Below are 112,049 nucleotides of genomic sequence, written 5' to 3'. Positions count from 1 at the left end.
TAGATAGATAGATAGATATATATATAACTATATACTATATAAATTTCTGCTATGCTTTTGAATTGTGACTCTTTAGCGTCTGTAACATAATTTCTAAACTAATAATCATTCAGAATCTTTACTAAAAATGCAAAATTAAATTCATTGTCTTTAAATTAGCTTTAGAAAATTAACTAAAAAAATAATAGATATCGAAGTCAAAGGTTATATTACTTGACTATTATCTTTTAATCAATTGACATATTTTATACTTGTCAATGGCTGCCGGTTATTTACACTTTTTTACTTCAAAGTGAAACGTATTCCAAGTGCAATTAATTGACCAGTGATAAAATTTCAAAAGGCTGGTACACATGTAGTGACGTAATTTTTGACACCTCTATCGAAATATCTAAGCTAAGCTGTCATCAACTCAATCTTTGCTCAATGGCTAACTACTACAATATTGAAAAAATTGGTAGAATGATTATAGTTAAAAGTGATATAGTTCACCCTCTGACTTGAACATCTCTAGAGTATTTTTTTCCCCATTTAATAGCATTAATTTTATATCATTTCTCATATTGCTTCGGAAAAAAATCTACTTTTTTGAAACGTTGACTGATGACTCATTTTTTAATTAAGTTTAATTGTTTTAATGCTAAATTAAATGTAAATGTCTTGGAAGTGAAGAAAGATGCTTAAAATGTGCAAAAGAGCAGCAGGCTGACAACAAAAATCTTTATTAAGACTTGATTATTAGCTATTACTCAATTTCTTAAAATCTAACTTTTCTCCTTCTTTTCAGAGTCCTCAAATATCATAAACATTGGGTTTTCTACGTAGTCTTTTCCTCCTAAGTTGTCTTCATTGCTTGATGTAGCCTTAAAACATAAGAGCATAAGTGAGAAACATGAATATCATAAATTCTGAAAAAGTTATAATCTTTGCGAATAATATCACATTCTTGCAGTAGTTACTACTTGTTTGATAAAATAGCGTTCTTTATCAAACTACGTGAGTTCAAACTACGTTAGCCATCACTCAATTTTACTAAAAGGGCATCAAATGTTCTTGAGCCAAATCTAATGTCCATTTTTGGAATCCTAGTCATAAAATTTCTCACATTAGGAGTTGCAAATCAATATTATGATAGGCTAAGAAAAAGTTTAAATGTCAGCTTAACAGGATACCTACAAGTGACGTAGAGTGGGTATCTCGATCCAGATTGTTGTTGAAACGGGGCATTAACTGTTCTTTTCATTCTATTTCAAGAAAGCCAAACCCGTCAAGTATCAATTCTCTTAAGTGACACATTCTGTATTTTTCGCATAGATTCTTTCTTAACGATTTCAATTCCTTCATTAAATATTTACACAGAGACTAAACACAAAGGCAGGCACGAAGCCATGTGGAATATAAACAAACTAATTATGCATCGAAGTTGCCAGTTACACAAAACAGAAATATATCACGATTACAATAAAATACATAAACAAATTACAAATCTAAGTTAAGTAAACAAAATAGACGAGAAAGAATTGCATTTCAACAAATTCGAGATGCGATGCTGCATTATATTTAATTAATTTCACGTTATTAACACTCTAACTTATGTAGAGAAACTTTGCTCAACTTTAATACGCCATTTTGCTGATAAAGATTAGCTGGCGCTGACATCATGGGTCACAGATGTGGGTGTGGGAGATCTTCTTCTTGAAGTGTAAGCACCCAATTGTCCGCATCATGTTTCGAAACATCAGAATTTGTGACAAGGTAACCGAAACGAACGGCGTTAACATATTTTAGTTACTATGGATATATCGTATATTTTGTTGACGTGCAGTTGGATAATTTAAGCATCTGCAAATTATAAATAATGTTTTTTATAATAGTGGAGTCTCTGATTTATTTTAAAGTTAAGAACCTTGTATATTATTAATAAATTCTTGTTACAATATAAAACATTATTAAGTTCATAGTTTTTCAGGAAATAATTTATTAAGTATTTTTAAAGTATTTGCTCAATATGACATCACTTGGTTAAAAATATTATATAAAAAAACTTGCATGCAACGAAAACTACAATAACAATATACATGCTAAATAATTTACCGAACATTCTGTTAACAAACGTCTCTAGAGAGCCATATGTGCCTCAAACGCGTTTAGTTTTATGTTCAATATAAATTTAAATTTTATAATTTAAATTTTGTTTTTCGTCCATGTTAATCTCGGAGTTTATAAGTTATTTGCAAAATCAATATATATATATATATACATATTTAGTAAACATTAATCAACAATGGTGTCGTTCGCGACATTGAATGTATGTATCTTCTTTTATAATTTATTTTCCTTCAGAACATACGGACATATATTTAAAAATTTTAAATTTTTTTCTCTTTACAAAAATAAATAGAAATTATATTTTAAAAATTTATTGCCACCACGGTCACTTTAATAAGGTTTTTAAATTTGGGGTTAAAAACTATAAGTTGATATACAGAAGAAATTAATAATTAAAAATCAATTCATTCTTACAATCTCGTCTGTAATATTAGTGCCGTACACTGGGTTATCAAACGCTTTACTTTTTTCCTCTGATTTTGAAGATCTTGGACTCTCTTCAGGTTCTAACTCTTCATGTGGTGTGGTCCCAAGCTCAAGTTCAATCTTTTCTCCTCTTAAATCGAATCTTGCGAACGAAAATCCTGGAATTCTGAAAGAGAACGATATAAGAGGCAAGAATTCAAGAATAGAATTGGTTAATATAGTAATAAAGCGTAAATGTTCCCTGGAACTTACTGTCTCTTTTTGTAAATAAAGAAAGCTATAGCTAAGATAGCGCAGATGATAGCCATAATTACAGCTGCAACCGAACCAGAAGACATTCCTGTAAGAGTAGAGAAATACGGTTATACGTATCATCACGCTCTCGTACGCATACTTGTCAAGTATTTTACCATTTTTTTAGCGTTAATTGCGCTCACTTTACAGAGATAGGTGCATGCGCAGTTGCTTCAAAACTTACGTACAAGAGCCTGAAGGATGATACGTGAATCTGCGAAATCTCTTTAAAAATCAAAGAGTTAACTGTTAATTCGGATGGTCTAAAATTGCAACAATATTTCCCTCACCATAATTTTGTAACGAAATTTAATATTTTAAAAGAAGTGCCTAGTTCAGAACAAAACAGCAATCTGGTAATCTCCGAAACACAACAAATTATAATTATTTTCAAAAATATATTATCTGCATTCTATATTTCCCTATATTTCTCTTTCGCCGGCCAGGTGGCCGAGTGGTTAGCTTGCCTGACTGCTAAGCCAATGGCTGCGGGTTCGAATCCAGCTCTGGGCATGGATGTTTCTCTCTCTATTTGTGGCAGTGTGGCGTGGGTAATGTTGCTCGTCTCCGTGACTTTGGTTCACAGGTGGCCACTGGGTAACGATAAATGAGCAACACTTTCGCCATCTTCTAAGGCGGAGAACGAAAGTTCAGTGCTTGCCGTTACTTAAAAAAAAAAAAATTATTTCTCTTTCAAACTACTGTCTTTCTTTTCTTTTTCTTTGTACTTTTATCTAGAGTACAAGAAAACTCACATTAGGGAGTAGAAAAATGAGTTGATGACAGGATTCTTTTGAAACAATATTCGAATATGCGACACTCGCACAGAGAGAGTACCTAACGTATCGTTTGTCTAAGGTAAGAACTCCTCCCGCCACAAAGTCTGAGGCCGTCTGGTGGCATGGAAACAAGAATGGCGCATTTTAGGGAGGGTAGCTTCACTCTAGGACTAACACAAAATAGACCGAAGAGATTCCTTCTCTCTCGCCGACCCGAGCCCAAACCACTCCAAAACAGTGACCTCGCACCCCTACTTGAAATAGTCATACCTCGTTACCATGGCCAAAGCCACAGGTCTGTCATGGCCACCGCCAAAGGCCACGACAAATGTCTAGCGGAGTTCTTATTTTAGACAAACTATAAGTGACCTAGCAAGAGAAAGCTGCTCTGATTTATTGTTAAAGGCACCTTTAATTTTCACAACAAATTGTAAACAACTGAAATCATGAAGTGCATCGTTCAAACTATCAATATTTTAAATTGCCTCTGGTTTGCTCAGATACCCTTGAAAAAACTATTTTTTAATGATGACTGTCGAAAGTGATAGCAAATATATTTTGTTGGTTTGTTGATTATATCTTATATAGCGGTACGTGAATGTTCTGCGAGTCTCTAGACGGAACCTGGTAACATAGTCCGATTTAATTTTGACGAACTTATATATTCCCCCCCTCCTGATATTATTTTAACGCTTGGTTTAAGTGAAAAATTTAAAATGTTGTTGCACATTTATGAATAGAATTGAAGTCAAAATAGTGACAACATAACTTTTTTTTTAATGTTATGTTTATGTATGAGCAATCTTATTTTCTGTAAAGCAATTTTCTTCAATCATTAAATTTCCTATTTGCTAAAAAATTAAAGCGTACTTTTTAATTAATTTTCGGCTTCTAAATGAAATATCGTCATGAGGTTGGAGTAATTCTTGTTTTTCTTTCTTTTCTTTTATTTTATGGTGGTGGAACAATAGGGAGTCGCGAAATCTCGAGTTCGTGGGCAAGTTTCACTCTTTCAATTTTTTCCATTATAATTTCAAATTGAATTAATAGGGATCCGATTTCTACCTCCTCCAATTTTCACTTTATAGTTAATCGTCAGTATAAAATTAAACAAGTTGAAAAGCAAGTCCGTGAGAAAGGACCAAGCATTAACAGCATTACTGCCGAAGGCGACAGAGTCAATGAGGAGGCGCAAAGGCGAGGCGGACTAATTGGTTACCGAAAAAGATGGATATGATAGTCATAATTGGCTATACTAAAGGATATGATTTTTAAGAAAAAAGCATGGTTGCATAACATATTTCACAACATTTGAATACTTTGTATTCTCTCTGTTTTACTCATTAAATTGGATCAGATCAATTAAAATCATTTATTTCAAATTTATCCTTGCGTTACATTAAAAGCATAAAAAATTTAGATTTTATAGATCGGAAGGCACACATAGAAATATGACAGCTATTTAGCAAAACAAACTGATAGAATATGATAATTCAGTGTTGGGGGGGGATAAAGAAAAAACTCTTTACACTTGTATAGTTAGTTGTGTTCATCTTGTGATTTCTTTAAGAATTTTTTTCTTCCTTTTAGCAGCATTATCAGCTACAAAAATGTATTTTTTCTGAAGTAATAGAAGTTCACTGAAGAGCCAAAAAAACTGGTATACCTGCCTAATATCGTGTAGGGTACCCGCGAGTACGCAGAAGCGCCGCAACACGACGTGGCATGGATTCGATCAATGTGTGAAGTAGTGCTGGAGATAATTGACACCATGAATCCTGCAGGGCTGTCCATAAGTGGGAGTAAGAGGAGGCTGGGATATCTTCTGAACATCACGTTGGAAGGCATCCCAAATATACTCAATAATGTTCATGTCTGGGGATTTTGGTGGCCAGCGGCACTCTTCTGAATTTAGACACTTCCGCTGGCCACCAAAATCCCCAGACATGAACTTTATTGAACATATTTGGGATGCCTTCCAACGTGATGTTCAGAAGATATCCCCACCCCCTCTTACTCCCACTGGTTTATGGACAGCCCTGCAGGATTCATGGTGTCAATTATCTCCAGCACTACTTCACACATTGATCGAATCCATGCCACGTCGTGTTGCGTCGCTTCTGCGTACTCGCGGGTACCCTACACGATATTAGGCAGGCATACCAGTTTTTTTGGCTCTTCAGTGTATATAGGAATAGTAATAAATTAATAAAAGTGAAGTTTTTCCAGAAGTTTTTAAAAAAATTTTCTACGCAATCTTTACCTGTTTCCTTCTTTTAAAACGATATCTCTAGAACTAAAATTTGAAATAATCAGAAAATAAAATATAAAATAATGCTAAAATTTGAAATAAAACAATTGAATAGTTCGATAACCTTAAAAAGAATCCTTAAAAAAAAACTTTATAAATTTAATAAAATTTGTAGTTGAAAACTTACATTTTTTTAGTCATTATTCGGACGATTTATTTGCGTCATAAGTTAAAAATGGCGCAATCATATTGTAAAATTTTTTATATTTTATTATTCAAAAAATTCGCAACCATTCATGGAAGGTTGCCAACTAACTTAAAAATAATAGAAACTGTTATGAATTATTTGTTTACCTGAAGATTATTTAAAAAAATCATTCTCTGAGTATGGATTCCCATTTAAGACTTTTTTAAGTGCGCAATTTGTTCCATAAAGAAAATTGATACACTGTAAAAATAAAATTGAGTAGGTCCAACTTTTGGCCACTCTCATAATAAAATTAATCAGACCACTTCCCCCCCAAGATTTTAACTGCCGCACATACTTTTGGGAGAAAGAATCCAAATTCATCTAATAAAAAAAGTTTTATATTAAATGCGAATCGTTCTTCTTATTTTTCCCCCGGCACAATGAATTGTAACTTTTCTATAACTGTCTAGCCGAAACAATAAAGTTAATTTGTTAAATTAAAATTCATCCGGTTCTGACCATAACTAAAATTGTTCACCTAATAATATTGTTGAAGCAAGTTTACCTGATGTACCTGTATAGTTCCCATAATTATCATCTTTTGAGTTCCACAAAGTAGACATATCCAATTTAGGTTCTCGGATTCCAATAGGATTAGATCCAGTGGTAGAAGCTGGAATTATTTTTTTTAGATTATTTTTTAAAATATTACATTACATAACAATATTTTGTAAAGTAAAATTATTCCCCTGAATAAATTGTTGTCAATATTGTTCTATTTCCAAGAATATAATATTTCTTTCGAAATATTGCTATTATATTTTGAATATGTTTTTGCTAAATCAATTTTGAAAACTAAATTCAATCAATTTTTAACTTTCTGTTACGTAAATTTTTTTGAAAATACCCGTTTAAATGCCTTCAAAAGCTTAAAGAAACTATCATTTAATAGAATATTAATATATTTATTATTAATACGTACTTTGATAGTTATTATTATTATTTTTTTAAAAATCTTATTATTTATGAATGCTTAACGAAGAAAGCAAACTTTTTTCGTATTTTCAATTGCCTCACTTAAGAAATTTGAAAGATAAATTAATTAAGGATTTTTTTGTAATTCATTGTTGCTTACTTCAATTTTAATGTATCACCGTTAGTGGTCAGCCTATTCATCTAGTTGATTTGTGAGTAACGTTTACCATTATATCCGTGCAAATTTGAACTCAACTCAAAAGATAAGTGAATTCCAACCCTGCAATGCTTACATGATGTGACTCCAAATCTTTGTAATTTTATATCAGAGCTGTATATAAACCTACCAGACTAGATTCCAATGAGTTTGAACTTACGCTAGTTCAAGAACATAAAATTCAGAAGACAAACTTCACGCAACCAACTCAAGAAAAGACAAATCAGAACCCAACTCAAAGGACAAGTGAACTCCAGCCATGCAACAAACCCACGGTTTGCATTTTGTGATTTTAACTCTTTAATATTTTATATCAGCAGTATATTAACTTACCAGCCTAGATTCCAAAGAATTTGAACTTACGTTAGTTCAAGAACATGTATTTCATTACTATTTCATTTCTCTCTGAATTTTAAAGTAAGCTAGTGAAGCTGGCTACTAATAATTTTTATTACACACTAATGACTTTTAATCTAAGTTTAAAATAATTTGGTTAGTTAATTGATATTTGATGGCTCAAGTCAGAAATGGCCATACTGTTTCAGTAGTGATAAGTTTAAAATATTACAGAGTCGTATAATGTAATAATTCGTAGCAAGTTAATTGAGTTAAAATTGATTGATTAACTGAAATATACGATTGATAATAATTCTTCGAAATTTCTGCATATAATGAAATAAATTAGAATTGTGATCGAAGAATATGCTATATGCTAAACTAAATCTTATAAATAAACGTTTTCGTACCTGTCTCTAAAGCATCGAAAATCATCAGAACAACTTCATTCGCTAATTGCTTCCCAGGAGAATTATCAACAAAAATTGACTGAATATGTCGGGTTGATAGTTTTGAAGTAAAACTCTCAACCTGTTGGAATTTTTCCTAAAATATTTATAAAACAAATTATTTTGTAAATAAGGAGTGTTAAATATTTAAAAAAGACGAGTTAAAAAAATAGTTATTTTTAAATTACAAAATATTTTATTAGGGAAAAAATAATGACATATTTGAAGCTCAATATATGAATGGCGCTTCCTGAGAAGCGCCATTCAGATTTGATTCAGATATGTACCACTTTCATATTCAATTTTAATTTTCTCTTCTATTTTTCATAGCAAACCATGTGCAAAGTAAAAATAAATTGGATAATTTCTTTCCCATTTGCAAATTCCCTAAAATACGTTAATTATTGAAAAAATTCTCAAACAGTAATGTATCAATTCTTTCAATAAGTAAAAAATAAAAACATCCTTAAATTTTTATGCATTATCATCGAGGTAAATCCTCTCTGAAATTTTCGGTATTGTTGTTTGATTTTCGAAATAAATTGAAAAGTATTTCTAAACATTACTCTTTATCTCTTTTTACTACCTTTTCCTCCTCTTTCTTTTTACTTAGACTCTTTAATTTTTTATTATTTAATGCCTTTCTTCAATGTGCTATGCTTCTCTCTTTCTCGACTCGATACTGATCATCAGGCTGTGAATTTTTTTTATACTTAAAAGTCAATGACCTCTTTTCGCCACCGATTGATTCAGTGACGACAATCAGCTAATTGCAATTCAAAATGTAATGGGTAATAACGTTCTCTAAGTTAATTTAAGCGGCAACTGCTGAGTTCAAAGGTGTTGGCCCACTGATGGCATTTTACTGCTGATTCAACGGTAAGCCTGCTTTCATCTTTAGTACATGTAAAAGTGATGGCAAACCCTAATGTAAACCCAAAACATTTTATCTGCTGGCTGTCGGCAACTTTCAGGGCTTAACCGACAGATTTCTTTTTATTGGGAAATACAATTTTTGGAGGCTACAATTGCCATATTTCTCTCACAAATCGTCATTATTTTATATATATTAACAGAAGGATACGTAATTTTTCAGGTATTTTTTGTAAGTCGTATCAGACAGGTACTGTTGCTAGTTAGTAAGAACATTTAAAAATAATTTTACAATGAAAGTAATACGGTAAAAAAGATTTGAAAAAGGATCTCGTATAGTTTCTTTCACAAATTTTCAGTATTTGATATCTGTTACCAAGAAGATATATATCATTTCCTAATATTTTTTGTGGGTTGAATCAGACAGGTTCCGTGTTCATAAGAATATTTAAAAATTATGTAACAATGTATTAAGTAGAAAAAAAAATATCTGATAAGTGCAGAATAACATGATAAAATAAATTTTTCTGTAAAACTTTATACTTACTGTAGTTAAGTATTTATCATACATTTGCATAAGACCATCCATTTTAAAACTCCATTCATATTTGAAAGTTATTTTGGCAGCTATATTTTGCACATGAAAGTAAAATGAAATGAAAATTAAAGTTGTTTAAAAAAAGTTATTTTATGATTACTTTTTTAAAAGAAAAAAAAGAAAAAAAACGAGAGAAAAAAAACCTACCACACATAGGACAACAATGTCCAACTACCTTAATCGGGTCTGAACAAGAAAGTTCCGGGCATGGCACCTCAAATTTGCAAATTGTTGGTAGAACCTAAAAAAATTTGTAGTGATTATGTTATCTTTCAGCAGTTTTAAACTTAAGTTTGATAACTGTGGGTAGTAAGATGCTTATAAATTTAAAAAAAATATGTTTCAATGAAATACATAATTTTAACTGACGCATATCATATCAAACCGTCCCTTAAAATCTTTTATTATGGCCAACGTTCTGTAATTTAGATAAAGGCTGAGGTAATAAATAAAACTGTAATCAATACAGTTTTATCAGAATCTCATATTTAGGATTGTGATGAGAAGTATGCATCAATATTTAATCATATAACACTAATAGAGCCTTGCAACAAATATTGTTGAAGGAAAAATAACATAAAAAATGGGCAAGCATTAAGAGTTTTAAATTAATATTTCACTCAGGAGAAAACAGAAACGCTATATAAGTCTAACGAATCACTACTGAAGAAGGTGAGACTAAAAGCACGAAACTTGTTTGATTGCTGAAGAAAACAAAAAAAGTAAGGCGATTGGTTGGTAGAAACACTTCCAAGTTTCATCAGACAATCAAACATGATTTAATATTTTCAGTTCCGCTTTTCTCAGCATTAATTTGGTGGATATCACTAAAACATTTATTAGTGATCCCTCATATGTATACTTTTTTATTTATCTTTTGACAAGAATTCTAAGTTTAATCCTCTACGCTTTCTGCTCAGTAGTACAAAACAGTAGTAGCTCAGTAGTTCGGTTGAGCAAGAAATTTACGATATAGTTCAATTGGAAAGATTCATTGAATATTCCAACTGATTAATCTTCCAGCTCCTTGTGTTTTGTTTATTGAATTAAAATATAATTTATATTTCCGTTAATACCTTTTTTTTCTTTAATTTGCTCTAATAAAATCAGTGGACAGGAAAGGGTTAAAGGGTACGGGACACAATGTGTGTGATTTTTAGTACGTCTTTTTGTTTTAATTACTCAATATAGACTGCAAGTAAGTTTTTTATTTTATTTAACGAAACACTATATTTTAGTTCAGAGTTCTAGAACACCCTACTGTTATTCATGCTAAATGTGTGTGACATTTTTACAAGTACCTCATGGCCCTCATTTCCACATTCGCATCCAGTTACATCAGTGCACGTAGATTCTGAGATCCGGAATCTCGGAAAATCTGGAAAAAGCAACTTTCCTGTATCACTCCTTATTAGCATATCAAACTTGTCTTGGTTATATTCCTAGTTCATAAAAATAAACTTGTAAGTACAATTTTAATAAAAATATGTTACATTTAAGCAATTTTTAAAAAGTATGCAAAGAATACATATTTAAAAAGAATTTACACCTCCTTGTTGAAATTATAAGTGGGAGTTCAAATTTTAATGATTATAAATCCAGATCTCCGAGTAGCACATCTTACTCCCGCGACACAGATCCTGGGTTCTATCCTCGGAGCTGGGAAGTTTGACTAAGCTATTCATCCATTCAGTGGGCCGATAAAATGAGTAAAACGCATGCTTGGGGATTTCTTGTTCAGCCTTTCATCCAACCGGAACCTCTTCTCCTGCACCCTATACCCCAAAGGTCAAGAAAACTGGGATGTGAGCAGTAGGCTCTGGCCCTCCACGGGCTGTCGTGCCCACTGAATTTAGTTTAGAATATTTTTTGACTCTAATTTCACTACTAGATTTATATTAATTTGAGTTTTTTTTCTTCCCAATCACTGTGTAAAAGTTTTCAAAGATGACTTTTCAATCAATGATGTAATGCCATTTATTGATTCGTTTTTTGCGTCCGATTTGGATTGGAAAAAAAAGATGTTTCTACGCTTTCGTCGAGATTGTAGAAGAATGCGAGGAAAAAAAATTGTGCAGAAGAAGAGCCGTGATCAAATCATTTTATTTATCGAATTATCGAAAGAAAAAAAAACGATTGCGTTTGGCCAACTGAAAAGAAATTTTTTCTTTTTACCACTTGTCACTCAACATACATTGCAAAAACTTCGGACGTTAAAAATAGAAATATTCTGTATTCAACTAAACTCAGACAATTTAGATTTTAATAATAAATTGATAATGATTTGAATAAAAAAAAACATTCTGGAGAAGAAAAGAGGAAAGATTTCGCTTTAAAAAGCAATATTTAAATTATGAGAAATGATGCAATCTTAAATCCTCCCCCCCTAAATATTTAGATAGATTCATAAATATTATTGCATAGATATTTAACTTTATTCTATAGTTTTCTAAACAGCCTCATTAGCTTACTTGGTAAGAATCCTTGTTACCAATGTAAATTTTTGATACCCGTGTCATTGGATAAATTACATGAGCTCGGAATGTTGTATCTGCTGGGAACCAAGCCTCATCCATTGGGCAAGGAATTTGGAAGGCGTGAGGTACAGCAGAATTCCGGGTGGACACTTTTTTAGGAAATGCACGGCTCGAAGTTATATTCCAGTTGCTAGGATCATACCAAAAGTCCATCCTTGGTATAAATTCAGCATCTAATGTATGAATAAAAAAAATTAGTTCTTTTAGTTTTAGGAGAAAAAGAGATTTTATAATTTTGTTATATGTTTGAATTATCGATAAAATTTGTTATATTTCTGTATTATCGAAAAAGATTTTATTCTTTGTCGTACACAGTTAAAAAAATTTTTTATCGTATTAAACTACAATATAGTCCAAATTTATTGCCAACTTAAGAAGACGTTAAGTTGAACCGCAGTATCGTTCAATTTAATCATTATTCTTTAATTTGATTAGACGACATGAGTAATTCCAATTTGTACGGAAATATGTTTCAACTTAACATTTTCTTAAAGTTGCACCAAACTTGCACTTTATTATGGTTCTGTGTGCCAATATAATGGTTAAAGCATTTTGCTGATTTTTCAAAGAGTGTAGAATTAGTTTCAGGATTTAAAATAAATTCTCATTTTCTCTAAAAATTTTCTATCGTTTTCGTATTAAACTACAATATTGTCCAAATTTACTACAAACTTAAAAAAGCGCAAAATTGGCCATTTTCAAATATTTTATTTTTTATGAAACTTATTATAAATTTGAATTATTGAAAGAGATTTTATCTTTTGTCGCACACTATTAGAAATTTAGGATCGTATTAAACTATAATATTGTCCAAATTTACTGCTAACTTAAAAAGAAGCCAAATTGAACCATAGAATTATACAATTCAATCATTATTCTTTTGTTCAATTAGACATAACTGTGATTCAACTAGTGCGATTGAGGGAACCATGTTCAATTTAACACTTCCTTAAAGTTGCATCAAACTTGTACTTAATTATGGTTCTGGGTACCGATATTATGGTTCAATTTTGAGCTGATTTTTCTGATAGTGTAAAATTAGCTTAAGGATTTAAAAGAAATTCTTGTCTTCTTTTCTTATTTTTATCTATATTTAAGTTTTCAATGCAGTTTGGTCATGATATCAACTATTCAGATTCAGTTAATATTACACAAGAATACTTATCCGAATAGTTATGAAATCTGAAAATCAAACCAAATCGACTCCTTGTTTTCTAGAAGATTATGGAACCAAACTTACTTCAGAAAAGAAACGAAAAAAAGATTATTTCCGGTGACAACATTACATGTTCATATTTATACGAACATACACAACATCATATGTTCATATTTATACGATTAATTTTTACCTATGTTTTTCGGGTAGAAGAATATTTTGTAAAAAAGAGTTCTAAATCTGGCAAAATCGTTTGCAATCATGATTCTGCTGTCCTTAAGTTACAGATATAAATATGTTGAGCAACACTTTTCAAAAGAAAAAAGTACTATATCGGACGAAACTGTTTGCATTATGATTCTGTCATCATCAGGATATGATACGGATACCAACAGTAGAAACGTTTCCTTGGAACATATTGATAGAAGTTAACTATTGTCATTTTTTCTGTAATGGACTTACCATCATTGGGACATTGTCCTTTCTCCAAACCACCGCCAATTTTTAAAACAGCATTTTCAGGAAACACAAGCTCTCCATTCATTGGTAGAAGCTAAAATAAAGAATTAGTCAATAATCATTAAAATCCTATGATTAATTTCAGAAAGAAAATAAATTATTTAAAAAATTAAGAAGTACATCTTAATTCAATTATTCTCCAGTACCTTTTTATTTTATTACTGGTGTTGAACAGATGATCTAGACCTACAGATATCGGTGTTCAAATTCGCAGCTTTGTAATTTTGAATTGAACCCAGAAGATAAAGGAGCTCCTAGATCAGGTATTAGGACAACCTCGCCTTCGTCGAAGACTCTTCTATGAAACAGACCAGCATTTGCGTTAGACGGAGAGGAAAAAAACGAAAATCACCCAAGAATCGTCCGATGGTAAGAGGACTCTACATCACGATTCGTTTACAATAGGGATTAACTTAAGGCAGCACTGTGGTCGACGTGAGACGGTGGCAGTTTTCATCGAATAGGGAGCAGTCTTCAAGCGCCACTCCATTGGCTAGCGCTCAATCCTACAAGCCACCGTGGCTCTATCCAGTAATTAAATAGTCAAGAAAGAATCTAAATTTTATCCTAATTGGAAAACTTAGTATTGAGAACGAAATTATCTAATAAAAGCTGCACCTTACCATTTCAGACACTTGCAAAACTTCAGGCATGAAAATTGCGACAGGTGTTTCAGAAGGAAATATTACTTTCTGGTTAGAACATGGTATTTTGCCATTTTTCCAGTTACGAACATCATTAAAATTCATACTAGACCTCCATGTTTTTACATCTTGACCTGTTGAACATTTCACTGAAAATAAAAATAAGAAAATTTTAATTTTCTGAAATGTATTCATTTCAGAATGATTTGAATGCTTGTCTCTGAAGGATTTGTCTCTAATAAATATTATTTTCAAAATAGCATTTATATTACTTCTAATATAATTTATTCCATATAACACATTAAATAGCAATTCTACATTATAAAATAGCAAAATATTATCGGAGATGAGCTTATACTATTCTTTCTTTAAAATTATTCTTGCGAATTAATTAATTAATGTATTCTTAATTAGAGTTAACCATATTGTAAATATTGTTTAATTTATATTTATTAACTATATCAACATATTTCATATTAAGAAACAATATTTTATTTTGATAATTATAATGAATCAAATACTACTAAAGGCCCCTATATGAAACGATTTTATGCAGAGCGCTAAACACGGGACACAGAAATCGGAGTATCATACGAGTTAAAAACGCCAAATTGAGGTTAAATTCTACAACCTCTAGTAATTAAAGCTAAAAATATTTTTTCTGTGAATTTCACGTTCTCTGAGACTGTGAAATTCTTAGAAATAGAAAAGATAAACTAAAAATCATTTCGAAACAAAAACCTAATTTAGCCCTAATGGATATAATTAAATATGAAATTTTTGAGGCTAAAAATGTGTTTTTCTTTATCTATGAATAACGTAAAGCTAGCTTGACAAAACAAACTCATAATAAATAAGAAGAAAAAAATTGGAATTATTTTAGCTTTATAAATTGTGTTGGCTTATATGGTTCAATTTTATGCATGAATTCATAGTGTTTGCAGTATCGATTTATTAGTTATTTTCTTTCCTTCTTTCTTTTATTTTACTATATATATATATATATATANTATATTGAATTATTTTTTATCTCTCATGGGACCTTCTATGGGCCGAAACGAATGTTGCCTCCTAAAATTATACCTCATAACATCTCACTAGTTTATTTCAAAATTGGTGCGAGTCACACTTTCCTAGTCTCCCTTGTTAGTGACTCAGATGCAAACAGGCTCTCCCCATAAAGATTTCTTAACGCAACTGACTACATTTGTTATTTAGGAGTGCTTTTCATATTTTTGCATTTATCTGTGAAATGATTTAACCTTGTCATTTGAAAGCTGAATGCAACATTACATATTAATATTTATTGTAACCAACCAAGGATGTGTTTGTTATCTTAGGAAACTGATAAATTTTATGCTAAACGTAAAAATGTAATTTTTTTTTTTGTTACCAATTTTTTACTTTGTTTATATTATTATTTTGCGTTAACCTTTTAATCGCGTCAAAATTAAGACTCATAATCTAAAATTTAATTTCATAGAAATTAAAATAAAAAAATATTAACAGGAAGCTTTCCTCTGGGGGGTGAATAATTAAAAGGTTTGAAAGAGTGTTAAATTAATTAAAAACATTAATTATTCTCATATATAAGTATTGTAGAGAGACATCACTTAACAACACGCCAATATGGTAGGTCCTGACAAGAGGAATAATATAGAGTTTGTCCGCTAGAAAACAATTTCAACACAATCGAGAAATCTGGTCTTACAGCACTCTCTTATACATGCGTGTGTAACATAAGTTTTAAGTAATATTTTTATCTAATTCTTATCTATCTTATTATTCTGAACAAAACATTCTTTCTTACACTTTAATATTCACATCCTACTGTCCTTTAATCTATTTTTGGCTCCAAGTTATGCATTATTTAACATTGCACAGTTTTCCCTTTCACTATCTGAGAAAAACCTTAATTTCTACTGAAGAGCATTTCGATTTTGTGTCACTTGGATCTTCATGAATATGTCTAAATAAATAATAATTACGTATAGCCTGGTGCCAGAAATTTGCTTATTTCCCCCTCTCGGCGAGGATCTGATATATATATATAAGCTCAAAATGTAGAGAAAACATAGAAAAAGTTGCAGAATAATAAAAAAAGAAAAGTAGAAAATTCATTTAAAAAATAAATAAATAAATAACTAAAAAAATTATAAATAATAAAAATCAGCGAAAAAAAGTATAATCTCTTCATCAGCTCACTCGATTATATCCGCAAAAAGAAGTGCTTTCTAACATTGCATCAATATAGCCAAAGCAAAATCAATACGATAGTGTGAGAAACCTTCAAAAATTGTTTTGAAGCAAAACAGAATAGAACACATTAAGTAATAAATATCACGTAAAAAACAGAAAATGAAATCTAAAGAAAAAACAGAACATACATAAACAGAACAATTTCATGGTCTACGTAAATAGCATTGGTGGCTAATTACGTATTTAAAAGGTTAAAATAATATTGAAAAAACACATTTGATTTTAATCAAAATATTGTAGGCAATTAAAAAGCATCGGCATTTATTTTTAATAAGAAAGTAGTATATGGGGGGNGCTAATTACGTATTTAAAAGGTTAAAATAATATTGAAAAAACACATTTGATTTTAATCAAAATATTGTAGGCAATTAAAAAGCATCGGCATTTATTTTTAATAAGAAGTTTGTTACAAAAATGATATCTTTATAATTTTTTATTAAAAGCACGACATTATTGTTAAAAAAATTATAAAGCATACAATTATTAATTGAATTTTGCCTTATTAGCTTTTTATTACAATTCAAAACTAAACTGATAACAACTTTCGAAATGAATTAATGCAAAATAAGTTTCTACAATATAAAAAAAAAACTACTTTATTTATATATTTATTATTATTTTTTTTATATTTTTCTAATTTATTAATGTCAAGAATTTTAATTCCACTCCACACTAGAAATTAAGAAAGAAATTGCAATTACTGATCTTGTTATAATTTAAAGTTATTAAGAACATATTATTTTACTTAAAAATATAAAATTCTCTGTGCATTTTTAGAGGTAGTGTTTATAGTCTAGAATAGATTTGCAAGTTAGGGTAACTTTCTTACGTAAAGTAAAATTAAGTTTTTGTTAATGAACATGAACAGATTATATATTATGTTAATGAACAGATTACATAGTATGTTAATGAACAGATTATATAGTATGATTATATAGTAGGTAACAGATTATATAGTATTCAGTTAGTTTCATTTAAGGGTATTTTTTTCACATTATTTAACACCGTAAGATCTCCCGTTATTACCCATATTAAATATAACAGACGATCAAGACCTACTAACAAAAGTTTTACGTTTTAGAAAATTAAAAATACTTACCTATTAGATTAAAGTAAATAAATATTTGTATTGATAGTAATTTCCTTTGCATAATAATTTTGAAATATACACACAAGACAAATGCAGGAGTATTCAAAACGCAATATGAGTCGAAAAAAGTTAATTCGTTTCGTTCCTTGTCAATCGGTACCACACTGTAACAATCGCAACAAAAGCACAGCCGAAAGACATCAAAGAAAAAGATGATCGAGTCTATGTAATTTAAATGGGGTACTTTTACGTAAAATAGATACTAATAAAAGGACGTAGTTTATGTTCTCATGACTAAAAATACATTGAAATAAATGAAATTAAAGATGGCACTCATAATTAACTGCAAACCATACAAATTTTAAATGATATTCTTTATTCACAATAAAAAAAATTTAAAAAATTGTGACCTTCAAAGTGGTAAACGCTATATTTTGCTTTTTTTCTTTACCTTTTTAAATTCTTAATAATTTATTGATGTTTTTAATTTCCTTAATTTTTAATGATTTTAAAAAAATGTGTTGCAAAAGAAATAATACATTAAAAAATAATGCTTGATAATCGAGCCAAAACAAAAATTAATATTACGTCAGTTCATTAAAAAAAATTGAAAGATATTTGATACATAGATTAGATTGAAGTAATTGTAAGTAGAAAAAAATAATCCATTATTTGAATGAATTCGATCTAAGATATCAAAATTTAAAACTGCAAAAACTTTCTTTTTCTTTGTTTATTACAAAGGAGCTATTCGTCGGATTTCATTTAAATTTCGGATATTGTCACTTAAAATCGCATTGTTTAAGAATATGTAAAATATTTATCTATTCTTAAAACTTCAAAGTAAGTTACAATTCGAAGCTTGTTAATCATTGTTAGAAAAAAAATTAATAAAATAAGTAATAATGATTAATAAAAACTATTTTTTGCGCATAATTTGTCAAGCGAAATCGAGTCTTAAAAATGGAAGGGGAAAAAATAACTCACTGGTAGACAATTGCTAAAGATGGATGATAATAGCAACGGCAAAATTAAAGATAGGAAAATGCGAAAATTAGCAAAAGTGCGAGATACTGTAAAACGTGTTTTGCGTATGCAAATTTTGGGTTGTGGCCTGCCGACCTGTTGTGCACATACCATTGTTCAAACGGTTCAAACGTTACCGCAGCTGTTGTTTGCAATGGTGTCTTCAGTATCGCAGCTGGAGCGAAAAGGACAAGTATGGCGAAGGACATCTGCGCATTACTTCAAAAAAGTGCAAAATAGATCAACATCAATGATTTTATTTTTACCCAATAATTTTATTTAATTTCTTATTATTATTTCGTGTTAGGGCCAAATTAAAAAAAAGCATTCAACATTTAAAAAAAAGACCATAATGCAAGAATGCATGATTCCTAAATAAATCTTTATTTAATTATTTTTCCACAACCATAGCAAAGAGACAAGATAAGCAATTTGTTTCTCCTCTTATATCACATTGAAAGATTGCAATCGTTCTAAAAGGGGAATTATCCAAGTAGGAAATGAATTAAATCTCATTAAGGAGAGTCATAGATCTTTGGTGATGACCAGTGGACAGAGAAATGTGAAAACCATGGGGTGTCCCAATCTAGCTTAGACTAATTAATCTGACCTAAAATGCTTGTAAATCTTCGATTACATCAGGTGTTAAAATCTCTTTGATGAAAAACGTTTTCGGAATCTGTTGAGTAGATTTAAAATGCCCCTGATGTAAATGAGCTTAAATCCTTCCAATAACGATTTTCGCCACCCATGGTGGGAATTACTTCTGCAAAATTGTGAAATCCTAAAAATAGGAGGTGCCTTTGCCTCTCTCGACAACTATATAGTTAGGTTAACCAGGGGATATAACCAGGGGAGGCTGCTCTGAGTACTGATTCGGCAGGATCTATACATCCAAATATCCTGAAAATTTAATCACTTGTTCTTTCAACTATAATGTATGTACCCAACAAATATCATTTTGTTATTTGCATTCCTTCCTGGTGTAGTAATTTTAATGGCCGATAGTGTATTTTAGTGAACAACGTGTACAACAAGGATTTTGTTTTTTGATTGCAAGGAATAGTTTCCAATATTCAAATAAATGTATTGTACTTAAATTATTAGTTTCCGTTATCTGCGTTTATTTTCTAGAAGTGGTGCCTATATGCAGGAATGCCAACTGCTAAGACTTCTCGGAAATATTTTATTAAGTGGTTAAAAACTAACACTTGCTAAGTCTTAGATAAAATGCTTACCACGAGATGTCTGAAATGTAATTGTGTTTCCCACGAAAGCTCGAATTATATATACGTAGTGGCGGGAAGAATAATTTTATATCAAATTTACATAAACTATAAGAATCAAACATTAAATGATAAATTTTGCTACCACTGGAAAAAAAATTTCCCATTAAGCAGAACAAGTTTGCATCTCTGATTGAGAAGGACATTTGTTCTCCCCTCTTTATAATCTTATAAATTAGAATATATAACATTTTGTAGTTTTTATTATTACTGTCTTATGACAAAACATTTAATTTGCAAATAGAATTTTTGGAAGCAAAAAAATTGAATAGAGTACCGTCATGTGGGGCTACTTCGTGCAAATTCGAATTTGGCACTTTTCAAGTGCTGCTATTCAGTATTATGTTTTTTTCAAGTTAAAAATGTGTGGAATTTGAAAATAGAAGTCTCCTCTATTACTACAAACATTTTTTCGAATTTTAAAACAATCTCAGAGTGTGTTTTGTTTATTCAATGTCAGCAACTTTCCGAGAACGTCGGACGTCGCAAAGTGTGCTTGGAAACTTTATCTGTGAAATGGAAAGACGTGGATAAAACAATTGACGTAAGTGCAAAATTTTTTATTTGTATATTAATAAACAATTATATCATGTTAGCGTTAAAAAATTTTGAAAATTAATGACAAATAAACGGAAAATGAAAAAAAATGCACTGTGGGGCTACTTTGTGCAAAGTTTCATTCGTTTTTTTTTTCGACAGAAGAATGGTCAGACGTTATAAAAAAATACCTGGAACGAGAAACTACCGTGATTACACTTTAGAAAAGCTGCAACAATGTTTGCAAGCAGTTGCTGGTGGTATGTCGATTGCAGAAGCTTCTCGGAAGTACAAAATCCACAGAAATACTATCTCTAATAAAATTCACAAGAAACACGTGAAACGTGCCAGTAAACTATTATTTTTCTTCTACAAAGATTTTTCTAATGAATTAATCAAAAGATTTAACACATAAAAATATATTTTATAGGACATCAGGTGATTTTGACAGAAACTGAAGAGCAAGTTCTGTCATGTTCATTCAAGCATGTTATGTTCAAATTTATCAATATTATAAATGTTAATGAATATGTAATAATTATTATTTTTGAAATTTCATCCATTTCAATGTTCAAAAATGTATATGGTTTCCTTTTGTTTAAACTCAAATGTTTTGAAATAAACATTCTTTTTAAGAAAAAATTCTTTATAAAAAATGGTTTTTTAACGCTGAAAATTATTTTCAAACTAATATCTTTACATATCTTGATGTTTTTGTTATTAAAAATGTCAACAATTAACTTTTTTAACAATTTTATATCAATATTTTACTAAAAACATGATTATTAAACTGAATTCCTATCGCTGCACAAAGTATGTTTTGACTTATTATTTGTAAATATTACATACAAATAATGCCAATATTGATCAAATTCACTCATGTGAGTCCAGTTATGAATATAATATCGATAAATTTTACTAAAGTTTGAATTAACCTAGTTTTTTTAGATGTCAAAGTTCAAAAACTGCGAAATCCTGCACAAAGTAGCCCTACCTGACGGTATAATGAAATAATCTTTAATGCATTCTTATTAAAATTAATTTGTAATATAAAAAAAAACAACGTTAAAATTTTAAATGTTATTGGAAACATAATTTAAGTTTCCTGAAAAATAGTTGAGGTTAGTAAATAATTTTGTGTATATTATGTAACATTCATTAGAAATGTTTTTCTTTCGATTCATTAATAGATTGATTTCGAGTTTAATCATTTGTAAAAGTTCGATTTTTTTTCTTTCTTTCGAATAGTTAGATTAATGAACATATTGTCAGTTGTTGACATCGTTTTTTTAATTTAATTTATTCTTTTTTACTCTAAGTTACAGAAGTATTATTCACTCACAATTTTTATTATATTTTAATGCTTTAAGTATAAGTTTCAATAATCCCTCTATTTACGAGCTGGGAATAAAATAGAATTTTTAAATTTATAAAGACATGCTTGCTTTGTATTTTTAAATTTCATTTATTTAATATTAAAAAACATTTTTTCGAGTTATGGAGCACGCTTCTATAGTATCTCGGGCACTCGAGCTCAAAATTTTGCAATCTTTCTCCTATATCTTTTCGTTTATTTCAGATTGCCATTTTCTTCCTTTTTGAAAAAAAAAAAAAAAAAAGAAAAAAAAATTAGATTAAATAATTACTATTTTTTAAGTTTTATAAGTCTTTTACAATATATATCATTTACATTGCAGATATATCACTATATATCATATTACTTGAAAAAATTGTTTTACTGTTTTTAAAAAGGTTCATAAAATAAAGTGTCCTTCATTTATATATTATATTTGCTTCTTTTATAATCAAAGTTAAATGGTAACAAAGTAATATTAATGCCATAATATGTAGTTTATAACTAATCATTACAACAGTTTAGTTTCTCCAAAAAAAAGTAGTAGGTCATTTAAGTGACAAATAAATATCTTGATTTTAAGAATATAAAAAACAATAAGCATCTTATTTATAAAAAAATTAGAGCTTGTTTGAATATGAAGCATGCGCATTCTTATAATATATTTTCATACAAAAATCCCTCTTTTCTCCAAATATCTCTGTTTCCTTAAAAACAACTTTTAAAACTATTTAAACTTATTAATTTTAAAAAGTTTTTTTTTTTTTGGTTTCTTGAAAAGAAAAAAGAAAATTGCAAAGCAGGTGGATCTAAATTCATACGATGTTCGGATTCCTAAGAAATCGAATTTTGAAAAAGTCATGTATTTAATACGTGGTTTTTTCAGGAAATATTCGATCTAATTTTTTATTTTTCCATTTTAAATTACCTTCTTCAAAAACGATGTAAAAAATGTATACCTTACAATTCAAATTTTTTCGGCTTTTAGTAAATAAAATAATATTTACTAAAAGCTATTTTTGGACAAGTTACACAATTATAAACGAACTATATAATTGTGTGCAAAAATTTTTCGCTTCACTTGAAAAGTTCTCAGATTGTGGTTATCTCCTATTTTTGGGGGTACAGAAATCCGAATCCAACGAAAAAATGGCATGTTTATTCAGAGAAAATACGTTTCTATGTCTGATTTCGTCGCTTAAAATATCGTCCTGCACTTTTAATTAGCATATTAGAAGTCCTTCCCTTGAACTATTAAGAATGAGTCATAGAACGTAAAGATCTGATCAAAACTTATCAGGGTGGTCCGTTTATTTATTTTTTTGAGCACTGAACGAAATTTATAATTCAAATCGGTTTAATTTTTTCGCTTTATCTGTAATTTGTTAAAATTTACTCTGTGATCTTTAAGGAATTTATTATATCGCTATGATTTTATTGTTTTAATGTTAGTAAAGCATGATCATTAAAAATAAAAATCTATTTCCGTCAGTTTTAAGTTCAACAATATCTGATATGTAATAGTTCTTTCTTAACCCAGAGCTACTTTTGTTGTGTGTGTGTATTTTTGTAGCCAAATTATATTTTAAGACCTTTAAAATATAGTTGTGGTTAATTAAACAAATTGTCAGAATTTTTATTGCTTTATTTACGTCACACTAGAGCTGCACAGTGGGCTATTGGCGACGGTCTGGGAAACTTCCCTGAAGATGATCAGAAGGCATGCCATTACAATTTTGATCCTCTTAGAGGGGGTGACTCCACTGCTTTGGTAGCCCGACGATCTGCGCACGAAATCGACCACTTTATGGTAGAACAGTTTAACGAGGACCGATGCCGCGCACCCCGCTCCCTACACAGGCTGATAAAAGTGGTCAACCACCCGCTTACAGACCACAGCCAGTGATGCTTGACTTCGGTGTTCTACGCGTAAATGTGTCTTTGCAATCAGTCCACTGCGGGACTGAATTTTTATTGACAACTGAAAAAACGCAATAGAATCTTCCATAAATATGATAAAGCAGACTTTTTATTTCTAACTAACGATGATTTTGTATACACTTGAATGCATTACAATTAAAAATAGATAATTTTATTGTTATAGTTAATTTTTATTGATCTATCTTTATTTAAATACAAGGCAATTTTTTTGCAGTATTGCCTAAAAGGGTTAAATACTTCAAACAATGCTTTTATTTCGTATTTTATAAAAAAAGAAGAAAGAAAAAAAAAAGAAAGAAAGAGAATATATATATTTCAGAAAGGGCACCAGTACGAGATTTGCCATAGGTGCTTCTTTCTATAGATACGCCACTGACTTGCGTCTATTCTCAGATGAGAGTAGATTCAGTCTCTCGTTTGATTGTGATCTGGCGCAAGCTTAGTATAGCGTATAGTGGAGCAAACATACAGAAAAGAGACCAATATCCTACAATGTTATGATATGGTCGCACCCCAACATCGTAACAATTTCATTTTTATTCCAAATCTGGCCTTTTTCTTTCTTCCTTCCTTTTTTTCTTATGAGGATTTGAGTTTTCGTTGTTGTTTCAGGTAAGGGATTATAATGGATGCAGATTTAAAATGGTATAATAAATTAAAACATATCATATAATAAATTCGTATTATATCACATAATAAATGTTTAAATTATATAACTGAATATATGCATTAAGGGGCCGTTCAAAAAGTACGTACATCCCGAAGGGGGGGGGGAGGGGATTTGCTATTATGTACGGTTTTGTACGATGGGGAGGGGGGGAGGTGTTATACAAAGTACGTACTTTATAAACATACACCAAATTTAAATTTGACTTTATCCTACACCCTCCTTAAGTAAATATTTAATTTTATTTAAAACATAATTATTTTAATTTTTATGAAAAAGGGGGGGTAGACTAATAAAATGTACATCCTCTAAGGGGGGGGGAGTAAGACCGTTTGTACGGTAATGTACGAAGGGGGGGAGGGGTTTAAAATTTCTCCATTTTTGTGTACGTACTTTTTGAACGGCCCCTGATTAAAGCATTGTAAAAGCTTTACTCAAGTAATCATGTATTCATATCAGCATAGCTTTAATAGTTAAAGATGCAGCCAAAACTCTAAATTGTTTATGGAAATGCATCCTGCCTTGATTTGTTTCTATTTCCCTCCCATTTTGTTTTCGTCGATGAATTTTGTGTTTCCTTGTTTCGTTTTCATCATTCAAGTTATGTCATCTTTAGGAGAAACATTACGTTTGAGTGCTGAAACATATCAACCTTTATTCCCATTCATTTATGTAGCAAAGAGAATTGTTTTTAAATTTATTTTAAAATATGTTATATAATGTTAATTTATTTTAAAATATGTTATATGAATATAACTGTAAACATTGAACGTTACACATTGAAACAAGAAAAGTTAAATATTTCATTAAAATGTTCATTTAGTAAAATATGTTCATTCGAATAATTTGCTCTCTGTTGCGTGTGAAAGAGTTTTTTTTTCCACTTTAGTTCCATTGAAATTACATTCCTGTTGCTTTTTTTTAAAAAAAAATTAAATAAAGCGTAAATAATTATATGATTTTAATATACCTAACAAATTAATCCATTTAATGTATTCCGAAAAATTTGAAAAATGTCGAGATTCAAAAGCTTCTACTGACTTTTGGTCAACATAATATCATACGTAATTTATATCCAACTGGACGATTCCAGACATAAACGTATGTTGCTCATCTAGATGCATCCTGATATTTTGCAAGGCTAGAATTAAATAATCAGAATCGGATTTCAGCTTGGAGAGACCATAAGCAATTGAAGATAGTGGGAGCTTAGGTTCAAACGCGAACTGTCATTTTTTTATTTTTGCTTATAGGCATTAAATTAACATTATTCGAAAATTTTCGATTTTATTATTTATACGAATTCTAGCTAACAAACAACTTCTAGTTGTTAATAAAAGCGTTCTATTCTACGTTCAAGCGGATAGTGAAATCAACTCTATTATTGATAAAAAGTATAATATGAGATCAATCTAAACCCCTCCAATTTAGTAAGTGCTCCCATTTGCAAAAGATGTACCATGAAATTTGACACCAAGAAAGCCTGGGAAAGGACAACAGTTTGGGAAGCATTTTTCAAGAAATCGGGGAGGAATCATTCTTGCTGATTATTTGTTGACTTTGACCAATGCCTAGCAATGAGAAAAAGGGCTTTTTTAGGGGGGGGGGGCTTTGAACAGTGCTACTTAGAAAAATATATTTTACTTTGTGGGCCCCTGCGATTCTCGGGGCTGTAGAATGCAACCTATCTAGCTCATACGTAAATCCGGCCTTGCTAATAACTCAAATATAACAGATTTTGTATTCATTAATGAAACTTATTTACCTAAAGAATAAAGATTGCATGACACAAAAAATTATATTTAATAAATGTTTATGATTATTTAGTTTAATTATGATAGAAAGTTTTTTAAATGTATGTTATTACAAATTTTCATATCATTGGACAAAATCCAAAAATTGAACAAATTTGGTCAAATAGTTTCTGAGAAATAAAATTCCAAAAATACGTCTTTTCGAATTATTTTCTTTTGGAACAGTACAACAAATTTCATTCAAAATACATTAATTAATTTTTTAAATATTGCGTTTTTCTTATAAAATTTAAGAAATTGAGTGCTTTTCAACAATTTAAACATATAAAATTTAAGAAATTGAGTACTTTTCAACAATTTAAACATTTGAGATCATTATTAAACAAAATAATAAAAAAATACTTAATACTCAATCTTGGTTATTTTTTGCAAGTGAAATAATGAAGAATAAAAAAAGGGAAAATAAATAAATATATAAATAATGTTTTTTTTTTAAATTTAAATTTAACAATTCTATTCGGCGCAGTGGGATTACTTCGACTAAAATTTTGTATTTATCAGTGGAGAGGAGGTAACTTCAACCTTCCTGGCTTTGAAAGGGGTTTCGTTTCTTGGGGTGCATTGAAAAGTGTGGAAACATCGCACGTGGATTCCGAAATGACCTGGTTGCAAGAATCATCTGTACTACTGCAATTATTCAACAAAACCCAGGTGTATTTGAACGAATCGCCAATCCATGGCCCAACAGTGTAACGCGTGCATCGCTAACAAAACAATTGTAGATATTCAACAATTGTGTTGAACATCTTTTGTGACTTTTTATAGATCATTTACCATAGCACATGTAATATCTTTTACCAATAAATGTTTCAGATAATCTCAGTCATGTGTCTCTTTGTTTCTTTTTACCTGTCATACTTCTTTCCCATGACTCCCATACTTCTTTCCCAATTCTGGGAACACATTCACTCAGGTGTAGCAATACAGCGCTATCCCTAATCCTGATTTTATTAGCTTTTCTAAAATTTAAAGTGTGCTGAGAAAATTAATACCATTGCAGTCTTACACTCGAAAATTTTTCATAAGATCAAATTTTTTCCACCTTTGCTTCATGTTTTCATATTATTCCCATTAGGCAATCGATCTTGGTGCGTGCATGGAGGTATTGACGTCATTGTAAAATACAACTATTCAAATTATTTTTTAACCGAAACCGCATTTAAAAAATTAATGAAGTTTTGGTGGCAACAGATAGTTTATATTCTGATTCTCCCTCGCCTTCATCGGTGTGTTGTTAATGAATAATGATTATATTGCACCGGTTAATTAAAATATATGTATGTTTATAATCTTATATTTTTCTTTTAATTATTTTTTTCCAGAAAAAATTTGTCGTGCATTTGACTATAAAATATAATTTTACTGTTGAAAGTTTGTTCAACGCAATTGCCTTACTGTAACATCCAATTATTCATTACGATCTTTATTATTTGTAAAATATTAAGAAGTACCAGAATGATCGAAAATTGTGAAAAAGAAACAACCTATTCTCGCTCTTATAAAAGCGGAAAAATAGAATTGGGTGATGTAACTCCTCACAACATTCGCCAGTTGAAAAGACTAAATCAATTTGTCTTTCCTGTTAGTTACAATGACAAGTTTTATAAAGATATATTAGTTGCTGGTGAACTTGCTAAGTTAGCCTACTATAATGATATAGTTGTTGGAGCTGTATGTTGTCGTGTTGATGCTTTTGATAATTGTAGAAAATTGTATATTATGACTTTAGGTTGTCTTGCTCCTTATCGTCGATTAGGTATTGGCACCAAAATGTTGGAGCATATTTTGAACTATGTCAAAGAAGACGGAAAGTTTGATAGCATATTCTTGCATGTACAAGTTAATAATGATAGTGCAATCGAGTTTTATAAAAAATTTGGTTTTGATATTGTTGAAACTAAGAATCGGTATTACAAAAGAATTGAACCAGCTGATGCTCATGTACTTGAAAAGTTTTTAAAATGAGTTTTATTTGCAATATTCTAGTGTTAAAGTTTGATCTGCTTATTTTCTGATGAAATTGCTGTTTTTAAATAATAAAAATTTTCTTTCATTTCTTTCTTGATTTATTAAATTTTTTTTCATTTAAAAATTAAGTTCTTGCTAAATCAGTTTTTTCAGCACTACTGTGTGATAAAATAGTGTTTAGTTCTGTTCAAGACAATTTACTTTATAGTATGCAGTGTGAAAAGACATCTCTTCCTTATTGTTAATGTTGTTTGCTAATGATATTTCAGCAACGGTACCTGTTAGTTAACTATAACTATTATGCTACCACCTAAGGAGCATGAAGAGTTTTAAACCTGAATTTTTTTTTTTTTTTTTAATATGTAAGGCCTTATCTTTGGAGGTGGTCCCCAAGTGTGATTTTTTTTTTCTTTTTAATTTCTTGCATTTCATTAAGTTTCTGCTGCTCCAAAGTCTCCAAAACTTTGCGATTATGTTAGTGCAGGTACCGAGATGAAAATCTTTCCTGTTTGCTATATTTAAATTTTGTGTCAAAATGAGTTCCAAAAATGTTTTTGCTTCGCTAAGCTTTATAATCGTTTAAGCTTTATTAATATTTGATCTTTAAAGTAATTAATAAAACTTAATAAAAATTTTGCAGAAAATATTATAATTATCTTATTTTATATTTATTACAATGGTAATGGTTGCTTAAGTTGTAACCAAATAGTTTAAATCTGATGCCATTTGTTAAGATAATAAATTAGGATTTGAAAATTGAGTTAAATGAAGTGATTACAAAAAGGGTTATATTAATTTGAAACATTTGTAAGATAAGAACCATTTCTAGAAATTTAATCATTGTCAACAATATTTTTTAATATAATATTGTTAATTTTTAATATTAGTTCTATTATTTTACTTAGATTGAATGATTCAAATTTGAAGTTTCCAAGTGTCTAATATTGTAATTTATTTCTATTATAATTTTTTATTAATATTTAAAATAAGGTATAAATAACTTAATCACGCTATATTATTTGTTTATCTATAAATATGAAGTTATATTTGTAATGATAAATAATGTATAATAATAATTAAGGTTCTACTTTTACCTCATATTTCATTTTTTCTCCATTGTCAATACCTGCAAATATTTTACACTATTTGCATTTGTATGACTCTTCAATTCATGAGATTCATTACTTCGATTTATTATGTTTTTCTTTATTATATAACTTGCCCTAATAAAATTATTAACATAAATTTGCTCTTTTAATGTGAAATACCTAGAATTTTCTTTAATTTACTTATGCTGACATCTAACTAAAGCTTGAACCATCAATAAATTTGCTACTATTATAAAATCATGCGTCAATTGTTTTTGCATTGAAATTAAATATCTATTAAAAATAACTTATGCTTGGATGCTTTTAAAGTAAACTGTTGTGTCAAAGTTTTAAAATTTTGTACCATGTATCTTTAAATTATAGTTTTACGTTTGGTATGTTTTCATGATAAGTTGAATGTATTAATTGAGGCATATTACATCGAGAATCTATTTCTATGAACTTGTTTTGAGTATAGTCAAGTATATTGTTTTGCTTAAGAATGCTTGCAAATGTGTTCTTATATATATATAAGAGGAATGTTTAAATTTGCATACATTCATTTATTTAAGTAATGGTTGTGGAAATAAAATTACCAACAGAAAAAAAAAATTATGTTTAATATTTTATTGCATACAAAGAGTTTAATGCTAGCAAAAATGGTTGATATAGTATATAATCTTATATATTTAAAAACATCTTTATCAACTTTTCTTCTATTTTGCTCTCCAATTAAATTAAGATAGAAGTAATAGTGCGAATCAGGACAAGGAGTAGAAAATTCTCCAAGCCTAATATTTCGTAAGAACTCAGTTTTTTTGGATTAAAATTTCCCCTAATAATATAGCTTTTTCTTCTTATTTACACTATTTTTTTTAAGAATATTTTTAGAAAGTAAAATTTTTCTTTGTCAAATATTAAAAACAAAAATTCTTTTGATTTTACAGAATTCTTGATTAAATTTGGATATGTGTTTGAAAAAAAAAAAAAAAGAGTAGAGTTCAACATACCTTGAAACAGTAATAATCTATAAAATTAAGTTCAAGGTTCTTTTCACAAACTTAAAGAATTTAAGCTAATATAATAATTGACATATAAAGTTATTTGTGTTATATTTAACATAACAGGAAAAATTCTTTCTTTTTAGATAGATATTTTCTTTCTTGTTGATATAGGATAAGGAATTAAAAAAACTATGTTGATATAAACCTTAAAAATGTATATCAGGAGTGATTGTATTCCGGGTTTTTGCGTCATTCTTCCGTGTCTAACAACTAGGAGCAGGGCTTGCGATTTCATGTGAATATCGCAGAATTCCGCGTATCTCAAGACCATTGGTTCACGGACTTCTGTGAGTCAAAAACTTATATTGGGACGGAATTTTTAAGCTTTTCCTAAATCCTGTTATCGAAACGTTTACGTACATTCTGTCGTCAATTACGTCTTAAGTGATTCTTTTGACAATTTCATTCGTTTGCTTTGTCGGATTTTTGCTATTTTGAATACGGAGTACTGCGCATGTATCTGCTAATATTCTGATTCTTATTCATACAATTTTAATATCAAACATCAATTTTCTTATTTACCTGATTTAAAAGCTATGCGGGGCAATTCATATTCATGCAATTTAAAAATCATATATTTCGATTCCTATCGACGTGATTTAAGAAATGCAATATCATAATTAGTATTTACATATTCTCAGGACAACCTGAATTTATTTCCCCATTAACCTCGTTCACGCGATCAGACATATGCTTACACCCTTGAGTAACCTTCTTCAAGCTTAGTAGTTTTATTAATTGTGAAGTTTATTCCAATTACTTTCAACATTAAAATGAAATCTTTTGCATTTTCTTTATAAAAATATCTGATTTAAACAAAAACAGCAAATTATTCATGGTGGTATGAGTCAAAATTTAGTGGTCCCGGATCGTCTGGCAATCTTTACTGCAGATACATTTATATGTATTATTATTTAAGAGGTTGATTGTAATATTATTGGTAGTAATGAACTAGACATTTATATTATTGGTAGTAATGAACAAGACATATTCAAATTTTGGTTAAATTAAACTTTTCGGCGATTAAAAGAACACATTTGTAAAGTAAACATGTTTAAAGAAATTTTTCTTGTTAATGAATGCCAAATTAAGATTATAAAATGTAAGCATATAAGTAAAAATGACCCAGAGTCCTTATTTGCCTTTGAGATGTTCTTATTCATTAAAAACGCATAATTTCTTTTCTTTTGCAAACTTTTTTAACAGAAGTTTTGTTTATGAATATTGCCATATAAGTATGAAGTTGATCTTTTTAAAAATATGTTATTTTGTACTCAATATACATAAAGTGATATGGATTTTAACTTCAGGTAGAAGAGTAGCTTTTAATATGTTGAAACTATTTACTAGCATTTGAAAGAACAGATTTTTTTAATACTTTTTAAGAACTGTAAATTTTAGTTACATTCGTATAAAGCTATTTTCATTTAAATCTGTAATATATACATATTAGTATCCAGCTCCAAACTGTTTAATTTCACTCTTGATTATGTTACAATTTGTAGAACTAAAATTTATGAAGCGAGTCGAAATGTGCAACTTCTTATTTTCAATAATTTAACATGTAATGTAGATCTTTGTACTGGACTGTTGTTATTCATATACTGTACTTGTGTTGACATGTTTGTAAAGAAAGTTCTCTCATAAATAAATTTAATAAAGTTGTTTTATTAATATACTGGTTTCTCTGTGTCTTTTTTTATTGCATACTCTTTCATATTCACTATAAACACTGCGAAACATTTCTAATTTTTTAATTGTTTTGTAATGACTGAAACACAATTTTGTTTTTTTATTTATGAGAGGAATTTCAAGATTTTAAAGTTAAATTTTTTATTTGAATTGACTTAATCAAATTTTTAATCAAATTCACTTAAAGTTTATACAATCGTTATTAAAATAAGTTTTTGATTTTAGGTAGCCTAATGTTTCCGTGAAGCAAAATGGCATCTAATATTTATTCTTTCTGCAAACAAATACATCCTCCAACTGGAGTAGAACATTGCCTCTATTGCAATTTTTACAATTCTAAAGAGCAAAATTTAATCATTGCTAGTGCATCAGTGTTACGAATATACAGATTAACGCCTGAAGCTGAGGTAAGGATTGTGCACCTGAATGTAAAAACTCATTAAAAGTTATCAGTTTTATTTTTTACTTAAACAGGAATGTCACACACATGTGATTGTAATCATTTTTTTACTAGTTTTCTTAACTTCATATACTATTAAAAATACTAAAAAATCTTATTTTTTTCCTTTTTCTATCTTTTTGTTCTGATAATATTTTTCGATTTTCAAAGCAATATGCTTATTCTATCAGTATCTAATTAAGCTGTTCTGACATCTTGTATAGAACTTGAATTCCATAATTTTTTTTTTAACATACACATAACATGTTTAGTTTCAGCAAAACCTGCAAAATTGTTAAATATTTTTTTAAGGAAAGAAAATTCCTCTGATTGAAATAAATGTTTAACATATAAAATTATTATTCATATAAAAAAGAACAAAAGATAATCTCTTAACAAAATAACAAAAGATAAAGAGATCTGTCTGAAAAAGAAGTAGCTTTTTTGATATTTCTTTTCTGTTAATTGTGTGCTGAATTTTTAATTGTAGACGCTGTAGCAGACACACAAAAAGGAATTTGTTAAATAGACAGGTTGAGGTTGACAAAAAATGAATAGTGTAAACAAATTAACATTACTACTACAAACTTGTTCATATAACAGCTTTACTCTTAAGTGCGCACCATTAGTCTAAACAAACTCATTCTAAGCAGAGAGAAATTGCATTAGAAAACTGATTTTTGTATTCGGAGCAAAGATGAGGCAAATATATTTAAGTTATGACTTTATTCTCGTTTAACAGATAACTCAGCTACATCACAAAATGAAAAGCCGACTAGCTGTAAATTATAAGCTAAAACCTGTACTGTACAATTTTACTTGAATTCAGTTGAGCTTTTGATTATATAATTTCTAATTATGAGAATTTGAAACTGACTAATTTAAAGTGCTTAGTGGCAAGGTTCGCCAATTTAGAAAAACCAATCTTTAGACCCGCAGAAAGTTAATTTTTTCAATTTTTTACTTCATTTGAAATTAAGTTCAAAATACATTTAAAATTTTATTTGCAAATATGAAGCCAATTTTTAACTTGTTTTCTAAATTTAGCTTAGTAATTATATAATTAATTTAGTAACTAATACCATCATGACTAAAAAATACCGATCTCAGTGTACATCATTCAGTACCCTTTATATAAATTAAGTCCTATTTATGAACAAACTTAATTTTTTTCCATTGATTTTAAAAGTAAAATTATGTCAAAATATACAACTGTTAAAAAATATATCAAATGAAAATATTTTAAATATATCTGATGCAATCACAGATTAAAAGTACATAATTTTATACTTTTAACCCCTTAACGGTTGGTTAATTTTCAAGAAAACGGTCATAAAAGTGCTTTTTTTATCCCTGAAAATTATATAAAAATATGTGTATGAACAATATATGTATATTCATTTTTGATTTGTTTTTAGCTTGAAATTTTAAAAAACTAAATTGTTAGGAAAAGCCAACAATACTATGACTTAATGTTGGTTTTCCAGCAAACAAGGAAAATTTTAAAAATATGTGTTTTAAGCATTAAAAAAGAATTTTTAAAATCATGAGATACAGAGGCTAATGTCACAATCTGGGCAGTAGTAGTTTAGTGCTGACATCTAGTTAAAAAAAAAACTATTTATAATTACCTTAAAAATATCCTGGTACTGCCACCTGGTGTGTAAAATGAGAAATAAAATGTTTTCCTGGCAAAAGAAATGAATTAGTTTTATTCTTATCGGTGCGGTGCGTTACTACTAAACCCTCCAACCCGGAAATATCATGGGAGCGAGAAATAGAGGGTGAAACCTCACCTTGTCATTTTCACAGGAGCGAGAAGGAAGGGGTTAATCTACATAGTATCTTTTTCAAATGGTATACAAGAAAAAAAAAGTGATTTTCAAATTTTTATTGACTCCAAAAATGTATCGGTGTTGAAGAAATTTAAAATCTGATGTACAGAGTATCTGCGTCCCTTGAAAATCATGGGTTGGTACCCATGTTTTCATCCTCGTAACAGAGGTGATAGTCCGGAAATCACTTAATGAAGGATGTAGTAATGAGAAAAACCACAAATTTGTGGATTATTACAATTTATTTCATCTTCATATGTTGACAGTATTGATATGATCTCCAACAATTCATCGTATTAAGCACGAAGCAAATAAAAAAAAGAAAACTTCACAATTAAAAAAATAAAAAAAAACGTGAATCAACTTGCACATCATATCCCCAAGACTGAAACCAAGAATTTCGTAATTGGAAAAAGTTTTGCAGTGCCTTAAGAAAACCAAGGGTCATTAGTAAATAACCAATCAGGAACAAAAAGGAAGAAGATGTTACCAGAATAGCTAATGGAAAAAAAAATGGGCAGTTCACACTGAACCCCCTAAGAAATTATTGGCCATAAGAAGAAATTAGTTAAAGATCGTAAAGTAACAACACATGATCAATACACTTCCGTGACAAAGCTGAACAAGGTCAAGAAAACTTAAGTTTATGATTTCTGTCCAAGAGGCATTAAAAAGTTCACACACTGTGAGTGAAATAGAAAAATGTCACATATGTTGAGGGAACTAAAGTATAAAAATATGTATCTAAGTGATAAGAGCTGCAGCTGCAGAAAGTTGCTAAAAAAGAGGGGAGAAGACAAGGAAAAACACCTAAAACACTAACTCCCTTGCAAACCAAACTGACCAGATTCAGGTGTCTACAGAAAGACAGGAAAATTTAGAGGAAGAGGAGTTCTAGAGATAATTTTAGATTACAAAAAGTAAAAATATATTGGGGAAAGATATCTAGTGAAAAATAAGGCACTGCATGACATAAAAAGAAAGGGCAACATAAAAATGCAGGTAATACACAATCATATAATAAATTCATATTGCACAATTAAAATATAGATTATCAAGCTTGTAATTAAAGCATAATAATAATCTGTAAATGTTAATAATAAAATATGCATTAGTTGAACATATACACAGATTAAGAACAAGTTTAAGTTTCAAAAGTTGAAAGTTAATGAAGTTAGGGCAGAAACCCATATACAAGAAATTAGAATTAAAAGGCAAAAGTAAAACAAATTGAAAAGACAAAAAAATTTAAGGAGAGCATGAACTTGTGATAAAAAGTATTATCACATTATATGTTGTAAAAGGGATGGTTAGATTGTCAAGTTATCAAAAAAAATAATTTTAAATTCTAAAATAATGTATTTTTAGGACATAAATGTATACATTGGGCAATTAGGTATTTTCTTTTTTAAAATATAATTAAATAAACAGAAGTCGACACTTTCCGAATGTTGTTACTTTATTGACAATAGCAAACCTTCAGATTAATGATGCAATGAAATTTTAAGTGGCTAGCTTGATTGCAACTAAATCTATGAACCCAATTTTTCAAAATTTGCAGTACAATTTTGATGGTTTCTAGCTCTAATTTGTAAATAACTCAAGCAATATTTTACTTATTGACCTGAATTGTTATGGATTACTCAGCATAACATCAATTACCTGAACAATAGCCAACAAAGAAAAGTCTAATGGCATCGAATAACCATTGTAAGGAAGACAATTGACTTCGCCAAAATGACTTATTACAGGAATATGGAATTTAATGTTCTCAAAGTAGATAAAGATAGTTTTATTTCTTATGTAGCACTGATGTTCTACTGAAACCAATATAAGTTCAAATCCATATTGTTATCTCTTCGCTTTAACAGTGTTACAACATTAATATTTTCTGCTTATTTCACAAATTAACGTACAGCTGGTTTAATTGGTGCTTTATTTTGAATAAAATTTCATTTTAACTTTCAAATTGTTCCTGCAGCATAGTACATGCTTTAGAAATGAGATTTTAATTTTTTGATGTTGATCAAACATAAATATATTACTATTTTTTCAAACTGTTTCCAGCAATAAACTGCTATCAATGTTTATATGACATCACTAGGTGGCCAATTTTTTTTAATAATTTATTTTAATTATTTTTTTAAAAAATTAATTACCTTTTTTAGATAAAAATCATTAATAATTCTTGTTTCTGATTATATTTTATGTTATTCAAGTATTATTGGATTAAATAAATCGATTGTTTACTGTATTTATTTTTGTTTTGTTTTATTCTTTTCTTTAAAGATACCTCTAGTTGGAGAACCTAAATTAAAATTAGAATGTGTGCAAGTATTTCCTTTACTTGGAAATGTGATGTCTATGCAGTCCGTGAGGCTAGCAGGGTCGCCAAGAGAAGCTCTTCTTCTTAGTTTCAGAGAATCTAAAGTAATATTTAATTTTATTGTCCTTTATATTTATAATACACTAAGAATTCAGCATTATTTTTAACTAATTGAAATTTTCTATACAAAAATTTGTAGATTATTTAAATATTTCATAATATGTAATATATTATGTACAAGCTGTATGAAATAGGCTGTGATTTATTATTTGTAGATTGTATCTAATGGATAGAAAATATTTTTATGAAATTTATTTTGTTAAAAAATAAATGCTTATAACTAGGATTTATTTTACAAGTTTTGACTACTTACTATTAATTGAAACAATTATGATAAATATTTATTTGCTTTTTTCTTTCTTTCAAAAGTTATTTATTTATTTAATTGAGTATAAAATTATGCTACTGTCTAAATTATGACTAAATTAAAAAATTTCTTACTAAGTGGCAAATTTATAACAAATATGAATTGTTAAATAAATTACTTAAAGTTGTCTAGTATAAGAAAGTAATTTTAATAATTTGGAACAGTTACTGATTATCTAGAAGTTTAATATTAATCACATGAAATGTAAATTGAATTGATTTTGTAAATTGATGTAACTGAATTGAATTGTATTAACTTCTTCTACAAGTGGCTGTATTACTTTTACATCTCAACATGAGTTAAACAGCAATACCATATGAAATTATCATTTTTTGCTTTTTTCAGAATTCTTTCTTCCAAATAACTTCCTTTTCAATGTTAGATATGACATAGAGTTTTGGAAGTATTTTTATTTTTTATTTTATATAAACATAGAAAAACTGAAATTTTAAAATTTAAATTATTTCAGTAAAATTCTAATATTCTTAAAATTTTTCTGTGCAATTATGAAATGTAAAAATGGCATAGCATATTTTGAATGTAATTTTTTTTTTTTTTTTTTTGTAAAATCTATGTAATGTCTAAAACAACACAACACTGACTACATAAACAACATTACCTCATCTAAGCTAATTAAGTATATTTTTAAACATGCGAAAAAATATACTCGAAAAAGGAAAAAAATGTTCCTTATATGAAAATTTCGATTTTTTCTGTGAGCCACATTCTAGCTTTTATTAGTCTTACAGGTTAATACATTTATTTAAAAATGTACATCATTGTTTTTATAGCTTGTTTTAATAGCATATCTTTCCTTTTTTAGTTGTCATTAGTTGAATATGATCCTTGCACACATGATTTAAAAACCTTATCCTTACATTATTTTGAAGATGAAGACATGAAGGTGTGTATGAAAGTTTTTAAGTTTTTTCTTGATGCATACGCTGCATAATGCTTCTTAATGCCCATTTTTATTCGTCACATCTATTTATAATTTGTTATTTCAGAAAAAATTTTAAAAAATGTTTTGTCGAACAAAATAAAAATAAATTTAAGCACAGAGAAAATTTCAAGCTTGTACTAAAATAAACAAAGTTAATCAGATTTAAAAATATAAATATGTACTAATTTTCTGTAATTATTTTGATTACGTTTTTATATTTTTTCAAATATTTTATCTGATGTGCATGATGAAAAATCTTTTGTCATTAATTTCAAAAAGTCAATCAATAATTTTGTCAAATTTTAAATGTTTGTTACATTTCTGATTTTTTTCAGATTTCCAAATGAATTTTTATTTCCTTTCTGTAATCATCTCTTTAATTCTCTTTTTGTTTTCATAAATCATATTTTTAATAAAGACTTTAAAGAAAAAGTTTTACACCTAAGGTTGGCAACTTCTTACAAACTGCTAATTTTGTGCCTTACATGAACACTTAAAATTATTTGTCAAGCTGATATTACCATTATTTACACAAAATACTATTAATTAGTACCTTATTAGTAATTTATCAGTAGTTTATCACAAGTTAATTAAATTAAAAAGTTAATTGGTAATTTAATAAGAACTTTATTACGAATATTACTTGTCCTAGTTATTTGATTAGTATTGCGTATAATTGTTGTAAGTATTTGTTAATTAATCTACTTAATAAAAGATTTTCAAGCTTTTTAGATTTTGTGTTCATATAAGTTCATTTTGATAGAAAAGTATTACCCAAGATGAAATTTAAAACTTCATGAATAAAAGCTATTAATGAAATCAAAATAATTTATTTTACAAATTAACATAATGTAAACCACAGAAAAATAGTTTGCGATTTCATTAGAGAGACATACAAGCAAGACATTAACAAGAGAAAGAAAAAACAAGTTGACAGTTGGTTTAAACAGTTAGAAGATACAAATTCCAGCTGAAACAGTTTGATAAAATGAAACAGTTCAAATTCTACTCAGAGGATTATATTTAGATTTAACTCATTCTAACTAAACTCAGAGGATTATTAACTTTAACTCAGAGGATTATATTTAGATAAAAATGCAGAAAACAGCTAAAGGTTCTACAAACCATTTCTTTGGTCATATGGTTGTTCGTTGGCCATATAAATTTTTCTGTACTTGGTTCTTTTTAATCAATTTGATTCATACTAGTGTAAAATAATACATTATTAGTTCCTTTTGCTTTGCAACCTTCTTAGTTTTAAGCATCTAGATATAGGGAGAAAAATTAATTAGAAATTTCAGTCAAACACTTAAAACTAGTGACGAAAAACAATTTCTAAAATTCGGTTATAAATTTTGAAGAAAAAATTATTAAAAAGAATTTGCTAACCATTTCAAAAGATTAATTCTCTATTTACTAAATTTCACATTTTCATCCTAGAGGTGATGTAAGTTAACTTATTTGCTTTGCAGGCTGGTGCAAACCATCATCCTTACATTCCTTTTGTGAGAGTTGATCCTGATGGACGTTGTGCTGCAATGGTATGTTATGAGAGAAGTATCGTTATTCTTCCATTTCGAAAAGAAAATATTTCAGAAGAGCAAGAGCCGTCTTCCTCTAGCACACATATTGCACCTGGCCTGTAAGCTATTAGCTATTTGTACTGTTTTTTAAATTTTGAAAAAATTGCAATATTAAATTACATTTAATTTATGTTTTCAGCAAAACTCCAGTCCTTGCTTCATATACTATTAAATTATGTGATATAGACGAAAAAGTTAATAACATCAAGGACATGCAGTTTCTTCAAGGTTATTATGAACCCACTCTTCTTTTATTATACGAACCTCTGAGGACATGGCCTGGGTAAGAATTTGTATTTAATGACTAATATCAGATTTCATAAATTTTGTTTTTAAACCAATATTTGTTGCCATAATAAAGCTATTAATTAATTCTTTTCATTGTAATATTTATATAATTTTTTTGTTGTTAATAGCTGTTTTAAAACATTGAGAATGTTATTCATAATGTTAAACAAATATTAGATACAGTGCTCTGATTTCAATTCAGGCTACTGGATATGATCGATATTGACAGCTTGTTTTATTTTATAATAAAACAGTTCATTTAAGTTTGCATTTCAATTTATTTTAAAAGACTATTTCCAGAAAAGGCAGTCAGAAAAGATATATTCTGAGAATAATTTTGCTACTTTAAAATAGTGTACAACTGTGTTTTATTGAAATACTTAGCTGATAATGCATGTATAAAATTGAATGTATTGCTGTTTCACAAAAATTAATTCTAAATTGAAAAATTGAAATAATATCTTTACAACACAAGTAGCCAACTTCTTGGCCAAATTATTTTAAAAAAATTATATTTTAATAATTATCTTAAAGAGGCATTGGGTTGATTTCAATGACTTTTCCCTTTTGAATTTTTTAAATGATAATAACTGTTTTCAAAATTGTATTTCTTATCACTTATTTTTTTATTAATAGTTTATTGAAAAACTTTTTAATATTTAGCAGATTCATTTAAAAGAGTTATCTCCAAACAATAGTTGTACTCCATCAAATTTGTAATTGGTTTTGCATGTTAAATTTGAACATTTAAAAGCTACGAGAAAAAGTATTCAATTTGATCATAACATATAAGTAATGACATATATACTTCAATTTGCTATTATTGTTTACAGTCGAGTTGCAGTTCGTCAAGATACATGCTGCATATTGGCTTTATCATTAAATATAAATCAAAAGGTTCACCCTGTAATTTGGTCTCTTAGTGGTCTACCTTTTGATTGTCAGTATGCCATGGCTGTGCCAAAACCTATTGGTAAGTTGATTTTTTTTTTTAAATTGAAAATTAATGTGCATGTTTAATTTATTATAATTATCCTTAATATTTCATAAAGATAAATAACTTCCTAAATATAGAATACTTATTTTTTAAATTTTATTTTAAGCTTTTATCTGTATTGAATAAATTTTTCTATTTGTATATTTTTAATAATTTTGGGATAATTTTGATAAACTGGAGTTACAGTATAAAAGCTTTTTTTTCATAAATTTTTTTATTGTATTGAGAAGCAATATTAGGAAATTACTTCCCATTTTCTTAAATTATATTTAGTTAATTCATCATGAATAAATTAAATTTAAAATGTCTATTTTGATTTCGTCTTAAATTGTAGTGCAGTACTATAGTATGACATTCTAATTTTGCTTGATTTGATGTCATATTTTAAATTTATTATGAATTACTGTATTAGAAATTTACAATTTGTTAAATATTTTAGGAGGAGTCCTTTTAGTTGCTGTAAATTCATTACTTTATCTTAACCAAAGTGTTCCTCCATATGGTGTTTCAATGAATAGTTTTACAGATTTTAGCACATCATTTCCATTGAGTAAGTTTCTTTTCTTGTTTTCTTTTTTCCCCCAATCAAATTCATGATATATTTAAAATGAATTGATTTAAAATGCGGATTTCTGGTTTGAGGTCTTGGAACAAAAATGTAATTAGAGAGAAGTAAAATTTTTAGCAATTATTTAATTTCTTTGCTTTAATTAATCAAACAAATTTAAACAATTTATCAATAAATTAAATTTTTCACTATTACGTGGCTAAAATAAGGTGATCCTTTATATGATATTTAATTAAACAGTTTTATAGATTAAAACATATTTCATTTAGTAAGTTCTTCCTTTCCCATTCAAAATTGTGTTATCTGATTTAAAATGAACAAATTTATGTTATGACTCAATTTAAAGTGAGAGCTGTTTGAGCAAAATTTTATTATTAAGAAATAGAGTTTGTTAGAAATTTATAATTTCTTTAATTAATCAAACTGGTTTTTGTATATTGCTTAATTAAAACACCATTCCAAAGTGTATAGTTATAAAAATATTTATTTAGTGGAACAAAAAAAGAGCCTGTTTATGGTTAGTTATATATGTTACATATATTATGCTTATGTTGCTAGGTATAAGTTAATGGAAAGCTACAGTTGTAAACATTAATATGTTTTGATATTAAAATAGAAATAAGACATATATAAAATCTCTACAATTAAAAAATGAAAATATAAATGTGTGTTTGCAGAACAGTACTTCATCAGGAGACATACTGCTATGTCTATTTTATGTATGTCTTATTTCTATTTTATATAAAACAAATTAGGGTTCAGCTGCCTTATGCGCTGCCCCAATTCGATTTAATGTTTCAATGTGTTTATTTACCTCTTATGTATCAAATTGACATCGTAAATTGAATTGATTTTATGATTAGGTTATGTTTTGATATTGTAATTCAAACTATGCATACCTGTGCAGAGCTATGTTTACCTTCTTTATTTTATTTTAATGTGAATTTTTATTTATAAATAAGTATGCAGGGGTCTGTCTAGGTTTTTCTGAGAGGTACCTATTTTGTGAAAATTTAGACATAATTTGTGAAAAATTAAAAATTATATTAAAAAATCAACACAAAAATATGGATTTATCGTTTCTTAAGGGATACAAAAATAAAATTTTAAGAAAAAGTATTTTGTGAAACTAGCGTTTTTCCTAAAATTGAATTTGTGAAACTACCGTTTTTCCTAAAGTTGAATTTGTGAAGGTACCGCTAAACGGTAGTAAATTCGGCTTGGACAGACCCCTGGTATGTATTTATAAATTATGTAACATTTTTTAAATTTTTTTTTATTACTGTCTACAGCAGGTGAAAAAAACTATGCAATAAATAGCTTTGTGTGAATATCTCATGTTGGCTCATAACTGTATGATAGAATCCACTCTTAATTACTAAAACTATTCAAATACAGTGTTACCCTGTAATATCAGTATTTATCATTTTATTGATTATTTATTTTAACTCAGAGATCCCATCAAATTTCTTTGGGAATTAACTCCTTCCTAAAAAGAGCCAATTTTGTTCCAATCGACACTAAAATTGATTGTTTATGTTATGATTTTCTATTTATAAATAAAATTAGTTAAGTTTAATAGTGTTTTTTTTAATAAATCCATAGAACTGCAATTATCATATATTATGGATTTTCTATTTCAATTGAAATTACTGTAAGAGTAAGGATTATATTTAAAGTTTACATTGTCAATTAAATTTTTTAAAATTTTTTTTATTTCTCAATTTAAAGAGCTTTTGAACACTACTAATTTTTGTCTCGTGTTTTTAAGAACTTCCAAGTTTTTCAATTTTAAAATTTTAGATCTAATGAAAGTGATTAAAATGTTTTAATACTTGTTTTCTATTAAAATGTTATAGTTACAAAAAATGATAAAAAAAAATATTAGGAATTTATTTAGTGCTACTTGCAAAATGAACACAAATTGCATTTTTAAAAGCTTATATTCTAAAAATTAATTTTATGGTATTTGTTTTTTTTTTTCTACTGAAAATTATAGTACTTTAAACTTTTATCTAGATTTATTTTGACAATTAGGAAACAGAGAATGTTTTTCATAATTAATTAAAAAAATATTTGACACATTATGAAATATTTTAAATTATTTAGCTTATTTTCAGGTGTATTGGTTGTTTTTTTAACCTCTAAATTACAATATAAAGTTAGTAATTTATTTTAACAGTTATTATAAATTTAGGCACTGTCAGATTATTAATTTTGTTTATGTTTTTCCGTAAAGAACCTCAAGAAGGACTCAAACTTGCCTTAGATTGTTCCTCAGCAGCATTTATTTCTTATGATAAGATAGTAATTTCTCTTAAAGGTGGTGAGCTGTAAGTATCTAGTTAAGTAATTACTAATAACAACTTGGAAAACTAGTTTATTATTTTGATATTTTAAAAATTAATTGTAATAATTGTTTTCAGCTATGTATTGACAATGTTTAATGATGGAATGAGAAGTGTAAGAGGATTTAATTTTGACAGAGCGGCTTCCAGTGTTATTACTACATGTGTAAGTATTCTCTGTTCAATACTAGTGATTTTAAGTCTTGGCTATTGTTTTATATGAGATATGTTTATGTGTATTTTGTAATTTCATTATTATAATATAATTTGGTTAATTTTTTTGACATCCTTTTGAAATAGTGTTTTTTTTTTTGGTCTAAATTAAGTTTCATAATTAAAATCAATTGAGCGTTATTATTTAGTACCAGCTAAAAGTTTTAATAATGAGGATACTTGTGACATTTTTCGAAATATCAAAATGTAAATAAATTATGGCAGGATTCTGCAGTGGGGAAGTAATCCTGCAGTAATTTGTTTAGCTTTTAATATTTCCGAAACATTTTTTCCAGCATTTGAAACTTCTAGATTAACTTGAATTCACTTTTTCCTAAATTTCTGATTTTAAATTACTAATGGAGAGGAAATGGAATTTGCTAAGAATAGTTTTTACGACAGTATAATGTTTACTTAAGCTTGAAGCAAAGCTTCAATTATTTTTTATTTTACATACCATCTTGCTGAAAAGAATCTTCTAGACTTTAAAACAGACTAGTATTAAAAATATATATTATATACATATTAAAAAAATATCAAAAATTATTTTTAAAAAAATAGGCAAGAAGGCAATGTTAAAGTCATTAACATTAATTAAAAATTCTTAATTAGTGTATGCTTTATGAGTCCAAACAATGCATTAATGGAATGACTTTACAAGCATTGAAAAATTATGTCATAAATGCTTTTCATGAATGAAAATCGACTTTTCATAATTTTGAAATTTTGTGCCATTTTTATAATCATCATAGGTTTGGGATTTTGAACATTTAATATCAATTAATTAGTTATTTAAATTGTATATTTTAGTTATTTATTTAAAGTTATTTAAATTGCATTAAAGATCATTTATTTATTTAAATTGCATATCATTGACTACAAAGTGGCAAAAGAATCTTCTAAGAACAGCTTTAAGTGAAAAAAATTATAAGGAATTTAGAAATATTTTTAAATGAAATACAGTGTATGCATATAGTTTCATAAAAATTTAAAGGGTGATATATTTTAAACAGTATTTCTGCTTTATTTCTTCTACTTAATAAATTTCATGTGATATAGTGATGAAAAAAACTATATATTTTTTCTTTCTTTCTTTAGATGTGTGTCTGTGATGATGGCTATTTATTCCTTGGATCACGTTTAGGAAATTCCCTTCTGTTAAGGTATACTGAAAAGGTGGATAATAATAATATTATGGATGTGGATATTGGAATCAGAACAGACATGCTAAGACAAAGTACTGAAGATAAACAAAGTGAAGAAGTAAGAATGTGTTTTCAAAATATCATAAAATTACATTGTTTATTCAATTTGTATGAGAAAAAAACCAAATATCAGAAATCAATTAATTTTTTATTATAGATATACATCTCTAACTTTTCTTCTTCAGTTTTCATCAGATTCCTAAAGACATTTATAATAATTTTTTTTGTAGATTTGTCCTTAGTTTTCAATTAAAAAATAAAATTTTTGTGTTAAAGTTTATTCTTAATACAAAATTGTTCTTTTATAATTTAATTTTATTGCTCTGTTTTATCTAAAAGCAGATTATGGCTTGGCATCTGCTTAATTTACGTTTTCAATTGTTACAAAAAAATTTCCATTTTCTGAATTTTTATAACACATCTAAAAAAGAAACATTTTTTTTTTTAAATTATGGCTTTTCTTTCATTTCTCTTCTTCCTTTTTTTTTTATTTTATTGAAAACATTATAAGATTAATTAATGGATTATTTTTACAAAAAGAAGATCTAGCGTTATTTAATCTTTATTTATTTCTCAGTTTAATTTAAAGTCTGTCTAAATCTTTCAGTGATTCACTATTGATTTGAGTATAAATCCACTAATTAATTCTGCAGTTTCCAAATTTTGTTTCTGATATTTAAATGGTAATGTATGCAGCATACTTGAAATGGCAAGCTAACTGGTCTCTATAGAGAGCAATTTGGTGCACTTTAGCATTATTTGTATAAGGGCCATGAAAAATTTGAGTGTTTAATTAATAGGTTGTTGGTGTGCATTATGGAAAAGGGCAAGCTATCAAATTTTGAAATCTATTTGTCTTTTTATTTCAGATTACTGAAGAATCTGCTGCTAAAAAAGCACGTTTAGATACAATGGATGATTGGATGGGTAATTATTTATATTCTTTAAAAGTGATCACTATATTATATAAACTTATTTAAGTAATTTAGTAACATTTTTACATATAAGTTTGTGTAAATAATTGCTTCATGTTACTAACTAACTTTTCCAGATTTATGAGGCATAAGTAACATTTGACTATTTGAGGCAATGAATATTAAGTCAAAATCTACACAAAAAAGTTTTGAGATAATCGTGAAAATCATATTACCCCCATTGAACTTTTATGAACACAGTATGACTATTTTGAGAGCATTCATTCTAACAACTTTTCAGATCACTAAAAATGTAAAACTATTTGCTTCTAAATATTTATCTTGTTTAATCAATCGCTGTTCTTAAAACAACATGAAGCTGAAATATATCTGTTAAATTAAGATATACTACTGTGTATTTTGGTGTATAAATCAACCTGTTGAATAAATTGACCCCTATTTTTGATTATGAGATAGCAAATTTTTGCTGTGTTATTTGTCGCTGCTGTCGATTGTTGAGAAAGCCAAATATGAAAATTTCTAAATTTAAAATATTGGAAAAATGTGGATTCCAATGCTATTGTAAATTTTTTTTAAAAGTGTGGAATTTCAATTTTTTTGGATGGGGATGAAGAGGATTTTTTGTGAGGCTGTTGAGAAAACCAAATATGAAAATTTCTAAACTTAAAATATTAGAAAAATGTGGATTGAAATGCTATTGTAAAATTTAAAAAAAAGTGTGGAATTTCAAATTTTTTGGGTGGGGATGAAGAGGATTTTTTGTGAGACTGTTGAGAAAACCAAATATGAAAATTTCTAAACTTAAAATATTGGAAGAATGTGTATTCTAATGCTATTGTAAAATTTTTTAAAAAGTGTGGAAATTCAATTTCCTTGGAAGGGGATGAGGAGGATCTTTTGTGAGTCTGTTCAGATGAGTATAAAATAAAATCAATTGTGAAATGGGATCCGTATGATAACACTGCTAGCCATATTGACCATCTGTAACCCAGATGATGTTCTGAAAATTTTAGATTTTGTTACTTTATGATATGTTTTTTTAAAAGTTCTTATTTTGTTATAGTTTTTTAAATGAAAAGATTGATGCAGAGTTATTCATATCTATCTCATTGTTTATTATGCATAGATGTTTCGTGCTCAACAAATGCCTGACTTTATTGCACAAATATGTATAAGGCGACACTCTGCCTTTTGTGAAATTTTAGGAGTTTGTAAGGTCAACTTATACACCAGGATATAGGGCAGGATACAATAGCAGTTGCTAATGTGATGTTTGATTAAAATCATAAAATATAGGTGTTCTTGTATTGAAAGTGGTTAAACAAGTAAAGAGTATGTTTTGTAGATTTAATGATCTTCACAATTTAAAAAAAATGCTTTAATGAAAAACAGCATTCAGGTTCTAGAATGGGTAACTCATTTTTATATTAGCTTTTCTAAAGTTTGATTTGTGTGCTGTTTATTTAAAATATTCCGTGTACTTCTTTATCTTTATTTCTACTGTTCAGGAGTAGAAATTAAGAAAATTTAGTTATTGGTCCATGGACGAGTGACTAAAAAATCTCACAAGTCCATATACATTTTTACTTGTTCGCTTTTTAATTCATATTAGATCAGACTTTATTTTTAAGCAAAGTAAATTGAGTAAATTTAAATAAAAAGCTACTGTATAAAGAATATGTAATGTTCACAATTATAATGAAATATGCTATTTCTTGATAATATCATAGACCATAACCTGCAACTGAAAATAAAAAAACCGAAACAGTATACCATCTTTTTACATTGATTGCTGGCTTGGGAGACCACTTATTATTTCATGGTAGTCCCAGTTAATTTTTTAGTGGTCATGGATATATGGACCATAGTTAATTTTGAGTCCTGCTACCGTATAACAAAACACTTAATATTTTACTTGATGTATACTTTACAAGGAATGTTGTTGTTTTTTTCTGTGTTATCAATATAACGTAGGCCTACCAAATACATTAGAATTTTTTTTTGGAGCATATTCACAAAGCAATTATCTATGTAAATTTTTAAGTTCTCTCACTCTTGATAAGGTGAGTTTTAAATTTTAAATACGAATTGAGTTGTCAAAAAATGAAAACAAATTACTCAAATAAAGCATGTCTAATTCTAAGATGGCTAAATTTGTATTCAGTTTTTGATATTTTGTTTCATAAATTATAATTTCTTCAATTTTGCTCCAGTTTTGTAAAACTGTTTCCATTCATTGCATTTCCATACAAATCAAGTTTTTTTATTAATATTTTAGCATCTGATGTGGCATTGATTCAAGATCCGGAAGAGTTAGAAGTATATGGAGACGATTCCCAAACAACGAAGCAATTAACATCTTATTCTTTTGAAGTAAAAACAAATTGGTGTTTATGTTGTTGTATTTTGATGAATATTTTCATAAATGCTGTAAATGTTGATAAAATGATTTTATTGATATAAACAGCTCATATTAAGTATAACCTGATATAGACTGTCTACTTATAGTTGTACAATAGACTATTGATTGTTATTCACTCTAAATCTTCTGAAGAGCCAGCTTGTTGAATATATCACACATATTTTAAAAATATTGGAAGAAAGGCATTACATTTGTTTTAAAATCATTTGCACAAAGTTTGAAAGCATGTAAATATTAAATTACTTCAATGCATCACAATTGCATAGTAAAAAGGTGTGATGTTATAAATGAATTTTTTAATTTCTTTAATTTATAAATAGTGTTCTGATTGTTTAATTTATAAAAATCTCTTAGTGATTATTTTTATTTAAAATTTTTTTTCAATGTATAATTATGGTGGAAAAAAAAGCAGATTTTTTAAAAAGTTATTTTTACATATCTCCTTTTGTTACGAGTGCTTAAGATTCATTTTGGGATAATATTTTTTCTCATTATAGTACTATTTNAAAAAAATGTTGGCAAAAGCCCCAGAAAAGGAATTACCTTGTGGAATTCCAATAATTTGTTTATAAAAATCTAAACCATTAAAAAGAACATTCTCAAAAAGATTAAACTTGCATAAATCTAACCAGTTAAACCTTCAATGCATCACAATTGCATAATAAAAAGGTGTGATGTTATAAATGAATTTTTTAATTTCTTTAATTTATAAATAAGTGTTCTGATTGTTTAATTTATAAAAATCTCTTAGTGATTATTTTTATTTTAAATTTTTTTTCAATGTATAATTATGGTGGAAAAAAAAGCAGATTTTTTAAAAAGTTATTTTTACATATATCTCCTTTTGTTACGAGTGCTTAAGATTCATTTTGGGATAATATTTTTTCTCATTATAGTACTATTTTACTTTATGATGTCACATGACTATTTATTTATCGTATCTTTACTTGTAGCTTGATGTTTGTAAGCACTTAGAAGATTAACTTGATAAAGTAACCTTATTTTATATATTATTATTATTGTTTTTTTCGTTGATTTCAATTTGCACACATGATTGCTAAACTTTATAAATATTGCCAAAGTTATCTTTATCAATTTGAAGTAATTTTTTATTTTTACTGTTAAAGTTTCTTCAGAATATTTCTTAGGTATGATATTGACTTTGCAAGAATTGATATGTATGTAACAATTTTTGAAATTTGTGGTTCTGTGTTGTTTTTACTATAATTATTTAAACTTTTTTCTTTTATTAGGTCTGTGACAGCTTGCTAAATGTGGGTCCATGCGGTAAAATTTGTATGGGAGAGCCTGCATTTTTATCTGAAGAGTTCTCTGGAAATGATGATCCTGATCTTGAGTTGGTTACAACTTCTGGTTATGGAAAAAATGGAGCACTTTCTATCATCCAAAGGTCAGTTCGACCTCAAGTTGTTACAACGTTTGAATTACCTGGTTGTGTTGACATGTGGACTGTTGTTGGTCCTATTATTCAGGAATCACAGAAAATTGAAGAAAAAACAGCAGAAGTGAAAGAAGAGGATAGTGAAGAAAATTTAAACAAGAGTGCACAACCTCTTAAAGATTCACATGCTTTTCTCATACTTAGCAGAAATGATAGCAGCATGATTTTACAAACTGGTCAGGAAATAAATGAATTAGATCATAGTGGCTTCAGTACTCAAGCGCCAACTATATTTGCTGGAAATCTTGGCAGCAACAAGTTTATTGTGCAAGTGTCACAGATGGGTGTACGTTTACTGTTAGGATCACGCCAAGTACAACATATTCCTCTAGATGTTGGATCTCCTATAATTTGGGCATCTGTTTCTGATCCATATGTTGTAATCATGAGTGCAGAAGGTACAGTAGTACAGTTAATGCTAAGATCTGATGATTTCGGCACTGGTTCACGGCTAGCAGTATCTAGACCTCAACTGGCACAAGTGGTAAGTTATAAGTATTATTCATATTATAATTAAACAGAGTTGGCAAAATCATGATTTTTTTTGTTTTAGAAAAAAAAAGGGTTTTATTTGATTAAAATCATGTTTTTTTATTTATTATTATTTAAATTAGATTTCTTTGTACTTGCCAAATTATTGTGGTGACAATTGCCAAATTTAGTACTAATGCATTTTACAACTAAGGCCTATCTCATATCATCACCAACACATACAAATAAAGTAAGATGAAAATATCTGTCTAGAAATAATGATCACAAGGGAAGATAATTTACTTAAGCAATTTGAATGATGATTAACTCAATTATCAGGATTTACTCATTAAAATTAATTTGACCATGTGGCATAATAAAATAAGGTCATAACAAATTATACTAAACTAAATCAGCATGTGACAAACAGATTTGGAGAACATTTAAAGAAAAGGAATTGCACTATTGCACTGCTAGAGTCAGTTGAATTTAAAGTCACTTATCTTGCAGATGTGCTAGACTTGGCTTGAAATCTTGAGGAGCTGATGAACTATTTATAGGTATCAGGTTATTATTCTCTGGATATATATATGTATATATCAATTGTTCAGTCCTGTTACAGCAATTGTTTCAGGGTTAATGTATATTTTGCTTCAGAATTTCTATCAAAAACCTCTTCTTTTTTTTGATCACCTTCCACTCAGCTCACCAGGTCTTAACCCTCTCTTCCTCACCCCTGTCTTGCCCCTCTTCTCAGGTTTCCTCTCCTTATCCAAAAATTGGAAGACCAAAACTGCTTAAGTTATTCACAGAGAGGCTATCTCAAACACTCAGACAGTTTGGGTAGAAATAGGTTGACTGATACTCATAAAAAGGAAAAAGAGTTGTAGCAACACTACATTATCTGATAAAATGTATTAGTACTTAATGTTATTTAAACGCACTAATATAGTTAAAATAGTTAATATTTTTTACTAATATATTGAAAATTTTTACAAACTAATCACTGAATATCATGATTATATTTGTTCAAGCTAAATATCTTAAAATTTTTAAAATATCGAGGCAATTTTTCAGTTACATTGCCAATGAAGAGTAAATTAATTTAGATCATAATACGTTAATGAAATAAAAAATTATTCTCTAAAATTATATTTTAATTATTTCGGATTAGTTTTTCTTGACAGAACGAGTCTTTCTTTACTATTGATATAGTTTAACTGTATAATTGAAGTAAGTTTATTACCAGCAAATTATTTTACATACAGCTAATAATAAATCATAGTTTGAAAATTTCATGCCACTTTTATCTAATTATTAATTAACATACATACCCTTTCATTATTTCTTTGGATAAAAACTTCATTATCAATGAAATTAAACTTTATAAAAAATCATAACCAAAGGAATATATTTATAAATAATATTATATAAAAATAATCCTAAAAGATTTAAAATAAAAAAAAGTCAGGCGATTTAAATCAATGATTTTTTTAAAAAAAAAGTCAAGTGAAAGTTAGAAATTCTAAAAATTAGCTCAGTAATTTAAGTACCTTGGTTTTCAAATAGGGTATCAAATGCCAGTGTAATCAATATGGCCATCATCAATTGAGTTAGAGAAGAATGGCATTATATTTCACATAATTTTTATGTTCATTTTATAGAAAATTTGCACTCAAAACGACATAATAAATTGTTGTACTTGACTCTTATCTCTTCCTAAGCTAGAAGATTGCAGAAAACATTTTTAAGCTATATTTTTTACAAGTTACTCATTTAATTTTTTATAAGTTGCATTTTTTATGTCCTATTGTCCAAATGAATGCTGGGTTTGTAATTGTCCTGATTTCAGCTTTTTGTCCTAATATTCATATCTTGAGAACATACCATTTTCTGTGAATACATGCGAAAATTTTGAAATAATCGATTTGAAGAATCAAAAGATTTTTATTTTTGTTCCAACAGTTTTTTATTTGAATTAATCATGCTAGTAAAAATCGGAAAATTTAAGAGATCAGACTTAGGGACCGTTCCACAATACGTAGCTCAGGCATTATAGCTGTGCCTTCAACTACAAGATTTATAATGGAATCAATGTCTTATGGGATTCTTTGGTTCATGCATGACTATTAACTTAACTTTATGGGAATTCAGTAAGTTTGTAAAAACGTAACTTCAGTAATGGTTTTAAAAATTTTAGCGTAATGGATTCAGGGGATATACACTTATATATTATTTTCAGAAAATGCAATTACAACTTTTATAGAATGGTTTTTTTTGTAGTTTCAAGATTATTGATTTATCTATTTTCTCTGTTTTTCAAAGTAATTAATTTCAATAAACAGTAAAACATCATGGAATTTTCGAATGGTGAATTGAAGGATCATCCACTAAATTACTTTTATACAGAAATGTTATGCAGCATATTCACTGTTTTCATTTTGAGATTTACCCTACTTTAAACTAATTGATTAAGAAAGCCTTGAACTTGATTACGAATTTTTATCAAATATTGGTATGAGGAAATATCAACTGATTGATACTGGTTGTTTTTTTATTGCAACAGTATTATAAAATTTTTATGCATATTGATCTCAAACTATTACAAGTTGTTCAGTACTCTATTAATAAAATAATATTGGAAACTGTTAAAACTTTCTTCTGTTATAAACATAACAATTGAAATTAAAAATAGTATAATTTGTTATTTTTCTGTAATAAAATTTACCTTCATTGTAATTAATTAGAGCATTTTCTACTTTTTTTAGTTTTATCATTTGCCCTTTTTAAAAGTAGTTTGGTATATTACATTAATTGAAAAATTCATTCTCTTCAAAACTAAACAAATATGAAATAATGGTTAACATGTTTCCAGCCCTTCAAAAATAGGCACCCGTTTTCAAGACTTGCCTGATGTGAAAAAATATAAAAAGCAACAAGAATATACACAGTTGCCTCTAGGGTAAAATGTATTTCCGTGCGTTATAGAGAGGAGGGAGGAACTAATGTCGTCAGTAAGAGAACCAGCATTTGAATGAATAAAACAAGATTTCAGGGTATCAAGATGAGCTGATGTAACTGGGGTGGAATAATTTTAGCATTATTGAGATTGAATTTATGCCCAAGATTCCAACAATGCTAAGCAATTGTAGATTTCTCAAATTCTTGATAACGGACATATCTATCTAGTTCCTTAAGTGTACATTTTAAAGCGCGTCTAGTTTGCCAGATGTAGTCAAAGTCTCACTGATAAGGAATCTGGTACTTAATTTAGGAGACTTGCTAGATATCATACAGATTTTTACTTTTAATAAAGATTCAACTCATATTCATGGATATTTTTCTTTGTTGTATGATAATTATTTTCCTGAAACAAATTTAATATTTTAGAAATCCAAAGTTTGCACTCTATGCGTTTATAAGGACGTGAGTGGTGTATTCAGTACTATCCCAAGAAGTACTGAAGAAGAAACCAAGTCTCAACCAAAGCAAAGTGCGCCCGCTGTAAACATTGATGATGTCATGAAAATGAATCCTGAGTAAGTACATACTAATAGGGCCACAGGTTATAATAGTCTGTAGTGTGGAGGAGAGTGTAGGGCAACATATTTTAATTGCAAGTAGTGTAGCACCAACTATAAATGTAAAACATCCTCAGTGGTAAACGATTTATGGGTTGGAACCTGGAAAGTTTGTGTTTTTTTCTTTTAATGTTACATCCCTAATATAATTTTTTTTTGGATAAAAAACCAGTTTTTTCCAACCCTGCCAAATTTAATGATAAAATTTTTCCAATTGTAATTTTTTGTTAAATATTTTTTTTTTTTGCATTTAAAAAATAAAATCAAAAATAAGAGAATGTTAATATCTTATGCAAGCATTGCTCATACCCACCAGAGGACCATAACTGCTCTCAGCTGTATTAAAAACCTGCTGCTACATTAAAAAAAGAAGTTATAATTTTGATCTAAAAGTTTCCATTTAAATGTGTTAGGTATACATGAATTTTTTTTAAAACTTTGAATAATCTAACAATGACAAGTATTTATTTAGAATAAATGGTCTACCATTTCCTCTGTAACTACATCTTTCTTTTTTAGATGTTTATTATTATGATATGCATTCCAACAAAATGTAATCCTAATTTTAATAATATTTCCAATTAATATGCTATGCATCCCAATGAAATACTACAACAAAATATTCACTTATAAATTGGTTTACTTGTTTAGTTTGGATAGTTGAAAATAATGCTTTTCAGTTTTTCTTCCTTCATAGTTTTATCTGTTATATTTAATTCTTTCATATATTCTTAATTTTATTCTTTTATTTATTAATTTTTAATAGCTTTATTAAATTCATAATTTCTACTTTTAGAGCTGTTGATGATGAAGATGCTTTATTGTATGGTGAACCTGCTCTTTCAAATGAAAAATCGATTGATGAAGTTAGGATACCCCAAAAGAAAACTAAGTAATATTTTTGTTTGAGTGATTTTTGTAAGCTGAATAGAATCTATAATCAAATTAATTCTAAATATTCAATTACTTTTTTTAGACCTAAAATTGAAGTTAAAGACATTAAACCTACATTTTGGTTGTTTATTGTGAGGGAGAATGGAGTTTTAGAAGTATGTATAGTTTTTTTTGTAATTATGCTCATTGATTATGATCATGATTGAATTTCTATTTGCTCATCAGTTAATTCTTATTTTAAAATAATAAGTTCTACTTTTAATAATTAAATTCAGCCTTGTCCAAATACAATTTATTATATATATTTTTTAAAATTTTAAATTTATTTTGCAGTAAAACATGATAATTTTTTTTTTATCAACTCATGTTTTTTAAATTGATTTATATTTGACTGTGACCCTTTTATGATGATTTCATAATTGAATTTGTATTAGTTCAACAATGCTCAGTTAGTTTTAAATTAAAAGCTCTTCTTTCAATAATTACTTTCAGCTTTGTCAAAATATAATTTATTATTATTTTTAAATTTTCTTAAGAATGCAAAAAAATTGTTTTAAGTGTATATAATATATATTTTATGTATATTATGTGTAAAGTATATATTTATGAACACTTACAATGTTATGTTCTTTTGAAGCTTAGAAAAATTTAGAAACCCATTCATTTATTTATACACATAAAAACGAACCTTAAAAGTGTTATAAGAAATCAGAATAGATTAAAAACAATTTTTTTAACCACTCAATGAATATATTTTTTTATAGTTTTCATATTTATAATTTTTTTATACTTAATCATTAACCTCATTACTTTTTAGGTTTATTGCTTACCTAGCTATAAACTGTGTTATTTAGTTAAAAATTTTCCAATGGGTCAGAAATATCTAGTGGACAGTGGTCAAGCATCCACAACTATTTCAAGGTGGGTTTTATTTTAAAAAAATTTATGAATGCAATGTGTAAATATATTTTATTATGTGTTTCACAATATTTTTTGTGTTCTATAATTTTTTTAGTATCACGTCCGACAAAGCTACTGAAAAACAACATGAAGCATTGCCTCTTATACGTGAAATACTTGTTGTTGGCTTAGGAATTAGATCCTCAAGGCCTATGTTGTTGGTAATCTATTTTTTTCTCTTTCAATACCAAACTTAGCTTCGCTTTAAAATAACTGCATAATTTTTTTTAGCGAATTAAATTACCTATAATAAATAAATTCTTTTCTATTTAGGCTCGTGCTGATGAAGATTTATTGATATATGAAGCCTTTCCATTTTATGAAACTCAAGTTGAAAACCACCTCAAGCTGAGATTTAGAAAGGTTAACTTCATGATTTTTTATAAAAAAAAATTTTAACTTAAAAAAAACTTTTGATTAAGTGATCAGAGGTATGGATAAATAACAAGACAATAAATGTTAGCATTTTGAAGAAACCTCTGCTCCTCTCTTTTTGTTTAAATAAAATTCTTATTAATTATTTTTTTAACAACTCAAGTTTTAAATTTTTTAATTTTTACTATTTTAGCTGAATCATGACATCATAACTAGAGAAAGAAAGTTGTTCAAACCTAAAAAAACAGATGATGATGATAAGCCAGTTGACCACAATCGACGGTGGTTGCGATATTTTGCAGATATTTCTGGCTACAGTGGTGTAAGTATCCCTTGTGGCACTAGACTGTTTTAGGGCGATTTTCAAAGTTACTGTAATTGATAACAAATTATCTTTTATGTAGAATACTTTCTTGCTTTGCACATGGTTTATGCTAGAGGAAAAAAAACAATTGTGCTTTTTTTTTCATTAATTCTTTTTTGTTTTTGAAAAAAAGAAGGAAACTTTATAATTTCTTAAATCTTTTTAATATTTGAGGATCAAGGGGAAGAGCAGTTTAGATCCATGAAAGCTGATTCTAAGAAAAAATGAATTTTAAGACATGAACAGTTTAACATGTTCAGAGATGATTGTGCTCCGGAAAAAATCCCGATTTCCGGATTTTTTGCTAACCGAGATCCGGAAATCTAAGGTCCAGAAGTTTCAAGAAATCATCAATCACAAAAATTCTTGTATATTTTATTTAAAAGCATCAGAACTAGAATTTATACTTGGCATCTCTTTCATTTGTAAGTATTTTTTCTGGTAGAATAATAAATGTGATTGCAGATAATAGTAAAGTTATACATAATTATTAATTTAAATTATGCTGCATATAATTTATTTAGAACTTAATGTAGTGAAAATATCAAAAACATAAATTTATAAAGACGTTAATTTTTTGAAATGCGTCGTTAAGGATTTTACTCAAGAAATTTTCAGGATTTTTGAGTTGGGTTTACAATCACCCCTGCATGTTTCCATCTTCAATGTATAATAAGTCTCAGAGAGAACTGATTTTCTACTTTATTGGTTTGTCAAAACTTAGTAATCTCCAAAATGCAACAGATATTGAATGAATTGTCATTTTTGTGAAAAATGGACCTAAACTGTTCTTCCCATTTCATCTTCATTATTTTAAGAAGAAAAAAGAGAATAATTATTACTCTTAACTAGTTTATATAGTCAATATAATTATGTATCTGTGAGAAAATGCAATCAAGAAAGATTCTTTATAATGTATACTTCAAAAATTATTTTAAAAAGGGATATTAGTTTATTAAAGCTTATAAAAGAAAAAAATCATGTGAAGCAATTATAACCAAAGCTGTTTTTTAGGTTTTTGTTTGTGGAAATGTTCCTCATTGGCTATTTTTAACAGTACATGGTGAACTCAGAATGCATCCAATGAGTGTTGATGGCACTGTTACTTGCTTTGCACCTTTTCACAATGTAAACTGCCCTAAGGGATTTCTTTATTTCAATAAACAGGTAAGCTACGTCATTGGCAGTGTATTTTATTATTTTTTCATCCAATTTTTATTTCAGTAATTTCAAAAATATAAATTACCAAAAATATACCCAGTTTTTTTAATATGAAGAAAAATCGGGAGAGTAGTTTTTAAATTTTTATTATTGATGAAATTAGTAACAGACACTCATAAAATATTATTTTGGTGGTACATTTTGTGTGCTGTTGAAATTACTATTTATTTTTCATCACTATTTTTTTCTTAATTAAAAAAAATAATGGTACTTTCAAAATATCGAAGCATAAACTGCACATTTTCAATTAACAGGTTTTAAATTTTGTTCAATTTGAAAATTATTGAAAAATTTAAAATTAAATTTTTTATAGTACTGTGTTTTCTTATAAATGAAAGCTCATTCATTGTTTTTGGATGACGAAATTCTAGTCTGTTGTGAAAATGTGAAATAATTTCAATCCTTAAATTTAGAAACATAAAAAGCGTAACAGATAAAGAGACAAAATGATATTTTTATTTGCTTAACTTTATCCCCCCCCCTTTTTTTTTTTTACTTTTGAATTTTTTTTAGACATTTGCTTAAGTAATAATGGACTTAGGTAGTTAAATATTTTTTTGAAATAGTAAAATGCTTTAAAGTTATAAAGTTAACTTTTAAATGCTTTTCCCAATGTAGGGTGAACTCAGAATTTGTGTTTTGCCTACCCATTTGAATTATGATGCTCCCTGGCCTGTTCGTAAAGTGCCTTTGCGTTGTACACCTCATTTCATCAACTATCATCCAGAAACTAAAACATATTCCATTGTGACAAGTAACATGGAGACTTGTACAAAACTTGTACGTTTTAATGGAGATGAAAAAGAATATGAAATGATTGAAAGAAGTTAGTAAGATCTTAGTAAATTTTATTTATTTCTATTAAGTTATTGGAAAACCAAATATTACAATTCAGCTATTGCTCTTAAACCTTTATTTACTGTTATAGATATTTTATGTTTATTTAGAACATCTTAATTTATCTCTTTATTCATAAGTTAATTTTTAGAGTACTGAAGGTGATTTCTATACACTGTTAGTTTTGAAATATAATAAAATTTCTGATATAGAGCAATAGCACATTGTTTCTATTAATGTTTTTCTAAATATGGAGACGGATTTTAATATAAATGACTTTTTATTTAAAAAAAATTTTTTACACAGATTTTGCTTATCGCTTTTTTATTTATTTAGCACATTAGTTAAAAGGGTATTATAAGTAAAGTTAAAAGTTTAATTCTCCATATTTCTTCTCTATAAAAAATAGAACAAAAAATTTTTGGGTATTCCCAACTAGCGACAACCAGACTTAATTAGTAACAGTTAATACAGAATTACAAAGAAAGATAATATGATTAAAAAATTTTTTCTGCATAATTTGTTTAATCAGTTTTATGGCATAGCCACAACTAAAACAAAACAACTACCAAATGTTAAGTTAATCTTGTTAAGTTGGAATTGGTAGGATAAAGGTTTAATATATATATAAGGAAATAAAGTTCAATATTCAGAAAGATCATAAAATAATGTTATGTATATAGCATTCTACTACTTGATAAATCCGGGATCACCAAATATGATAGCTAATATAGTAAAGATGGCTCAAAAATAATCAAAAATCTTACTTCCACAAAAAAAATCTATTCAATTGCAGACATTTAAGTATAGTACTCCTAATAATAAATAGTTGTATATCTTTGCATGTTAGATTTTGGCAGGATGGGCGTAAATGGGGAAAGAAATTTAAATGTTGCTATCAAGATAAATGAGGTAATGTTTCTAAAGTATTTCTTATGCTGAATCGATTGAGACCAAGTTTGTTGCAATAGGACTAATAATTCAAAAGTTATAATGATTTTATATTAAAAAAGTTCAATGTTTATCTTATACATATTTATGTATTTGAATGCTATCTATTTAAGTATAGTTTCTTATGTTTTATGAGAATGTATAATGCTGATTTTAATTATCGAACTTGTACCAAAAGGAATAATAGTTCTGATGTTGCTAGGGTTTTGTATTATACATATATTTAAGGAATTCAAAATGCTATTTAGATATTAACTTGTATTTATCTATTTATTTTTGTGATTTATAGCGGATGAGCGCTACATGTATCCTTTGACTGAAAGATTTTCCATGCAACTGTTTTCACCTGTGAGTTGGGAGGCGATACCCAACACTCTCATGGAATTGGAAGAGTGGGAACATGCCACTTGTGTTAAAAACGTTCTGCTGGCTTCAGAAGGTACTCGAAGTGGCTTAAAAGGTTATTTGGCTATGGGAACAAGCTATAACTATGGTGAAGATGTCACCAGCAGAGGAAGGGTATTCACTTTAAATTAGTTTTAATATTTATTCAAGTAATTAATAAAAATTTAAGGAAAGGATCGACTTAATTAAAGCTACAGTGGAACCTCTATCCATGTTTTTTTTGTATATATCGTCTTGTTTTACTGATCCCATCATGAATGCTATTCTTATAATGTGAATACTACACTTTTATGCTGTTTCTAGTGATAAAAGATTCATGCACCTATCATTGGAGAATTTTAAAGACTAGAAAATTAAGCTATTTCGTTAAAAAAAAACAATAATTCCAGATGCAAATAATAAAAGGAATAAAGATATATTACAGTTTGGGGAAAATACTTCAAATGTTGCATTTGATGTTTATGCATCAGTTGATGAAAACATTGAAACTTGTGGTGTGACATTGGTTGCGGAAAAAATGGCTGCAGAGACTGAAGAAGTACGAAATGATGCTGATGAAAAGGATAAAATGTGACCACAGCTAGGGATAACATTTTTCAAAGGCCTCAAAGCCTTTGAAATAAAAAGAAACTTTATTTATTCTTATGAATTTACAGAAAATTAACAGTAATCTGTTACAAATGTCAATTTTATTTTTGTGCCAAGAAAAAAAGGATTTGTTAAATTAAAATTTCAAAACATTTTAAATAAATCAATGTATTTTATTTATATATATATTTTTTACATGTATAATAACATTAAATATACATTTTAGTTATATCCTTTCATTTAAGTCATAAAATCTGACTCTAGAACTATATTTTGAATAAGCATGTCTTTATTCTTAATCAATTTATGATCAATTTTTTAAAATCATTTTTTAATCAATTTTTATTTTATTTTAAAAGTTACGAGGCTCAAATTCCTCAAAATATTAAGGACAACCATATATTGCTAAATGTGGTTGAAATTACACCTATTATAAAGCGAAATTTTTCAGTTAACAATTTTATTCGAAAAATATATTTAATTTCTTTTATAAGTTATATAGATTTTTATAATTGATTTTTTTATTTATAAATAGATTTAATAATTACAAAATTTTTTGGATTTTAAAGTATTTAAAATTTTACACCTCTTAAAGTTGTTTTATTTCAAATGAGAAAATTTGAAAGTGAAATAAATTGGTTTTAAAAGTTTAAAAGTTGCAAAAAACGTAAAATTTTATGTAGTAGTTTAAAAAAATTGCTAAATATTTTATTCTACATTATATTTGTGTTATTTTTTTTCTAAAAAATTTCGTTAATTAAAACGATTTTTTTAGATATTTATCTTAGATATCATTGAAGTTGTTCCTGAACCTGGGCAACCACTAACGAAAAATAAAATGAAGGTAACATGTTTAATGTTTTAACTTAGTTATTTATTTATTAATTCAATTTATTACTTCAATAACAAATATTTCTACTTCTGTAGACTGTTTATTGTAAAGAACAGAAAGGCCCAGTCACTGCTTTATGTCAAGTTTCAGGTTTCCTGTTGAGTGCTATTGGCCAAAAAGTAAGAAAGATTTTGCCGAATAATTTTTAAGAAAAATGATTGCTTTTTTTAAAGTTTTTTTTCTGTTTTGTTTAGATAATTATGTTTATTATTAATGTTTAGTACATTTTAAAGATATTTGTGTATATATATCTTAATTTTTAAATTTAGACATATACTTATATATTCACTTGATTTTTGTTATTTTCTAAAATTTAAATGTTCTATTGAGACTTTTTTTAAGAAAATGCGCATATTTGTGTTACATGATCAAAGAATGACATTGAAGATACACGAAATTAAGTTTGATATCTTAACATTTTATATCTTAAATTTTAAAACAAAAACAATATATTTTACAATTATATGTATCACAATACAATGTTTGCATTGTATGTGTGATTTGAAAGCATATTTTTTGCTATTAATTTTTGTAATTAGTACCTTTGTAAATATAATAAACTAGAAAAATAAGTAATAATAAAAAAATACTGAATTAATGCTGATAAAACCCTTGTTTTTAACCATAGTCCTGGTGATTTGGAGTTCTAAACTTGCAATGTCTGATAGCTTTTACTCTTTTATTATTAAATTCCATTAAAATTAATTCACTATTCAAAAGGCAATCCACATAATCTTGAAACATTTTCATTTTAAGAAATAGATTTTTTTTTAAAAATTAATCCTTAAAAATTTTTTGGAATTTTTAAATTAAATTTCACTGATACAGTAAATGTTGAATTGTTGTATCCTTATTTCTTATTTACCCTGTTTTGACATTTGTAAATATAATTAAAGAAGAGTTTATATTTAATTTATTCAAGGCTTTATCTTAAAAATTGGCACATGTTCAGTGGCAGAATTTTTAAGATTTTAAAATTTTTCAAAATATTTTCATTTATGTGCTTGTCCTTATTTTTGCTTTATGTATGATTAAATGAAGATTATAAAATAATTATATTTATGAAATAATTAAATGAAGATTTGCTCTTTTGATGTTTTACCTTATCAAATGAAAAATTTCTTTTTAATTCTTTCTGAAGTCTCAATGTTTTTAGTTAGAGTTTTTCAAGAAGTGTAATTCTTTTCTATTATTTTGATTTTTCTATTTTAATATAACAAGAATTTTTTTTTATCCTTGTGAGAAAATTCCAAGTACAAATAAATAAATAAAAATACTGAGTTTAAGAAAAAAGTCTTTTGAATTATAGAACATTTAAAACCCTAAAGTTCAATACTAAGAAAGGAGCACAATAATTTTATTGAAAGGTAGTTTTAACATGTTTTACTATGATTTAGTATTTTTGTTTTTACAGGTTTGATTTTAAAAAGATTATTAATTATGATTAACGATTATTTTATAAATTATGATCAAAATAAAAACAAGAATTCAACTGGCTTATTCACTTGTAATTCACTCTTGAAAGTGCTGTAAATATTTGATCAGGAAAGAAAGGAAAGGTAAAAACGTAAGTTGTGTAAAAATTAAAGCACTTTCTTAACTAGCTTATGAAGTTTATCTATTAATTCACAAAAGTAAGTTAATAGTAACTAATAAATTTAATTAACTAATCATTTATTAACATAAGTAAATATCCATAAATTATTTTTTAATGTAATAAACTAATTCACTCAATTTTTTATTGTTTAGATTTATATATGGCAGCTGAAAGACAATGATTTAATTGGAGTTGCTTTTATTGATACTCAGTGCTACATTCACACAGCTATATCTTTGAAAAATTTAATTATTGTTGCTGATGTATATAAATCTATATCTTTGCTGCGTTACCAAGAAAAAAGTCGTACTTTGTCTCTTGTTAGCAGAGTAAGTTTTTTAATTCCTATTTTTTAAAGCTTCTTTTTTTAAAAAAAATTCTTAGTGTTTTTACATTTGTTACTAAAAATCCATAAAATTAGATTTAAGACTTTTTTTACGCCTGTGTTTGGGGGGGGGGCTTAACTAATGGGTGGCATCACTGCAAAAATCGGCATCCAAAGCAGTAATTAAATTAATGTATTGGTGAGAAGAATAAATTTTCAATACTTAAAAGTGAAATGTTTAAAATTTTATTTTCATTTTCTAAATTTAAATTAATTAAACTATTCAACTGAAATTTTAGAAGAAAAGATTTTTAAATGTTTTAATTATAAAAAAAAGATAATTTATATTGTCCATAATTTTGATTTTATTTAAAGGATGTAGCGATTATATTCTGGAACACATTCTAAGATACAATATGTGCATAATTTTTTGTATAATTTTAATATCTTTTGCTACAAGAGAATGTGTTCTAATCTGTTACAATCTTTTAAATTAGCACAGCGTTTTTTTATTATTTTAATTTGCTTATGAATTTGGAAGCAGTGAACTTGATTTGTTCATCAAGTAATTTTGCTTTCGTGTTTCTAAAACAGTTTTTTTTAAAAATAATCAAATAAAATTCCATTTTTTAAGTAACTTTTAATATAGTTTCTAATTTGTTAAAAACATTTATAAAAAATTGCACTTATCCATCTCCATGCCTAAAAATTTAATAATACATTCATTATTATATTGGGAACGTAACTTCTAGAGAACATGGTATTATTATCTACAATTATCGTTACAATAAATGACATATCATATAGGCTCATGTTTTCCCTATTCATTTTGATTTTGTATTGACTTTTTTATATCATATAAAAAAATCAATGTAGAATCAAGATGATTGGAAACCTACCTAAATCAATAATATGTTAGGTTTAAACTGAGAATATTCTTTGTGTAAACAAAGAATATTCTTAAGGTTTGTAGGTTTAATCTTAAGGAATTGTTGGGTTTAAACTGAGAAAAGTCGGAGAAAACTAATAAACTTGTGTGCGAGGTACCTAAAAGTGTGATGCTTTTCCAGAAAATTCTGTATTTTTAATCCTAATAGCCACCTAAAATGTTTTGTAATGTATTTAATGGTTGAGAATAAAACATAACTGAAAAAAATTATAATAAAAATTTATACCATAGGTTAAAAAATAAAAAAATTAGCGAAATTTTAAGAAGTCAGTCGGGAAAAGTTTGAGAATTTTTTTCTGAGTGTTTGTGACCACAATTACAATTTATTATGCAATTACAGTTTTATAGTTTGCAATTTTTACTTTATGGGGCTGACAAATTTTTATTTTAAACTCGTTTGTGTTTGAGAAAAATATTTTTCAAAGGAAAATGTTTGTGGTTTTCTTTCGATTTTTCAACTATAATTGTCAAATCTAAAAATTAAGATGTGAAAAGTGCACCAAGGTGCAAGGCACTCTCCTATATACACTACCCAGCAATAATTGAAGAGACACTTTTAAATTTTGAAATTTTTTTAAATTTCTCAAGAAATACTTAAAGGATTATTTTATAATTTTACAAGTGTTTAGGTCACACAATTTTTCATACTTATCAATAAAGTTGAAAGCTTTCAGAGGTTTGAGGGACTGGTAATAAATTAAGAACAACGAAAAAGTATAGTTGAATACCCTGCCAGAAAATATAAATGAACTTTCAACTTGTATTGATTACTTAGGTTTTTATACGCAATAAAAGAGTTCGTATAAGAGTTCAGTAACCTAGTTTAAATATTAAGGAAATTTGGACAAAATTATGTAAAAATTTTTTTTTATTCATTTTATTTTATGTAACAAAAATTAATAATATATGATAATAGTTTATAATAATGTATGTTATGGTATAAGGGAAAAAAACATGCAAAGGAAAATATACTCTTATAGGGGATGATTTCTCTTGATGTTGGTGTCATATTCTAGTAAATCCTGTTTGTTATTTTAAAATATCATTTGTGGAAAACCCCTTATTATTTTAAGAGCTTTTTTTCAAAGTTTACGTAAACTACTTCGAAAATTGCCTGAAACTTTCAATTACCAAGACTGACTTTTTTCATAATTTATCAAATAGGATTCACAGCAAAATTATTAAAAAGAGTTTTTAAAACATGTTTTGCACATGTGCAGTATGAAAGGATTACTTTAAATGAAAATATCTTGTGCAATTTTTTACAAAATTCTTTCTTCACATTTTAAAATGATAATTTTGCTATTTTAATTGAAAATTGTTTTAAAAATTTTGTTTAATTTTATTGAATATTTAAGTTACAGCTAAAATCATAAGACAAAATAATAATTATTTTTTCTAAAAAAATGTCTGTATCTTCATAAATATTTAAGCTAGGATGATGAAATTTTGTGGAATGATTGCATATAAAAATCAAAGCAAAGCAATCGATACCAGTTTATTGCTATATATTCTGATATAAGGTGTTCAAAAACAAAATTTTTTTTTTGTAATTTATTGCCGGTCTCTCAAATCTCCGAGAGGTTTAAACTTTATTGAAAAATATAAGAAATCGCATGACCTAAAACACCTCTGAAATTATCATTCAGTATTATGTAAAAATTTTAAAAAATGTCAAATACAGGAAGTAATTCTTCAACTATTGTAGGGTTGTGTATGTTTGATTCAAATTTAAACCAGTTTTGATATCCATTGTAGAGCAATTTATTATTTAGTTATAGTAATAGTAATTTACTTAAAGAAAAATATATATTAGAATTTAAATTAAACATTTAGTATATGCACTCTTGCAGAACGTTTCTAAATATTTTTGAAACTGTTTTGGTTTACAAAATCTCTGATGAAAATTTTTTTTAGAGTAATGTAAATAAACTGAAATATATTTTCTTAAAAAATAAAATAAATCCCAATAATGATGATAAAATAGGTAATATCTCTTCAATTATATATCCTTTATTTAAATTTTATGGAAAAGATTGCATCATAAATGAAAAAAATTTTCTTTAAAATTAAGCTGACAATTTCGTATTGTACAAGTGTGTATGTTTTTGAATATTTCAGGATGTAAAGCCTCTAGAAGTTTACAGTGTTGAATTTCTTATTGATAACAACCAAGTTGGATTTTTGGGTAAAACTACTAATTCACAGTATAAGTTTTGTTTTTAATATCTCATTATTTTATCCATTTTTGTTTACAGTCTTTCTTTTTTTTAATTTTAGTTTCTGATGTGGAGAAAAACTTAATATTATTCATGTATTGTCCTGAAGCAAGGGAAAGTTTTGGGGGTTCAAAACTTCTTCGCAAAGCAGATATACATGCTGGTTATCATATAAATTCATTTTTTAGGATTCGATGTCGTATAGGTGAACTATCCAACTATGATAAAAGACAAGCAAATCTCTTAGAAAAGAGACATGTCACAATGTTTGGTATGTATGTTTATTTGCCTACATGTTATTTTCCACTACACTTAAATATGTTGTAAAATATATATATATATTTAAAAAAACTTTCGATTAATTTCAGCTACTTTAGATGGTGGATTAGGGTATGTGTTACCCATTCCTGAAAAGACTTACAGACGATTACTTATGTTGCAAAATGTTTTAGTTACTCACATTCCACATACTGCTGGATTAAATCCAAAAGGCTTCAGGTTGTGTATTATTGCATATTCTTTTTATTAATTTCTAGCATTTCTATTATAACTATATTTTATTAATGATAATATATATATATATATTAAAAGTGTCACTGAATATAGTAAAATTGATAGCTAGTGAATAACAATTTGGGTCTTTTCCAGCCTTGCTGAAGGCTGCCCCACAGCGAGGCATAGATTCTACAACACAGGAATGGTTTGCCAAACATCAAAATCGATTGCCCATCATTTAGTAAAGGTCACTGGTGTAGTGTGATATGGTTTTACATCTGTCTTTGAAACATCTCAATTAGAGACCAATTCTTGATAGATAAGTCAGAAAAATGCTTAAGCTGTAGCTAACCAGGATCTGTGAAAGGTGCGATTGTCTTGGTAGTAGAATACAATAAATACACCATTTTGATGTGCATGACAGTATAACACAAATGGAGGTAATGGTCCCGCAACTCTACAAAACAAATCACATTGATGAAGGTTTATACAAATACGTAAAATATGCCAAGCATGGCCTCACATCACTATTGAGCTGCAATGATTTTGTACAGTTCCGAACTGGCATGAAGGATTCATGAGCCTGATGCTATATTTGCAGCCTCCCGTTGACATGAAGTAGTCGAAAATGATCCCGACTTTAGAGTGCATTCTCTTGCTGAACCAAGAAGTACAGCCTAATCGCTCGCACTGAGCAATGCCAATGGTTCTCTCGTGAGTCTAAGGCTTATAAAGCCTATATGGGGAAGCGAGTATAGTATATTCACCTTGATGCATCTGACTGGTAATTTGAGTTAATATATCTGCTGAATATGTACTACATGTCTAAACCATCTCACACCACGCTAATTCAAGATTAATTGTTTTTAGTCTATTTCAGATCTTTGGCTTTTAAACACTACCTTCTTTATATTGAGCTGAAATTTATCATATTTCATGCATTATTAATTAATTTTTTTATTGCAATTTTAATTTTATGTAAGTTATCAAATTAAAATTTTTAGAATGGCAATAGTCTTGCAGATATCACATTCATTTTATCTTTATAAAGCTTAATAAACTCTTATTAACTAAAAGTAAAAATCTTATAAAGAAAATAAATTTTTTTAATAATTAATTTTTATTAGCCATATATGTAATGCATGTCACTAATATGACGATTAATATAAAATAGAAATTCTTACCCTAAGAAAGTATTTTTTTCTTTATAACTTTGCTATAAACCTTTTTTTTTCTATTTTATAAAAATTCCTTAATTATTTTACATATTTATTTATTAAATATTTATAGATAATAAATTTCTAAAAATGTAAATTTAAAGTTAATTTAGAAAAAAAAATAAAATTCAATATTGTGTTTGTTGTTTTTAAAATAAATCTTATTTGTCAAGTAATAAAAATATTTGTTTCGCACCAAAAAACATCTAAGTAAATTTACTTTTTGTGATATGCTACAGGATGTTTAAAAGTCAGAGAAAATTGTTACAAAATCCACATAAAAATATTTTGGATGGAGATTTGCTGTCTATGTTTCTCAATCTATCGATCTTGGAGAAAACAGAAGTTTCTAAAAGAATTGGTACTTCATCTGATCAGGTAAATTTTACTTGGTTAATATGAATGGACATTTTTTAATGCATAACATTATTTTTCATAAAAAAACTATCCATTATTTTTTAAGAATTTACTGAGATTTCTACAACAAATTTTCATATTTTATTGTGATTTTGAATATAAATCTTTTTATTCAATCAAATAATTAAAATATATATACAGTTTATTGTGACATTGTTTTTGTATTAAAAAATTGTTCAAAAGATTAAAATGTTTTAGTATAAAAGAATGCAATTATTTTGTGAAATCCCTAACTTAATTATGTAAAAAATGCTAATAATTTTGAATCAAGTCATTCATGAGCTTTTTTAAATAGAGCAATTTTTATTTACTCTACACTGCTCAAATTAAAAACTGTATGAGTATATACATCAAAGACTTATAAAGTTTTTTTTTTCTTCGATCTCAAACACTCTTATTTGCCAGAAATGTATTTAAGGTTCTTTTTCTGTTATAGATAATTGAAGATCTTCTTGAAATTCATCAGAGCACATCATATTTTTAAAAATGCTTTTATTATGAAGAACGACAAGTACTTATTTTTATAAACTCATTTTATGTTTTCTGCATATCTTGATGCGTCTTCCCCTTTATCTTACAAACCTTCGTTTTTTTGCATTTCTGTTTCGCAGTGTTTACAGTGGACTTTATTATTTATTAAGCATTGTCATAGAAAAAATGTGTTTTTTTGTTACGTTGTACATATTATTTTTATAGTAAAAATTTCATCTGTCTGATATATCATTTTAGTTTCTCATTTTTATTATAGAAGAATCAAATTTTCTTCACTAAAATATAAGCATCATATTTTAAGTACATGTGAAAAATATGACTCCTCTATAGATAAAATGTTTACTGCAAGAGAGTTTTCTTTGAAGAGTGCTGTATTAGGACAAATTTTTTGAAGTGGGTTATGAAATTACCAAGTATAAAAACAATTTAAAACGTTTGCACAATTGTATAGACTAATATGAAACATGTCAGGGGAATATAGCAAGTTATCTGGGTCTTAACTAGCCAAATTACCAATTAATTAATTGAAAATTTGATTTAATGCGATTGAAAACTAGAAAAAACAAATAAAAAAACATTCATCTATTAAGCCACATTTTAAAACATGTATACCCCAATTTCAACCTCTTCAAACAAAAGCCAGTCTCATTCTGTTCTAAATAAATTTAAAAAATTCACACGTGACATTGCCTGTTTCATTATTTTTTTTGCTTATGTCAGCCTGGCTTAAATTTATTTTTAAAGGTATTGACATGCCGCTGCCAAGAGAAAAATATGCTTTCTTTATATGGCGAAATTTTCTCCCAATACAATGAAATAAAATTTAGTTACTATAAATAAAAATCTCATTTAGGCATATTATAAATCAAAGTTAATAAAAGTAAATCAAAGCTACTAACTACAGATAGTTTTTTCTCAACTGTATGCAAACACTATCAAACAATTAAAATTCATGCTTATATTATCTGCAACCTAAAACTTAGATATAGTGACTAAAAGTTAATTGAAATATTCCTTAAAATTTTCTTTTTCATCATTTACTTTTATCATATTTCCTACTTCTGCAATACATTACATGTGTTATTTCACTACGGATTTTTAAGTGTAAACAATTAAACACTATTGGTGATATTACATCTCAATCTTTGACCACTACGTTTTGCTTTAAATTCATATTTTAACTCTAATAAAATTACAACTAGCATGCAAGAAGAAGTTTTAAAACAACTAAAAATTACCATAGAAATACTTATACTTGGACAGTATTTTCTTAAAAATCAAGCAAAATATTTATGAAAAAAATCAATCTAGCCAAATTCCATAAATTTTTTAAATATCTACTCTAACCATTTATTATTATTTTTTAACCCACTTTTTTTATTAAGATAGATAATTTTTTTCTTCGGCACTAACTTTAATAAGGCTTGTATATCTTTCTCAAAATTCAGGTCCAAAGACTCCATCATAGAATCTTCTGAGAATAACACTCTTTTGCCATTTTTTCCCCGTCAAGGCTATGTTGCTAATCAGAGCCATAATTTCTTGTCTTTTTATTTCATGAGGTATTCTTCTGAAATTTTTTGTACTAATCTAAAAACATGAAATACGATGAAAACTTTTAAATGCTTTGGCGGTTTTTCTCAATTTCATAATTTTTTCACATCATAAATTCCATTATTTTTTATTTTTGACTGACTGGAATTATCTATTTTCTCTTCCGTTTTTGCATTTGACATCTCTTTTTTTTTTCTATACTTCCAAACTTGATGTTCTAAATCTTCAGTTAAATCCACATTATTTACTTGTGCTATTTGGCCACTTCTTTCCATATTTCCAAATGCCAACAATTATAAGTTTCAAAATCTTTGTTTGACCCTTCTATTAGCCCTTTTGATCTGGTTACAGATTTATGGGCGTTGCAAGTACTTTGCTTCACAATTCAAAATAATTTGTGTTTCTTGCAAAATTTATGATATTCCGGTGTAGGATGATTTGATTTCCTCCATTTATCATTCTTAATCCATATTTTCCTTTGGAATCTAGTTGACTGCTTGAAACACCACAAAGCAAAACTTTTTTTTTTTTCAGGTTCCATTGCTCTCGCCAACTGTTTTGTACAGCGCTTCCTTACCAGTACTTTCACTTCAGATTTTTTTTTTCTTTTTAACAGATGGGGCCTACCATCAACTTTTGATGTATTTTTCTTAGTAAACCCTGCATTTAACTTAAGTTTTTTATCCCTACGAGTCTTGCTATAAACTTTTGATACACTATGAGTTTTAGTGCCACCAACATGTCAAAGTGGTAAACTTCGTTTCCAGTATTCTCTTGACTTCCTACCGGGCTACAACATCATTGAGTATTAAATTCCCCAATTTAACTTTTCGGCACTCAAGGTTGCTTACACTCTTTAATGCCACCTCGTCCACTTTTTCATTTTTTCCGTCACCACACTAAACATTCTTGCCTCTAAGGGTTGTTTCCAGCATGGTTTCACTGACCTCAAATTTATTTCCATTACCCATTTATACCTCAGTGGCATTTATCATATAATTGGGTATACTATAGTCTACGTCACAGGTTGTGTTATTCCTACTAAATTTAACCCATGAACGGCATTTTCTGCGAGCCTAACTTCAAGCCACAAATAAACAAACAAAGTGTTTGATCGTTTAAATAGTTGCTCGCAAGATTTTATTGCATTATAAAGAAAAGTAATTGATATTCGATTTTTGATTAATAATTGATTTATGTGGATAGTGGCATAGAATTTAGCATTGCGTCATGGTAAATGCTATTCCTACTAAGTGGAAGTAGTTGTGTTTTTTTTTTTATATTATACCCAATTACTTTCTGTTGTAAAGAGCGTGTCTTCAGCCCACAAGCATGCGATACCAAAAAGTGCTTCTTGATCCACCACAGAAACCTCTGGTTTGTCCACCTCTGAAACTCTGTTCACATTTGTCTCTCTTAGTACTTCGATTTTCGTTTGAATTATTTTTAAAACAATATTTCCACATTATGTTCTTCCTTTCTACTTTAGTGACAATTTCTAATTCTTATTCAATTCATATGAATCCCGACTTTTGACATTAAACTTTTTATAAATTCTTCTCAGATTTTGTACCTTGGCGACTGTTCCATTTGTTCCTCTGTAACTTGCATGTTTTTTACTACTTTATATTTTGGAAACTTTTGTACCTCTCCCATGACTCCGAAGTACTTCGGAAATCGAGTTTCTCAATATCATTTATTGGCCTTTCGAACAATCTTGAGAGCTTTTAAATTCAATCTTAGAAATTCTCCTCATTAACAACCATGCATGTCTTGGCAGCATATTCATTTTCTTGGCCTGCAGTTCTAAATTCTTATGCTTTTCCCCCTTTCCTGCTTCTAACTGCCATCGAGCGTAAACAGTAAATTTACTTTTCCACACTCCTTTCTCAAAAGCACTAGTCCCACTTCATAAGACGCCAGTTATCAGGCGAATATGATGAGCGATCTTGGTCTAAACTAGCTGAATTACCAATGAGTAAATTGAAAATGTGATTTAATGCAATTATAAAAATAGGAAGAAAAAAACAAATAAACATTCATTTATTAAGCCGCATTTTAAAATACATCTACAACCAATTTCGAACTTTTCAAACAAAATCCAGTCTCGTTCTGTTTTAAATAAATTTAAAAAATTCACTAATGATGTTGTATGTTTCATCATTTTTCTAGCTTTTGTCAGCCTTGCTAAATTTTATGTTTATAAGTTCTGACAAAATATATATATTTAATTTTCACTATCACATTTTAAGTAATTTGAGCAAAGCTTTAAAAGCCATTGTGTAAGTTCAATATTTTAACTTTAAACAAATCTTCTCACTTCAAAAGGTTTTTTTTTTTTTATAAAATTTAGTTATTACACTCAACTGTCTTAAATGGTGGTAAAAAACAATCTATAACAGTAAGTTACAGAACTGGTTTTTTCTTTCACAGAGTGTAAGATTGTAATGACGTCCAATTTCAACCATCACAAAATAAACCTAATTTTAATATCTGGTTTACTTAAAAATTAATTCTCCCCCCCCCCCTCCCTTCCGTATGCCTAAAAATCTATGGCAAAATTTTTTGTTATCTCGTAAATATATATTTTGATTTATTTATTTATAATTTTTAATTCCTGCACCTGGGTAAAAAAATAATTATACTTCTGTGAGTCATTCAAAGTACTTTCAAATAGTTTTTAAATAATGTTTTAAGTGTTATAATCTTAATTTTTACTTCATGTTTTTGTTGGCCCTCAAAATAGTATTTTCTAGTTTTTATGGTCTGTTATTCAAAAATAATTGTGCATTCCTGCTTTTAAACAGTTTATATTTTAAAAATTAACAAATAATTATTATTTGGTGCATTTTTGAAACTTATGAAAAAATATCTAGTATTTCCTATTTAAACAGTTTGACACAGAGGAGCTTGCCAAAAAGTGACCACAACTAATGAAATATAATACAATAATTTATTTTCAAAACAATTAATTGAAAAATATATCCTATTCATTTACAATAAACTGGTATATAATATAAATTCTTTAAATAAATATTACAATTTATTATCTAGATTGCCATAAATCATTTATATTAAAATCACTTGGAGCATTAAGCTTCTTTAAATTTTGAATATAAAAAATTAGCTCTTGAGTCACCAACCTAGAAATAAAGAAAGAGAGTAGCAAATTAATTTACTTATCAAAATATTACAGATAATTAGCCATAACCTATACATTAAAAAAAATATTGTGCAAAATATATTTGGAATTGAAAAAAATTTCAGTTGCAATTTTTCTTTTTTTAAAAGTACCTAAATACAGTAAGTACATATGTAATATGTATTGAGTTAAAAAAAACATTTAAAATTACTAAATGAAATCAAGATATCTCAATTAGAAAAGCAGTGAAAACACATTTTAAGCCCCATCTTCTGAAAATAAAGTAATCTATACTATACTATTTATGTTTTGTTAAATCAAGGAACCTTTAAAAATAATAAATAACTGTAAAAGGTAAAAATTAATGTTGTATCACGAACTATATAGATAACAACAACAAATTTGTGCAAAAAGAAGACAAATTCTAAATCTAAAAGCAATTTTTAAGCCGAGGTAAATTAAAAATAATGTAAAAAGATAAATAATTTATATTTTTTTTTGCACTAATTGTTAATTTACAATCGCATATTATTATATCTAGCATACATTTTTATATCCTTATGTTAGCTGAATAGATCTGTATAAAAGTTGACTTTTGAAATTAACCTTAGAAGTAGTTTTAAAATACTCTCAGCTTACAAACATAATATACTACAATAGGTGTAATATACAACTAATTACACTCATGTCCAAAAATTAAGGAACAAATACATTTTTGTGGACAACTTATGAAATGAAACCAAATCAAGTAAAATTTCTGGCATGAACTTGCTTTATGGGCATCGCAACAGATTGTCCAAAAGATGTGGCGAAATAGCACTTCTGGAAGGTAGAATAAGAGGTACAGTCGCTTCCCCCAACAGCAATGCAGGTCTCACATGAATTCTCATGCTGTCAACAAGGTTGACAAATTTTTACATAAAATCTACTTTTCCCTTAAAGCAGTACTTAGCTCCTGGAGGTTTCTCAGAGGGTGTGTCGAGACATAATCATCCTGCTAAGAGCAGCTCAGACATACTCAAGAACATTCACGTCTGGCTGGCTACTCCTCTGAACATCTTTGTTCCAGTTCTGTGGACACTCCTTGTCCTCTTCATCTAAAAATAAACTGGGGAACAGTGCCTTCGAACAAACTTACATAGGATAATATTAAGCAACCAGCCCTTTACTTCAGAAAATACAGAGTACCTTTAATTTGCAACCTTGTAAACAGCACGAGAGATTAGTCATAGGTAGGGCTGCAGGTTTGTCGCGGCTCGAATTTCCGCGGAATTGTCATATATTTTTCTTAAAATCCGCGAATTTCTCAATATGTCTTGACTTGCGCAAAAATTGCTTAAAATTTGATTTTTTTTTCCATTTTTTATTTATTATTTTTATTAAACAGAATTTTTATTTTCCTGAACCTTAAATTGAACATGTAAAATTTATTAGATATTTAGGGGAGTGAATCAATAGCAAAATGACATGAAAATAGTTCCGAGATAAGAGATAATCACAATCTTGTCAACTAAGGTGGTCTTTCTACACTTAGGGAGGGTTTACCTTCCTGAAGTCAGTAAGAATACAAAAGAAATTGGAATCACAAAAGGAAAATGTTATAAATTAAATCTTTGACAGAAAAATTGTTATACATGCTATTGCACTGGGCAATGAAATTTCTACTGCCTTTCTACATATCCAGTTAATTCTTCCTAGGCGGCTTCTTGTGATTTCTTAAATATGGATCAGTTTCTTAGATGAAGGAGGGGGACTAGTAGTTAGTAGAGACTTGTAACTAGTAGTTTGAATGTAGAATGTTTAAGTTGTCACAGCAATTACTTCTTACAAAGCAACGGTCAAGGAATTGCGCGTTGGTAAAGGAAAATTGATCGAGTTTTGGATATCAAAGACCGAACGCTCCAAAAGTGGCAATACGAAGTTTGTCGGTGACTAAAAACAGCGTTGACGCAGAAAGATCGCTTTCTAAGTATAAAAATGTATTAAGTGATGAAAGACAAAGGATAAATGAGAATAATCTGACAATGTACAATACTTTGTACCAAAATTCTGTTCATTTAATTAAAAATATAAATATTACTTGAAATTCAAAGAAATACTTTCATAGTGTATTTTAAAACTTTTTTTTATTTGCGCAATTTCTGTCTTTTGCATCATTTATATAATAAATTTTTTTATGTTTAGAATTTGTGTAATTTTCAAAATTTCCCGCAAATTTGGGGTCTTTTTTCCCCGCGACAAACTTGCAGCCCTAGTCATGGGGCTTGTATTGCCAATTCACTATCCTTCGCAGGTATTATTTTACGTATTGATGCAACAAAAGTTACATCATTTTTGAACAATCTTGCTGTGATGCTTGATCTTAAGCCACAACTTTTTTTTATCTCGCAGGGGATACCTCTCTTTTTGGATTTTCATATTTGCATTAAATAGCAAAACAGTGCATAACTGATTAACTGTAAATCGGACAAAAAAGAAGAAAAAAACTTTTTTATTATCACCATTTTTAAATAAATTTTTAATTGTTTTCATTTAAATTCACTTAATTTGTATCACAATTTCTAAAAATTTGAAAAACTGTATTTGTCCCACAATTTTTGGACATCAGTGTACTTAAATTTTGTGATTCTATTTTCTCATTCATTGTTCTATTTCATTAATTTCACATCTTTATACTTATAAATCTTTCAAACTCAGATTCTGGTCATAAATTATATATATTCAAATGAGTAAAATATGCTAAAAAAGAATTGAAATATTCTTTTAAAAGCATGTTAAGAATATGTAATTTTAGCTGAAATAAATTATGTTATATTTGTGGTTAAGAACAAAAAAATGTAAATAAACAAATGAGTTTCTTCCAAACATAATTTCTAAGCTTAAAAAAAAGTGCAGTAAGAAGGAAAAAAATTTCAAGAATTGGCATTTGATTTATTGCTGAATAAAATCTCATTATCTAGACATAAAATAAAATTTGGAAAGAAAAAAAAAACTCATTTATTTTGAAAAATATTTTTCTTAAGAACTTGAGAGCAGAAACAAAAGAAATTACCCATGCTGGGGTCCACCATCATTGTTCACTTGCAATCGGGTAAGATGAAATCTTAGTTTAGTTTTAAAATTATTATTAACTCTACTGAAAATGTTATTCAATTCCTCAGGAGAGAGCACATTATGAATTAGTCCATGAACCTTTGAAAGCTGCTTAGAAATGGCAGTGAATGATGGAGAAGGAACTGGAGCTTTAACTTCCCACTAAAAATAACATAAAATTGAATTATGAAAAGTATCATTAATCACCAAAGTGCTTGTAAATTCAAAATAAAAATAAAATTATCCCAACTTTTAACTTTGGAAAACAGAAAACGTAAGACTACAGTGATATTTTTTTCTAGTACACTATTTTGGAAATTATACAAAAAATAAATTAAATATAATGAAATTTAATAAACAATTTATTGTTAAAAGCTATATATTGAAAAAAAAAACTTTTAAACATAGACATTATAAACACTTATTAACATAGACATATAAATAATTTCTTTCATAAATATGGTAAAATAAAATTAAATTAAATTATAACACTTTGACCAAGGTTTTCAGGATAAATGCTCAAAAATCTAAGTTAATAGTAACTTTTATCTTCCCTTTCCCTCCAAAAAAATCAAACTTACATATGAGTCTTTATAAACATTATTATAAGTGATTCCAAAAACATCATAAATGATAAAGTATAGAAAAATTATTTGTTAATCAAATTAATTATTTTTTTTATCTATTAAATAATATACATAGTATCAATGGTTGGAAAAACTACATTATTTTTACTACAACTACTTTTTTTAATTGTAGTAACTATTTCACTACTTTAAGGAGATGAACTTAGCTGGAGAACTTAATTTACACTTGGAACTAATGAATTAAGAACTTTATAAAAAATTGTTTTGAATAAGAAATCGACTTAGATTAAATATAGAGTAATAATTAATAAATATTTATTCATGTTTACATAAGCCAGTTCTTTATTCCAAAACTTATTATTTTTTTTAATTTGTTAATTTATCCTTCAACTTTTTATGCATTTTTGCAAGAGCGAACATTCGATATAAAAAATCTGAAATTTTAAAATACCTGAAATTTTTTTTATTGCTTAATGCCCATTTATTTCCTCTAAGAAATTAAGTACATCCAAAAGAGGTTTTCTTCCTTTGAAATAACATCAATGTTTTATGAGTGTGCATTCACCCGTGAAAGTGTGACCAGAGTGATTGATTATATTCTTTTCGTAATGGCTAGTTTAAGCTTTAGTTATACATGATTTTAAATATGTAATTTCTATGAATGCTCAGCTGCATCCATTGACAGATCTGCAAAGACTGTTTCTTTTTTAAACCAATGTTGTAAAAGTAGTTGCCAAGAATAGCTACAAATTAGTTTTTTTTTGTATTGCTTTACACACTACACTACTTTTTTTTCTTCAAAAGAAAAAAAAAGCACACAACACTACAAACTGCGGAAAAATACTGACTACAGTAGTTTCCCTACTTGTCATACGCTATTGCTGACCACTGCACAGTATAGCATTTTATTAATAAAAATTAACAATAAATCACCAATAGTTACCTTTCTCAATTGCACATCAAACATATCAGAAATTATTGATTCAAGTTTAAGACTGATTTCTCGAATGTGTTCTGTATAGTTCTAAATGAAAAGGATAACAAAGATTTAATAATACATTTAAGTAAATGGAAAACAAAAGTTATTCGACAGTCAAATAACTCGGGTTTTTTTACTAGGTAAGTTGAAAAAGTTTTGCTAACAATTTTTTATCAATTGCAATGATATTACTCACCAATTTGAAAACAAAGTAGAATAAAAATTTAAAAACTGGTAATAAAAATTTATTTTAACTACTTACTCTAGTAACATGATCAAAATGTTTATCTATTGTTTGCTGCCTAGTTGATGTTTTACTTTGGAAATGATTCTTAATGTAAGGAATGAAGTACACTATCAAATGTAAACATCGAGATGTCAAAGCTGCAATGAAAAAAAAAATCATTTCTAAATAATAAAATACTGTCTTAAAACCTTTTCCAAATATAATTGTTATTTAAGAAAACTTCATACAGATAGTTAACTCTATCAAATGACATCATCACTGGAAATGTTTTGTCTTAAAAGCACATATAAGTTTAAAAACTTATTTTTGAAAGTGATTTACTTGGGGGGGGGAAACAATGCAAGTTAATTTTGAGTGCTTCATTAACTATAGATTAGCTAACACGTATTATTAGTTATAATAGAATCCGCATATCCTAATATAAAGCATAGACTAAATATATTTACAGTGTAATTACTATGTATTTTTATAGTTTGAAAAGAAACATAATAAAGCATGAATCTACCTAAATGCTTGGTGTTAATTGTTTTTAATCCAACTAACTGTAGGGCTCCTGCACCAAGGACCAATTGACAAGTTCTTGAGTTAAACACCTTGAAATATAAAACAATTCATTAACCTTTAAAATGATATACATTCTAATAACTTACATATTTATTTTTACAAAAAATAAACTGCCTTTTTTTGCATTGCATCATGCACATAAAATTTTTGTAAAATATTTTGAACATATTTGTAATAAACACTTATAAATTATATTAATACCTATTTCAAGACACTATTAACCCAGAATTATACAATAACTCATGCTCGTCACAATCTTAAAAAAAAAAAAAGTTTCTTTTTTTTTTAAAATTCTGATGGAAAGAAATAAAATGAACAAAGAAATTTAGCACCTCTATGCATTATTCCCACAGTCACATACATATAGTTTTAAACTAACTGCATGTATCTACCACACAGATTCTTCAAACTGTGTTTGTTTAGTAGCTGCAGAATGCATAAAGAACATGTCAGAACAATAGAGTATGAAAGCACTAAATCACTTGTATTTCACAAATTTATAACTACAGCTATAAAAAGATTACAGATGCTGTCAAACTTCAACATCGTGAACTTTGACACAAATTTTTCGATATCACAAAAAAATCTGTATTTTTGGGCATTTGCTATGTTATTAATAAAAAAGAAATTTTTTTTTAGCCAAATATATTACTCAGTACCCTTCAATTTTACGAAACATTCTTCATCACAAAAAAATATATTTCCGAATTTTCAAAAACTTTAAAATAGTCTTTCAATTTTTAAAAACAATTCTGGAAAAATATCGAGAATAATTTTTTTAAAACCTAAAATAGGAGATATTATCATGTTTGAAAATAAACTGCTTGTGTTATCTATTTTTAAAAAAGTGAATACGTAAGACGTGTGCATAGAGATGGATACTCGATCATAATATTGGAAAGAACTTACTTCTTGAATGAATCCCCCCACCCAAAAAAAAATTTGATACTTAGGAGGTAGTTATTGTGGACAATAATGTTACAGTATGTGGTGATTGGGAAGAATCATAATTATTAAAAGGGATTAAAGTATCCAGAACTGCAGCAAATAAATAAAAAGCTAAGATACTCATACTGATGATAAAATTATTGATATCACAATTTTTTTTAATGTCTCCCTTTGAGTTCATAATATTGAGGTTTGACTGCATTTAGATATTTCCGATATTTATTATACTTTCTACTTGCATTATGTTAAGTTATAACATTTCAAAATATCTTTCTTAATTACAAACTTATGAATTCTTCTAAAATAAAAAAAAACAAGTTAACATGGATAAAGAATTAATTTGTATCTACTAATAAAAATGAATTTTATTTAATTTTTTATATAGTTTAAGCAAATAAAAATCTAATAATTTTCAAGATTTGAAGAAATTGATAAGGGTAACATTTTTAACAGGCAAAAACTGTTAACTTTTATGATAAATGAATTTATAGATACCTTTAATAAATCAATAAGTCGATTAGCAAGATCTGTTGCCAGCAGTGGTAATTCTTCCGCACACTGACAATATTCAATGACCATTTTTAATAACATCAAGACAGTCCTTAAAAAAAAAGTGAACACATATTAAACTATCTATACATGATAAGAATGGTGAATTTTCTAAAAATTTGATGCTAAAAAAATTAGAGCAAATATTAATGTTTTCAAACTTACCCACAAACTGCAAAATTTTGCCCATCAACAACTAAATAGAGCTGAGGTTGTTGGCTAGTAGCTAAGACACCTTTTTTCATATAAGTAATACTTCCTGTTTATATTACAAATGTATTGGAATCAATCAACGATTTCAAATAAAAAAAAAGTGCATTAAGTTTAATAAAAAGAATATTTACCAGTAGATATGATGCGATTAACCAACTCTTGAAACTCAGATGGAACATCAGCTTGTTTCCACTGCTCATTTTCCAAAATTAAACTAAAATAATAATAATCATGAGAGTCTTAAATGTTAATAATATTTATCCACAAAGTAGTTACAAATGAGACATAATAGTTTTGAAATTAAAAAACATTCTAAAGCACACTCTCAAAAAAGAATATATAAAAAGAGAACATTGAGATATGACTAAAAACAATTTTATTTAAGTACAAGCTATCTTATAACAAGATTTGTTTTTGTTAGACTTTCTTCTCAACTTATTGTGAGTAGATGGTGTGTTCTATTGTTCTTTTTTTGTCCTTATACAAATTTTAACTTCAGAAAGCATATTGTTCAGCACTCTAAGTTATTAAAAAAACGCAGTATGTTTAAAATCTTGTTATTTCTATATAAGAAGTCAATATTAAGTTCTGCATTAACTCTTTCATTGCAACGGACAAGATAATTCATCTTCCAGGAATATTTGCTATGCTCTATCGTTGTCTTAGTGAATAGGGTTATTAATTGCAATTGATTATAATTTTTTAAAGTAAAATAAACAAATTTTAAAGGAATTTGCATTATATTTCAATTTTAGTGCTGCAGAAGGACTCTAAGAGCTGAGGGAGGGACAGAGACGCGTCATTGCTGCGATGAAAGTGTTAAGTTTTATATAACTGTAATATTTAAAAAATAATATTAAAAATATTTAATAAATAATTTACTGATCTCTCACCAAAACAGTTCACAAAAGCATGATGGATAGGAAATTTTATAATGGCAGATGGACTTAGAATAAGTTCATTAAATAATATTAAAATCAAAGAAATCAATTCATGTAAACTAGTCATTGAATCAGAATCTTGCTCAAAACAATCCCTGAACTACTCATTAAAGTAAAGTGAAATATCTGTTTTGGGAATTCTCATCATTTATGATTTTTCATCGAAGCAATAATTATAAGAAATAAAAAATTCAACAAATTAATTACCGGATAAACTAGTTATGAAATCAAAATATTTATTAAAACAATCCAGGGACTACTAACCAAAATAATATTAAAAATTGATTTTGGAAATTTCAATTAATTAAGATTTTTCAGCAAAACATGCATCCACACTGCTTTCAACAATAAGAGATATAAATAAAATAGTGCCGAAATATGGAATATTGTCTCTGACAACATTAAAATTTGGTAAGTTTCAAAGTAAATTTTCAACTTCAACCTCACTATTCATATCTCAATCACATAAATATGCAAGCAAAAAATAAATAAAGGAAATGGGGGGAAAAATTTACATGTAGAAACTTACATTAATTTTGTTTTCTTTTCTTCATGAAACCTTGATACAAAACGATTGGCCTAAAATTTTAATAGTAAAAGCATAAATCAACAAAAAGCTAACATTTTAAATAAACATTCGGAAAAACAGTTGGAAAAAAAATACTAAAAATAAGTTTACATTGAATAATAATATAATAGAATACATAGTTAAAAGAATATATAAATACACCCTTGCCAGGGAGCAATGTTACAGTATTTTTCTTTATAAGCAAGGCTTACCAAACCGTCGTTTGCAGACCCTTTGAATTAGCTATGGGTTCCTCAGCAAACTTATTAAGAATATAATTAATATTTCCAAAAATAATAGTAAAATGAATAAATAAATTTAAAAAGTAATATCACTAAGAACTGAAAACAAAGAGGGGAAAGAATGGTTTAGGTCCATTTTTCACAAAAATGACGATTGGATTACCCATCTATTACATTTTAAGGAGTTTAACAAATTTATAATATGAAAAATCGCTTCTCCCTGAGAGTTATTACGCAGTGAGGATGGCCCGTACTGCGAAGAAACCCTTCCTGTCCGCACGTGAAATTATTTTTGTTCCTTCGTTTATGGACGTAAACCATGCATTCCTTTTGGTCTTTAAATGAGAATGGGACAAAATAGTTACATGCCCATAGCAAGAGAAGAGTAACCAAACTTTTTTCAAATGTTTATTTACATTTCTACGGCTGCGCCTGGGTATTTAAAATTCGATTTCTCAGGAACTATTCAATCGATTTTGCTCAAATTTTGTATTTTGCCTGTAACTTAACTGCCTGTAACTTTTGCCTGTAACACACTTAAAAATGATGTAAAAAATTGCATACCTTAATATTTATTACAGCTATCATTCGGATAAACAAATTTTATAATTATGTGTAAAAATTTTCAATTCATTTAAAAAGTTCTCAAGATATGGCGAAATACGCAAAAAGTAAAATTAACATTAAAAGATAAAAACTTTGGATCACTTTCCTGACCAAAACATGGGGACCATACTTCCCAGATTGCGGCTAACCTCTATATTTTGGGGGTCAGAAATCCAAATCCATCAACAACAAAAAAAAGGCAGGTTTATTCAGAGAAAGTACGCTTTTGTGTCTGATTTCGTAACTTAAAATATTGTCTGCACTAATTAATTAGCCAGAACGTGAAGATCCAATCATTAGATCAAAAGTGATTCAGGGTGGTCCGTTTATTTTTTGGGCACTGTACATATAGTTTTTATTACAAATAATTCAACAGTTTAACACAACAGTTATTAATTAGTGTAATATGATGATAAGTGAGGGGAAATGACAATTTTTACAATGGATTTATAAAAATTAATGCTGAATTACCTGGTTTTGTAAAGAAAGCCTCAAAGCAGTACTTTGCTTTCCAGAAATAATTTCACTCTTACTTTGAAAGTCTTCAATACTTTTAGCCAAAATAAGAAATTCTGACATGTTGAGTTTATCTAATGAACCATCCTAAAAAATATATAAACCATACTAATTTGGAATTTTAAAGATAAAATAATTAATAGGAAATTGAATAAGAAAATATCTTTCCATTTTCAATAGTTATTTTATCAACTTTTTATGGATATCTGCTATATCTTGATTAAAATAGCAGGAAAAGTGGCTTGACCCAAGCAAAACTAGACAGGAGAAAGATTAAGAACATAAAATGTTCCCAAGATTTTATTTGATTTATGGAAATTCAGAAGAGCATTGAGAACTTGAACTCCAAGTTGTTAATAGTTTTATTGTTCAGTCTGATAAAATTAGAACTGAATAAAAGTTTTAAGTATTTATAAGAATTGGACTGTGTTTAATTTAAAATTAATCAAGGAGAAATCATTAAAATTTATAAACATAATTCTAAAATAAACATCCAGCTGAACTAAAGAATAATTTTACTCAGATAGAAATAAATTTTAAAGAGAAAGGAAAAAAAATAATATTTAATAACTCTTTAAAGGATTTTTTTTATTTCATTCAAATGTATTAAAATCTCATTTGAAATGGCTTTTATAAAATTGGAAATTATTTTATTTAAAGGAAAATGCTACACTAGTTGAAATATCAGTATTATTTCATTAAGATTTCAAATCGAATCATTCATTTCATAAAATTTGATTTTATATAAATTAGTAGTTCATACATCTTATCATTAATTATTTAATGTAATTTAGTTTTTACTTATAGCATGAAAATTAAAATTTGATGAAGTATAAAATAAATGTTTACAAAATTACATATTTTAATCTCCAATTAAAATTAGTTTTACCAATTATATGAAAATAATATATAGATATATCTTACTCAAGAATGAAAAAAGTTCATTTTAAAGGCATGTTTGCACACAAATGAAATGTCAATAATTAAATTTCATATATTTTTCATAAAAAAAGGAGATCAAAGAAGGCAAGCTATCATATTAAAAGTTTATACATCAACTTTGAATTTTTTTTAAAATGATAATAAGGACATTTTTAAGAAAGTGTCATTCAGGAAGAAAAAAAACTACTAGTTTTTCAGCATTCTAGCCATTGTTTGTTAGGAATCAACATCTTCTGTAAAATGTTTTATTTTTTTAATATTTAGAAAATTGAATAATAAAACTGGCAATAGAATTGATTGAAGCAATATCACTAACTTTTATTGACATAAAGTACCTCTTACCAATACCTCATACAAATTTAAAACGTGTCTTAACATTAGTTAATTCCTCCAAAATAAATCAACAGAATAGTTAGTGAAGTAAAAATAGAGAATTTATTTTTCTTGATCTTTACTTATATAGTAGCTCATACAGTCATATCAGCTCAAATCAGAGCACTACGCTTTTTTTTAACTCTATATAAAATATTGAAAAATGAAATTGGAAATTCAAATCTAATTTATTCAGGGATCAAATTTTAAAAAAATGATAATAAAATGCAACAATTCAAGATCTACCTAATTAATACAAAATTTAGATAAATCATAAGCTATTGTTACTGCTAAAGTGGAGAAAATAATAAATCTGATCAATATAAATTAATACAAGATTTTTAATGAATAATAAAGATATTTTTCAATTAGTATATAAAATTGCTCACTTTAGCTTTGGCTGTCAAAATTTTTGCACAACATTCATGTGCATGATCACAAATAGAGCATAGGACGTCTTTCAAGACTGGCTTAATATTTAAATAATCCTGCTCAGAAACCATCACTTCATTTTCATATTCTCTGAAATATATTAATTCAATTTAAACTAAATACTATAACATTAATGATCTATAAATAAAATTACTTTACACCTTAGTATATGAAAAGAAAAGATTCAATATTGATAGACTCCAAATAGCTTGAAAAATTTCACTTTTACTAAGTATCACTAAGTGTTTTATTTTGAAATGAAGTTGAGTTATTGTTTACATTATTAATGGCTAAATAGCAGAGTTGGAAAAATTCATGGTTTTTTTTAAAAAAAAAAAAATCAGATTTATTTGATTTAAATCTATTTTTTTAATTCATTTTATTATATTTACCCGCCAAATCATTTGACAAAGTGTGTTAACAGTATTTATTATTATTTAAAAACAATAATATAGCTTAAATAGTTATTATTTCTAACTAAAATATTTCAAAAATTATAATTTAACAATTACAAACTGTCACATTTACACTTAATGTAAGGTGACAATTTAATCTTTTAATTATATCTAATCCTTTAATATTCTTTAAAATTTACTTCCTTTTTATATAGCTAGCAGTTTAAATTTATTTTAACTTTCTGTTTGACCTTCCTCGTGGTCAACGCCCTTCCTTTGGGGAGAGTTACCCCCTTTAATCCTGCCTTTCTTTTTTTCTTCTTTTATTTTTTTAGGAGAGCTAAGTTAACCAATCTCTTTCCTTTGATTTTTCAAACTCTCCTCCTCTATAAATTTAATTATCTATCACATTTCTGGTCGTACACCAGTTAACGAATTTTTAAGACACTTTTAACAGATTCTCTTTTTCCTGCTTCCTCGCTGGCTACTTTTTTCTCTGATATGCGGACTTCGGTCCGTATTGAGGGGATTTTTTTTTACATTTTTTTTCTTAACCTTTATTTTAAATCAAATCCATAACTGTAATCAATTTCTGTAAATCAAACATCCACACTTTACACCTTTAATTTTCTTTAACACTAAAGACTCTCTTAAATTTAAGCTCTTTCCAAAAATATCTTTCTTTAAGGGCAACAATAAAATTTAGCAAGGTAAGAAAAAGAAATCAAACAGTTTAAGTATTTATTTAAGAAATTGAAGAAAAAAAATGTGGTTATTCCACATTAATAATGAGATTTAGCAACTGCCAAGTAAGTATTTGCATAATCTAGTATTTGTAAAAGCACAATGGCATTGCAGAACTGTATGAGTTTTCTGACCTGTTAGCAGGAAACTAACTTAAAGCCTAATGTGGGAAAATTTATGTACTTTGACTTAAGCACAAAGTGTCTATAACTGTCTTAGATATTTATGTGAATATTAACTAGATTATGTCAATTGCTATAAAAAATCTTTCAAACAACGTGAAATGAAAAGTTTTACAAAAATCATAGTGCTGTTTAACTGAACTAAATAAAAACTATGGTAAAAGAAATGTATAAAGTTTAGCACGGGAAGCGCAAGTGGTTAAAATTCCTAATAAGAATTCTGGGTTACTACTTCCAATTTATTTTCATGACTAAAATTAAAAAACACACAGAAATATAGTTATTTGCACTTGCACTGTTTTCAAAATTGCTATTTACCATTGAATGTAGAAATTCATTTAACCTTAGCTGAAGACAAAAGAAACTGAAGGTAAAACTCAAAATATGGCAGCAATTTTATTTTTTATATGGTTTTATTAACTTCCTTAAACCAATTAATGGCCCATGACTCATAAGAATTCGTAAAAAAACAAAAAATCTTATAAATGATAAAATAACAGGAAAATTAAAATGCAAATCTGACGAATAAACTTTCTGAGAATATCGAGCCTGTTCAACACATTCATAAACTTAACATAAATAGGAGGAGGGATACACCAGAAGTTTTCACTATTCTGATCCAGTTTTAGAATCTTGTAATTGTTTACATCAGTCTCACATCCATATCTTTCAAATGCTTAACATAGTTAGACACAATATTGGTAAACTTAAAGTTACAGATAAAAAAATAATTCCGAGCTATTTCTTAAATTTAGATGACTTTTTTAAAACAAAATATATAAAGTAAATTGTCATACATTAAATGCAAAACTGAGCATCTTCGGAAATTTTCTCCAGTAACAACATTGGAAACATAACCAGAAGCAACCTCCAATGTATCATCCATTACTTGATGTAAAGCCTTTAAAAATGCAACATTTATCAGATTAACATTTTGCAGGTATTACTCAAATTATTAAAAAATAACTATTTCAGCAATAGCACTTATTAAAATAAATAACTTTTAAGAACTTTATTAATTGTAGATAGTTTAATTTATCCAAATCAAAATAACTAAGAATACATTTATTAAATTATTCATTAATTGAATTAACGTTGAAATAAGTTTTAAATAAATAAATACAAGTTTAAAAATAAACATAACACGAAAGTATTTCTTTAAATATTAATGAGAGAAAAGTTTCAACTAACTAAAAAAAACTATTTCAATGAACTAACAAAAATTATTTCAATGAACTATTTTTTTTATTTTATTACTTAAATAGGATGGGATAAACATTCATTAAGTGAAAAGAAAACCAAGATGGAAAAGGTTTTACACAACAAATAAACTGTTTCTACATTAGAATGAAAGAGTTAATTTGATTATAAAAAGCTTGATCATAATTTTCTTAGAACATAATGTAAATCGTTTTTTATTATTACGTAAATGGTCGTCAGATAACTTAGTTTATTTAAAGAAGATTGTAAAAAGTGCATTTACACATATAAATTTTGCTAGATGATTTTTTACCACCTTTAAGAGAGCTGTATGACTCCTCATTTGAAAAATATCAGCATAAAAAGGGAAGGAAAAAAAAGCAAAATTATATGTTTCTTTACAGTCTCATCTAGTTGCATGAATTTTTAACAAAAATTGAAAAATATAAAGTTTGATGGCACAATGCAAGAAAGTATGATGAACATAGATTCCTTTCACACTAGATATTTTTTGGCACATTTTTGACAAAATTGTGCTTGGTCCAGTATTGCATGCAAGAGTGCACTTGGATGTTTCTGAATGAGGAATTCTGTTAAATATCATTCACCAAATAGCATAGCAGTACCAAAGATAAGTGTAAATTTAGGATAGTTATTCTCAATTTTTTTTACTCAGTTTAAAATTCCTTGATGATTATTACTCTTCTCTTTTCAAAAACTTAACATATAGTCAGACAATTAAATGATTTAAGATTAATTTTAAAAATAAGTTTGCTTTATACATAGTTATGATTCTGGTAGCAGAAATCTTCCAGCACAGAAGATTTATTACAACATCTGCAGATTATTTTTCATCTCCTATTAAAAAACAAATCAATTCCAAACAATGTTCTTCCGTTAAAAAAATTTTGAAAAATAAAGAACGCCATTTTCAAAATTTCAAGTATTCTTTAAAAGAGTATAAAAAAGACATTTTTTTAAAATCAGTCTTTTTTAAAATCCAACCCTAAAATTAAATAAAAATATGAAAAAAGACTTTCTTTCTTTTTCAAAAAAAAAAAAGTACCTGAATGCGTTGTAGGAGAAAATGCAAGTTTTTCATTATGAGTTGAAACAGCTCAGCCCATTTTTGAAAAGTCAATGACTTCAGCTGCTCAGCCAAACTAAAAAGAGAATTATGGGGTGTCATTTCTTAATGTGCTCGATTTATACTCTATGTATAGCTATGAAACTGGAGAATTGAAACAATCACAAACATACTGTTTCACTTATTAAAATAATTTTTTTTTAAAATTAAATTATAAAACATTAATTGAATATAATTTTACAACCAAATAAGTTGATTTTTTCAACAAAAATTTTTTTAAAAATATTAATGAATTAATATGTAAGTTATTGAAAAAATATCAGTACGCATTTTTTACATATTTCAAGAACAAAATCATTTAACTCATATAAAATAATATGAAACTGTGGCAGTTACGAGTAAAGCTAGAACAAGAAAATTCTCTCTTAAAATATTTCGTGGTAGTAAATACAGCATTATGATTTTAGAATAGCAGAACATGACTGCCATGACCTATATATATTGCATAGTTCTCATCACTTTTATCAGAATGTTAAATTTGTGGGGACATTAAGTTTTCTCTGAAAATGTGCAGGTGTGTACATAATCTTCTACAGATAAATCAAGTAGTATCAATCTCACCATCCACCAACAATGCCTGCAGAAAGGGCAAGATTTACTCTCCACACACCATCTGTTGATGCATTTTTCGTGAAAATGGTGCCCACATTTCAATATCACAGGGCTGAACATGGGGTTGAAACAAATGGAACAATCCTTAAAAAAGTATTCTGGCATGTCCAGTGCATATATTTGTTGTATAATTTCTTGCGCCATTCTTTTTCAGTTGATGTGGATAAAAGTTTGAATCCCGTCTCTTTTAAATTTTTCAAAGGCCATTTTCCAGAGGAAGCACTTTCCCTGAAATTGCCAAACTCGCCAGGCTATGGATCCTTCATAATCGTCCATCACAATTTGTAATGAGGGTCCATCCAACTTGTGTACAAATGTAGCAAAGGTTTTGTGACTAGAACTCCATCTATCATTGCCTGAGCTACTTTTGCTTCAGCAATATTGTTGGACATTAAGTATTTTTTTTTATTTTTTGTTGGCTTCTTCAAGTAATGTATCAATAGTTGTTGTGGAATCCTTGACTTCTTTCTTTGCAGTTTTTAATTTATCTTCTAAAATGGAAATATCCATTTTAGACTTTTTAAGCATGCTCTCTTTTTCTTCAGCTTCTTTAAGCTCTTCTAGCTTTTTTTCTTTTTCGATTCTATCTTCTTCCTTCTTTACTTTCTCTAATTCTAGATAAAGATTATAGCTTTTGTAAGCAACACGTGCTGAACATAACAACTTTTCTGAGATTGGAACCATTTCAGCCTTATTATTATATGCTTTTAAAGCATCAGCTACAGTCAAATGTGCATTCAGCATTCTAGAAGACATAGACGCTCTCTCTTCTGATAATATTCTGTCAGATTTGGAAAAAGCTCTTTCAACATCTGCACTTCCATGAGCAAGTGTCAATACTGCTGTAATAATATTTCTAAGATTCATATATTTAACACTACCATTTAAGCCTTGAATTTCAAATATGTCACTCCAAAACTTTTCAATTGGTTTTTCTTCAATAACTACTAACTGTAGAAGTTTCCATTCATCTATTACATCTCCCATCTTTAAAGGAAATGGTAGCAAGGATGCAATTTCTTGAATCTTTTTCAAACTGTTTGCTTTTTTAATATTACCATTTATTATTTTTAATATTATTAATATTTTTTAATATACATGACAATATAGATTCATTCATAAGTGGCCCTTTTTTCAAAATATAACACCCAACTGTAACAAAATGTTTTTGAACATTCAGCATGAAATTTCACTGCACTGAATAAGACAGTCAAGAATGTTTTTTTCTAACACAATATCCTTTGAAGGCATCAAACTGTCTTGATCAAATATATCACCTACTACACATGTGCTTTTTTTAAGATATGTCAAAGTTTCTGGTTTGCAAACTCTGCCACCAATTTTAAGCAGCAGTTCATTTTATGCAATCATAAAGTTCTTGCACTAAAGGTCCTTCATTTTGGAAAAATCTAGTATATTTGGTCAGAATTGCAGAACTAGCACAGACAAAATTTAACTCTGCTTTAATAAGTGGCAGTTTTAAAAGAAAAACAATTTTTTTTTATTTTTTCTTTCTCTGAGAGGTATAAATTTCAAAAAATAGTGGACAATTCCATCCCAAAGTTCCAATATTCTAATAACGGCTGGTTCCAATGTACGCCATCTCGAAGTTGAATGTTTGATAAAGCAAAGGTCTTTAAGCTTTTTTTCAACCAAAACAGTTCTAAAATCTTCTCCTTTGGCAAGCCATCCATCAAAATAGTGAAATAATGCAATAGCTAAATCAGAAGTGTTACACCCAAAAACATTTAAACTTTTTATAAATGCATTATGTAGCATGTGTATGTTGCAAAATCCCATATTTAGCAACCCAACTCCTCTAGTTGATTTTATTTCTTCATTCATTAGATTAAATATGGCTTTGTTAACATTAGGTCCATCACTGGAAAGCATTAACAAGTTGGAAAAATTCAAACCTGCATTATCTATGGCAGATTTTAGATGTTTCATTACATTTTCTGCTTTTGCATGGCATAAGAAAAATGTCTCCAAGTGATAAGAGAAAACTTTTTTATTTTTTTCAGACCAAAAACGTCAAATTGTAAAGTATAAAAGGAATTTTTAATCTCATTCAAAAATTCATTTCCGAAATAGGGAGCTAACGCATCAGTGATAAGGTATGTTGCTTTAGTTGGATTAAGTGAAAAGTGTTCCATAGTTGAGGAAGGAAACATACAATTAAATACTTCATCTATGTCTTTGCAGGTAGAAAGTGGAAAATTAGAAGAGATGATTTTTAGGCACCAAATTATTTCAGCTTCATAAGCTTGATCCTTAATGCTCAGCATACTTAATGATGANAAAAGGAATTTTTAATTTCATTCAAAAATTCATTTCTGAAATAGGGAGCTAACGCATCAGTGATAAGGTATGTTGCTTTAGTTGGATTAAGTGAAAAGTGTTCCATAGTTGAGGAAGGAAACATACAATTAAACACTTCATCTATGTCTTTGCAGGTAGAAAGTGGAAAATTAGAAGAGATCATTTTTAGGCACCAAATTATTTCAGCTTTATAAGCTTGATCCTTAATGCTCAGCATACTTAATGATGAAGAATGACCAGACAATGAAAGCTGGTTGGAGGTTTTTTTCCTTGCAAAATTTGACTTATGTTTTTCTGATTCAGAACGCCTTTTTATAGCATAAAAACCTTTATCAATATTTACAGGCATCATGTTACACACCACACAAATCAAATTATTTTCACGCTGGATGCCCCAATCAGACACAATGTGTCCATTAGAATCCTTCATACCAAGCCATTGTTTTAAAAATTTACATTTCCCCATGACTTGAAATATTTACGTTATGAATATTCTAAACAATTTTAACTAGAAAATGGTTATATTCTTAAAACAAATTATTTCCAAAAAAACAAAGCATTTGGTAGAAAACAAAGTCAAATTTTTGCTGAAAGAAATGAGTAAAATGCGGTTCTATTCGATGACGGCGGACTTTTGCGGTGGTAATTTTTTTTTTGCGGACTTTTGGGAAAATTGTGGACCATTTGGGAGGCCTATTTTATACATTCATTAAAATGTAACACATTCAATAAAATATAAACATAAGTGGATCAAAGTTGACAAAAAGAAACAAAAGACTCATGCTTTTGATGAAAAGGCTCCAGCATGAGCCGTCTAAATTTTGATAAACAATATGGATGAAAAATGAAGAGAAGAAATTAAAATTAATGTAAATCTGATCTGCAGTATGGGCAGTTATCACCCACCTGCATCCATTGCATAATACACATTAAGTGGAAGTAATGGCCACAATTTAGTCGCTCAGGACTGAACATTTGCTCTAAACAGATAGAGCAATTATCAGGTTCTTTATAAAAATAATCGTTCATATCCGGACCATATATGGAATCTATTAACTCTTGGGCCATTCTTACCCAATTAATGCGTATAAATGGTTGCAGGCCCTCCCGTCTCCATTTTTCAAATGCCATCATAAATAATCTATGTTTCCCAAAATAAGACCACACACGCCATGCAACAGATCCCTCGTACTCGGCTAAAGTAGCAGAAGAGGTGGTAACATCTAATGTTGAACAAATATCTGTTAAATTAAATATTGTAGCAGATAACAAAATATAAAATGGGCCACAATACCTTCTAGTGTATGGCATTGGGACGGGTAGTGTGAAGATATAGGGGGCCTGAATTTCGCATAGTACGAGGGTTACTTTCTCAAGAAAAACATCAAACCGCTCGCTGTGTGGGTAGCCCTCCTCATGATATTTTAAGTGGATTTCTCAGTGCTCTATTGTGAGTTTTAAAGAACGAACCAAAAGGCTGACAAGAGCTGCTAGTGAACACACAACAATGTGAAAATAAATTAAAAATGAATTCTTATAAAAAATTTTTTTTGCAAAAACATGAAAAATTATACATTTAATAAGTGAAGGTAAAATGTATATTTGTTTGAATTCTAAAAGAGAATTTTAATTTTAAAAAAACTTATCGAGTAAAAATGTATAAAGATCATTACTAAATGAAGAATACTAAAAACTCTGATTAAGTAGATTTTTCTAACATAAATAGAATACAATCAATCTGCGCTTTATTTTATCAAGTCTTTCAAAAGCTATTGAAAAAAGCAAAATAAAAATAGCAATAAAAGATATTGAGTACTTTTGCTCTCTCAATATTTTATTACATTATCTTGTAATATGGATTCACATAAATTGTGTTTTTAAACAACAGTTTTTCATTGTTAAGTCACCATTTCTTTGGTGGTATGGTGTTTCAAAAGATAATGTTAATGATTTATTCCTTTTTGCCATGATATTATAATACATTTTAGCACAATAATCAAACATTCATAACCTTAATTTTGTATCTGATAAAAACTCCTACATTTCTACTTTTGAAACATGTATGGCGAGTACTGTCTCAGATTAAGAAAAAAAATTACTAAGATTTAGATTCTATTATATTTGATTAAAATTTTTTTTAAAAAGTTAATGGCCTAATTTTCATAATTATTTAAAGTTAAATTTTTTTCTGAATTCTTGTAAACTGTAATTCGAATATGAATTAAATGGTATAAAATGCAACTATCACACAGAGTCATTAAAAAAAAGAACAATCTATTTCTTATCTTTTTTTTAAAATACTTTTTAAGCTTTAATAAACTGTGAATAACGATGTAACACATATAGACTATAATGAAATTTTAAAATAAATACTATTAAATAATGGTTTTAAATTAATTGTTTTTTGAATAAAGAAAATCATTTTTGATTCTATAAGAATTTTTAAAAATAGTCACATTTTTACACATGTTTATATTGACACTAACATTCATGTGAATAGTTATCATAAAAATGTTAGGGAGGAATTAAATTGAATTATTTTCAGGGTAAATCTTTTCAACAACAGAATAGTAATCATTAGAATTTTTGAAAAAAGTAAGATCTAGAGTAAGTAATCAGATCATTATGAACATTCTAAGACTTCACAAGATAAAAGATTATTTAGTAAATTTTCATTATTGTTAAATAAAGGAAATCATTTTGATTTTATGAGTTAAGCTCCTTTTAAAATAATGTATATTTATATTAAACTTTGTATTATTACTTTTTATAAAAATATTGAGGGTGAATTAAGACAATTTTAATTATTGCCTAGATAAATTCATAATAAAATATTAATAAATAGTATTTTCAAAAATTTTAATAAAGTTATTAAGAAGGATGTTCTTCCCCAACCATTACAACCTAAAAATATGAAGAAAAAAATTATAGCCAATTAAAGTAAATACAGCTCTTAAACTTCAAGGCAAAAATGTGAATGTAAAGATATTAAAACTTATAATATTCAACTAAAATTATAACTGATTTAAAAAGTCTAAAAATATAAATAAATTTTTTTATTTGTTATTAAAAATAATGCCTATATGAAGAACACATACTATAAATAATGACTGAAAAAATTATTATAAATTTATAAACAGCATGTTTCATTACTTGCCAGTGTTGCTTTCAATGTCGAAATCATCACTTTGAGATATCACTTCTATCACAGTCTGAAAAAAAAATTTAAAAATGTGATTATATACAGGTAAAATTACATTAAAATCAACAAGACATTTAAACATAAAATATTTGTAAAAATTTTGAATCAAACATGGTAAAATGTAAATATCTTTTCAAAGTTTTACAAATGACTCAAAATACCTAATCAAGTGTTATTAGTTGAAACTTTAAAAAATATTTTAAAAAAACTTTTTTTTTCTAACTTTCAAATTTCTTTGACTTTTTTTTTCAATTACCTTTACCTTAGCATTCAATTCATATTTTTCAATTCACATAACATTTTAAATAATCACTTTCCTACAAAGATATATTTTATAAAATTATTGGGTACCTGTTTGATAGTAGCTTTTACTGTAGTAAAACATTCTTCCTTAAATGTTTGTACAAACTGAAAATGGTTCTGCCGTAACATACCAAAGACTATAAGAATCAATTTTTCCTACAAAAAAGTTTAAAAAAATTGTTAGATGTTATTCAAAGACAATTTCATATTTTACACATTTTAAAACAAATAGTAAGAAAAATTTTAATCTTTTTCGGACTAATATCTGTGAGTTAAAGTTTACTTGGATAAGCTTAAAGATATATATCTTAAACAGTAAACTCCCGAATATCTGCGGAATTGGTTTATCTTGCTTAGTAAATAAGTAAAATTTCATTTTACTTATTTACTAAGCAAGATAAACCAATGACAAGCAATAAACTAGAGTTAATATAAATTTTTATTGAAAAATAAGTTCGATAAAGTTCTTTAAAAAAAATATGAATATCAATATATTAGTTTTCTTTAAATGATGTAGCATATAAAAATTGTAATACCTCTTCCATGACAAGACATTCAGTGTGAGGTCGATTTAAATCTGCAGTTAAATATCTAATAAAATCTGTTGCCATCATCTTACCGATAACTTTTTCCATTTCAGCTAGCTGTGAACCAAGATGCCTAAAAAGTAAATTAAGCATGTAATAGCTATGTGGTAATTTAAAAGCACTTAACATAAATTTTCATTTAGCCAAAGTTTTATGAACTTGATTATTCACATACAAAATGCTTATTAATGTTTTTTATAACATTAAATTTGAAAATTGGACAAAGTTAATTAAAAAAATCCTCTAAAATTACTACAAAGGAACAATTACTTTTCATTTATCTTCTGAGAAAAGAAATAATAACTTATATTCTGTTAATCTTCAAAATAATAATTTTGTAAAAAATAAACTAAGTAGTGGATTTTTGTATATTTTTTTTTTTTTATAATAAACAATGAAATATTTTAAGAAAGAAGGAATTTTTATTTAAAAAAAATATATCAATTAATAATATCAAGTTTTCTTTAAAATTAAAGAGTAAGTTTAAAAAATTTAAACTTCAAAATACTTCAGGTTGAAAAAATTACATCGTTATCACCATGTCAAAACCAGGGTTTTGCAAATTTGGCAGTCTTAACTGAGATGAATTTCTTAATTTGTTTTTCGGTTTACCACACTATGACAAATATACAAATATGAATGACACAAAGTAGTCTTGAGAAATATGTTTTTAATTTGTATATAGTATGAGAACCGTAAATCTTTATATACATCTTTAAATTTAAAAAATAATAATAATAACTTTTGTATATTTATGGTTTTGGTCAAGTACTGACTAAATGTCAATTTATTTTTCTAAATTTCTCCACTTGCTTCAAATCTTAATTTTTGTCAAGTTTGAATCTTTTTGTAAAATGTCCATCATTAAACATTTATAATAAATGGTTAAATCAAAGTTAAGTTTAAATACCATAAAATAAAACCAACTTTTTAAAATAAACAATAAATTCCAATAAAAAGTCACCTGAAACTGTGAACACCACTTAATTCTTGAGCCAAAACATCTTGTGTTGTATAAATCATATCTAATGCACCAACAAAATCAGATGTTTTTAAAAGTATTTGAATCGTAGGCTGAGTTTGATGAACAGTTGATATAAGATTTAGCTGCAATTTAAAAAATGTATAAAAAAAATGTTTCAACACATTTTAAAAAATGAATGTAATAAAACAAACACATGATAAGATTTCTAATTCATTATAAGTTAAGCTTAGTATAAACTACTAAGCTAAACATATTTTTCTTTAAATAGATTATAAAAATATATTTAAAATGATGCTCTAAAAATTCTTAAAATTCACATTGTCCGCCTATTGAATATTCGTACAATATCAATATAATTAATTACAATCATTTTAATTATATCAGGGAATTTATATTACCAAATACTGAAGAAACATATAGAAAAATAAATACTAAATAAATAATAAAAATTTTCACATTTTTTAAAGCTTGCAATTACAATTAAGGAGCTTTAATGAAAAAAATGCTTAAAAAATTTATTAAACTTTATAAGTTCAAAAACTAAATGTAATTGACATTGATCGTTCACATTCATGGCATTTTACTTTGTTGCCAAAAGAGAGTCTTAAGTTACTCATTAATTGTTTGTTACCAAATGCACTTGGAACCTTCGTCCAATCTGAAAACACTCAAAGATTACCACTCATACCTTCATCCACTCAGATTTGAGAAACTTAAAAATAAATGAATGCTGCATAGTAAAATAACATTAAAATATGTTCTTTCTTTTTTACTGCTAAATCTTATTTTTTTAGAAATAAAATGTCACTTGAAATCTCCTTTCCTCCAGTTCTTAATTTATATATTTTTCTACAACTCACTTTTTTATAAACGGCATGAAGATTTTTCTGTCTCCTTTTTAATTTCATGATTTTCATCGGCCCAGTTACCAAGACATCCTCGATAACATGAATTCTTTCCCTGAAACAAATTACAGAATTTGAACATTCTATAGTTATAAAATATGTAGTTAATGGGAGAAATAAACTTTTTCTACATATTAATTAAATTTTTAGCTATTATGAGAGAAATCTGTTTGACATGTTTCCTAACCTTTTTCCTCTTACTTACCCATAGATCAAATTTTATTTTACGGATATTTTCTCGCTCATAATCAAACAATTTACACTTAGTAAAAAATATGAAACTTAGATTTAAAAGTAAATGAAGCAGAAGACTCAGTCTAACATTAAAAACATGTGATATCGAATTTACAATAGCAGAAATAACATAACTTTAGAAAATTCTTACACAGTTTAACTAAAGCTGACATTTGTAATAATTTAGGGCACTATTTTACTCTGTAAATTGGATTCGAGAAAAACATTTAAAAAATGTAAAAGCTGGTGAAAATGTATAGATAAAACAAACTCAGTTCAGCATCAAGCACCAGAAGTAGTAACAGAAAATTTGCAATTGTCAAACACACACACAATAAAACAGATGACTGCTTGATTCTTCTCATAATAAATCTTTCGAAAGCTATGCTGTAATGATGAGGCATTTTATTTTTGATGAGCTATATTATATTTTAAATATTTCCATAAAAATCACTTTTAGTGGCAGTAAAACATAAAAGTGCAAAAATACAATACAGTAGAGTATATTATTGATTACAATGGGGAACTTTTTTTTTGTTGACATTTTTAAGGGATCTTGGATATTTTCATGCTGCTGATTTCAAATCTGTAGTTGGTTTCTCTCTCTAAGTTATTTTTAAAATGACATTTGTAATACCTCTTATAATACCTCATAGTATATTTCTGTCAAAATATGCAAGTTTAAACAGGGTGTCAGTATATAACAAGGGATCACGCAAATGTTGCAACAAATTTCTATGGAGTTAAGGCACATCACCAGGATATAAATTGCATAGAAAGCCCATGCTCAAAAATGTCGAACGTCACTAGGGGTGTTTTCCTATTATGAACTATTTCCTTGTGTACTTCTCAAACAGGTCATAATAGGGAAGTGCCCCTAGACGTTTACATAGAGATTTCCAGGCATGGGGTTCTTGTACAATTTTAATTCTGATTATGTGCCCAAACTCCTTTAGTGCAACATTTACACAATCCTCTCTTATATACAACATTACGTATAAAAATGTCATTTAAAAATAGCCTTAGGAGCAAAATAAATTTGAGATTTGAAATCCCCACACTTGAATTAGGCAAGATCAAGATATCTAAAAAGCAACATATAATTTGTTCCCTATTGTTATCTGTGAGAAAATAATCAGAGCTTGATAAGCAATGAAAAGAAAATGATTAAAAAAGTAATGATATGAAATCATTAGCACAATAATAAGTCAAAATTGATTTGCATGATACTGGAACAAAATGCTATGAATATGCAAATGCTATGAAATTTATTACACAATACTGATACAAAATATTTTGCTTGATATCCAAACAAAATTTAATGATAACTGACCTTAGTTCACAAACACACTTAATAACTTCAGTTAATTGATCCATTAAGGCATCATGAGATGTCATTGCATGGAAGAAGGCTTCTGATCTCAGTGAAATCTGCTGGGCAATATGAACTTCCGCTATATCTAAATAATGGCTCATCTACAAGAAGATGAAGAAGAAAAAAAAAAATTTTTTTTTTAACTATTTAGCATAAGACAGAGATTTATAACTTTTAACTTTAAAAAAAAGTAGTTTAAGGAAAAATATTAAAATAAATAAATTAAAATCTAGATACTTCCGATCTATTTCTTAAGCAGTTGTAGTCACTCCTAAGTGAAATCAATTTGAATAAATTTTAGAATATTTTGTTATGATGTTTAATATCCACTAATACCTTATCATTATCACATAGATTTACAGAGCCAGAAGAGCCCAAGGGATAGAAGGATCGCTTTTCAATGAGGCAACTCAGGATTGAAACTAAGAGATGGTTGATCAATGCCTATGCTGCTCCTGGCTCACAATGACCACAGAGCTGACGAAAAATATCTCCAACGTTAAGAAAATCATAGGTTACAGCCTCCTTTTTGTCAAACACAGTATAAATGTTTTTTGACTTTCCCTTTTCTTGTAACATGGATAACTTTGTTTAAAAATAAGTCAAACCCTGATTCTTGTTCCAAGAGTTATTTTTGTTGCACCTACTGCATCATAAATTAAATAACATGCAATTAATTATAGAATAAGATAAAGTTTTAGCACACCATTAAAAAGTTAATTCTTAACAAAATACATTTTTAAATAATAATTATACATCTATAACTTAAGAGGATAGAGCACTTTAAAAATAAGTTATTTTATGTGATACTAGAAATGAATATTTTTACTTATCAGAGGTATATACATCCAGTATCGGTAAGCAAAATTACACACACACACAGATATATGTATCTTGGCAAGGTCAATACAACTAAGGTATAAGGTTTTTGTTTTTATTTCACTTGCACAACACAAAAAATCAGTTCATCAAGGAGAATGTACAATCCACTTATAACTAATAACTTTACGCTTGCAGAAACATACACATAAAAGTAAAAACACTTTATCCTATTTCCAGGTGCAAAAATTTTAATCTTAAAATGAAATTAATTAATTTAATTTCACAAGAAAGCTTTTTAAAGTAATATTTAACAAGGTCACTAAAATTTCTTACTCAAAAACTTTCTACAGTTTTAAAAAATGCAAATTAGAAAGGCAAATAGTAATAGTCTTGCATTTACTTTTTCTTGTAGTAACTTTACAGAGTTCTTTTGATTTGAGCTGCTACAGGATTCGTGATTATACAATTGAGACCATGGTATAACAGCATTAAATGTATTTGGATTCTCCAAGTTAAAATCAGACTGCAAAAATATCTGAAAGGACAAAACTATAATATTAAGATACTAATTATATTAACTAGATACAATTTACAATTATGCAGCAAACAAATTATAAATTCCTTATGGACAAGAATCTTTGCTATAAAAAAGTAGTTAAAAGAAAAATCAAATTTAGTCTTTATTAAGTTTTTCAAGAGTTTTTGACAATTTTTGCAATGCTAATGATAGTGTATACTAACATAAATAAAGTTAAATAGAACAAGCAATTTTGCATTTTGTGATTTAATTGCCTACAAGTTTTAAACGCAATTTACAATTTAAAAATTTATCATTTAATTTGACAGAAACAAGCTTACAACATAGAGCAAAAAAGCTCATTTAGAGCAATAAAGCTTACTTTAGGAATTTCTTCAATGTCAGCATCTAGAAAGAAGAAAAAAATAGGTGAAGAAAATTAGGAAAAAAACATGAAGTAGAAGGAAAAACAGAAATGTACTATTCATAGTTTAAGTTAGGATAATATATTACCTGGCTTTTCAATTAAGGACTGCAGATATTTATTTGGTTGGTCTTTAATAATCTTCTTAGAACTCTTCCGTAGACCCTAAAATGTAAAACAACTATGAATCCATAGATATATACAGTGTTCTTCCTAAGCGTTTTTAGGAGGACAGCCAGCCCTGCCTGCCCTTTCATCCCTATAAATGCACCTTTTTTATACAAATAAGCTGCCATTCTTTAAAAACACTGTCTTTTTATTCATATTCCATTTTTAAAAAAATTAATTAACAGTTTAAATAATAATTACACATTGGTAAAATTATCTGAGTTTATATGTTTAGTTCTTATTACTATTACAAATATTTACTTCGTTAGGATTATTCTCAACTTGTTAAATTTTTATAATTATCTTTTTTTCAGAGGGGATATTAATAAAAAATTTTTATGACTTTACATTTTAAAATTAGTTTTTAGATAAATACTTTTTTTTAAAAAAAATATGACTTAAAATTTTCCTTTTCTCATAATTTTCAGTTTAAATCATAGTAAATGCTTTCAAGTTAAGTCAATTTTTTTTTTTTTTTGAAAAAAAAAAGATTTAGCATGTCTTTAACTATTTTTATAAGCTACAAATTTTTCTTTTAATGATGAGAGAGAATTATTTTGAGAAATATATACGTAGAATAGTATAAGAGGGTAATTTAAATATTGTTGACAATCATATGAAGTTATTACATATGATCTTTTCTGAGAGACAGTGCCTTGCCTTTTTTATTCCTAGGGAGAACTCNTATACTGCTATTAGTTTAACAATTGCGTGCCATCACAGAATTCAGAGCAATTATTTGTTTGCCTAAGCAACTTAATGGTTTTTTTCTTTTCAAAACAAATTTCTGTATATGGTCCTTATATTATTTATGGATAATTTGTCTTTAAAATAATAAAGTGACACTGTGTCCAATACATAGCATAAATTCCAACAAATAGCAAACTTCTTACAGATAAAATCTTATCTGTATAAATGTAAAGGGCTACTACTGGTTTGTTTCAACCAGTTGATTGGATTTGTGTGAGACACCAAACTTGAATTTACCACCAAATTTGACTTCTGGACACACCAAACTTAAAGTATTCCCTTCCAATCGCTTCTTTGAGTCTCATAATAAAAGAGACATATTTAAAAGAGGTAGTATTACTTTTTACAAACTTAATTTTTCAGATGGCCAGACAGAATGTACTGGGCAGAAAAGAATGCTTAATTTTTTAGAGGAAGAGATGAGGACAATAATACAAAAAATGCTCATTATATTTAAAATTTAATCAAAATTCCAACACATCTAAAATTTTATGTTACATAGTAATATTTTATTTACGAGGCACAACCAACTATTGGCAATTGTTTGGGAAACATCCCTGAGGATAATCCTAAGACGTAGCATCAAAATTTTGATCCTCTGTAGAGGGGGTGACTCTTCTTTGATAGCCCAACGACCTGTGTGCGACGTTGGGCACTTTACAATATAAAACAGTTTAACATGGACGATAATGCATGCCTTTGATCCTTCACAGGCTGATCAAATCAGTTACACACTTATTCACTGACAGCAGCAAAGGATACTTGACTTCGATGATCTACTGGCAAGGCGGGATTCTGTCGATTAGAAAAATTTTAGTTTAAAAAAAATCAAATGCTAGTTATAGAAGAATGCAGTAACAAAAAATGCTAGAAATCTCTTATGATCTGGATTTACATTGCAAAATGTATTACCATAACACTTTAACAAAACGCTAGTATGTAATCTAGTTTTGTTACTAGTGTTTTCTAACTCTAGCAAACTTTGCTACTGATTTCTTTGAATGAAATTATGCTATGTGTACTTATGATCAGTCTACTGTAGGACTAAATTTTGTGTTAAATTAAATTTTGCAACTGAAAAAATCATTGCACAATGAGTTCAGAAACTTTCAAACAGTGAATAGTAAACAAATAAAATTTTGCAAAACATACCTTTTTAATATGCTTTAAATAAGTTTCAAAATGTAGATATGAAATATCTGGTAAATAGGTAGGAGGTAAACAAGCAGAGTCAATGAAATTATCACCCCATGTTTTAGTGAAAAGATCTAGTTCTCTTTTAGCCTTACGAGGATCATTTAAGACAGCAGGCAAATTTTGAGAAGAGTTGAAAATGGTCCATTGATATTTATCATCTACAACATTTGGTTGAGGATTTGACTGATTAGCAGTAAAGATATGTGCATACTTTTGACGAAGATTTTCAACAAACTTGTCTTCTTGAGAATGATCATCATCAACTAAATTAAAGATCAAATTAATTTTCATTATTATTTACACAAAATCTACATTATTGTTCATTTTAATTGATTTATCAATATACAATGATTTTTAAAACGATAAATATTTGAACATTAACCCACTGATTGTTCTGTACAGTAAAAGTCACATTTTAACCTGCGGTCTTTTCTGCATAGCAAAACTGGTTTTTCCAATAGATAGAGAAATAGAGTACAGAGAAGAAAAATTCTCTCAATTTCACCCATTTGCTAAACTGCCAGTGGGTTTAATAATAAAAAGAGTTACTTCAACTAATCTAATTAAATCAGGTATATTGTGATCTCTGATCAGTAATGACATAGTAGTCAAGGCACTGAGCAGCCACTTTGATGGACTTGGTGAAAGTTTGAAGGTCCCTTTACTTCAGAACAGTGGGTACCAGTTTATCTAAGTAATGGCAGCCAGTGCACAATGATGCACCTTCTTCATTACCATCATCATGCAAATGGTCTTAAAACTGCAGAGCCTTAACCTCTACAAGCCTCAAGACTTAGAGTTGGCTGTTGCAGTGATGCTTTAGTTTGTAGTAAGTAAAAAAAAGCTGATCCACAAAATTAGCACAATGTCAATAAATGTTTTTCTTTTTTTTTAAATATGGACAAAAACAATATAAATAGATTCAGGAGTGTTTGATGCAGAGAACGGCAGCAGTATGCCCTCCTCAATAATTAAAAATCTCAATAAAATAATGGTGGTTCAAAAGCACTAAAATTTGACTTGAACCACCATAAAATAAATATTTTTAATTCCCCAGACCAGTAATTGATGTTAAAATATGGTACTCCACATTTTTTTATTTTTTCCTTTTCGTTATTTTTTAATTTATTGTTTTGGTTTGTGTTATTGTCATAAAATAGCATACTCTATCGTAATTGTGAACATTACACATACTTTTTATAACGTAATGTAATTTACTTCATTAACTTTTCTTCATAAAAAAAACTAAAGTGATATGTCAACAGACCAGTAAAAATGTGTAAGGACTAGTAATATCTTTTAGTCTTTGGGCCACAAACTTAATTTCACCCACTATGGTGGGTTAACTAGGTTTGTTACTTTTCTGGGGATATTTCCGTATCGTAGTCTGTTGTGTCTACTACAATCGCCAAGGTGCCAAATAGACTTTAAACTTGCAAAATGTTTTTAAAAACAAAACCTGTAGATATGTACCCGGGGATGGCTACAAGTTATACTCTTCAAGTTGGTCCCTTACTGCGATATTTTTTTAGTTTCTCGCCGGTCACAGCCTAGAAGTTGCCAAGACGTGACGATTATTCTACCACAGCTCAAGATACGGAAATCTGCCCACTTTACAATATTAAATCACCTATTTGATATACAATCAAAAGTAACTTGTAGAAAATGTGATTTACTACAAAAGTGTTTCAATAATAATATATCAAACGAAGCGAGTTAACTATGTTAAATATTAACTCTTCATACTAAAAACAGCTAGTTGGTGGGGATTTAAAATAATAAGCTAAGCGAAAAAGAATTATGTGCATAAACTATTATTGATTTCCCCTTTATCGAAATTAAAATTATTTCGTCCATAGCGTGATATTCGTATTTTAATGCACACTACATACATTAAACTCACCAGTAAATGTTAAGACGTGATGCTTAACAACATGAAATTCATAATCTTGATCATTTACCCCTTCAAGTGGTAAAGAACCACATATGTTATTGTTACCGTAGCAACAAACATATGATCCCCCTTCTTTCTTGCAGTGATTTAAACGTAAGTGAAGTCTGAATTCTTGGGCAGTTTGAAATTTAGTGTCTATACATAAATTACAGCGCTTCCATGCAGCAACTGACGACCTGGTTTCTGATGTCATAGTTGCATTAATAAAAGTCTACAACGAACATTTCTATTTATCTTTACAAATATTGCCATTGCAGCTAAAATTTAGATTTTTAGACAGCTAACAGAAGTGCCAGCTAAATCATTACAGAATTGTAAACAAACAAAACTAAAAAAGACTCATTTACACAGCTTATTTCCTCATCCAAATTTCGATACGATTCGATTTAATGCACAGTTTGGTTGGTTTCATTTAAATCTGAAAGACACGTCAATGCGATTCCATTTGCACGGGCGTCAAGAGCAATAGCCATGTTGTTGTAGTCGTTAATTTACGTCGCACTGGAGCTGCACATTGGGCTATTAGCGACGGTCTGGGAAACATCCCGGAGGATGATCCGAAGACATGCCATCACAATTTTGATCCCCTGCGGAGGGGATGGCACCCCCACTTCGGTAGCCCGACGACCTGCGCGCGAAGTCGAGTACTTTACGGTAGCACAGTTTAACGAGGAACAATACCGCACACCCTCGGTCCCTACGCAGACTGATCCAAGTGGTCACCCTCCCGCACACTGACCGTAGTCAGTGATGCTTGACTTCGGTGATTTGCTGGGAACCGTGTCGCAACGATCAGTCCACTGCGGGGCGCAATAGCCATGCAGTGCGGACGTTTGGACTAAAGTGTCATTCTCGCTGTATGTAGTTAACGTACTCATATGATCGACATCGGGAAAATATAACAATCTGATTGAAGAAATCTATTTTTCCGCGAAAGGCTCACCGCATCTTTTTTTCTCTTGACAATGATTGGGGGTGAGGATCCTCTAAGACTTTAGTTCTGAAAATGCAGCAGATTCGAAGTTACTTCAGCAATTAAATGTCCTACCTAGACACAGATATGGCCTACAGAGTTACAACTTAACTGGTTAATTACTCTGGCGAACATTTTCACTTTCAACAGAAAACTGTCAACCAGACGAGCTCTATGTGGCTGTTCGTTGTTGCCCATTGAAATTAAATCAGAGCCAAATACATCTCTGAAAAGGGGACACACAGCTACAATAAGCACCTGTCAAAGACATGGAGAATTGAGGGGATTCTATTATCGACTATGTCAACCTTCATCTATCAAAAGGTACCTCGTGATGGAATCAAGTTAGTATGTCTTATATATGTACTAGGGCAGGGGTGGCGAACCAATGGCACGCGTGCCATTTATGGCACGCCTCATAATATTTTGGGCACGCCACCGATCACGAAGTTCACTGTGAAGCAATTTACCAATTAAATTAAAATTCACAAAAAAACACAAAAAAATAAACAATTATTAACAAAAAAATTACAATTAATGCCAAAAAACAATTAATTACCATAGAAAACAAGCTAACAATAAATAACTAGCAAAAAAAAATTAACAGACCTGTTTAAAATAACATCTTACAACCTAATATAAGTTATTTGTCATCTAATCTGCAACAACGGAAGTCACACTGATGTTACTTTAAGTTGAATTTCGCGTATAACTGAGACATTGCGAAATGTATTCTTTTTCATAGTAAATAAAGAGTTATGAGTTGATAGTATTTACTGTTATTATTTTCCCAATAATCACGAAGTCAAAATTGTTTGACGGCACGTCTATGATCAAATTAAACAATTTTTTTGAAAAAATGGCACGTTGGTGCATAAAGGTTCGCCACCCCTGTACTAGGGAATTGACCTTTAATATTTATAGTGGTAGTTACGCCACATTACTCCCCTTCCAGAATTTTATCTGTGATAGAATTCGATGAATGGATATCACTAATTGATTCATACTGAAATTTTTCTTCCAGGAGACTTTATTTACTTCACTGGATTTCATATTTTCTTTTTTTTTTTTTTTTTTTTTTTTTTTTTTTTTTTACAGTTTATTTTTAAGCAAATCAACTGTTTAATGTGGATCATCCATCAATATTGGCAAGTTCTTATCATTTCCGCAGATCACCATTGTAGGAAGGTACCTCAAGATAGAATCGAGTTAACATGTCTTATATACTAGGGAATTGGCCTTTAATATTCATAGTGGTAGTTACGCCACAGATTCATCTATCTCCTACATATACCATTAACCCTTCGCTGTTGTAACAGTCGATTTCTCTGTTACTTAAAGCAGATAGTGAACCTGTAGTTAAAATTATTCATATTTCCGTATAGAGAAAACCAGGGATCGCCCTCCCATACTCCAGAAGTTAACCATTATGAAAGCGAATGTATGATAGCTATGAGCTATGAATTTGAGAAATCTCGGCCTATTGGCGCGAAGCGCCACTCACCGATTCATCGGAATTGTGTTGGCATAAGTTGGGAAGGCATAATTAAATCAAACAATTTAAATAATAGGATAAGTTGGAGAAAACTCCATTGTCAAGAACATCTAATAAAGAGTAATGCACATAATAACGAGCACGAGTAAATTGAATTCAAAGCATTGGACTATTTACAACAGATAATTATTTACATGTATATACAGGGTTAGAATATGAATATAATTAGTTGATATGTACATAATTAGTATACCTCTGTTATTATAGTGACCCGGCCGTCCCGGTTAAAACCGCTCGTGCCGGGTTGCTCACTATTCTGAGAATTAACGACAGTGTACCTCCCCCGGATCGGACCCCCGAAAGGGTTGCTCTGTCACCGAGGTTGTTACATGCCGGTGTTTAAGCTGTGTGTTTGTCGTGTGTTGTATTTATTGAGTTTGATTGTAATATTTTGATATTAGGCAATCTGAGGTTAGGAAAGCTGTGAGTGGACTGATGCTAGCATTATCCCTGATAATTTCAATGTCAAAGATTTTGTTGAAGTTAGCTGCGTTGCAATCTTTCGCATCCTTGTAAAATTTAGTGTTAATTTTCGCCATATATTGGTTGATATCATCAATTTTTAGGTCTTTTTTGATGGATTTGTTGCTGATCGCCCGTGGGGCGCCCAGCATGGTTCTTAGTAATTTTCCTTCAAAATTTGATAGTTTCTTCCTTAAATTGTTGGTAAGGGTAGTTAATACTGGGCTGCCATAGGTCAGTATGGGTCTTATAGCTTGGAGATAAATTGATCTCTTATTATTCAAATCTAGTTTGGAGTTCTTATTCAGTATAGCATATAGGGCGAAAAACGCTCCTCTGCTTCTCTTTATAACGTCGTCTATATGCTTGCTCCAGCTTAAGTTGAATGAGATGATAATACCTAGGTATTTCACTTGTTTCACTGGTGAGATGTCTATACTGAATAGCGTAATATTCGGTATTTTCTCATATTTAATTTTGCTATTGATTACCATATACTGGCTCTTGTCAGGGTGTAATTTTATCCTCCATTTGGAGCACCAATTCTCCACTGTGGTCAGTTTTCTCTGCAGTAAATCTACTGCTCTTTTTGTGTTGATGGATTTCGTTATTAATGCAGTATCGTCTGCGTACAGAGCGACTAGCTCGTTATGATTACTGCCATCCACAGGGAAGTCTGCAGTATACAAAATGTACAGTAAAGGGCCAAGAATTGATCCTTGTGGAACTCCTGCTCTTATTAGTTTGTAGTCAGAGAAAGTGTTATTTAATTTGATTCTGAAGAATCTATCCTTCAAGTAGGAGTCTAGGAGGAGTAGTATGCTGTTTGAAATATTCATTTCGTTGAGTTTGACTATAAGGCCCCTATGCCATACCCGATCGAACGCCTTAGCGACGTCGAGTAGGATAAGGGCCATTGTCTCTTTTTTGTATTTTCCACTACTGATAAATTCCATTAAATTTATAACTTGTTTAGTGGTTGATAGTTTAGCACGGAAGCCGTATTGCTGGTCTGGAAGATTTTGTAAGCTGGTGTGTAGNGTACTGTTGGAATTGCTTTTTTTATATTCCTATATCAAATTGCTTTTATGTAATACATTTTGTTCTTATTTTATATTTTTAAAATTAAGACCATTAAATTTTTAAAATTGGAAATTCGATTTTTTATGCTTTTTAACAATTTTGCTTTCATTCAAAATTGAAAAGCAAACTTTGATTTTGTTTAAAAAAATCATATTTAATTTAATTAAAAAACCGCATTTAGTTTAATAAAACGCTATAAACATTGTTTCGTTGAGAATAACTGAAAATATGTCATCATTTAAAGTATTTTGGTTTAAATAAACCATTATTTTTCAATCAATTAAAAAAATTTCTTCGAAGAAAATATTTTATTAGGTTGTTTTGATAATTCTTTCTACTTTTATGAGAGACTTTAGCAGATTCTTTAAGATCGGCATTATCTGCATTGCATTAAAATTAAACTAATTTCAAATTCCTTGGTTTCACTGACAAAAATGTTACATGTTGTAGTTTTATATACTTAAGAGAGAAAAAAAAGAAAATATGTTAATTCAAAAAGCAAGGAAATATCACGATTGGGTTGAGAATGCAATTAATCTTCTTTTAAATTTACTATTTCATTCTTATCTTATATGATAACCACATTATATTGAGCGGAGCTAAGACATCAAACCCGTTGCACATTTATTCTGTCTTATTTATTTGACTATCTTTGTTGTTTTTGCAACACTAATTTATATAAACAAAAGTAATATTTATTCTAATACAAAAAATTAACCTTAACTTATACTTCAAATATTAAAATGACGAAGAAATATATTTGATACAAACGTTTAACTAAAATATTATTATTAAAAGCAGCTTTAATTAGAAAAAAAATATCATATTTTCAAAAATGGCGCAATTTGTTTCCATAACATTTGAGAAAAGAGATAGTGTTGAGCGCACTTAATATAGTGTTTTTTTTAAATTTTTTTTTTATATAAATAAAACTGTTATAGGATCATCAAAGTAATTATCTTGTGGTAATAACTTTCTGAGAACTTTTTTCATGCATTATTTTTCTCAGTTTATAGCATACATTTTTGAAAATTTTAATACTGAAACTATAAATATTGCTGATGTAGGAAAGGAATTTATCCGACCATCGATCAGAATTACATTTAATCATTTCTTCAAACCATCGACCATCAGAATTACATTTGAATATTTCTGTTTATCAATTGAATTAATTTATTTTCCGTTTTCAATATTGGAACAAGATGTGTAAAACATTACACTTAAGATTAAATTAATTCAAGTTTCCACTTTTTTTTCTTTCTAGTTTTGAGACTTATTATCTTTTTCCATTGTGAATATGATTTTCTCTGCAACCAATATTTAAGATATTCATTGAAATATTTTGTTCAAAGCTATTGTATTTTTCAATATAGAAATTCAAATCACATAAAATTCATTGCCATGACAAACCATTAAAAAGGTTTTCTTCTTATTTTTCGTTTTGGAAAAATAAGAAAAAACCTTTTTGGAATATTAAGAAATATTAGTTTCTTGTCATAATTTTTTATCATATATAAATACATGACATCATAAATACGTATATTTATTTGTTATTTTGTCTGTTCAGAAGTTTCGATAGGCAAAATATTCATGAATGAATTCTTCTCAAAATATTACTATATTTTTAGGACCCTGTACAACAAATACCATTTTGTACTAGAACTTATTTATCTTACATTGCTATGCTATACAGACAAATGAGGTAGTATTTCGTCTGTATTTTAAATCACTGAACCAAATAAGACAAAATACGAAACAACAGTGCTTATATTTGAAAAGTTGAAATGTTTCTTTTTTTCATGTGTGTGTACAAAAAGTACTGTCTTTGAAATGCACTCATTATGAAGAAGACCATCATAACTTCAAAACTATTTATCCTATCAGCTTGAATTACATCTCATTTAATTATGTATTAAAACTTTGATCGAAAATCTTTCCTTACGTGATCTACTACTTAATTCTAGAAATATCTACAAGCTTTTCTTGAAACATTTGAAATGTAAATTAATTTGCATTGCATCACAAAAGTTTATTTTTTAATTCGATAAAACAAATGTTATCAAGCAATTTTGCATA

The 112,049-nt window shown here is 27.9% G+C and overlaps 4 protein-coding genes across 5 annotated transcripts; 2 read left to right on the top strand and 2 right to left on the bottom strand.

The window, feature by feature from the left end:
- Positions 1-706: 706 nt before the first annotated feature.
- On the bottom strand, positions 707-17,868 carry LOC107438985 (amnion associated transmembrane protein). Of its 2 annotated transcripts, none has more exons than XM_043038827.2 (12): positions 17,712-17,868; positions 14,333-14,502; positions 13,653-13,743; positions 11,969-12,207; positions 10,799-10,939; positions 9,645-9,738; positions 9,447-9,526; positions 7,988-8,123; positions 6,615-6,722; positions 2,788-2,875; positions 2,524-2,701; positions 707-863 (listed from the first exon to the last, which is right to left on the bottom strand). In XM_043038827.2, the coding sequence occupies exons 1-12, from the start codon at positions 17,761-17,763 to the stop codon at positions 765-767; spliced, it is 1,476 nt and encodes a 491-aa protein (XP_042894761.1). In that variant the 5' UTR covers positions 17,764-17,868; the 3' UTR covers positions 707-764. The 2 variants fall into 2 exon arrangements, with proteins under 2 accessions (XP_042894761.1, XP_042894764.1); XM_043038830.2 differs by having other exon boundaries at positions 6,624-6,722.
- A 9,635-nt stretch (positions 17,869-27,503) lies between these two features.
- LOC107439014 (cleavage and polyadenylation specificity factor subunit 1) lies at positions 27,504-69,606 on the top strand. The gene is made up of 32 exons (XM_016051469.3): positions 27,504-27,604; positions 32,365-32,546; positions 36,703-36,843; positions 37,990-38,070; positions 39,582-39,751; positions 39,832-39,975; positions 40,814-40,953; positions 41,417-41,527; positions 43,785-43,878; positions 43,972-44,059; positions 45,205-45,369; positions 46,181-46,238; positions 48,525-48,619; positions 49,922-50,614; positions 53,992-54,140; positions 54,979-55,074; positions 55,159-55,231; positions 55,894-55,997; positions 56,092-56,197; positions 56,310-56,399; positions 56,605-56,733; positions 57,790-57,942; positions 58,615-58,822; positions 60,074-60,303; positions 61,553-61,621; positions 61,705-61,788; positions 63,419-63,595; positions 66,662-66,728; positions 66,821-67,030; positions 67,128-67,257; positions 68,711-68,849; positions 69,325-69,606. Exons 2-32 carry the CDS (start codon positions 32,391-32,393, stop codon positions 69,370-69,372), a joined length of 4,398 nt encoding a protein of 1,465 aa, XP_015906955.2. The 5' UTR covers positions 27,504-27,604; positions 32,365-32,390; the 3' UTR covers positions 69,373-69,606.
- Positions 27,638-28,384, top strand: LOC107439015 (Probable N-acetyltransferase san). The gene has a single exon (XM_021144273.2). The coding sequence runs from the start codon at positions 27,783-27,785 to the stop codon at positions 28,290-28,292; it is 510 nt and encodes a 169-aa protein (XP_020999932.1). The 5' UTR covers positions 27,638-27,782; the 3' UTR covers positions 28,293-28,384.
- A 4,267-nt stretch (positions 69,607-73,873) lies between the features above and the next one.
- Positions 73,874-106,250, bottom strand: LOC107438984 (VPS54 subunit of GARP complex scat). Its single transcript, XM_043038814.2, has 24 exons — positions 105,850-106,250; positions 103,902-104,209; positions 101,921-101,996; positions 101,790-101,815; positions 101,291-101,425; positions 100,027-100,169; positions 98,415-98,514; positions 97,534-97,676; positions 96,519-96,642; positions 96,031-96,138; positions 95,631-95,689; positions 89,463-89,559; positions 87,994-88,097; positions 85,833-85,965; positions 84,085-84,216; positions 82,727-82,776; positions 81,388-81,470; positions 81,209-81,302; positions 80,990-81,095; positions 79,488-79,575; positions 78,998-79,119; positions 78,700-78,780; positions 77,129-77,331; positions 73,874-74,077 (listed from the first exon to the last, which is right to left on the bottom strand). The coding sequence occupies exons 1-24, from the start codon at positions 106,091-106,093 to the stop codon at positions 73,981-73,983; spliced, it is 2,856 nt and encodes a 951-aa protein (XP_042894748.1). The 5' UTR covers positions 106,094-106,250; the 3' UTR covers positions 73,874-73,980.
- Positions 106,251-112,049: the final 5,799 nt, after the last annotated feature.

Source organism: Parasteatoda tepidariorum, chromosome 1 (genome assembly GCF_043381705.1).
Source record: "Parasteatoda tepidariorum isolate YZ-2023 chromosome 1, CAS_Ptep_4.0, whole genome shotgun sequence".
NCBI classification, from domain to species: domain Eukaryota; kingdom Metazoa; phylum Arthropoda; class Arachnida; order Araneae; family Theridiidae; genus Parasteatoda; species Parasteatoda tepidariorum.
This window is presented reverse-complemented; position numbering and strand designations above follow the sequence as displayed.

Bases quoted from the DNA above. Each gene is read 5' to 3' on its own strand.
- LOC107439015 (XM_021144273.2), top strand. From the start codon at position 27,783: ATGATCGAAAATTGTGAAAAAGAAACAACCTATTCTCGCTCTTATAAA.
- LOC107438985 (XM_043038827.2), bottom strand. From the start codon at position 17,763: ATGCAAAGGAAATTACTATCAATACAAATATTTATTTACTTTAATCTA. The intron at 13,744-14,332 runs GTAAGGTGCAGC...TCTTTATTTTAG, and splicing joins TTTTGCAAGTGTCTGAAATG to CTTCTACCAATGAATGGAGA. The intron at 6,723-7,987 runs GTACGAAAACGT...AAATAATTCCAG, and splicing joins TTTCGATGCTTTAGAGACAG to CTTCTACCACTGGATCTAAT.
- LOC107439014 (XM_016051469.3), top strand. From the start codon at position 32,391: ATGGCATCTAATATTTATTCTTTCTGCAAACAAATACATCCTCCAACT. The intron at 54,141-54,978 runs GTAAGTACATAC...TTCTACTTTTAG, and splicing joins GTCATGAAAATGAATCCTGA to AGCTGTTGATGATGAAGATG. The intron at 67,258-68,710 runs GTTGTGTATTAT...GATATGCTACAG, and splicing joins TTAAATCCAAAAGGCTTCAG to GATGTTTAAAAGTCAGAGAA.
- LOC107438984 (XM_043038814.2), bottom strand. From the start codon at position 106,093: ATGACATCAGAAACCAGGTCGTCAGTTGCTGCATGGAAGCGCTGTAAT. The intron at 96,139-96,518 runs GTATTACAATTT...ACTTTTTTGTAG, and splicing joins AATGTCTTGTCATGGAAGAG to GAAAAATTGATTCTTATAGT. The intron at 79,576-80,989 runs GTATCTATAAAT...TTATATTTCAAG, and splicing joins GACTTATTGATTTATTAAAG to GTGTTTAACTCAAGAACTTG.